The sequence below is a fragment of the Hylobates moloch genome, unplaced genomic scaffold, assembly GCF_009828535.3.
Source record: "Hylobates moloch isolate HMO894 unplaced genomic scaffold, HMol_V3 SCAFFOLD_4, whole genome shotgun sequence".
Lineage (NCBI taxonomy): Eukaryota > Metazoa > Chordata > Mammalia > Primates > Hylobatidae > Hylobates > Hylobates moloch.
The window spans coordinates 96,918,726-97,059,097 of NW_026652279.1; the positions used below are offsets into that span (position 1 = coordinate 96,918,726).

General features: G+C 41.7%; 1 protein-coding gene and 1 long non-coding RNA gene across 2 annotated transcripts in view; both read right to left on the reverse strand.

The window, feature by feature from the left end:
* The window catches only part of LOC131383388 (uncharacterized), a 3,658-nt gene extending 1,353 nt beyond the window's left edge, over positions 1-2,305 (reverse strand). The window contains exons 1-2 of the long non-coding RNA XR_009213378.1: positions 1,488-2,305; positions 98-228 (exon numbers count right to left, since the gene is read on the reverse strand). This is a non-coding gene — a long non-coding RNA (uncharacterized LOC131383388). The remainder of the gene's footprint in view (positions 1-97; positions 229-1,487) is intronic.
* A 25,302-nt stretch (positions 2,306-27,607) lies between these two features.
* Positions 27,608-120,676, reverse strand: TNFRSF19 (TNF receptor superfamily member 19). Its single transcript, XM_032150657.2, has 10 exons — positions 120,559-120,676; positions 109,876-109,978; positions 106,550-106,660; positions 85,599-85,777; positions 74,989-75,074; positions 44,551-44,715; positions 43,249-43,374; positions 35,385-35,487; positions 34,375-34,780; positions 27,608-30,109 (listed from the first exon to the last, which is right to left on the reverse strand). Exons 2-10 carry the CDS (start codon positions 109,942-109,944, stop codon positions 30,101-30,103), a joined length of 1,254 nt encoding a protein of 417 aa, XP_032006548.1. The 5' UTR covers positions 109,945-109,978; positions 120,559-120,676; the 3' UTR covers positions 27,608-30,100.
* Between the last annotated feature and the right edge of the window lie 19,696 nt (positions 120,677-140,372).

The following is a 140,372-nucleotide window of genomic DNA, read 5'->3' on the forward strand; positions in this document are numbered from 1 at the left end:
CCCTTCTGCAAGAACTTTCACATCGCTTGCTCTATTCGAGTCTCCCCTGTAGGCTTGGGCCGGCGGCTTCCCTGTACCTCCAAGTTCTCGCACTCACCTCTTGGCGCTGGAACCTCGACGTTCACCTCCATCCCCGTTCCTGTGGACCTGCTGAGGCTCCTGCTTTCCACTGTTTGCATTCTAAGCATCTAGCACAGGCTAGGCATGCAGGAGCTCAAGAAGTATTTGCTGAAAGCATGAAAGAGTGGCTTGCGTAGTACAAGCCCTGGCAGCAGGTGTGGGGCAGGGAGGGGGACCTGTTTTTCATGGGTGCTCAGGGCAGTGGCTCTTGTGCCTGAGCTGCCTGGGCCCCCATAAGCCGGGCCTCCCTGAGCTCCCCACCCTCTGTGCTGTCTGTGGTCCCTCCTGCCCACCACTGCTTTAGGCACTTCTCTTGGCTATTTCGAAAACATGGGCAGAAAGCGGATCACAGGAAATTATAGAAGACCAGCCCCGAGCAGGGTGCGGGGCTGAGGGTGGACTCCAAGTGAGGAACAGTCTTTATCATGAAGCCCTCACAAAAGTCAGGGTCTGGGTGTGCAAGTGGGCACAGGCTGTGCAGTCCTTGAGCGGCTCAGCCTCTCCTCTCAGAGGTGGTATCCTGACGTGACAGTCTGGAAAGCCCTGCACAGAACCCCAGTCCCTCTCTCACTGAACACAGCTGGAGCTCTTAGGGGCTCATGAGCGCCCTGCCGTGCAGACCCTGTTCCAGATCGCAGTGCTGCATGCCTGCCAGGGCACCTGCTGTGCTGTGAGGGCCATCCTGATGGCCCTGAGGCTCCCAGGTGTCCCCACAGCCATGGCCCAGCACCCTCTGGCCACATCAGTTATGGCCTCTATGTCCAGCTGCTGGCCACTGTGTCTGGCTGCTGGCCTGGGCAGTGGCCACGGCTCTTAGTCACCGCTTGCACAAGTTCTGCTGGTTCTGCTTAGTCCAGCCCTCCTGCGCCTGGCCCTTTGCGGTTGCTTTCTTTCCAGGCCCCTCCAGTGCATCTAAACCTCTCTGCTGTCCGAAGGGCCTGGCTGTGGTCTCTGGGGGCTTGTGGGGAGATTGCTTGCTTCCTCAGTCCATGACTTGATACCTCAACTATGCAATTGAGAATTATTTGTGTTTCGTGTGGTTGTTTCGGCTGTATCACGTTGCAAGCTCACATATAATTTGTTGGCCGTTTTCATTCCCCTGAGGTCTCTTTCAGTGTTTGTATTTTCCAAATACTTTATCTCCTTGCCATTAATAACTATGTTTGGGATTCTTGTCCTCCTTGGTGTAATAGCTTGCATTTTTTCCACATTGGACCTCCCTTTATTTACTGCCATTCATTATCGCCTTTTGCTATTTACATCATCTTCTCCTCCTGAGTGGGAGTCTGATTTAGTTTCAGCTAATGGACAACCACCCACCCCAGGCTCCTCCAAGGGGAGGTAATGTCAGAGGGAATTAACCCTACCATGGGGCTGACAGCAATCAGTCTTCTCCTGGCTGAGACAGGGCTGTTCCTCCAGGTCCTGCCCACCACAACCCATCACTGAAGCTGATGGAAGGACTTGGAGATAGGATCTGTGATGAAAACGTGAAATAACTGGGGCTGCTTCACTTGGAATGCCCTGTGTTCTTCTTGTGGGTGAGAAGTTGTTACATCACAGTGGAAGACTAATTCTATTTCCCATATCTTTTACAGGATGTAAATCGGTTAATACTAGAGTAAGGGGTGGCATTTAGATTTGAGAAAAAGCTTCCCAATAATTATCTAGAGGCATGAGACAGGGACAAAGGAAGGTTTCCTGCGTTGGGAAAGGGGAGTTCTCTTCCTGCAAGATCTTCAACAATAAAACAGGGATTCTTCTATCCAGAAGGGCCTAAATCTTCACCCCTTATAAAATGGGATTCTTAATGCCTTTAGACTCTCTCAATATTTTCTGGCTTTGATTCCAGCCCTTTGGACATTGTTCTCAATATTATGCTTTCCTTCTACTCGATGCTAACCATTTATCTCAGTATCTTTAGAGTCATTTTGATATAAGAACAAACGAGTCTCAATAGGTTTACAACAGGCATTTTAAAATAAGGAACCTTCTTTGATCTTCACACATCTCATGTCAGACATCGAAGATGGTTTGCTTGTGTCTGCCATCTTGGGGTCTCATGTCCCACATGAAACTGAGAGCTTCAGTTGCTTCAGCCTGAGAGTCAGTAACTCCAGGGAAGGATCTCAGCTGTGGGACAATGGGAACTAAATCCCTACACTGCTGGTTCTTCCTAAATACTGCACCCCAATGTCCAATAACCATGACAGTTAGTGCAGAAAAAGTGGAGAACACAGATTATGTGTGCCTGAAACAGATTACGTGCTCAACACATACACTGGTGGCTTATGGTGATAACACAATGATGGAAATGATCCTAAGGCAGCTATTTTTCCTCTCTGTCTCCATATAGACATATTTATGTTTATATTCAGGACTTAATTATATATAAATGCATACCTCAGAGATATTGCAGATTCCATTCCAGACCACTGTAATAAAGTTAATATTGAAATAAAGTGATTCACACAAGTTTTTTGGTTTCCCAGTGCCAAGAAAAGTTATGTTTACAATATACTGTAGTCTAACAAGTGTGCGACGGCATTATGTCTTTAAAAAAGTACGTACCTTAATTAACAGTTTATCGCTTAAAATGCTAATAATCATCTAAGCCTTTAGAAAGTCGTAATCTTTTTGCTGTTGGAGGGTCTCACCTTGATGTTGATACGGGTGGTGGTGGTGGTTGCTGAAGCCTGGGGTGGCTGTAGCAATTTGTTAAAATATGACAACAATGGCCAGGCACAGTGGCTCACGCCTATAATCCCAGCACCTTTGGGAGGCCGAGGCAGGCAGATCACTTTGAGGTCAGGAGCTCGAGACCAGCCTGGCCAATGTGGTGAAACCCCATCTGTACTAAAAATACAAAAATTAGCCAGGCGTGGTGGCACGTACCTGTAATCCTAGCTATTCGGGAGCCTGAGGCAGGAGAATCGCTTGAACCCAGGAGGCAGAGGTTGCAGTGAGCTGAGATCGCGCCATTGTGCTCCAGCCTAGGCAACAGGGTGAGACTCCATCTCAAAAAAAAAAAACCACAACCAGAACTTCTTCCAAAATTGGAGTCAATGCTCTCAAACTCTGCTGCTGCTTCATGAACTAAGTTTATGAAGTATCCTAAATCCTTTGCTGTTCTTTCAACAATGTTCACAACATCTTCATTGGACTAGACTCCATCTTAAGAAACCACTTTCTTTGCTCATTCATAAGAAGTGACTCCTCATTCATTCAAGTTTGATCATTAGACGGCAGCAATTGCATCACATCTACAAGCTCCACTTCTCATTCTAGTTCTCTGACTATTTTCACCACATCTGCAGTTATTTCCTCCACTGAAGTCTTGAACTCCTTAAAGTCATCCGTGAGGGTTGGAACCAGCTTCTTCCAAACTCCTGTTAGTGTTGATATTTTGACCTCCTCCCATGAATCACAAATGCTCTTAAGGACATGTAGAATGGTGAATCCTTTCCAGAAGGTTTTCAATTTACTTTGCTCAGATCCATCAGAGGAATCACTGCCTATGGAAGCTATGGCCTTACAAAATGTATTTCTTAAGTAATAAGACTTGAAAGTCAAAATTATTCCTTGATTCATGAGCTGCAGAATGGATGCTGTGTTAGCAGGCAGGAAACAATATTCATCTCCTTGTACACCTCCATCAGAGCTCTTGGGTGATCAGGTGCATTGTCAGTGAGCAGTAGTAATTTGAAAGGAATCTTTCATTCTGAGCAATAGGTCTTAGCAGTGGGCTTAACATATTCAGTAAACCATGATGCAAAAATATATGCTGTCATCCAGGCTTTGTTTTTCCAGCTCTAGAACACAGGCAGAGCAGATTTGGTATAATTCCTAAGGGCCCTAGGATTTTCAGAATGGTAATTGAGTATTGGTTTCAGTTTAAGGTCACCAGCTTCATAAGCCTCTAACAAGAGAGTCAGCCTGTCCTTTGAATCTTTGAAGCCAGGCATTGACTTCTCTCTAGCTAAGAAAGTCCTAGCTGGGGCCAGGCACGGTGGCTCACGCCTGTAATCCCAGCACTTTGGGAGGCCGAGGCAGGCAGATCACGAGGTCAGGAGATCAAGACCATCCTGGCCAATATGGTGAAACCCCGTCTCTACCATAAATACAAAAAAATTAGCCAGGCATGGCAGTGCGCACCTGTAGTTCCAGCTATTTGGGAGGCTGAGGCAGGAGAATTGCTTGAACCCAGGAGGCAGAGGCTGCAGTGAGCTAAGATTGTGCCACTGCACTCCAGCCTAGTGACGGAGCGAGACTGCGTCTCAAAGAAAAAGTCCTAGCTGGCATCTTCTTCCAATAGAAGGCTGTTTTTATCTACATTGAAAATCTGTTGTTTCATGAAGCCACCTGCATCAATGCTCTTAGCTAGATCTTCTGGAAAACTTGCTGCAGCTTCGACATCAGCACTTTTTCGCTGCTTCACCTTGTACTTTTGTGTTAATAGAGCCAGGCTCTTTCCTTAAATCCCATGAACCAACATCTGTGAGCTTCACATTTTCTTCTTCAGCTTTCTCATATCTCTGAGCCTTGACAGAATTGAAAAGAATTAGAGCTTTGCTCTGGGTTAGGCTTTGGCTTAAGGGACTGCTGTGGCTGGTTTGATCTTCTCTCCAGACCACTCACACTTTCTCCATATCAGCAATCAGCTTGTTTCTCTTTCTTATCATTTGTGTGTTCACTGGAGTAGCACTTTTAATTTCCTTCAGGGTCTTTTCCTTGCATTCACAACTTGGCTAATTCTTTCTCAAGGGGTCAAGCTTTTGTTCGATTTCAGCTTTTGACAAGCCTTCCTCACTAAGTTTAATCATTTCTAGTTTTTTTATTTAAAGTGAGAGACATGTAACTCTTCCTTTCACTCAAACACTTAGAAGGACAATATAGGGTTATTAAATGGCATAATTTCAATATTGTTGTGTCTCAGGGAAAAGGGAGGCCTGAGGAGAGGGAGGGAGGCCTGAGGAGAGGGAGAGAGACAGGTAATAGCTGGTCCATGGAGCAATCAGGATACACACACCATTTGTTGCTTAAGTTCACCATCTTATATGGGGTTAGTTCATGGTGCTCCAAAATAGTTACAATAGTAACATCAAAGATTACTGATCACCTTAACAGGTGCAATATCAAGGCTAGGAGTTTGAGGCTACTGTGAGCCATGGTTACACCATTGCACTCCAGCCTGGACAAACTTGAAAGATCCCATCTCTACAAAAAGATAAGAAAATTGGCTGAGTATGGTGGCACACACCTATGGTCTCAGCTCCCTGGGACTCCAATGTAGGAAGATTGCTTGAGCCCAGGAGTTCAAGGCTGCAGTAAGCTATAATCACACCACTGGACTCCAGCCTGGGCCAGAGATTGAGACTCTGTCTCTAAAAAACAAACAAACAGAAACAGATATAATGTTAATAATGAAAAAGTTTAAAACATTGTAAAAATTGCTAAAATGTGGCACAGAGACATGAAGTGAGCCCACACTGTTGGAAAAACAGCGCTGATGGACTTGCTTGATGCAGGGTCATCACAAACCTTCAATTTATAAAACATGCAATAGCTGCAAAGCGCAATAAAAGCGAGGTGTGGCCGTCAGGTTCGTCCCAACCCAGGTTTGTTCTATGCAGCCAGAACACCTTACCCTACCCCCACCCCCACGGACGCCCATAGAGTTGGGTGGATTTTCCACCCCAGTGCTGTGAAAACAGAAAATCCACCCCATTCACTTCTGGCCTTTTTATTTTTGAGAAAGAATGCTCTGCAGCATTGTAGCTCTGAGAAAGAGGGAGGATTCCAGTGTTCCCATGACTCAACGTCGAGGGTTCCCATTTCCATGCCTTTCTCCTTCCACTGCTGCTCCCAGCTCCCACCTCCTGAGCTGGGCATCAGGAATCTTTTGTGTGTAAAGCACAAGAAGGACCCAGCCCAACCACAAGTGACCGGCTGGCTTTCCTGAGATTCCCTGGGCCTCCGGGCCAGTGCATTGCCAATGCCGTGGGGTCTTCAGTCCGGGGGGGCTCTCCAGCCTTCCCGATGCCTCTGTCGGGTGCTTCTGCTGTATTTAGAAAAGCATTTGGTTCCTCTGATTAGGTAATGTCTGGTAACGTTCCCAAGGAAGGTTTCATTCACATTTTCAAGTTAAGGTGAACTGAGATGCTTTAAACTCAGTGAAGCCAGAGGACTTGGGGCCCAATTCTGTCCTCGGGCAGGGGTGTGAGGGAGCTCCCGTGGGCAGGCTGTCCAGCATCAGTTTAGACCCCGTCCCAGTAAGCACGATGAGCGCTGTGAAATGAGAAGGGCAGACTGGGCTGAGGGAGGGAAGAGAAAGAGGTAGGAAGGAAAGAATGTCTCAGCCCGCACTGCCCCTGGGCGGAGGCGCACGGTGCACCCCAGCCACTCTGTCCGCCAGCTCCTCCTTCTCTGGCAGTCCCCTGATCTCCCACTCAAATGAAGATCTGCTCTCCCTCTGAGCAGGCAGGCCTGATGCTTCCAGCCCGCTGAGGGGAGGCCCGGCGTCTCGCGCTAGAGGGGCCCATGACGCGATGGGTGGGGCCCCATTTGAAATGAAAACATGGGGTTCCTGTTTAAAAGAGTATTAAGAGCTCCGAGGGTGACGGCAGGCCGAGCGAGAGCCTAGAGGTGCTCTGAGCACAGGCCGTATGCCACTCCCTGCCGCACAGCCTGAGCCGCCCCAACCCCCGGGAGAGGCAGGTTTGTCAGCACTCGGCCTGGACTGAATCGGGATTAAATTGCGCTCTGCAGCACAGAGGCCCGGGTCAGGCGCCCGTGGGGGCACAGGCCTGCACCTGCTGCTGATCTGCACTTCGAGAGCGGGCGGGCGCGGCCTTGCCAGAGGGCTCTGGGTTTGAATGAGGAAGCAGTGCGGCCGGGCGGCCTCTGCAGGAGAAGGTGCTGGCGGCAGGGAGGGGCGCGGAGGCGGCCCAGCAGCTGGCAGGGACCTCACGGGAATGTCGGCCGAAAGCCCTCCAAGAGGCCACAACAGGGAGGAAATTTTCCCTCTGCCCACCTCACGCCAAGATGGCTGGTGTCGGATGAATGCCCCGGGGTCACCTGCTGAAAAGAAAAAACCCAATGCCCAGTCTAATCGCGCGCGCAGGGGCTCCAGGCCCTCCCGAACCCTGGCAGCCCCGCAGCGCCCTTTGTGCCCACGGCGTGTGGAGCGCGGAGTCTCCGGGAACAGCCCCGCATTAGGCAATCCGGGCTATTTCTGAGGCGAAGGCTGTGGCCGGCGAGGTGCTGGCTGTCTCTGAGCCGGCGCTCCAAGGCCGACACCCCTACCTGGAGAGGGCCCTGGGCGCCCACCGGCTGGGGACCCGGCGGGCAAGGCTCACAGGAATTCCCGCCCAGGCCCTGCTGGAGGGGGCTCAGGAGCCAAGCCCGCGAGTGTCCCCTGCTGACTTTCCCTGGATGCCTCCCCAGGTGGTCCTGCCACCACAACAATCAAATGAAAACTCGAACAAAAACACCAAACCCCTTTTATTTCCTGCAAGCATTAGCGCAGGTCTTTCCAAAAGGCTTGGCCTGCGATCCTGTAGGCATGGAGGCCCAGGGGTGCGATCTCAGCCGGCGGGGCCCCTCCTAGGGGCCTGCCCTTTCCTTACCCTCCAGCCAGTGTCTCCTGACCCCCGCTCAACAAATTCCCAAGTCGGCCGCCAAATTGCACAATGTCATATGTCCATTCCTTCATCATCTTCCCTATTAGGCACATCCTATGTCCTCTCTTAATATACATTAAGGCCAGGCGCGGTGGCTCACGCCTGTAATCCCAGCACCTCTGGGAGGCCGAGGCGGGCGGATCACGAGGTCAGGAGACCGAGACCATCGTGGCTAACACGGTGAAACCCATCTCTACTAAAAATACAAAAAATTAGCCGGGCATGGTGGCGGGCGCCTGTAGTCCCAGCTACTCGGGAGGCTGAGGCAGGAGAATGGCGTGAATCCGAGAGGCGGAGCTTGCAGTGAGCCGAGATTGCGCCACTGCACTCCAGCCTGGATGACAGAGCGAGACTCCGTCTCAAAAAAAAAAAAAAATTATATATATATATATACACATACACACACATTAAACATATGGGAAAGAGATACCTAGAAAATCACACCTGAGATAAAATAGATAGTAACATTTTTCCATAGTTGTTTTCGAGGTGTTTTTTTAATAAAAACATTACTATTTCAGCCACTCCCCACCTCAACCCTCAACCCTTTACCCTACCTTTTTCTTGGCAACTAAATCTATCCACCATCTCAGTAGCTTCTTTTTTCTTTTTCTCATCAATAATGATACCAATCCTTTTTTGGTTATGTCCTTTGTAAATATCTTCTCCCTGTTTGTGGCTTAACTTATTAATTGATACATGGTGACTCTTTTGATAGACAAGTATTAAATTTGAATGTAGTCAAAAATGTGTTCATTTCTCATAAACCGTTCATAAGCAGTTTATGTTTTTAAAGTCACATTAAAGAAAGCTTTCTCTACCCAAGGCCAAAAAAGATATTCTCCTCTATTTTATTCTAAAAGTTTTAAGCTTTGCTTTGAACATTTAGATCTTTAATTCACAAGGAATTTATTTTTGTGCATGGTGTGAGCTAGACCTCCAATTTTATTTAAAACGTTCACATAGAAACCAACTGTCCCAAGGCCCACTGATCTGCGGTGCTGCCTGTCGCATGTCAAGCTTTCACGTATGGAAGGCTGGTGTCTGCACTCTACGTTATATTCTTTGTCTGTTGTGCAAATATCAGAGGCTTTTGAACCAGAGCAACTTTATCTTGAATAGGAGCTGGGTAAAATGAGGCTGAGATCTACCGGGCTGCATTCCCAGACAGTTAAGGCATTCTAAGTCACAGAATGACCTAGGAGGTCAGTACAAGATATAGGTCATAACGACCTTGCTGATAAAAACAGTTTGCAGTAAAGAAACCAGGTAAAATCCACCAGAACCAAGATGGCGACAAGAGTGACCTCTGGTCATCCTCACTGCTACACTCACGCCAGCGCCATGAGAGTTTACAAACGCCATTGCAACGTCAGGAAGTTACCCTATATGGCCTAAAAAGGGGAGGCATAAATAATCCACCTCTTGTTTAGCATATAATCAAGAAATAACCATAAAAATGGGCAACCAGCAGCCCTGAGGGCTGCTTTCTATGTAGTAGCCATTCTTTTATTCCTTTACTTTCCTAATAAACTTGCGTTCACTTTACGGACTCGCCCTGAATTCTTTCTTGTGCAAGACCCACTTTCTTAGGGTCTGGATCAGGACCCCTTTCTGGTAACACTAACACTGTACTGTCATAATTATTTCCTTTCTCTAGTGTCTTGATATCTAATAAGTGCTTTACCTTGTTCATCTTCAGGAATGTGTTGGCTCTTCCTGACACTTCGCACTTTCAGAAAAACTTTAGAACATCAAGTTCAGTTTTAAAATGATGAGGGTTTTTATTGAAGCTGTATTGCATTTATCGTGAGAAGTATATTAAAATCTCTCACTGTAAGGATAAATTAATAAATTTCACTGGATAATTCTGTCCATACTGTATGTTGAAATAACCAAAAGGATGAGAATCTAGTTTTAAAGAGTTTATTTAAGCAAAAAGCTTGAAATAGTCGTCCAGGAAACACAGACTCCAAACACATAGGGTCACGCTCCTAAGTTAAAAGTTAAGTTCTTGCTTATACAGGAAGAAGACAAAGAAATTTAACAGGATTACTTTTTCCATCAAGGCTGGTTTAAGAGGTACAACAAATTAATTAGTTACAGTTTGTTTTCTTTTCCGCAGGGCTTATTTTATTTTTAACAGCTAGTTTTCATTCCTTTGACAATTTAAAAGAGTATATTTTATGTCAATCTTAAAACAGCATGATGGTCATGAAATCTACATGTGAGAAAGTTAAGGGGGAGGTTAGTCTATCATGGAGATCAACAGTGGAGATGGAGGAGGTCTTCCCCAGCACTCATCGGTCATTTGCAACATTTTGCCTGCAGGTAAGGAAGAAAGCTTAATCAGAGAAACAGAGGTTACAGCTGCGTTAGTTACACCTGGCTATCATGTGATTTGGGTTCATAATTACATTCCTTTAAAGGGGCTCAAAATAATCTAGAGTTCCAAGAGTGTAGATTTTGAATTATTTATTTTCACAATATTTGGTCCATATTTCATTTGTTCACTTATGTATTTGAGCCTATACCATCAGGATCACATACTGCTATATTTTCCTGTTGTATCCTTGTCGTTATACATTGACCTTTCTTTATCAACTCTAATAAAGATGTGTTGCCTTAAGTTCATTTGGTCTGATGTTAATGTAGCTATTACAGCTTTCTGTTCTAGATCAGCATTTGCCTGGATATTTTTTCCCAACTGTTTAATCTTTCCTTTTTTTGTTCTAGGTGTAGGTATGTCTCTTATAAACCTCCAAAACCAGAGCCAGATTTTGTTTTTTATTTAATCTGTCTTTGCATTTGAATGTTGAGATTAGATAATTTACTGTAACTATGATTATTGAGATATTAATGATGTGATTTTATACTTTCTATTTACCATCTTCTTTCTTTTTCTTCTCTCCTTTCCTGCCTTCTTTTGGATTTTTACGTTTTCTTTATTCCAACTATTTCCCTCTAGTGGTTTGGAAGTTTATACAGTCTGGTTTTTTTTTTTTTTTTTTTTTTTTGAGACGGAGTCTAGCTCTATCCCCCAGGCTGGAGTGCAGTATCCTGATCTTGGCTCACTGCAAGCTCTGCCTCCTGGGTTCACACCATTCTCCTGCCTCAGCCTCCCAAGTAGCTGGGACTACAGGCACCCACCACCACGCCCGGCTAATTTTTTGTATTTTTAGTAGAGACAAGGTTTCATCGTGTTAGCCAGGATAGTCTCAATCTCCTGACCTCATGGTCCGCCCGCCTCAGCCTCCCAAAGTGCTGGGATTACAGGCTTGAGCCACCATGCCCGGCCCAGTTAATTTTTTAAAACACATACTTGACTTACCAAAGTCTAACGTTAATATCTTTAACCTTCCTCTGAATAACAGAAAGATCTTATAAACTTTAACTCTGATCTTATCCCCCCATCTTTCATGTTACTCCTGTTGAGAATTTTAGTTCTACTTTCTTTTCCTTAAAAAGCTTCGTTGACATAAAATTGACACTAATAATATTGGTCTATTTAAAGTGTAAAATTTGATGTAGTTTAGCATGTGTACACACCTCACCACAGTCAAGCTAGTAAACAGCCAACTTTTTTTTCAAACCCCCATCAGCCGGAATGATCATTGTTATTTTATATAGCAAATTCATATTGATGTGCTCAGATATTTATTTTTATTATTTATTTGCTCACCATTGCTTCTTTCACCTACTCTTTCATCCATGTTAATTTCCTTTTTCTTCAATAAAACTCTAAGTTTAATTATAAGTTTATGGTTCCTAGGTGAGGCTCTGTAAGTGGTAAATTCTCTTTACCTGCCTCAGCCTCCAAAGTGCCTCCCAAAGGTGGGATTACAAGCATGAGCCACTGCACCCAGCTGACTCTGACTCATTCTAAAGGTGGCCTAGAATGGGTTAGATTGGGTCTGCAGGACTTCTGGGGGGCCAAATGCATGTCAGGTCCAGGACAGCCTCAGTGCTCCACACAGGGCTCAGTCAGTGCCGGTTGCATGGACCTGACACTGGATGGAACAGATCTCCCTGGGGAAGGACCTGCTCATGGCTGATGGAACCCAGGTGGCCACTCTGTTCTTTTCCTGACACCCTCAGTGACTAATATAGGCCCTGCCCTGGACACCAGCTGAGCCACAGCCTCAGCCCTTCCTAGGACTGAGAGGGAGGCTGCAGCTGCAGATGCTCACCGGGACAGAGCCTGTCGGCTCCCACTGCAGCGCCTGCAGCTTTGCCAGCTTCCTGGGATAAACATAGAGCACATGCAGGAGGGTCCCAGTGCCCCCCCGACCGGGGAGTAAGGTTTAGGTTTTTTGTGGGTGCATGATGGAGTTTCCCTCTGTCACCCAGGCTGGAGTGCAGTGGCGCGATCTCAGCTTACTGCAACCTTCACCTCCTGGATTCAAGTAATTCCCCTGCCTCAACCTCCCTACTAGCTGGGACTACAGGTGTGCACCACCACGCCAAGTTAATTTTTGTATTTTTAGTAAAGACAGAGTTTCATCATGTTGGCCAGGTTGGTCTCGAACTCCTGACCTCAAGTGATCCACCTGCCTTGGCCTCCCAAAGTGCTGGGATTACAGGCATGAGCCACTGCGCCAAGCCTAAGGCTGAGTTGAAGAAAGCCTTCTCCTCAGCTCCTGCTTGCTGAGGTAAACTGAGCTAAACTGCGATTTCTGCAGCAGCCATGTGCACAAACGTCCACCACAGTGTGCTGCAGCCTGGCCTCCGTCCGCCTGGGTGCACTGCAGACACGGGTGAGTGACACTGAGAGGCAGGTGCCACTCTGTCTGGCAGGCCATCTCCAGCTTTCCTCCTGCTCTCCAGGGGAGCGTGTCCCCACAGGCATGCATCTCAGCAGAGTGTTGGGAACAGCATCCTCCTGCAGAGATCACCATGGTGAGACAGCCCAGGCCAGGAGCCGGGTGCCATTCCCTCTCCCACTTGCTATGCAAACGCAGGGAAAGATCTCAGGAGCTTTGGCCTTAGTCTTCTCATCTGTAAAATGACAAGATGGGATGAACAGTCCCCACATGTCAGTTTTATGAGAATCACCTGGGGCCCTTGTTCCATTGCCGAGGGGAGCCTCAGTCTGTTTTGGCTGGTCCTGACTTAGATAACAGACTACATTTAAAAAATACATATTGTGGTAAAATATACATAAGATAAAATTTCCCATTTTAACCATTCATAAATGTACAATTCAGTGCCATTAAATGCATTGACAATGTCATGTAACCATCACCATCTATAACCAAAGCTTTTTCATCACCCCCAACAGAAACTCAGTATCCATTGAACCCAGAGCTCCCCCTTCTTCCCTCCCTCCGTTCTCCTTTTTGTCTCTATAAATTTGCCTACTCTAGTGGCCTGGAGTAAGTGCAATCATACAATATGTACCCTTTTGTGACTGGCTTACTTTCCTTAGCATAATGTCTTCAAGGTTCATCCAGGCTGTAGCGTATGTCAGAATTTCCTTGCTTTTGAAGGCTGAGTGATATTCCATTGAATGCATAGGCCACATTTTGTCTATCCATCCATTCATCGATGGGTAGAGACCATTTCTGAGAGAGAAAAAAGACTAGCGATCCCCCGCGGTCCCTGGCAGCTCTAACAGTCTGCAATCTGCAAAGCTTTTCTAGGAGCTGGAGTGCTTGTGTTCCAACAGCGACCAGAAATGGTGGTGGCAGTGTTGGGGAATCAGCCAGGTCCTGCTGCTTTCCTGGGATGAGAATAAAACGAGGATGGAACCCTGGGACATGAACAGGAAATTTCAATGCTGTCACTCAGTCTGGAAAGTCACTTTCTAACTGCACTGCAGGGCAGGAAGATCTTGGTTTAGGGAGTCCAAAATTCAGGCTTCAAATTACAGCTCTGCCACTTACTGGATGAAAAAGTCTCAAAACATTTTCTACCATTTTCTACTATTAACTGACTGTGGGGCTGGTTAGTTCATCTCTTGGAGTCTGCATTTTCTATTTTGTAAAATAAAATTAGTAACATTACACACAGGATGGATGTGAAGATCAAACTGAAATAATGCATGTAAAAGTGTTCAATAAAAGATGAATTGTTTTCAAATATCACACATTATTTCAGCAGAGCCCCAGGTGAATACATCACATAAGGATGAGGACACCTTTCTGAGAAATGCATCGTTAGGCAACACCGTCATTCTTCAAACATCATAGAATGACTTACACAAACCTGCATGGGACAGCCTACTGCACACCCAGGCAATGAGAGCCTGTCGCTCCCAAGCCACACACGTGCACAGCATGTTACTGTGCTGAATACTGCAGCCAGTTGCAACACAATGGTATTTGTACATCCAAATGTCTGCAAACATAGAAAAGGTACAGTAAAAATGTGATATAAAAGATAAAAAATGGCACACCTATACAGGGCACTTATCATGAATGGAGCTTGCAGAACTGGAAGTTGCTCTGGGTGAGTCAGTGAGTGAGTGATGAGTGAATGTGAAGGCCTAGGACATTGCTATACACTACTGTAGACTTTAGAAATACTATACACAGACACCACACTAAATTTATAGAGATATATTTTTCTTTCTTCAATAATAAACTTAGCTTACTGCAACGTTTTTACTTTATAAACTTTTAATTTTTTTTTTTTGAGACAGAGTCTTGCTCTGTTGCCCAGGCTGGAGTGCAGTGGCGTGATCTCGGCTCACTGCAAGCTCCGCCTCTCGGGTTCACGCCATTCTCCTGCCTCAGACTCCCGAGTAGCTGGGACTACAGGCGCCCGCCACCACGCCTGGCTAATTTTTTGTATTTTTAGTAGAGACGGGGTTTCACCATGTTAGCCAGGATGGTCTCGATCTCCTGACCTCCTGATCTGCCCACCTCGGCCTCCCAAAGTGCTGGGATTACAAGCATGAACCACTGCACCTGGCCAAATTTTATTTTTTACCCTTTTGTAATATAGCTTAAAACACAAACACATTGTACAGCTGTTCAAAAATATTGTCTTTATCTCTTTATTCTATGAACTTTTTTCAAAATAGAAAAAAATTATTTGTATTTTTTTACTTTTAAACTTTTTAATTAAAAACAAAGTCACAAACACACACTTTAGCCTAGACCTGCACAGGGTCAGGACCATCAACATCACTGCCTTCCGCCTCCATGACTCGTCCCACTGGAAGGTCTGCAGAGGAAATAACAGGCATGGAGCCGCCATCTCTATGATAACGCCTTTTCCTGGAATCCCTCCTGAAGGACCTGCCTGAGGCTGTTTCACAGTACAAAGTCTAGCTTGATTATTGAGATTGTTTTCATTTATTTTAACAGCCTTTTTTTTTTTTTTTTTTTTTTTGAGACAGAGTCTCGCTCTGTCACCCAGGCTAGAGTGCAGTGGTGCGATCTTGGCTCACTGCAACATCCGCCTCCTGGGTTGGAGTGATTCTCCTGCCTTAGCCTCCCGAGTAGCTGGGATTACAAGCACGTGCCACCACTTCCAGCTAATTTTTGTATTTTTAGTAGAGACGGGGTTTCCCCATGTTGGCCAGGCTGGTCTCAAACTCCTGACCTCAGGTGATTCACCCACCTTGGCCTCCCAAAGTGCTGGGATTACAGGCGTGAGCCACTGCACCCGGCATTAACAGCTTTTTTTTTTTTTAAATAAGTAAAAGGAGTACACTCCAAAGTAATGATAAATAGTATAGGAAACACATAAACCAGTACATAGTTGTGTATCATTATCAAAGTATTACGTACTGTACAAATTGTGAGTGCTATACTTTTATATGCCTGGCTGCACAGAAGATCTGTTTACACCAGTATCACCACATACACACAAATAATGTATTATGCCACAACATTGCGACAGCTGTGACATAAGTAGGCAACAGGAATTTTTCAGCTCCATTATAAGCTATGGGACCATTGTGGCATACGCAGTCTGTCTTTGACTTAAACATCGTTATGCAGTGCATAATTGTATATTGGTCACTTCTGACAGAAATGTCCAGTGTGCAAAGTCTAGCTGTTAAGTATTGAGATTGTTTGCTTGTTTTAACAAAAAAGGCTTGAATATTCCCTTCAGAGACGTGGTGAGGGACATGAAGGAAAGGAGAAAACAATGAAAGCAGTAACTGAAGAAGAAAAGTCTTCTTTCCACAAGTATTAATTCTAATCCCCTTCCCCAAATTAACCTTATGCTTCTTGAGTCTTGAAGAAATGCCAGGATCCCACTTTTTCTCTCAGGATCTCGGGATTAATTTTAGTGACATCAGTTTAACACATTCATTTGCAGAAAGATGCAAACTGAACCAAAAAGTGATAGGCAGGTGTATCAAATTTTTCGAGGTTTATTTAGCCAAGGGTGAGGATGTGCCCAGGGAGAAATTCACACATCACAGTGTTACAGGAAAGGGGTCCCGATCCAGACCGCAGAGAGGGTTCTTGGATCTTGTGTAAGAAAGAATTCAGGGTGAGTCTGTAGAGTACAGTGAAAGCAAGTTTATTAGGAAAATACAGGAATAAAAGAATGGCTACTCCACTGACAGAGCATCCCAAGGGCTGCTAGTTGCCCATTTTTTAAATTATTTCTTGATGATATGCTAAACAAGGGGTGGATGGGGGGAGGGGGGAGGGACAGCATTAGGAGATATACCTAATGCTAAATGACGAGTTAATGGGTGCAGCAAAACAACATGGCACATGGATACATATGTAACAAACCTGCACATTGTGCACATGTACCCTAAAACCTAAAGTATAATAATAAAAAAAAGAAAAAAGAAAAAAACAAGCAGTGGATTATGTCCCCCTCTTTTAGACCATATAGGGTAACTTCCTGATGTTGCCACGGCATTTGTAAACTGTTACGGCGCTGATAGGAGTGTAGCAGTGAGAATGACCAAAGATCACTCTTGTCACCATCTTGGTTTTGGTGGGTTTTAGCAGACATCTTTACTGCAAACTGTTTTATCAACAAGGTCTTTATGACCTGTATTTTGTGCTGATCTCCTATCTTATCCTGTGACTTAGAATGTCTTAACCATCTGGGAATGCAGCCCAGTAGGTCTCAGCCTCATTTTACCCAGTTCCTATTTAAGATGGAGTTGCTCTGGTTCACAGGCCTCTGACATTTCCCCCCTCCCTTTTATAAGAGAACCCTTAATCCTAAGGGTTGCAGAGGGATAAAGATCCATCTTCTGTAACTTCTTGAGGCTGAAAAGGGGCGATGCTATTCCTGCCCAATCATTAGGTTCTCTTGTATTCAGGGTAGAGCTCAGTCAGAGAGCGTCAGTATGGTGGGGGCCATTCAACTTTCTTGAGTTCCAACAAAAAGTTATATCTGGAAGATTAACAAGTGTTCAATTTAAGACAACATTTAATAAGCTTATTCTGCATTCCTACACAAAGAGTACAACAGCAGTATATTTCACAATAATAAAGCAAAACAAGTAAAGTTATTTCAAGTAAACTAAATAAGTAGGCTTTCCATGAACTGAGTAACTGCTGGAATCAAGCTGATATGGGATTGGATTGCTAGTCAGTTCTAATACATGTACAGATTTAGAATACTGATCCAGATTTCTACATTACCCATCTCTCTTGTTTCTTCTGAGCAGCAGTCAGAGCTCACTGGTTGGTTCATAGGAATAAACAGAGTTAGCCTAAATTGCAGAAACAAACTTTAAAAACAACTGATGAGACTAGAATCTAATAACAGATGTTCCGTAGTTCTTGAAACATAATATTTCTCTCTCCAGTTTCCTATTTTTACTAAAAACAAATCATGGTAAGACTGATTTGCTTTATTATACTTCGCATGACTATTTGTATAAAGTGCAGCAAGAATAATTATTTTTCACATAAGCTCTTTTTAAATTGGCTTTGATGGAACTCTGTTCCATAGAAGGAGTTTTAGATAAGACTTTTTAGAGCTGAGCCCTGCCATCGGTTTGTACCCTCAAACACCTATGAGCTGCATAAATTCCTCTCCTCTTGAGGTTCCAAGAGAACTTGGGGCTCCTGGACCTGTTAGAAAGTGACATTCTTTACTTACCACAGGTCAGAAACCCTGCACAGGGACTGCATAGGCAAGGTGTAAGGCATTTCCCCAAGGGGCTTTTATTGGCTTTACAAGTCAAGTTTGATTCCTTAAAGCACAAAATAACCAGTTTTTCCAATTGTATCCTGTTACAAAAGAAAACAGATTCTTATTGCACTTACACAAATAACTATTTGCCATAAATTAAGAATACTCGGCCGGGCGCGGTGGCTCATGCCTGTAATCCCAGCACTTTGGGAGGCTGAGGCGGGCAGATCACGAGGTCAGGAGATCGAGACCATCCTGGCTAACACGGTGAAACCCTGTCTCTACTAAAAATACAAAAAAATTAGCCAGGCGAGGTAGCAGGCGCCTGCAGTCCCAGCTATGCAGGAGGCTGAGGTGGGAGAATGGTGTGAACCTGGGGGTCAGAGCCTACAGTGAGCCGAGATCGCGCCACTGCATTCCAGCCTGGGCGACAGCGAGACTCTGTCTCAAAGAAAAAAAAAGAATACCCACAAATAGTTTCCAAATTCTGGAGAAATCAGGTAGAGAGAAACAAATAGGCTCCAAATTTTGTTCACAGGAGTGTACTTTACTCAATTGTTAAAAACTGTAAATAGCTTCTGTTAGTTCAGTCTATGCAGTTAACTCCTGTTCTGATATTCATGAACATTCCACTTCTCCATGAGAGTTCTGAAAATTGTTTCCTCTAATGTCACAATTTTTAAAGTTATCAGAAACCTGCATTTAAGAGCACCTGTCGGCCGGGCACGGTGGCTCATGCTTGCAATCCCAGCACTTTGGAAGGCCAAGGTGGGTGGATCACAAGATCAGGAGATCGAGACCACGGTGAAACCCTGTTTCTACTAAAAATACAAAAAAATTAGCCGGGAGTGGTGGCGGGCGCCTGTAGTCCCAGCTGCTCGGAGAGGCTGAGGCAGGAGAATGGTGTGAACCGGGGAGGTGGAGCTTGCAGCGAGCCGAGATCGCGCCACTGCACTCCAGCCTGGGTGACAGAGCAAGACTCTGTCTCCAAAAAAAAAAAAAAAAAAGAACACCTGTCAAAGCCCTGTAGTTGATTATAAACCACTTTCTAAAAGGAACAAAACAAGACAACACTTGTTTGTGGATGACAAAATGTCTTAGGACAGCCACAGTAAAAAATATGATTGACAAAGAAATGCAGTTACCTCTGTGGCATACAATGATTTTATGTAATGATTATAATTATTAATAACATATGGTAAGCCATATTAGAATCATAGGAGTGTCTCATAATTTTTGGACACATACCAGTAACATATTTATACAAATACAGCCCAAAGAAAGCCAAACACCATATTATATTTGAAAATGCTGCTTGTATGATTTTTTAACCAAATAAGCCAAATGTCACTGTTGCATTGATGCATTATTGATGTCAAATCCCATTCTTAATAAAACCTTATAGACATATCTACTCAGTTTTACTGTTTGACCATAAGGTAAGATTCTCATAAATCTTTTATAACATTTTACAATTTTTGTTAAAGAGCAGCTCATAAGCAGGATTTTGCCCTAAGAAAAACCTGCTGTGCTTTCATTCGAATGTTTAATTTATGGAAAAAACTGAATAGTACCCCTTTATTTTTAGCCAATATGTTCACACACAGAATTTCTTGTACAAGATTAATTTTTCACAAACCTTCCACAACTTCCTTAAACCTTTAGCTTTATCCTAACTTAAAACAATTCTTTAACACTTTTATGTAGGCAAGAAAATCCACATTCCCATGACTTCTTATAATCTTTTGCTAAAAGTACATTCTACTTTCCTTACACAACTTACATGTAAAACTGTTTTTTCAGTAGTTTCAAATACATGTCACACTGTTAACTCTTAGCAACTTTTTTTTTTGGTGAAAACTTTGGGATTTTAATGATGTACTAGGTGTGGAGCCTAGCCCAGGACACACCAGGCAGAAGTGCAGATAAGGATTGACTCCAGCATAGCTGGGGGGCCTGGCTAACACCACATGTCCCCAGGCCTTATCTGGAATATAATGCTCCAAAGCAGGTAAATTGAACAGTTTTCAAAAGCCAAAAAAGCATTTTATGACCTTAAAGCATTTAGTAAACTTAATATCTGACCTGCATAATTTGCACCAAATGTTTACATTATTGAAGATATTTTTATTTTACCAATAATCTTTAAAACTCTTTATTTCCCAAAGATTAAGTCACATGACTAAATAAAAGGCATTGCATTTTTTACTTTTCTCACAAAATATTCTATTTAAGCTCTTATTATTACTAAACCAATTAATCAAAGCTCTTTGAGATATAAACATCACACACAGAACATATATAAATACATAGAAGATGAAGGACTTATTCCCTAAGCCAGGAATTGAACTCTGAACTTGGGCTGCCATTGGGAAAAGAGAAAGCACATTCACATGGTTACAAGGTCAAGCTCCCAAGGACATGACTGACCAGTGTGCTGGGCTGTCTTGAAAAGCAGGCTTACAGGTGTCCTAAGCCTGTGTTCTATCCTAAGGTACACCTCTCCATGACAGAACAATACAGAAAGACCCACAAAGCACGTCGATTTTGCTACAGCTTATGACTAGCCTCATGAATCCTTTTTCTCATTAATCAAAACTTTATGGGAGATAAACGGTGATTTTTACCATTCATTCAACCAGTTTGCACAGAGAGAGGAAAGGCAAGGGAGAAAAGCACCGCTTGTGACAGCGTGGGGAAGGTGAGGCACTCAGCGAGGCCAGAGAAAGACCCACCCATGAAACAACCCTGAAAAGTTCAAGTGGTCGCCTGTCAATAGCGAAGGGATCTTTTCCAGGAGTTCCATCAGCTCTCAAGTTTCCCCTTTTTGGGGAGGAAAAACCTCCCCATGTCCCGCGATACTGTACATGCCTAACCCTTTCACCCATAGCCATCAGCAAAGAGCGAAAGGTGGTGAATCCAAAGAGAACAGAGGTTAACATCCCATAGTGCCAAACCCATTCTTAGCCAACAGGGATTTTACTGAGAGGGATTTTATGGAGAGGGGCCTCTAACCCTCCTAAGTTGGTCCTCTAATCCAAGGTCGGTCAAGCATCCTTGCCTTTTATTAAGGGAGGCCTCTAACCAACTCTGTCTTAGGAGAGACTCTAACTCTCCTAAGTTGGGCCTCTAACCCAATTCCATTCTTTTCCCAAGTACCCCACCACTGACCCAAAGTTGTCTAATCAGTTCTGCAGTCTATTTCCTTTGGATGGGGGGGGTTTCCTCAGTATTGTCCCTTACATGGTTCATCAGAAAGATGTTATTGGATCCCATCACTTATGCAAAGTTAGCTGTTGGGTCGGAGCAGGGGGGTTCTGCACTATAGTTGCTTCTGTGGTAGGCAGAAAGATGTTACAAGGAAAGGGGTACCAATCCAGACCCCAGAGAGGGTTCTTGGATCTCCAGCAAGAAAGAATTCAGGGTGAGTCTGTAGAATAAAGTGAATGCAAGTGTATTAGGAAAATAAAGGAATAAAAGAATGGCTACTCCATAGACGGTACCCCTGAGGCCTGCTGGTTGCCTATGTTCACGGTTATGTCTTAATGATATGCTAAACAAGGAGTGGATTATTCATGTCCTCCCCTTTTAGACGATATAGGGTAACTTCCTGATCTTGCCATGGCATTCGTAAACTGTTATGGCACTAATAGGAGTGTAGCAGTGAGGATGACCAGAGGTCACTCTCATCACCATCTTGGTTTTGGTGGGTTTTGGCCAGCTTCTTACAGCAACCCATTTTATCATCAAGGTCTTTATGACCTGTATATCTTGTGCCAACCTCCTATCTCATCCTGTGACTTAGAATGGCTTAACCATCTGCCAATGCAGCCCAGTAGGTCTCAGCCTCATTTTACCCAGCTCCTATTTAAGATGGATTTGCTCTGTTTCACACACCTCTGACAACAGGGGCATCTGTGACCTCTGCTTTTCCTAAAGGGGGCTTTGTGAACTTCAGTATTTAAAGGGGAAAGATCAAGCAGGAGGGGGGAAAAGGGAAGAGGGGAGGCAGTGAGGCCAGTGCTTACATCTTGTGCAGCTCTGTCTAGCTTTAGTAAATCTACATTTCACATGTGAAAAGATGGAGTAGAGGAGAATGTCAACTATGCATTACCTCAAGCTCAGTAAATCTGCATTCTACCGACGATAAAGCAAGCTTGTGAAAAGAGGGAGCAGAGAGAATGAGTCTGTGAAGCCAGGTTGTGAAATTACAGCTGCTTGGGAAAACATTATCAGTGACTTAGTTCCCAAGCTTAACTTTCCCTTCAGCATAGTGAGTTTGGGTCCTGGGATTCTACTTTTCTTTCGCACAACACTACAGTCACGAGGGAGCTGTTGCCTTTTAGTTTTAGGCCTTTAGAGAGCACCAGGGGTGCATTCTTTCACATCTGATCATTGGATCTGGGGATTCTTGCATTTTCCGGGTGGCTTATCCCTCAACTTTATGCTTGGGCTTCACCTCTAGTTGGCCTATTTATTAACCTAGTTGCCTCTCAGTGCATTTATTTGTGGTTAAAATATCCAAACAGCTCTCAGATGCAGCCAGAAGCTTTCTGTCACTTCAATAATGCCAGGGTGCTGGGGAGCAGACGGAGTAGTCTGGGAGACAGGAGGGCAAGGGTAACCCCCCCTGAGCTACAGAAGGTGATGACGCAGAACCGGCTGCAGGCAGGTTGCACGAGCTTTGCTGTCCTCCCCAAGCCAGGGGCCAGCCTTCTGGCCCCCTGGATTTCCTGTGGGGAGGCTGCTCAGTCATGTGTGGGCAGGGAACAAAAGCAGCAGCATCTCCACGACAAGGGTAGGGTGCAGACAGACATGATCAGGCTAGAGTTAGCTTTCAGGTGAAGGCGACTGGCTAAGATTTAGAAACGGAGGCACAAAGCTAAGATTTACAAATGGATGTGCCAACACCCATCGCCCTGACGGCTGGCCCCGATCTGGTGGTAGGGTTGCTTGGAGCTCCAGGCTGGGCAGGACCATGAGAGTGCGTCCCGGGCCCAGGATAAAAAGGCCACGAAGGTGCTTGACGCGATCCACAGGCACAGGAAGGCCATGGCTGCTCGAGTGCAGTGCACTAGCCTTTTCAGCCTTGTATTCTCAGGACTCCAGCGGAGCGTTGGTTTGATGTCAGCAGGTGGTTCTGCTGAGTCCTAAACTTGCACCTGAGGCTCAGCACTGCCCTGCTGGAAATCAGAACCAGACCAACATGACCCAGCTGTTGCGGAACAAGCTCAGGCTCAGTTTTTCCAAACAGGAGAGAGACTGTCCACCTTCACTCCTGCAGGGGGCTGGTCCCTCCCAGTGATTGGGGATTTTCTGCTGCTGGAGAGAGGTCCACTCACCTCCCTCTGGAACTCCGAAGCTTCTGGAAGACTGTTTTGGTTTTTATGTCTGTCACCGCTTCACATAGAGGTAAGTTGGTCCCCCATGGGGGAAGCTCCAGCCCCAGGGCAGGGCCCACTGAATGCCTGTTGGGCTAGAAATCTGCCCTGAGTCACCTCACCCGTGTCCTCATGCTCCAGCCTCCCTGCACTTCTCCCACTCCCAGCACAGGCTGAGCCTTTCCACCTGCAGTTCTAGCATTTTCCACCTCTCCACTTGCCTGGTGAATGCCACATGAGTCTTCATGGCCCCATGCAGAGGACTTTCCCTCCTAGCTTCTGTGCCCCCTCCTCACTGTCACCAAAAGGATTTGCACTTGTGTTTTTACAATTAAGAGCTATTTTATTAGGGACAGGTTCTTGCTCTGCTGCCCAGGCTGGAGTACAATGGCTCTAACACAGCTCACTGCAGCCTCAAACTCCTAGGCTCAAGGATCCTCCCGCCTGGTCCTCCTGAGTAGCTAGGACATGCACCACCACACTGGCTAATTTTTTCTTTTCTTTTTTTATAGAGATGGAGTCCCGGATTGTTGTCCAGGCTGATCTCAAACTCTTGGCCTCACATAATCCTCTTGCATTAGCCTTGCGAAGTGCTGGAATTACAGGCGTGAGCCACCACGCTGGCCCAGGTCTACTTTATAAACACTTAAAAGGCTTGCTTTCCTTGTATTTCTTCATATCTTCTCTGGCCCTGGCCCTGCAGTTAGAACCAAGCACATGCTCTATGCTATATAAATGTATGTTGAGTGCATACATTAAGGACTGCCACAGGAAATGTGTCTTACTAGAGTGAGTCTTCTGAGAGGAACTGGACCTGTGTTTAGAACTTCAAGGGAAACGATTCATCTCTGATCTGTGGAGGGGTGGCATGCCTCGCAGTGGCGCAGCCTGCCTCCCTAACCTGCTATTAAAAGATTGCTGGCAGAATGGTCTGCAGATCTTCTATTTACTGTAAATAATCAACCCAGGTAAGGAAAATCCCTCTACATAGTTCTGCTAGTTAAATTCCACCCCAAACAAAGCTACCAGAACACAGCTATTTATTTCAGTCTTAAGTAGGAATAGCTACTGCCATTAGAAATTATGGAAAAAAGAATCCTCTCTCTTTATAGAACAAAAAATGAAACCTGCGTCAGAAGACCACCCATGGTTCTAGAGAAAGTGGTTTTGCTGATAACTTTTAAAAATTCAAGTCTTCTGGAGAGGTGAATTTCAAGCAGCCATAAATCACACTAATTCAAAAGCCACTGGCCATTCATGAGATGACCTAACCTTGGCCAGCTGACTCTCTGAGCAGAAACCTTTCAACCCTCTGTTGGCTGAAGTGTGACATAACCAATGCTAGTGTGAACTGCTGCCTTGACTCAGCATAATTATATCCCTATAATTGCATACCAGGATTTATTGAAACTTGTTTGATATTATAGATGATTTTGAAACCTCTCAGACCACTGTTCACTTTCAAGACTGAATGATAAACTTAAGCTCTATTTACAGACCTTAGCTGGTGCCAAATTTGTTTTTAAAAAATGAGAGTAGGCCAGGTGCGGTGGCTCACGCCTGTAATTCCGGCAATTTGGGATTCCAGCAATCCGAAGTGGGTGGATCATTTGAAGTCAGGAGTTTGAGACTAGCCTGGCCAACATGGTGAAACCCCGTTTATACAAAAAAAAGAAAACAAAAACTCCACAAAAATTAGCCGGGTGTGGTGGCATGTGCCTGTAATCCCAGCTACACAGGAAGCTGAGGCAGGAGAATTGCGTGAACCTGGGAGGTGCACTCCAGCCTGGGTGACAGAGCAAGACTGTCTCAATAAATAAATAAAATTAAATTAAAAAAAATCAGACAATACCTTCTTAGTTTAAAATGGGACACATTCAGAATAAGTACCCAGTTGCAGAGACCTTAATAATAGTGGTAATAATGAAAATATGTCATTGTTATTACTGAGAGGTGACAGTGTGCTGGCAGCCCTCGCTCGCTCTTGGCACTGACTCTGGCCACGCTTGAGGAGCCCTTCAGCCTGCCACTCTCTGGGCTGGCAGAGGTCAGAGCTGGTTCCCTCCGCTTGCAGGGAGGTGTGGAGGGAGAGGGGCAGGTGGGAACTGGGGCTGTGGGCAGCACTTGCGTGCCAGCGTGAGTTCCAGTTCTGGGTGGGAGTGGGCTCTGCGGGTGCGCACTGGGAGCGGCCGGCCTGCGCCGCCGGCCCGGGCAGTGAGGGGCTTAGCACCCAGGCCAGCAGCTGCGGAGGGTGTGCCGAGTCCCCCAGCCGGCACTGCGCTCGAATTCTCGCCGGGCCTCAGCTGCCTCCCCACAGGGCAGGGCTCCCGACCTGCAGCCCGCCGTGCCTGAGCCTCCCCCGGCACACGGACTCCTGTGCTGGCAGGAGCCTCCCAGACGAGCACTGCCCGTGGAGCACTGCCCTCTGCTCCACGGCGCCCGGTCCCATCCACCGCCCAAGGGCTGAGGAGTGCAGGCACACGACTGGCACCTGTGGCTGGTGTGGGATCCACTAGGTGAAGCCAGCTAGGCTCCTGAGTCTAGTGGGGACTTGGAGAATCTTTATGTCTATCTAAGGGATTGTAAATACACCAATCAGCACTCTGTGTCTAGCTCAAGGTTAGTAAACACACCAATCAGCACCCTGTGGCTAGCTAATCTGGTGGGGACTTGGAGAATCTTCATGTCTAGCTAGGGGACTGTAAATACATCAATCAGCACCCTGTCAAAACGGACCAATCAGCTCTCTGTAAAATGGACCAATCAGCAGGATGTGGGTGGGGCCAGATAAGGGAATAAAAGCAGGCCCCACCCCGCAGTGGCAACCCCTGGTGTCCCCTTCTGGGCTGTGGAAGCTTTGTTCTTCAGCTTTTTGCAATAAATCTTGCTACCGCTCTCTCTTTGGGTCTGCACAGCCTTTATGAGCTGTAACACTCACCGTGAAGGTCTGCAGCTTCACTCCTGAGGCCAGCGAGACCACGAACCCACCGGGAGGAATGAACAACTCTGGGTGGGAGGAACGAACAACTCCAGACTCACCGCCTTAAGAGTTGTAACACTCACCGCGAAGGTCAGCAGCTTCACTCCTGAATCCAGCGAGACCACGAGCCCACCAGAAGGAAGAAAATCCAAACACGTCCGAACATCAGAAGGAACAAACTCCGGACACACCATCCTTAAGAACTGTAACACTCACCGCGAGGGTCCGTGGCTTCATTCTTTAAGTCAGTGAGACCAAGAATCCACCAATTCTGGACACATTACTATAAAATAGTCCAGACCTCCTGGGAGAACCTTATTAGCTTTGAGTTATTTTTCTCAGAGTTGATGGATTTATGGTACCCATAAGCTAAACCAGTCTCCATGGACACCAAGAAAGTCCACATGCTCTGGGGGGTTGGGGTGTGAGTGGGGGTGTCAGAAGGGGGAGGAAGTCAACGTCCTTCCCTCAGAGAGTCCTTCCCTCAGAGAATCCAGTGTCAACAGCAGAAGCTCACCTGCTGAGAGAGCAGGATGTGACTGTAACATTTTTTAAAGTTTTTTTTCCTGGAAGTTTAAAGTCCTCTCTCAAAATCTAATAATAGCTTTAAAAGCTTTACTGAGTAGAGGGAAGAAAAGGATTCCTCATCTGTGGAAGCCTCTGCCTTCCTCTCTTTAGTCCCCCTCTGCAGGACACCTGGCTGAGCTCCATCAAGAATTATACAAAACTTTCTCTTTAGTTCCTTCCCTATTTGTGCCATAAGAGGAAGGGAAAAAATGAAGAGATCGTGATAAGACCTTGATCCCAAAGCTTCTCAGGGGCCGCAGAGCACCTTCCAGTAGCCCAATGCGCCTGGTTATGTTTCCAGGCTCTCCCTCACAGGTCACCAGTGAGGATTACAAATCGCCCTCCAAAAGCCTGAGGAACCAGAGAGGGTTCCATCCCTCTCTGGGGCATATTGTTTAGTGACACAGCCTCATTCTGTTGTCCAGGCTGGCCTCAAACTTCTAGGCTCATGATCCTTCTGCCTCAGCCTCCTAGTATCTGGGACCACAGGCAGGAGCCGCTGCCTGTGCCGAGAGAGCAGAACCCTGCAAAACCCTCACACAGACTTCTGAAAAGAAAAAAGCATGTCTGCATCCACAAAATCAATCATTCTCTCACCGAACACATAAATAAGAATACCAGGTGATAATTTTATTCACAAATAAAAAAGGTATTACAAAACTAAGAAAATGATAATTTACACATTTATAAATTCTAGTATGCAAAATAGTAATGATGAAATCTAAATTGATTTAAGCTATTTTAAAGCAATGATGGTTTTCCTTTCCTTTTTTTTTTTTTTTACTAGCACAGACAATAGTGCTTAACCTAGGTAATAGCAATATTAACACATTATCTAAAGTAGAAAAATCTCTATTTAAAAATATATTCCATATACACAAAATTAGAAAATGCATGACTTTACTTGGTTGCTCTTGAAATCCTCCTCATTCTTGTCAACGAGCTTCTGCAGCACAAGAAGCCACAGTGGTTATGCCCATTCAGCCACAAGCATTACCCGACGCAGCCTTCCTGACATCGGCACTCCAGCAGCTGAGTTTATTGAGTGCTATGGGATATTCCAACAAAGTGAAGTGCAAATTGGATTTTTTTCCTCAAATGTTTACAAGGAGTGTAAAATATAACATTGTTGTATATTTCTAGAGTAGGTAGGGTAAAATGTCTTCATCTTGATAAAAGTTACCAGGATTTACCAAATTCAGTAGCAAATGAAATCAATTTTCAACCCTAAGCATTTCTCTACTGATTGAAAATGATGTTTTGGGATTTTTGGCCAAAGTCTCATTCCCATCAGTCTGGCTTTCTCCAGCCAGTGTTTGTCCTTGAAGTTAATCAGGGCTCTACATATGGAAAATATATACAGGCTACACAAAAGAACACAGCCCTGCCTACTTTCATCATCTCTCTGTCATAACAGAAAGGACCAGATTGCAAACAGTGGCACGTATGTGAATCATGGTGAGGTCACGCGAGGAAACTCTACTTGCATTTTCATAGCCATTGTGTGGTCAAATCCTAAATATTTTACATGTCCAAGAGGCAATTTTCCTAAGAGTTCTTGACTACCAAAGGATCATTGGTTTATACTTAAAAAAAAAGTAATACAGGAAAAGTCAATTAATTATGACTAGGCACTAGGTTGACATGACAGCTTGGGGTCTACAATGAAACATTCTCATTTCCTATTTCAGGTGAGGGAATTGAGGTCATGAGATGTACCAGACACAGGCAAGCTAGTAAACACATATCGAAACCTAAAACTATGGAGAAACGGCCACAAGAAAGAGGGCTCATTAAATTTTACTAATCTCTCACAAACAGAGAAAACCATGGGTAATACATGAGAAGGTAAAAACGTACTAGGAAAGACAGATACATTTTAATATTCAGTTTAAATGTTAAAAGACAGTGACTTGGGCAGGGCAATTCCAAACCAAAATATCATAGTGCCCTCGAACATACTGATGTTCAGAAGTCTAAAAAATATGCCCTGTTCAAGTAGGTCCTCTCCAGGGCATAAAGATTAAGAGTAAATGAACCATTCCCTGCTTTGTGACTGAATGGGGTTAATTTCTGTCTTAGCTCTAGAGACAATGCTAATGTGTAGATGGTAGGGGATGGAGCACTTTAATAGAAAGAAGCACCGTCCTCTTAAATCCAACACCGGATGGCTAAAGTAGGAGATGACGTGCTAACCAATCTTACACAATTGGAAGGAGCACGACAATGTCCTGGTCAAACTACACTAGGGCAGTTACAGCTGCTTCATCTAAACCCCTACAAATTGTGCATTTTCTTCTAGTCCTAACAAGTGGTGTGTTCTCATGGAAGACTACTTCAGTAGTAGGGGAACCTGATATGTTGCAATTTCTAAAGCCTTTAGTATAAGATACAATGCAAGTAAAAGGTCATTTATGTTTATAAATACCCTTTTTCTATAATGTTCTAAGCTCAGGCAGAGGGACAGATGCAACAAATGTTTCTATATCAACTAATTTTCATATAAATATGCCAACCTTTCATACAAGTCTCTACAATATACGTTAATTCCGGGCAATGGGCTGCCCTTTCTCGACCACATTCCCTAGCCCAGGTGTTCTCCTGAGATCAGCCACCAGCAGGTGTTCATGAGACCGAGGTTGAGGTCAGAAGTGTGGATTCTGGAAAGAGCTCTCCTCCTCTGTCTGATTCCTCTGATTCAGTTAACTTCATCTAATAAACCCAAGATTTAGGCAGGCAATATGAGGGCCATTCTAACCACCTATGCGAATCAGTTTAGATGATGAAAAAGTGTCCTTCTCAAATAGAAGCACTCACTTTTGAACCCATTCTACATAAAAGCTAAGGTAATTCATCTGACATCTCATAGGCAGTATGAAATTATTTCTGGAAAGAAAAAGTATATTCTGGGTCTTCAGTCTTGTAAAACCACAATCACCATGAAAATAAGCATGAAGGCATTTCTGTTTCTTGTTATATGTCCACAATCTCATAGGCTGCCAACTCAACCCATCCGTCTTTGAAGTCACTTTTGTGGCAGAGAAGCTTCTCATGTAGGAAAGATGCAGAGTATCATGAGTCGGCCTGGAGTCTTTTCTTGTTATTCATTGAGGTTTCAGCTTACAGCTGGTCTGGCTCAGAAGCAACTGGCTGAAAGGCTTCAAATGCCGTCAGTTTGGTTCAGATTTATTTTTGCCCCAGAAGCCATGCAAGGTCCAGACTGCTCAGTCCATAAGCCTAACAAAGGAGTACTCTTTGGGTTCCAGCACACACTTCTACTGCAGAAAGAAGCAAGTTCTTTAAGCCTCCTAAAACAGCAACAGAAAGGAAGCTTTAGAAATAATGTCTTACAAATTAAATCTGCTACATTTCAATGGTAAAGAATTATTATGCATAACTTTTACTAGTAGTATACGTGGATTTAATAGCATATGGACAAGAGACTCATTCAATAGTATCCAAATATCCAGCTACCCATGTAATCTCAGGATAAAATAAAGATTTTCATAACAGTCACCCAATAACTGCAGAGTACTTAAAAGATGATACTGTAACCCATAGCAATCATAATGTATTAACAAACAATTCTTTTGTGGGCTTTCAACCTTATTCAAACATTTAAAGCTTCTTTCTTCTATATTGTGTTCCTTTAAAGCACTTGTAGGTAAATATTTTAGGATTCTGTATTTCCTTTCTTTCAAAGAACAAAGATGATGAATGAATAGTGCCATTCTTTATCTGCCAACTTAGTCCTTGAATGTACTTCCATTAAACTATTAGAGAATGTTCAGAAACAGTTGGGAATAAGATTTCTCTTATAACAATCTCCCTAGCATACTCACAGTCCTTGTCCAGAGAATATCCTCAGCAAAGTGTAGCCATTAGACGTGTTCTCATCACAAAGGGCACTGACATCAATGCCGGGAAGGGGACAAGTGAAACCACTGAACATTGATTTCATGTATTAACCCTTCACTAACTTACCACTGATTTGGCATTGGTGACATACCAGGTAAGTGCATGCAAAAAAATTATTCCTAGGTCTAAGGAGATTATTTAGAAGTAAAATCTTATGAAACACTTCCAATAACAGGAGATAGTTTTATCAAATATGTTGATTAATTGACATGATTATAATAACTACATGAACCCTTCTGTGGGAGGCAGATTATCCTCATTTTGCCAATAAGGAGAAAGTAGACATTTCAATAGATTGAAACACTAGAACCCAGGGTCCTCTCATATGTTTTCTAACCTTTCTGTCTGTTCCTGTTGACATTTTAAATGTTGCATTAAAAACAACTTCAAGATATGCTTTTCCTGTAAGTAAACAGGCTGGCTTTGTTCTCTCAAATATCTCAGCAAAAAATGTTCCAAATATCTCAGTTTTGTTCCCTTCTGGAGAGATGTGTATAGGAAAAACTTGATTAAAATTGAGTCATACAAACTAAAGAAGGCTCTCACACCTATTTGCTTTATCTGGAACCATAACTATCATCAGATTATGGGTCATCTTAAATCACCCACAAGAAAACTAGTGTGTGGAAATGCAGGTTTTGTAAACAAATGCATCATGCGCTGAAATCATGGCCTCACACCACGTAAAGACAGAAGTGCTGTTTGGCCACAGCTGCTCCTTATCCACCTCCCAGATGGACACGTCGTTTTCCTGAGCTATGAACGAGCCCACATCATGGAGCCAAGCTAATTGAACACGAACCTGTGGAATGGATAAAATTAACGAGAAGCCCTGTGCTTTGGTTCATAATAGTGAGCTGCTGAAATCAAATTATTTTATTTTATTTTTTAAGAGACAGGGTCTTGCTTTGTTGCCCAGGCTGGAGTGCAGTGGCGTGATCCTAGCTCACTGCAGCCTCAAACTCCTGGGCTCAAGTCATCTTGATGCCTCAGCCTAAAATCAAATTCTTTATGAGATGTGAGTGTGTCCTCTAGTTGGAAAATTAGCCTGTTGGGGGAAATGTGGGTTGGTTTTTAGAATTTAGATTGGGAAAAAAAAAACAAAAGCAAAACTACTTGAGTTAAACACTTGGTTGGACCTTGAAATAAAGAGGAGGACCATGCCCCCAAAGGCCTGAAGTAGCTTAAGGTTCATTTACTACATTCACAGATTAGTGAGTGCAACTAAAGTTTTTTTTTTTTTTTTTCCAGCATCTGGAAATGATTATCTCTTAAAATGGGCTCAAAATATTATTCACTATTATAGGGGAAAAATCAAAATGGTTTACATTTTAACAATTCCTTTTTTAAATTCAATGTCATACTTAGATTTACCTAAATTAATCTAACAATTATAGGACTACACATCTTGAAAAGTTAGTAAAAACCTTTCATTAATAAATTATTATGCTGTGCAACTTGAATGTAATATTTTCTCATCAGGTTCAGTTTAGATGTAATTGTAACTTTCTTTTCATAATGATTTGAGTTGAAAGGATATACAAATCATGAGAACTACCTTGCATGTCTTTGAAAAAGAGTTAATAAGTCATGATATGCCAATCTCATCAACTAGAACATGTTTCTAAAATATCATGTTCATACAGCTGTGATGACAGTGCTTATCAATCCTGTCCCCACCGCACCACCAACATACACAGAAAAAAGCAGGCAACGAGTTGGCTCCGGGATGACCTCGTATGAAGATGTTTCATTCCTTGGTCTCGGCAACTGACATCACAAACTTGGGTACAAGCTACAAAATTAAGGTGAGTGGTAATTCTGTTTCCTGACAAAACTCTGAAAAACAGTCATTAGTCAGCTGGCAGCACCGTAACCCTAGTTCCTCAGATGGTCTCCTAACAAGAGAGGCGCGGACGATGCACTAGACATGGCGAGGGCCCCTCATTTAGTGCTGCTGGGAGGCAGCTGAGCCCTCTGTTGCTGAGCAGGGGGGTTCCCCCTGTTTCTAGCATCCTCTGATCCGTCAGTGGGCGCTCTCTGCTGTGAAGGACTTGTTACCTGCCCTTGGCTGCTGGGCCCTCTCAGTTCCTACGTTGTGTGGGGCACAGTCCATTCTTGAGACTTACACTCAACTAGGTTAATTCTTAAGTCTTTTCTTATTTATTATCGTAACAATTTTACAAATTATGGATGGCTCAAAAGAACAAGATCAGTGAACATCCTTTCCTAACTCCAGGCGAAGCTCAGAGGTAGATACTTTGCATGTGTTAACTGCCTAATTTGTTTTTCCTTTGTTCACTCATCTCCCTTCTCTTACTTCTCCATTCCCCCATTTTGAGAACGAAACCAATTTTTTCCCTCCAAAGCTAAAAAAATGTTTTCTCTATAGAATCCCCTATAAATTCTCCAGAGAATTTTTTTTTTGGTACTTAAAAAAAGCAAACAAGGTGGGAAAATGGCTTGAGCCCAGGAGGACGAGGCTGCAGTGAGCTGTGATCGCTCCATTTGAGCTCCAGCCTGTGCGACAGAGAACCTGTTTCAAAACCCAAAAACCAAAAACGAAAAACAAGTACTGCAGACTTAGATCAGTACGTAACTTATGAACTGATCTTAAAAGGAACACATCAGCATTCACACTTTGACTGCACTAAGCCTCTGATATCAGGCCAGGATACAGAATCACATGGCAGTGAGGCCCCTCGGGTGCAGGCTAAGCTGCCTCCTCAGCACCCACAACCCTGATCTGGGGCAGGGAAGGACAGGGAGGGAAAGCAGCGACCTCTTTGTGGGGCAGGGTCTTGTGGGCCTGGGAGCCGGACTGTTGCTGTGACTCTGCCCTTTTACACTCAAGGTTTGAGACTTTTCTTCTAGAACTTACACTAACAATACATGCGCTCCCATTTAAGGAAATGTTTACAAACATTAGGTCAAATTCAGCAAAGGCCACATCCTCACCTGAAGAAAGCAGAGACGTGCCCAGTTATCCCTGAATCCTTTGCTGCCTCCAGCTTTGCGGCATGCAGAAAGCCCCCATCTCTCTGCAGGTGCCACCCTTGCTCCACCCAAACCTGATTTTAAACCATTTCACCTGAGAGGGTCTTATGACCTGGTCTCAGGTCACAACCAACAATCAATTTCCAGCCAAATCAATCAATCCGGTGAAGCAGAGTGATCCAGAAAACAATAGCCAAGGAGAGAGGAGGGAAAAGAGCGGCTTTAGGAGACCGAAAGTCACATAAACTTGGCAGTGAATGAAGTACATTTAAGTACTGGGCATAAGTAGTATATATATAATAATAATAATTATATATAACAGGAAGAAATGAAAGTCACGAATTGTCTGCAAGATGCTCCCATACCCGACTCATCTCTCTCAACCAGGGAAGGAGGCAGCAGGTGCTGTGCTAAGTGGTTGTACTTACAAAGAGGAATAAAAGAATGCAGCTGTCCACTTTGCTCTTATATATTAGCTGTGTTAGTTTTTTAAAAAAAGACTTGAAATTTTTAAAAAACATATTCTACAACATACAAGAAATTATGAAAGATGCAAAAAAAAATCTCATCAGGTTCCCCCAAATCTTATGCTGGGAACACAGTTCTGGTCTACCGAAAGTCAATGCTATGTTCACAGGGAACCCAGTCACTGCCTTACCTGGAGGGACGTCTGAGTGGCAGGGTGGATGACAGCGCCACTCTCCTGATCTAGCTGGCTTCTCGTAGTTAGTGCATCCTGAGTTGATGCTGGTTCTGCCAGTGTGTTGTTATATCTAGATAAATCAGCAGCTGCTGTAAAGTTTTCAGAATGAGCTTGGATTGGAACAGCCCCACCAACCAAATCTTGACTGCTATTTGAAGCCAAAGACGTTGAGCTTTCATGTTCTGGACTGAGAGAATGAATGTCTTCTCCAGTGAGTTCAGGATAAGAGTCACAAAAAGAGATGCTGTCGCCACCCATGGGATTCTGCATCAGAGGCCAGGCGTCTGAAAACTCGCCACAGATGGACTGCGTGAGGGATCCAAAGAAAGTCGGCACCATCTCCCCGGCTGGGCCTGCATTTCTGCACACACGTTCAAAAGAGCTTAAAGTCTTCGATGGGGAGAAGAACACTACTACAAAGAAGCATGTCAGCCATAATTTTAGGTCTTCTAGATGAAATAGCAATTTACTGCGTCAGAATTCTAGTGTTTCCTATTGTTATAAACTCGTCTGAATACAGTAAGTCAAATTACTCCATTTACTTGAAAACTGAGTTTTGACACCTCCTTCTAATTAATATAGTTATACTTAATCCAATGTCTAAAACATGCAGTTTTCTGGGTCTCATCTGAGTTTCCTTGAGTGCTGTTCTAAAATTCTAAAATAATATTCCATGGGTAAAAATTACTTACAGGTTAATTACAGATGACAGAGGTGTCAAAAATCACAGACATAAGACAAAAATAAAATTAATGAAGAGTAAAGTATAAAGAATGTTACACTGGATATGAGTGACCTTGAGAGACCTACCTAATTCTTGCCTGAGAATTGCACCCCACCAATATCCAGAATGTCATTAATATTTAAGAGGTGATGTTTCCATCATTTCAGATGAAAATCGGTAAATTAGTAATGCATATGTGCACAGGAGATTATGAAATGATTGACTGAAAGCACCCAGTTACCTTGCCTGGAGACTGGCTGCAGAATGCACCCCACAAGCAAGAGTCGCCCGGTCGGGGCTGCAGGCCTCGTCACAGCACATGGATGGGAGCAAGTGCACCGGCCCTAGGGAAGACAGCACAGGTGTGAAGCACAGTGCCTCCCTGCGGCAGCTTTCACTATAATAACACTTCAACACTGCTCTTGGAAATTTAGATGTTCCCCTTTGGGTGACTTTTGGGGGAAAAGGAATACAAGGTTCTCTTTTTTTTCTTATCTTAAACAAATGATGAGCCACTTATATAAGGTACCGAGAGTAGACAGACTCATACAGAGAGATGAAGGGGGGATGCTAGCGGGCTGGAGCAATGGGGAGACCAGGAGCTGTTGTTTAACGGAGACAGAGTTTCAGTTTGGGAGAATGAAAAATGTTCTGGAAGGTGAATGGTTGTGATGGTTGCACCGCAGTGAGAATGTACTTCACGCCACTGAACTGCACACTTGAAAATGGTTAAGATGATGAATTTTATGTTATGTGTATTTCACTACAATAGTAAGTGGGGAAAAGGAATAAAGCAGTCTGTAGGACAGCACGAAATGAGACTCTTGGCCCCACTGAGGACAGGAAGAGCAGGATAACTTTCCTGCTGAGTAGCCTCCTAACACAGATGAGAGCGTGAACGTTCAAACCCTCTAACTCCATACACACAGACACACCATTTCTTTTTATTGCTAGGAATGTCACTTAAGGAATAAGTAGATATGTGCAGCCAGCTTTACAAACTGCATATATCACTGAAGCTGGATATATTTTGTGCTACAAAGATAATATAAGCTTAAAAATCTAAAATATAAAGAGATTAGATAAGAAATTTAAAAATAAATCTTCTCAATCCTATAAGCTGAAAATAAACACTCAGCTTTTTGAACAGCCTTCTTGATTTCTCACTCTGTCTATACATATATATGTCATTCTGATTTATAGAACCACAAACACACTAAAGCACACAAACACACACACACAAGGACTCACACACATACACAGAGGAAGACTTGGAGAAATTATACATTTACATATATAGCTATGTGTTTGTGTGTACCCAAATTTTCCATGAGGAGTATCTTTTTACTTTTGTAAACAGGAAAAAAATTAGGAAACTACAGTCTCCCTTTACAAAAATGAATGACAAATATTGAGATGCAATTGCAAGCCCGTGTGAAACAGGATGACTGGCCTGCCCGCATCTAAGTCTCCCTCAAAGCAAGGCCTCCGTCTGGACCATCTAAACATACAGTGCTCTGACCCCGCTGAACTCGCCAGGGTTTACTGCCACTTAACAAACATGTGTCATGCTCACCATGGGACATTTCAAAATTGTTTTAAAGCAAAAGGCACTGCCATTCCTTGTAGAAAGGCTGATTCTAGGGAAAGTACACGATAAACCTGGGACTTCTTTTGGTGGCAGAAGGTAAGAAAGTGCTAAAAGAACAATGCGGACATGTCAAAATGGCACATGGGCCAGCCTGAAGGGAGTTCCAAACGCAGCACAACATGAGCATCAGAATAAACAGTGACACCAAAGGGCTCCAACCTACTGAATACAGTCCATGAGTCTAAACTAACTAAGGTATATAAATACATAAATGGAGAAGGAAAGTTCCTTCTTACCATAGGAAGCCAACTAATAAATGTGGAAAGAATAACGGAATCAGAAAGCCGGCATTTGTTAACCATCATAGTAATGACTGACTCCAGTACGAATCATCAGAGCACGCTAAGCTACAAGGTGAAAGTTTGGGGTGTGACAGGATATTTACACAGTCTCAAAGTATCCCCTACAGGGTATTTATTCATTACAAAGAGAACAGCAGACATTTTATATTGGAGAAGCCTGGCAGACACCCCCTTAACGAAGTGACCAAGGTTAGCCTGACCAGGCACAGGCCAGATAGTCAACTCTGCCTCCTGATACAGTGCGCTGAGGACCCAGCATCCCCTCGGCAGTATTTCTGAATCTAATCTTGAGGAAGTATCAGACAAACCCAAACTGAGTGTCATTCTACAAAACTGTAGAATTTTGAAAAGTGCTGGCCTGTACTTTTCCAAAAAAATCAGTATCATGAAACACAAACATTAGGAGACAATTCCAGATTTAAAAAGACCAAACAGATTTGACAACTCAATGCAACAGAAGTTTTCAGAATATTTTTTGCTATGAAAGACAATACTGGGACAATTAAGAAAATATGAATATGCTCTGTAGATTACGTAATGGCACTGAATTAACACAAATTTCCTGTTTTAATAATCGTGCTGTTGTTACGTGAGAGAAAATGTTCTTGCTCTTAGGAAGCAAACATTGATGTACTAAGGGGGAGAGGGACATCATATTTGCAAGTGAATTTAAAACAGAAAATGAAAAACAAGTATACACACACGAGAGAGAGAGGGGATAAAGCAAATGTGAACATGGGTAACGTTAATATTTGGGGAATCTCGGTAAAGGACATATGGGAATTCTTTGTTCTACGCTTTCGATATTTCTGTAATTATGTCACATTTCTGAAATTATGTCAAAATAAAAAGTTAAAGGGAAAAAAGTATCTGCCATTAAGGAGGAAGCATTTGAAATAAGCTGCACTGAACCAGCGCGTTGGCATGGGGATCATTTCTGGCCCCAGTGTTCTGTTACGAGGTCACGCAACAAGGCCATCTGTATATTTAATCTTTCTTTTCAGACTGAAGTAAGGTGAGGCAGAGTTTATACAAACTGCCTTTTATTGCATTTAAAATTTAAAATTAGAATTCATCTCTCCAGAAAGTATTCCTACTTACTCTGACTCCGGTAACAGTGTCCTCAGTATCGTATCTAGGAAAATGTAATGCTTGGGGGCGTTTAAGGATCACACAGTTACCATTAATAGTGTCTAAGGGTCTTGTCCATGTAGGCAAAGGCAAAACTAGATCCATACACTACAGAAAGTGTTGTATTTTATTCTTCACCCATTCCTAAAACAGTAGATAGTAATAACTAGCAGAAAAAGAATTAAAATGAAAGCTTCTTATTCCATATAGCCATATGCTGCCTAGCAATGTTTTGTTCAATGATGGCCCAACTATACCATAGTGGTCCTGGAAGTTTATAATACCGTATTTTTACTGTACCTTTTCTATGTTTAGATCCACAAGTACTTATTGTGTTGCAACTGTCTACAGTATTCAGTGCAGTCACATGCTGTACAGGTTTGTAGCCTAGGGCAATGGGCTACACCACATAGCCTAGCTCTGTAGTAGGCTATCCCATCTAGGTTTTGTGCACTCTACAAGGTTCGCATAGAAGCAATGCATGGCTGTATATACAACATGAGACTGGAACACTTAACTCACAATTTCTTGAGAAGATTGATTAGACAGTTCCAAGAGGACAAGTCAATCTAATGGAATATGGTTAAAACAAATACAGATGGGTTATTAGACAAAATGGTGCTATTAGTATTGCTTCCATGGGTGCTAATATAACTGTGAAGTAATAAGAGGACAGGGTAACTGGGGTAGACTTGTAGAGAGGGTGGTTGGCCATAGAGGGTTTTAACTTGCAGAGGAAGTGAGGTGGTAGGGTGGCGGGGGGGAGTGGGTTGTGTAAGTGTAAAAACACGTGCTGAGGAATATAAATACATAGCAAAGAAAGTTGGTACTAAACACACTCTCAGACCACAGTGCAATAAAGATAGAAGTCAAGACTAAGAAAACCACTCAAAACCATGCAATTACATGGAAATTAAACAACATACTCCTGAATGACTTTTGGGTAAATACTAAAATTAAGGTAGAAATCAAGTTCTTTGAAACTAATGAGAACAAAGATACAACATTCCAGAATCTCTGGGACACAACTAAGGGAATGTTAAGAGGGAATTCATAGCACTAAACACCCAAATAAAAAAGTTAGAAAGATCTCAAACTAACAACCTAACATTACAACAGAAAGAATTCGAGAAGCAAGAACAAATCACCTCACCCCTAAAGCCAGCAGAAGACAAGAAATAACCAAAATCAGAGCTGAAATGAAGGAATTGAGACCTGAAAAACCACCCAAAATATTAAAAAATCCAGGAGTTGTTTTTTTTGAGAAATAAATAATATAGGCCGCTAACTAGACTAATAAGAAAAGAGAGACTATCCAAATAAACACATTAAAAATTACAAAAGGGATGTTACCACTGACCCCACAGAAATAAAAATAACCATCAGAAACTACTATGAACATCTCTATACACATAAACTAGAAAACCTAGAAGAGACAGATAAATTCCTGGGCACATACACCCTCCCAAGACTGAACCAGAAAGAAATCGATTCCCTGAACAGAACAAAAACAAGCTCCAAAATTGAATCAGTAGTAAATAGCCTACAAACCAAAAAAAGCCAAGGACCAGATGGATTCACAGCCAAATTCTACCACATGACAAAGAAGAGCTGGTACCATTCCCACCGAAACTATTCCAAAAAAATGAGGGACTCCTTCCTAACTCATTCTATGAGGCCAGCATCATCCTGATACCCAAATCTGGCAGAGATACAACAAAAAAACAAAACTTCAGGCCAATATCCCTGATGAACACCAATGTAAAAATCCTCAACAAACTACTTGCAAACTGAATCCAGCAGCACATCAAAAAAACTAATCCACCGTGATCAAGTAGGCTTCATTCCTGGGATGCAAGGTTGGTTCAACATACACACATCAATAAATGTGATTCATCACATAAACAGAACCAAAGACAAAACCACATGATTATCTCAATAGAGGCAGAAAAGGCTTTCAATAAAATTCAACATCCCTTCATGTTAAAAACTCTCAATAAACTAGGTATTGAAGGAACATACCTCAGAATAATGAGAGCAATCTATGACAAACCCACAGCCAACATCATACTGACTGGGGAAAAGCTGGAAGCATTCCCCTTGAAAACTGGCACAAGGCAAGGATGCTCTCTCTCACCACTCCTATTCAACATAGTATGGGAAATCCTAGCCAGGGCAGTCAGGCAAGAGAAAGAAACAAAGGGCATCTAAGTAGGAAGACAGTGAGTCAAACTATCCCTGTTTGCAGATGACATGATTCTTTATCTAGAAAACCCCAAAGTCTCTGCCCAAAAGCTTCTTCAGCTGATAAACAACCTCAGCAAAGTTCCAGGATACAAAATCAATGTACAAAAATCATTAGTATTCCTCTACAACAATAACAGCCAAGCCAAGAACCAAATCAGCAAGACAATCCCATTCACAATTGTCACAAAAATAATAAAATACTTAAGAATACAGCTAACCAGGGAGGTAAAAGAGAATTACAAAACACTGCTCAAACACATCAGAGAAGACACAAACAAATGAAAAAACATCACATGCTCATGGATAGGAATAATCAGTTTCATTAAAGTGGCCATACTGCCCAAACCAATGCACAGATTCAGAGCTATTACTATCAAACTGCCAAAGACATTCTTCACAGAACCAGGAAAAACCTATTTTAAAATTCATATGGAACCAAAATAGAGCCTGAATTAGCCAAGGCAATCCTAGTCAAAAAGAACAAAGCTGGAGGCATCATGTTAGCTGATTTCAAACTACACTACAAGGCCACAGTAACCAAAACAGCATGGTACTAGTACAAAAACAGGTGCATAGACCAATGGAATAGAATGGAGAGCCTAGAAATAAGACCACACACGTACAACTATCTGATCTTCAACAAAACTGACAAAAGCAATGGGGAAAGACTCCCTGTTCAATAAATCCTGGGATAACTGTCTAGCCATATGCCAAAGATTAAAACTGGACCCCTTCTTTTTTTTTTTTTCTTTTCTTTTTTTTGAGACGGAGTCTTGCTCTGTCGCCCAGGCTGGAGTGCAGTGGCGCACTCTCGGCTCACTGCAAGCTCCGCCTCCCGGGTTCACGCCATTCTCCTGCCTCAGCCTCTGAGTAGCTGGGACTACAGGCGCCCGCCACCACGCCCGGCTAATTTTTTGTATTTTTAGTAGAGACGGGGTTTCACTGTGGTCTTGATCTCCTGACCTCGTGATCCGCCCGCCTCGGCCTCCCAAAGTGCTGGGATTACAAGCGTGAGCCACAGCGCCCGGCCCCCTTCTTTACACCATATACAAAAATCAACTCAAGATGGATTAAAGACTTACATGTAAAAACCAAAACTATAAAACCCTGGAAGAAAACCTAGGCAATACCATCCTGGACATAGGAATGGGCAAAGATTTCATGACAAAGACATCAAAAGCAATCACAACAAAAGCAAAAATTGACAAATGAGATCTAATTAAACTTAACACCTTCTGCACAGCAAAAGAAACTATCATCAGAGTAAACAGACAACCTACAGAATGGGAGAAAATGTTTGCAAATTATGCATCCGATAAAGGTCTAATATACAGCATCTATAAGGAACTTAAATTTACAAGAGAAAAATAACCCCATCAAAAACTGGGCAAAGGACATGAACAGACACTTCTCAAAAGAAGACATACATGTGGCCAACAAGCATATGAAAAAAAGCTCAACAGCACTGATCATTAGAGAAATGCAAATGAAAACCACAATGAGATACCATCTCACGCCAGTCAGAATGACTATTATTAAAAAGTCAAAAAATAACGTATGCTGGCAAGGTTGCAGAGTAAAGGGAATGCTTACACACTGTTGGTGGAAGTCTAACTTAGTTTAACCATTGTGGAAAGCAGTGTGGCAATTCCTCAAAGAGCTAAAAGCAGAACTACCACCTGACCCAGCAATCCCATTACTGGGTATATACCCAGAGGAATATAAATCACTCCACCATAAAGACACATGCACATGAATGTTCACTGCCGCACTATTCACAATAGCAAAGACATGGAATCAACCTAAATGCCTATCAGTTACAGACTGGATAAAGAAAATGTGGTATATATACGCCATGGAATACTATGCAGCCATAAAAAGGGATGAGATCGTGTCTTTTGTGGGAACATGGATGGAGCTGGAGGCCATTACCTCAGTAAACTAAGGCAGGAACAGAAAACCAAATACCACATGTTCTCACTTATAAGCGGGAGCTAAATGATGAGAGCACATGAACACAAAGAAGGGAACAACACACAATGGGGTCTACTTGAGGGTGGAGTGTGGGAGGAGGGAGAGGAGCAGAAAAAGTAACTATTGGGTACTAGGCTTAATACCTGAGTAATTAAATAATCTGTAAAATAAACGTGTAACATGAGTTTTCCTATATAACAAACCTGCACATGTACCCCCAAACCTAAAATAAAAGTTTGAAAAAGTTGGTATTGCCTTTGCCCCTATTTGCCCCAGTTAGAGACCAGTTTCCCTTTGAATTACTTTCCTAAACTTTCAATGTGTCAATAGTCCAAGGGGCAATTATGGTTTGTGTAAAACCTTGAAATGGACTTCTCAACTCTCTCTTCTTTAAGAAATTCTAAAAATAGATATATATTTAAAATAGACATATTTTTAAAATAGGCATATTAGTGTTTGGTTTGAATCAACCAGACAGCAAAGGATATAAAATCCTACTCTACCAAAGGTTACTGTGATTTTAAATAAACTGACTCAAAACAAGAAAGACAAACATGACCCAAAAGTTGCTGAAAAATTCTAGAATTTTAACGAGATGCTTATTTCCTTTTTAATACTTAAGACACTCGAAACACCCAAACCAACAGGAGATGGTGGAGAACAATTTAACAAGATTAGTTTTAACCAGAAGACTCAACACAGCCACCTCGCTGTGAGATGAATAAACCAGGACCAATTCTTGCTGCTTCAGCTTCTGTGCACCTCCAGTCCTCCTAAGGGCACTTCCCTGCTGAACTTACCGCAGGTCTGCACTGAGTCCCGGCGGCACTGGCAGCAGGCTCTGTGGGCGTATTCGTGGAGCTGAGGTCTGTCAAAACACGACAGCTCAGAGCCGTTGTACTGAATGTCCTGCGAGCGCAGAGACCCTAAATGAGGGGTGAGAACTCTGTCAGGGAACACAGTCTCCTCTCTAGCGGAGTCCTGTAAACATCCAATGCAGACCTCTGCCATTCTAGCTTTTGTATTTTTAAAGAACAAGTCAGCTATCCTTCCAATGTTCGATGACTTCTTCTTACATGGAAGCGCAAACATGAAATAATTTGTTAAGAAAGTTCAAACTGTAGGGTACTAATGTTGCCATTACTGAGAATGATTTTTATTTTTGCCTAGTGGCGCAGGGACATCACAGCCTTGTGAGTCTCCTTGCAAAGCTGTGCAACCTCAGTGAGTTCTACAGACGACCCTTGAGCAATGCGGGTTTGAACTGCGCAGGTCACTTATACACAGATTTTCTTCAGCCTCTGCCACGCTGAGACACCAAGGCCAGCCCCCCTCCTCCTCCTCCTCAGCCCACTCAGCATGAAGATGATGAGGATGAAGGCCTCTACAGTGATCCACTTTCACTTAATGAAGAGTAAATCTATTTTGTCTCCCTTACGATTCTCTTAGTAACATTTTCTTTTCTCTAGCTTACTTTAATGTAAGAATACAGGGCATAATACATATAATAGGCCGGTGCAGTGGCTCACACCTGTAATCCTAGCACTTTGGGAGGCTGAGGCAGGCGGATCACGAGGTCAGGAGTTCGAGACCAGCCTGGCCAACACGGTGAAACCCCGTTTCTACTAAAAATACAAAAATTATCCAGGCGTGGTGGCGGGCGCCTGTAGTCCCAGCTACTCCGGAGGCTGAGGCAGGAGAATCACTTGAATTCGGGAGGCAGAGGTTGCCATGAGCTGAGGTCACACCACTGCCCTACAGCCTGGGTGACAGAGCCAGACTCTGTCTCCAAAAAAACAAAAAAAACCCCAAAGAAACATATAATAAACAAGATGTATTAACCGACTGTTTATCAGTAAGGCTTCCCGTCAACAATAGGCTATTAGTAGTTAAGTTTTTGGGGAGTCAACACTGACGTGTGGATTCTTAACTGTTCTCTTAGCCATCTGCTGTTCAGGGATCACCTGTGTTTCTTGTGCCCTGTGTTCTTTCACAGCTCACTGGTGCTGTCTCGGCCAAGTCTCTTGTGGAACACTTGTACGACAATAGTAATAAATGCCCTTCCCCTAAATGCTAAGAAATGTGATGAGCTCAAAACTTACAGCTGGGTTTCTTCTCCATAAACTGTCTCTTACAATAGATGACGCAGAGGATGAGCAGGGCCAGCAGGACAGTGGCCAGAGCGCTGCAGATGACGGCAGCTAGCGCTGTGTCCCGAGGGCTGGAGGCCGTGGACGCGATCTTCACGAGGTTGACCTTGCTGGCACCTGAAACCACAGGAATGGGGTCAGCACGCTCTGAACAACCGCAGATGCAGTGTTTATGGTGAAGCTGGCAGGCACCCTTACCAGTGGCCTTCCCATGCTGTGAGAAAACCAGCATGAGATATTTAAAGATGGCTCAAGCACCCCCTCCACCCAGAAGATGTCTTTAGTGGGACACCTTTACCCGGCACCCCACAATGTGCTGGGTGTCCCTCTCCTCTGTTCCCACAGCACTATGGACACAAAATCCTCAACACATTGTGTTACTAGAATCTGCCTTCAGCTCCACCAGAGCAGAATTCTTTGTGAGCTGGGGGTCTGTCATCTTTATCTCTGGTTGCCCAGTACCTGGCATGTGGCAGGGAACTAATTTTTTTTATTTAATTGGAATTACACCACATTTTTAAGCAGACTGAATGCATGTATGCTTTTTGGGGCAACTTTAGGGGGAAAACAAGGAGTTGGATCATCCAGAACCTTACAGTAGACCCCAATTTTTGAGACAGTAAACATCTCTGAATGCCTTAGCTGTTACTACTGGAAAACACCTAAGTTTTGGAGAAAAGACTAATACTGTTATTATACTATGGAAAGGCCGGCATAGTCATGTGCTAAGAAAGTCAAGAAATAGATGTTATTTTAGAGGGCAGTACTGCTTTGTGGTTCAGGGCAGATTCTGAACCCCATGGCCTACCTAGGTCAACCTCTACCTGTGTGACCTTGAGACACTGACTTGAGTCTCAAGTTGCCATCTGTTCAAATGGAGGTAATAATAGTGACTGGCTCATGCGTTATGTAAAGTGTGTGGGACTGGCTGTGCTGTAGAATCATTAGCCACTGTAATGATGATGATAGTAATTAACATTTTAAAACTATCCTGAGGGTACCAGGATAAACAAACTCATTTAAATCAGAGATCTATATCCAGTGCAGTTAAACAGCATATCCTACTTAACTAACCCCAAAATAATCTGAGAGAAATGGATTTAAAAGGGGCATGAATCTACATAGAGGGGCAGTTACATTTTCTCTTTCCCAAGCAGATGCCCTGAGTGAGCTGAGGGGCCCTCACTCTGCTTCCCCGGCAGGTGCCGCTCACTACAGGAGCCTCCCCTCGACTGAAGATTACCCCAGGTAGAGGTATAATGTGTGCTTCACATGTCATTTCAGGTTGTCTAGAAACCAAATTTAAAATGTAAAAGAGAGGCAAGGTGCGGTGGCTCATGCCTGTAATCCCAGCACTTTGGGAGGCTGAGTTGAGAGGATCCCTTGAGCCTACGAAGCTGCAGTGAGCTGTGATTGCACCACTGCGCTCCAGCCTGGACGACAGAGCGAGACTCTGTCTCAAGAAAAAAAAATAAAAAAAGAAGAAGAAACAGGTAAAATTAACTTTAGTCTATTTTACTTAGCCAATATAGCTTAAATATTGCATTTCAATATGTATTCAATATAAAAATTGTTAATGACATATTTTGCATTCTCTATTTTGTATTAAAATTTCAAAATCCGGTGTGGTTTTAAAGACACAGCTCATCTCAATTCAGACTAGCCACACTTCAAATGCTCAGTAGCCACATGTGGCCAATGGCTATCATAATGGACACTGCAACTCTAGAGATTGAAGGTCTGTGTCTATATTTGTACAAGATGGCACCTAAACACAAGCCAGTTTGTCATCTGGTGCCTTTCTCCTTCTCCCTGGCTACACACCCCTCACTCCCAATAAGATTGTATGATACTTGAGGCTACAGCTAGAGAGAAACACTTGGGTTAATATTACTGAATCATAAAAACAGGAGAGCAGGAACTATCATCTTGGAGCACGAGTCTTGGTATTTCCAGTCTCAGTGATTCTAGGCCACACATATAAAAGTCTCTTATTGCCACCTGGGAAGGCACACACACCATATGTTTTGGGCTTAGATGAATAAGGCTCATAATCCAATCATACATTTTAAAGGACATTTATTTGTAAACATGTTTAATATTCACAAAATATATTTCATCACTTCTAACTCTATAGAACACTATAATAAGCAAACAGCACACACTAAATGTTCATTATACAGCAAGCTAAAAAAAAGTTACACCCCTGACCTGATAGAGATTAAATCTAATCTGAAACAGCCTCTATCAGTGGACAGAGTCACAAAAGGACACATGAGCACAAGCACAGCTGTGCAAACACTGAAAATGCATAACTGGAGAGGAACTTGCATCCCACGCAAGTTGAAATAGCAGCCACAGAGAAGGGGAAGTGACTTGGAAATGAAAGCATTATCCATCTGGACCAAATGGCGAAGCTGTGGGAAGCTGTCATTTACATTGGTGAGGAAGGCATTCACTTCAGACGGAGAATAGTCTCCTTAGCTTAAATTTTTGGTCAAATAACCCAGCCCTACACAATATGGGGTTTTAGCAATAGCTGTTGTAAAAATGAAGCTTAATGCATGATTTGAGTGGAGGACTTCAAAGTTCCCAACTGTTGTAACCATTAAGCTCATCAGTTGACACAAAACTGGATATTCAGAAAAATCCTGGTAAGAATAGGGATTCTGGGTTAAAGTTGTATCATAATTGGAATCCTTTAAGTTCTTATTGTTTAAAATCCTTCTAAAATACATTCATTAACTTATTTTCCTTAATATAAAAGGAACTGTCTCTAACTTACAGATAGGTTAAAATGTCCCCAAAGTGGAGATTTTCTTCTTAATGTGGTAGTTTGTAACTCAGAATTTATGTTCTCTAAACATGTCTTGTTAACACATATCTAATACTATAGGACACAATACTGTAATGTCAATGATATCCAGTTGCCACAGTAATATCAATTTTAAAGGAAAAGTACATCCGATATGCCCCTTCTGCATACATTTCCAGGCAGTGACATCTAAAGATGAACAAGAAAAATATACAAGTTTTACTTCTTGATTTTTGACACCTAAATAACAACAGGCATCTTATTGATTCAAACACCCTCAGAGAGTCCTCATGGGAAGTAGGGCTCTGGAAACTGCCTTCTTCATTCTTGTTTATATGTACGAGTTTACGGTAACACTTAGAGCAAACGTTCTTTTTTTCTAGGAAATGGGTTCATCATTTTTAGCTTTGTCACATACAGCAATGCAGGCATAAATAGGAGATTGGACTGAATATCAGTTGATTTTAGAACAGCTCTAGAAACTAATTCTTTTTAGTTTCTAGTAAAAAAACTATTTTGTTATAATTCTTTGTGACTTGAGCAGCAAAAAAACAAAAACAAAAACAAAACAAAACCAAAAATAAGAAGCTCGGGGGGCAGATTTATACTAGCTATATAAAGTGGCTTCCACTCTATAAAGTTTTTGTTAATTGAGATATTGCTGATAATTTCTAAGAAAAGAACTTATCTACACTAAAGGAAAAGGTATTGTTTTGCTAACCTGTGGCAATGATACTGAGATGAAAGATTCTTTCCACTCACATGCCTTGACTAAATGCCACGTTCTAGTTCACTAAGCAGACTGAATGCCAGCCAGGAATTCTGCCCGTATCTTATTAGGATTCCAAAAGCACTTCTGAAGAAGTGGAAATAGGAATGTCCATATGCCTTGGAAAATTTTTAACTTTTCTGGAATACAAAATATTTCTTATACTAACCAATTAAGTTATTAAATTCCACCATAATCTTAGCACTACCCTTTAGCAATTTACTTCAGAGCAAGGACTGTTTTCCTTCAGGCTTATATTTTACCTACATTACACGGGTTCAATTTTATATTATGCATCTCCTTAGGAGTTCAACTCAACTGAACAATTATGTCCTGAGTGTCTATTATGAGTACGACATCCTACAAGGCATTACAACAGTTGGAGGAAAATCTGAATAGAAGAAAAGGAAATGGAGGTCTCCAGCAAATCTGGCAAGTGTTTTTATAAAGTCCCATCTGAACTTCTTTGGAGTAGACCAAGGTGCAGAAATCCACATCCTCTCCCCACATTCCATCCCCTAAGCATAGCTGGAAAGCCTTGAAACACATATATTGGAGAGACTTGTCACACTGGACAAAGGCAAGAGCAACTTCTCAGATGCTGCAAATGAGGAACCTATTTGCAAGCCACAGAGGTGGCTAAAACGTGCACACTAGCTTCTGTAGACACAGCTTCTAACACACCTTCAGTGCCTCACCCTCCTCACTAAGTGGTGAGCGTTCATTGATGAGCTTCATTTGATACCCAAGAAAATCAACACCTTGAGTCACATGCTCAAGGTTACATAGAAAAGCAGAGGCAGCTTGAAAACCAGATTCAGGCCTTCTGAGCCCCTCTAGTAGACTGCACTGCTCCACAGATGCAGGTAGCTTCTGAGATCAAAACACTCTGTCGGGTAATGATAACCAAAGTACAGCTCAGGTTTGTTTATGTAAAGGCCCTGCTCATTTCTGTGGGGAGAACTCAGCCAGGCCACAGAGCAGTCACAGGGCTTTCCAGACAGCAGAGCTGCCCCAGTGTGCATGGCAGCTGGTTCCACAGGAGTTCACCTGTCCACAGAGATGTTCGGGGTCCTCCGCCTCACCGTGGGTCTTGGTGTCTGCATGACGGGCCACCGTGATCAGACGTGGGGGCAGTGAGCATGCTGAACAATGACTGGGTGTCCTGGGGCAGGGGCGGGGGGCATTCTGTGGAGGTGACTGCATCTGGAAAGGGCCCAGTAAGGAGGGAAATGGGAAGGATGCGCACAGGCAGTCACAGCTGGACTCTGCCTGGGCTTGCCAGGCTCCCTCCTCTGCCTTCTAATGCTACTCCCTACTTGCTTAACCTCTCCAACTTCCTACTATGCAATGTTTAAAAACCTGCTCAACAAAACATCCTTCTTCCTGGAGAATTTTCCTAACAAAGGGCCCCATTCAGGCGGGGCTGCTTGGGAGGAAGGGAACTGTTGTCCAAAACCTGGCTCTTGCCACTTTCCACCCTGGCCACAAACAAGACTTTTTTTCCACAGCTCATGCAGACACCAAGACCCACCGAGGCAGAAGGGCCTGAACATTCTACTGGGGCAGGTGAGCTCCTGCAGAACCAGCTGCCAGGCATACTCCAACAGTTCTGCTGCCCAGAAAGTCCCGTGGCCACTGTGGCCTGGCTGTGCTCTCCCTGCAGAAATGAGCATGGCATTTACATGAAAGATGAAGTAGGATACTGGATTTCACTACTCTGAAATTTTCTTTCCAGTCTGATCTGCTCTCCTGAACTCCACAGTCATACATCCCACAGCCTACTTGGCACCTCCACGTGGATAAAGATGCATCTCAACTCACCATGTCCAAAGCACGTGCCCCCCACTACAAGCAAATCCCGCAACACACTCCCTGCCCCTCCCACAGATCTTCCTCACCTGGCAGTGCCTCTGTCTGCAGTGCTCCCCTAGACTGCCGCAAGGACTGCACCTCAGCTGCCGGAGTCCTTCCGCAAATGTCACCACCTCAGTGAGGCTTCCCATCAATCTATTTAAAATTGCAGTTTCTCCCCAGCACTTCCTACCCACTGCCCTGCTTTCTCTTCCTTCACAGCACTGCCGATCATCTGACATTTTGTGTACTTTACTTGTTTGGTTCACTGTCATTCTCTCCGAACGTAGGAGCTGGAGATCCCACCCTGCTTCTCAAACACACCCACAAGGCTCATGGTTAAGCTAGGTCCAGCAAGAAGCCACACTGCAGCTGAGCCTGACCATGTCCAGGTTAGAGTCAATGGGGAGGAAAGTGGGCAGAAGGGGTGTGGGTTATGTGTGGGTCAGCTTCACTTAGGGAGCCATTGTTTGACCTAGACTTGCCCCTCACTGTGAGCTGGGAGGTGAATGCAGCAGCCAAGCCTTGATCCTCTGTGGGAAGCAGATGTCTAAGGCTGGTTTAGCACAGGGGGCAGGAAGCTGGGCTCTGAGACATCCTGACGCAGAGCTGCTTTCCGAGGCTGAACTGCTAAATACGAGAGAGAGAAACTTCTATCTTACTTAGGCCACGATATTTCTGGGTCTCTTTGTTACAGCAGGTTAGTATTTATCCTAGCCAATTACACCTCCCAGAGAAAGGACAGGGAGTTTTGCTTATATTTTTAACATCTATTTTAAGGGTTCCTGGCACATAGCTGGTGCCTGATAAATATGTGTTAAATGATGGAATGAATGAATGTCTATGAAAGAAAAGGAAAAACCCCAAGTATTCCAGAAAGGTGACTTAATGGGGACTTGTCCAATCAATAAGATGAGATTATGCCAATGATGTGTTCATTGGTTGTCTAATCACCTTCCACCTTGGGCTGTGTCGCTAATGACAATGCAGATGGGAACAGCTGGAGCAAAGAACAGTTTTGTTTGCATGCTCTTACTTTTTGCAGTTAATCAGGCCACGCATGAGAGAGCAAGGGTGGCTCAGATATATATCAATAGATAATCCATGTAGACCACTGACCACATCCTGGGAACGAATATCAAACAAAAACTTAGCCTTCTCTAGTCCATTTTAAGTAGCGCTTCATGGAGTCATCACAGAAGGATCTTATTATATGCCAAATGTAATCTTAGTTAACAATCTATATAAAATGATCACTGATTTATAATGAATGCCCAAAGAAGAAAAGGGGAAGACCTTCAGGAGGTGAACCGCTTCTTCCAACACAAGTGCTTTGGTACCAGTTTCAGAAACTATCAGGTGAGCTGGATAATGGGACAGTTAAGCATTCATATCATTTTACCAAATTAGTCATATTAATGTGACATTTTTACTTACTCCCCTCCAACAGTAGACAGAGGTATGGAGAAAACACTGAGTGCCTAGAGAGCAGTTAACCACAGGAGCCTGTATTTGTCTTTTGTAGAAAGTTAGCTGAATTATCATCAACACCATCACAGCTACCATATAACCACATGTGCAGGGGCCAGCCCCTACATACCCACTTTCTGGGCGCTGTAATAACCCTGTGCAGAAAGGATCTCATAGATGGAGAAGTTGATATGTATCTGTAAATACTTTTTCATGCCAAACCACCATTAGGTGGCTGGATCTAGATCTGAGCTCAGGTTAGTTTGACTCTTAAAACTTAGGCTTTTTTTTTTTTTTTTTTTTTTTTTTTTTATTTTTTTTTTTTTTTTTTTTTTTTTTTTTAAGCATGCTATGTTCTTTCCAACCATTAAGATTAAAAAAAAAAAAATAGACTATAGTGTGAAGGATTACTGGTTCAGATCTGTGTAGACCAGTATATTCTAGTTAATCAGCTAACACATACAACATAGCTTGATCTAATTTAAAACACAAGCATGACTTTACAAATCCAACCTGTTGTATCTAAACCTTAGATTAAGGAGGCTATTGAATTTTATTACAGTAAAAAACAACACATGGCTTATAAACTTCATTTTTAAGTGTTATTTTAAAGGTCTATATGGTATCATAAAATGAGCATTAAATAAATGTAGTAGGGAAGATCAAGTTGTAAATGAACTAATTATGCTTTCTGTCTGGGCTTGCACCTTTGAGATTTCATTAATGCCTTATGTTTTCATTAGAGAGTTTAGCACATGAAAATAACACATCTGGTTTCCTGCTGTATAACATATCACTCTGGCAACTCCAATGTAATTGGAAATGCAAGCATTTTTACTTATTGGTGACTATGTTTTGACACATGCAATTCAATTAGCAATAAGTACTGAAATATAAGCACAAAAATGAGACATTTAAAAATATTTTTCACTGAAATATTTTATCTTTGACTTTCATATTTGTCAAGTAAACTACAATTCAATCCATTGCTTTCTGTGCTCTTCTACCAGCACCAGCACCACCAAAAAGCCCAAATCAAAAGTTTAACAAAATTAAAACCTGATGATGAATCTATTTCTAGTCATGTTCTTTAAAAAATTATTAACAAAGAGCTCTCTTCAATCTTAACTGAGACAAGCATACAGTTCTGGAGTGTAAGCTTTATCTTGTTAATCTAAACTGGTTAAGCAAAAATATCTATGTAACACTCAACATATGAATTCCAGATGTACCACTATAGAGTCTGCCAATAAACAAAATAGTTGAATTTGTAAAATACACTTTATACCAAGCACTCTGACACTGGATACATGTGAAGAAGAAGCCTTCATCATTTATGTTTTTTAAATTTTAGACTTTAGTCTTACGACTATGTTTCTTTTTCAATAACCAAAAGAAATATTATTTCCAAAAAAAACTTGTTCTGTTTGGTCTTCCACTTATATCCATATCTACATTTTTTAAATTGAACTGATTTTTTAAATTATAGTAAAATAGACATAAGATTTACTATTAAGAAGCTGAATACATTCACAATGTTATGCCACCATCACCACTAATTCCAGAACATTCTTATCTCCCCAAAAGGAAACCCCATACCCATTAAGTGGTCACTCTCTTTCCCCCATCCCTCCAGCCCCTGGCAAGCCCTAATCTGTTTTCTGTCTCTATGGATTTGCCTATTCTGCATATGTCATATAAATGGATATACAGTATTATACAGCCTTTTATGTCCGGCTTCTTTCACTTAGTATAATGTTTTAAAGGTTCATCCATGGTGTAGCTTGTATCAGAGCTTCATTTTTAATGACTGAATAATATTCCATTGTATAGATACACCACATTTTGTTTAGCCGTTTCTCAGATGATGGGCATCTTGGTTTTCCCAGCTTTGGCTCTTGTGAATAGTGCTGCTCTGCATACTCATGTACAAGATTATTCCACATATTTAAAAACGTTCCACAAAGATACATTGTACTTGTTTCACCTGCTATCAAAAGATACATTATTATCATTACACTAAAGATTATGTTAATTAATAAGTCAGTCAAAAATACTAAGCAAGAGCTAGGGGAAGCATGGAGGGATTTTACGCCAGAAGCGCTGTTTGGGGTCAATTCCTGTAGGGATTTACAGCTACAGTGAGAAGTCTGGATTCTATTCTAAGAATGACAGGAGGTACTCAACTTCAGAATACACATTCTCCTCACGTGTACATGGAACCTTCTGCAGGACAGACCACCTGTTAGGTCACAAAACAAGTGTCCATAAGTTTGAAAAGACAGAAATCATACAAAGTAGCTTTTCCAATCATAAAGGAATAAAATTAGAAATCAACGAGAATGAAAACTGGAAAATTCACGAATATATAAAAATGCAACAATATACTCTTAAATAATCAACGGGTCGAAGAAGAAATCACAAAGAAAATTAGGAAACACTTTGAGGTGAATAAAAGTAAAAACACAACATACCAAAACTTATGGAATACAACAAAAGCAGGGCTCAGAGGGAAATTTGTATCAATAAATTCCTACATTAAAAAAGAAGCAAGATCTAAAGTCAGTAACTTTACCTTCCACTTTAAAACATTATGGAAAAAAAACAAACTAAGCTAAAAGGTAGCAAATGAAAGGAAGTAAGGACTAGGGCAGAGATCAATGAAATAGAGAATAGGAAAATAATGGAAAAAATAAAACCAAAAGTTGACTTTTTGAAAAGACCAATAAAATCAACAAAACTTTAGACTAAGAAAATAAGCGAGAATAGTCAAATTACTAAATTCAGAAATGAAAGAGAATATTACTAAAGTCTTTACAGAAATAAAAAGGATTATAAGAGACTACTATAAACAGTAATATCCAGAATATATAAAGAGCTCCTACAACTCAACAACAAAAAACAGACAAACAAATTCAAAAGTAGACAAAGGATTTGAACAGGCATTTACCTAAAGACATATTAATGGCCAATTAGCACATGAAAAGATGCTCACCATTAATAATTAGGGAAATATAAATCCAGACATGATGAGATACCACTTCATACCCATTAGGATGGCTACAACTTATAAAATAGAAAATAACAAGTTTTGGTTGGAGATGTGGAGAAATTGGGACCTGTGTGAATGCATGACTATTACTGGTAAGAAGGTAAAATGGTGCAGCTGCTGTAGGATACAGTTTGGTAGTCCTCTAAACATTAAACACAGAACTACCATACAGTCCAGCAATTTCACTCCTGGGTATATACCCCAAGGATTGGAAAATAAGGAATCAGATACTTGTATATCTTCATAGAAGCATTATTCACAATAGCCAAAAGGTGGAAACAACCCAGTCGTCCATCAGCAGATGACTAGATAACAAAATGTGGCATAGACATACAGTGGAATATTATTCAGCCTTTAAAAGGAAAGAAAACTTGATACATACCACAACATGAATGAATCTTGAAAACATTATGCTAAATGAAATAAGCCAGACACAAAAGGACAAATATTAATATAATTCCACTTACAAGAGATATCTAGAATTGGCAAATTCATAGAGACAGAAAGTAGATTATAAATTACCAGAGATGGGGCAAGGGAGGCACAGTGAGCTTTTGTTTAATGGGTGTGGAGCTTCTGTGTGGGGTGATGAAAGAGATATGGAAGTAGCTTAGTGCTGATGGCTGCACAATATCATGAATGTTATTAATATCACTGACTTGTCCACTTAAAAAGGCTGAAGTGGCAAATTTTATGTTATATATGTTTTCCCACAATTAAAAAGAAAGCTAATAGGAAGTGACTGGGGGGCCTTCAGGGTGGAGGGTGCCAGGTTCTGCCTTCCACTTCAGAAAGATCACTGCCTGCTGACTGGGGAAGGAAAGAGAGAAAATGCAGGCCTGGGGGTGCCACACTGGTCCAGATGTTGATGGTGATGGCTTGGGTTAAGATTACAGTCATGGAGGTTTGTCAGTTGGCTTGATTTGAGAACTGTTTGTTCTAAGAGTAATTGGATACACTGATGGATTGTGAGTCAGGTGCAAGGAAAGGCAGAATCAAGAAGACACCCAGGTTTTAGAGTAAACCAGTGGGTGAATTAGGTGCTGTCTATTAATTTATGGAGACAGTGAAGTTCTGAGGGTGACCATGGGTTTGGTGGAGGGAGGAAGGAGGTATAAAACATTTTAATTGTTAAATTTGAGATGCCTATTTATCCATGTGGATCTGTTAAGCCAGCAGCTGGACATACACAACTGAGGCAGAAAAGAGATTGTAGCTGGAGATATAAATTCAAAAAGCATCAGTGCATAGATAACGTCCAAAGCCAGGGACTGATCAGATCACCTACGTGTGTACAGTGTAAAGAAGAGGACCTAGGGCAGAATGCAGGTAGGCTTTGAAATTAGGAAGTCAGATAGAGGAGGAGTCAGCCTCTGAGATAAGGGGAAAACAAGCAGGTATAAAGAACATATTTAAAGAAAGACATAAATAAACCAAGGCTTTGCGGGATGAATTCTTCTGATTCTTAAATAAGTAGGCTACAACAGGCCAGGCACAGTGGCTCACACCGGTAATCTCAGCACTTTGGGAGGCCAAGGCGGGCAGATCACTTGATGCCGGGAGTTTGAGACCAGCCTGGTCAACATGGCGAAAACCTGTCTCTACTAAAAATACAAAAATTAGCCGGGCGTGGTGGCGCACACCTGTAATCCCAGCTACTTGGGAGCCTGAGGTGCAAGAATCCCTTAAACCCAGGAAGCAGAGGTTGTGGTGAGCTGAGATCACATGACTGCATTCCAGCCTGGGCAACAGAGTGAGACTCTGTCTCAAAAAAATAAAGGTAGGCTACATCAGGATATTTTATTTTAGAGATTAGTTACAGAAAGCAAGTTTGTACATTCTGAAGAAAAAGACCGGTGATTTTTTAAAAATTAGTGACCCCGCCCATTGTAGCTCCTTACAAATTTATTATTGAATGATTCTGAACTAAAATGAAACCTAAATGTGATTTGAAAATGTGATGTCACAAAGTAAGAGGAGCAGAGCTCAGTGGAGTTAAGAGTACTGGTGATCTATAATGAAGTGGGTTGTTCAGAGTAAGAAAGTATCATTTTTCAAACAGAGGATCACAGAAGGATTAAACTAGGATTTGCATCCTTTTCCTAAGGGATCATTCTGATGTTACTTTTGAAACTTCGCCCAAATATATATATATATATACACACACACACAGGGGCTTGATATCTCTGCTCATCAGCATCTGAGACTGGCAGAGACATACAGGCCAGCCTATTTCCTACCATCTGTGTTTAGGACAGCTCACCGCAGTTCTAATGCACAAAGTAGAAGCAAAAGTTCATCATGTCAGACCACAGTCCTCAAATATGCTCTGAGGGCTGAGTTTCCAAGCTAGTGCCTGATACCGTTTTCACTGCTTTTCTTTTTTGAACTGTGTATTAGCCTGTTCTCATGATGCTAATAAAGACAAATCTGAGACTGGGTAATTTATAAAGGAAAGAGGTTTAATTGACTCACAGTTCAGCAGGGCTGGGGCGGCCTCAGGAAACTTAGAATCGTGCTGGAAGGGGAAGCAAACACATCCTTCTTCACATGGCGGCAGCAAGGAGAGGTGCCAAGCAAAGGGGGGCAAGCCCCTTATAAAACCATCAGATCTTGTGAGAACTCACTTACTATATCACGAGGACAGGATGAAGGAAACTGCCCCCATGATTCAGTTATCTCCCACTGGGTCCCTCCCACAACATGTGGAGATTATGGGAACTACAAGATGAGATTTGGGTGAGGACATAGCCAAACCATATCAGACTGAGGGCACATCAAAACCAGTACAGTGATGCAAGCTTTTCCCTTATGGTGAGCAATGTTGTAACGTTGGTTTATAAATACAGAACTTCCGAGCTTGACTCTTCTTTTAAGTTCCCTTGGTAGGCACTGCCCTAATTATCAGCCCTTTTGTGATTTAAATGTAAGTGAATCAAGGCAGAACCCTACGGTGGCCCCAAGCTGTCTCTGTTTTAATATTAATACTGATGATTCGTAACTATGCTTTCATTGTGAGCAGAACTCACCCCAAGAGGTACACTTTTATATCTTTTTTTCCCACTTAGATTGTTGTATGAACTCCTGTGTCTAAGGGCTATGAGCCAGGGTAAGTAAAGTGAAATGTAAAAGATGAAAGACTATCCCTGGAACAAAAGAAATGCACATTGCATTGGCACTGATGGGATCTCAACTGGGGCATTGGGGGGTGGAGGTTATTTAGTTATTTAGAACCACACAGAGTAGGACTCGCCCTGGAGATATCCCACGGAGGATCTTCGCACCTTCTCGCCATCCCGCAATTCTGATTTAACTATTTCTGTTTTCCTCTGGCTGCCTGCCCATCATTGTTTTATTGCCATCCTCAGCCTGTTACTGTGTGTTGGAAGAAAACCAGAAGAAAACGTGAAATGTCCTTCGTGAAACTGGGGGAGATGTTTACATCTGTTCTGAAATTTAAAGCACTTAGTTCCTCTCACATTTAATTCTCAAGTTCTTACAAGAGTCACTTAAAAAACAATTTCCTTTAGATTATTAATAAACATTACTCTCTTTTACAAGGCATTCAAAGAGACAGAATTACAGCTAATGTTCCAAAATGGTTTCTGTTATCCCATTTTTATCTTCTGAATTATACGCAGAAAGGTCCAAATCTTGCAATTACATGAATCAAAGCTCTCTACTGCATTCACAAGAGCTTTCATCAAAACATGTTGCTGAATTTATAAAACAGAAGAGGTATGCCATTAGAAAAGTAGAAACTTCTTGAAATAACAACTTCTTACTCTATCAGTTCTTACATGCTACTTTATCTCTGCTCTTGGAAAATCTTAGGTCATACCAGTGGCTTTAAATCTCCTCTCAGAGACAAAAATAAGTTTATTGTTATTAGTGTGGTACTGACAGAACATTACTCTGGATCAAAGCGTTAAAGGTAAGAATGCAATATCAACATATTAATTACAAAGAATACTTGCTTTTAATTACACCTACTGATGAAGCAGAAAATGGCAGCACTGACTGTCTGGATAAATTAATATGTGTATGAAAAAACTGCATTTGCAGAATTGGTGTGGTAAATTTTCATGTGCCTGTGAACACACATTAAAGTTGGCTTACATGAACCTGATTTTACTCCATGAGGAGTCAACTGGAAACACATCTACTCCAAAGACCTGACCTGATTTTTTTGCTGGAGCTCTGGGGTAGGTATATACTGCTAAAACTGGAAGCACTGCTTATTGATAAATTTAAGCACTCTGCTTCTGAGGGATCATAGTTTAAATTTTTAAAAGGATTTAGATAGAGCCTCCCTCCACTGGTCCATGTGTGATAGCAAGCACATCAACAGGCCATCATCCCTCTTTCCTGGCTTTAAAACTTACTGGAAGATGCTGCATATTAATGGTTAACAGCTTTGCAACCAACAGTCTGGGTTCACCTCCTGGCTTTGCATGCATTAGCTGTGTAACCACCAGCAAATGACAGCCTCTTGCCTCAGTTTCCTTATTGGTAAAAACAAGAAATAACAATATGTATTTCACAGGATTTTTGTGAGAACTGAATGAAATACTGCACATAAAGGGGTTAGCATGGAACCTGGCACACAGTAAACTGCCATAAGTGTTAGTCATGCTTTCTCCAATTATTATTCAGAATCAAAACATTATAATGCTTATGTCAGAATCTGGAGTGTCTCTTAACTGAAACCACCTATATAGTGGACAGGCCTTTGAAAACGTGACGGAATGAGTGACTTGCAACTAATTGTTGATGCGTGTGTCCCCATAGCCCTCAAGTACTAAAGTTAAGAAGGAGAATTAATGATTAAAAACAAACCAAAATAATCTTTTCCAGAAGTTTAGACTTCTTTCTTATAAAAGACATAGACACTGTTACAGACAATCCTCAATTTATGATGGTTTAGTCTAAGATTTGCTGACTGTACAATGGCATGAAACCATTGCAATTTTGACATAGTGCATGATACAGTATTCAGTAAGTTACAGGGATAGTCAACATTCTAACAAAATAGGCTTTATATTAGATGATTTTGCCCAAGTGTAGGCTAATATAAGTGTTCTGAGCACGTTTAAAGTAGGCTAGAGTAAGCGATGCTGTTCGTTAGATTAGGCATACTAACATTTTTGACTTGTATCTTCAATCTGCAACAAATTTATCTGGATGTTGCCCTATCATAGGTCAAGCAGCATCTGTACATTTATCTAAGTATCTCAAAGGACTTCATCAAAATGATTTCTTCATTGGTAACATCAAGCAATATTATATAACAATAAGCAACAATTAGCAGAATAATTAAACTCAAGGAAGGTTGTGAATGAAATGGTAAAGCCATTACTAAGAAAATCCTGGCCAGGCGCGGTGGCTCACGCCTGTAATCCCAGAACTTTGGGAGGCTGAGGCAGGTGGATCACTTGAGGTCAGGAGTTCAAGACCAGCCTGGCCAACATGGTGAAATCCCATCTCCACTAAAAATACAAAAAATTAGCCGGATGCAGTGGCACATGCCTATAATCCCAGCTACTTGGGAGGCTGCAGGAGAAACAATTGAACTCGGGAGGCAGAGGTTGTAGTGAGCTGAGATTGTGCCACTGCAGATTAGCCTGGGTGACAGAACAAGACACCGTCCCTCACCAAAAAAGAAAATCCTTGATCCACAAATAAGAAAACATTTAATTATCTGTCAATTACATAGACAGCTCTCAGAATACATAGCTGAGGTGCCTCCTGCCAAATTTTTAAAGAAGTCATCATGGTAAATGTTCTCACTCAAGGGATATGGAAAACAAGCCCAAGATCTGTATTTAGAAGATTTTCCTTAAATAGATCATTAGAGAATTCTGCACAGGCAAGACACAGCTGATAGTACCATAATTGAGTGTAATTTTTGTACAGATTCCAAAATCTTTCATGGAGGCTTTTATTAAATGAACTAAAACAGTATGACTATTTCCTCCCTAGCTGCTTGGGTACTAAGACCTGGGTTTGGACTTATTAACTATGTAGCAACAAGAAAATAGCAGCATTAATGAACATTAAGAAACAATAACATCACATATTTAAAATACATGCAAGAAAAGCACTGAAGGAAAGGAGTTTGATAGAAATGAACCTGAAAAAAAAAGGCAGAGAAGAAACCTATATTTCCTTGGACCTATGTTTTTAGTTCTACTATCAACATTCAAATGGTTTCCCTCACTTACTGCAAAATTATGGCAGGAAAAAAAGGCTGGTGGGAGGAGCATATGAGAATTCTCTTTGTAGACAAGCCAATTTGATTTAATTCATTCAAAGAATGGATTGGTGAATATTCTCAGATGAACATCTTGGCACGAAGTTTGCCAACATGGAAAGACAAAGGCCTACTTGAGAGGAGAAGGTGTGCAGGAGAAAGGTGGTTAGGAGAAGGAAGACAGGAGGCCACCTGGCCCAGCCTAGCATTTATAACCAGAAAGATAAACTCATCTGGTGCCTCCCCTCTCTCTTTGACTGTTTGTTTTAGTTTTAACTAGAGAGAATCACACTCTCACTCAAAGCTGGGTACAGGTTAGTAGTCAAGGAAGGCTGTCATAGCACTTACTTGGCGATAAGCTGGCAGCATGAAGTTACGTAGGAATCTGGCAGTTTCTAATGATTCTCATCAACACAGCTAGCTACATTTTCTGACCTGTATTAGCATCCTGTTTGGTTACTAAAATTGATTTTTAAAAGTAAGCTAGAAGTCACCAAGTCTCTACTTGGTGTGTGTAGATATGGGACTGGTTCCCTGTCCAATCAAGACCATTATTTTCCATTGTGAACTTCCTGCAACTACACAAACGGCCTCCCACAGCATGTTTTATAACAGAGCCTCTCGGGCAGCCAAACCCCTTTCTCTTGCAGGTCAGCACCGCCCAGAACATCTCCACTGCTTGGCTTGACAGCACTACAGGTTCTTAGTCAGGTGTCAGTGCTGTCTGAAACTATAAAGTGAGTTGATGGTCCTTACTAACCTGAGTACAGAGTACTGTGCTCATGTCAACAGAGTTTTGTTTTGTTCCTAAGCCAAAACCCCACAGTATCATCATTCATTCTGACTGCAACAATAAGTCCTTTGTATTTCAATTGCTAGAAAAATAAAGAACAATTTTAGCATATCCTTTCAAATCCAGCCATGTGCAGTGCTTGGAAATGGTCTTTCCAAATCCTCTGGGCTCTCTCCTCCTCTCCCTCCCTCCCATCACCGCCTCAGTTCTCACTATCACCCACTCCCTCCAGGGCTGGGCCAGGGCATGCAGACCACTGCCCTGCTGGCCAAATCTTCCAGGGGCCTGTCTGGTTTGTGCCAGGTGGTATTGGCTGGGGAGCTACCTAGGGAAGAAGCACCAAGCGTGAACTCCAAGAGCTGTAATCTTTCGTAGTCTGCTCCTAACACTGGTGGGAGACTCCAGGGAAAGGGGAGGACAAATCCCCCTGGCATGTGGCTATAACTGTGCACAGCACGGCTCCTGATGGGAGGCAAAGGAAAGGAGCTATGTCATGAATTGGTGTCCCCAAGGACACCTGCTATAGGGACTGTATGAATTTAATTTTTTTTAAATTATTTTTTGAGATGGAGCCTTGCTCTGTTGCCTAGGCTGGAGTGCAGTGGCAAGATCTTGGCTCACTGCAACCTCTGCCTCCCGGGTTCAAGCGATTCTCCTGTCTCAACCTCCTGAGAAGCTGGGATTACAGGCCCACACCACCGCGTCCAGCTAATTTTTGTATTTTTAGTAGAGATAGGGTTTCACCGTGTTAGCAAGGCTGGTCTCGAACTCCTGACCTCAAGTGATCCACCCTCCTCAGCCTCCCGAAGTGCTGGGATTACAGATGTAAGCCACCACACCTGGCCTTAAAATTTCCTTAAATTTGACTTTGGTTTTTATTTATTAGTATAAAATGTGAATGTTTCTATCCAGAAAATAAAAATTGTTGAACTAAACAGCTCTTATTTCTTCTCAACAGGACAAAAGCAAATTACAGATGGACGAGATAAAGACATAAAGAGTTTTCCACTCTATGATGTGCATGTGTATTAATTACCCAACAGACCAGCAGAAATGTTGGCATGATGCGGCAATAGAACTCAAGGAAAACAGGACTGAAGGGCACCCGGCAGCCCAGGGACAGGAACCTGCAGCGTGATGGGAAGCCAAGGAAGCAAAGGAGTCAAGAGGATGGTTCAGAGGCTCGGGGTGAGGGAGAGAAACTAAGGCAGTAAGAGGGATCCTGAAGCAAACCGGGGACCCAGGGACATCAGCAGAAGGGAGGAAGTCAGGGAGGGAGCTGCTACACGGGCTGATGGCCACCGCAGCTGAGATCTGGTCAGTTCCTCAAACAAACTTGGTTTCTGCTCTTTCCATCTTGCTTCCAGATCACTTGGCCTCGAGACCTGCTGCCCACCAGGATGGACTAGGCCAAATATGATCACACCTGCCTTTGAGTAAAAGAAAAGAAGACCGAAAAAGCAATGACCATGGGGAGGGGCTGGCAAGGCAGGCAGGTGCACCCCAGGCCTCAGCGCCTGGCCCTAACTGCAGGGCTGACTGAAAGGCACCCCATTATGCCGGAGCAACTCACTGCTTTGGGATCCTCTCTGGCATCTGCTGGATTGTTAAGTACGGCTGTTTTGTACGTTAATTACCATAAATACCATCATTAACACTGAAAACAATTAAAAGCTGCACAATGGCAGCAGATTACCTACAGTGTTTCTCACAAACATGAGAAAGTAAAGGAACCTTCCCTACCGGCAAGGATATTTTTCTTTTTAATATTCTTTTTTGTTTTATTGTTTGTTTGTTTTTGAGACGGAGTCTCGCTGTCGCCCAGGCTGGAGTGCAGTGGCGTGATCTCGGCTCACTGCAGGCTCCGCCCCCTGGGGTTCATGCCATTCTCCTGCCTCCAGCCTCCCGAGTAGCTGGGAATACAGGTGCCCGCCACCTCGCCCGGCTAATTTTTTTGTATTTTTAGTAGAGACGGGGTTTCACTGTGTTAGCCAGGATGGTCTCGATCTCCTGATCTCGTGATCCGCCCGCCTCGGCCTCCCAAAGTGCTGGGATTACAGGCGTGAGCCACCGCACCCGGCCTCTTTTTAATATTCTACGGACCCATAAGGTCTTGCTGTGTTTATCTGACTGATGAAACAAGGAAGCTTTTAAACTTCTGCACCAAGCAACAGAAAAGACACCATAAAAGAAACACATTATTATGGCCTTGAACATCTGTGCTGAGGGAGAGCAAGCTCAAAAACAGTGTGCTTCAACTGGGACTGCCACCTGGGAATCCAACAGAGACCAGAAACTTCGCCTCGGCCCTCCCAGTTCCACCACGGACTCTCCTTAACCCTTTGAGTGCCAGGCTCCAATTTGGGCTCCGGCCTCCAGCCCCTGTGAAAGAAAGCAGGGAGTGTCCATTTTCCCTTGCATTTGGAGAAGGCCACGTGGAGACAGGCGGGTTGTTAGCCTGCGGACCCTGATCCTGTGAGGCTGCCTTCCCTGTCATCAGTGGATAACTCTTATTTACCTCACTGCACTATTTGAAGAAGTAATCTGTGAAATTATTCTCAGATGATGACACTCAAATTATTTACACCCATTAACTTCCAACTAAGAAAAAAATGTGTATCTGTGCACAGTTTGGTATGGTTGTTTGAGTCTAGACTGAAAAGAAAATCTGGATTTAGACAGTGCTTCCTGCTATCTTCTATGCCAGCAGAACTGATACGGGTATTAACTCACTTATAATTTTACATTCGACAGGACTTAGGGCAAAGCACGAAACTCCACGTTAGGTTAGAAAGAGAATGTTTTTCTTGAGACTTGGAACAGGAAGGCGATTCAGGACTCAGCCCCGGCGTTACTGCCTCTTTTACAACTACTAGCATCTTCATTTTAAGAAACAGGGATGAAGAAAAGTTAAATAGTTTGTCTGAAAATTAAGTGTTAGGACTCAAAATCAAGCCTTCTTCACAGCGAAGCCTAAATGAGCTTCCATGAAAAACATCGAGTAGATGGGTTTGCATTAGTCTCGGGATATCAACTGAGATAGTTATGAGAAAATTAGTAATCAGACAGCTTCCCCAATTTTATTTTTCAGGCCTTTATCTGTGTCCCCCGGGCCTAAAATCATAGAAAACACTCATGATAATGTAAAAGCTTACAGCAGAATATAAAAGCTTAAGTTAACCTCTTTCAAATATGTATTTCACTTGGGTTTAGAAAAAAAAAAAACAACTCTAATTTTCATTGACTATCTGAAGAGGCAAACAAAACATAGTAAATATTATAATATTATTAACACATAACTAGTAAATACATAAGATTTATTTAAATTAAATAAATTGAATTAAACTAATAACCAACTCTTGAGAAAGGGGTGAAAAGCCACACTATTTCTCAAAGCACATATGTCTACAGTGCCAGCTAAAAATGCTCTGCTGAAACTAGGAGAGTGAGTTCCTGCTTCCTCCCTTGCTCCCCTCAACTCTATTTCCAACAGGAGTCCGAGGGAAGTTAAATGTATCTTCACAACGGCCCAGGAGCCCTATCTGATGCACCCATCGACTCAGTCACCAGCTGTGGCCTCTGCTGTGGGCATCTCTGCCTCCTCCCCTCTTTCAGGGCCCTGTTCTAGGGTCACCTTAATAAACCTTCCCTCAGCACCTTATTGTAAATAACACGTCTGCCCTGCAGCATCGGAATCTTAACTCCCTGAAAACTGGGAAGTTGGCCTGTGGTTTTCACCAGGGCAGCCCCAGTGTCCTCATCAGTGCTAGGGACATCTTAGCATTCAAGATAGCTGTCCCTAAAGGAGATGACGAGCAGATCATTTACTGTTAAACAGTCCAATACCAAGAATTTTAAAAAGCAATTTTTCTCATTTTGAAGAAAACCATGCCTCCTACGACCCCTGGCAATATTTTCAGGAATTACTTTCAATAGCCTTTTAGAAAGTTGAATACTGAAGATTTTTCAGAAAATCATTTAAAGAGAAAATTTCATAACATAACCTGTTGGTCTCTTGACAGAGAATGAAGCAAGGACAGGAAACATTAACATACACATGCACACATTTTACAACAGCAACAGAGCAAAAAGATGCCTAAACCATATCCCCTAGACATCTCACTAACGTACCCCTCTGAGGCCACTCCAAGAAGACCAATGCTTAAAAATAGTCACTTTCCTTATGGGAGGGTGACAGAAATGTTCTGTATCATGATGGGGGAAATGATTACACAAGTTATACATCCATCAAAACTCACTGCATTTCACATTTAAAATGGATGCATCTTCTTGTATATACATTATATTTCAGTAAAGTTCAAAAATTATTTTGCAAGTTAAAACTTCCTTTTAAAATTATAATTATCAAGAAAAATGTTTCTTAAATATTTAATTAAGAAAACTGCTGCATGACTTACAATAGACAAAACTCTCATGAATACTTAAAATATTTTCTGAGATAATCGAAATAATAAATGAAGCAATTAAAATAATGTTTTAGACCAGGCTCTGTGGCTCACGCCTGTAATCCCAGCACTTTGGGAGGCCAAGGTGGGCAGATCACTTGAGGTCAGGATTTCAAGACCAGCCTGGCCAACATGGTGAAACCCTGTCTCTACTAAAAATACAAAAATTAGCCAGGCATGGTGGCACGCACCTGTAATCCCAGCTACCTGGGAGGCTGAGGCAGAAGAATCGCTTGAACCTGGGAGGCACAGGTTGCAGTGAGCCAAGATCATGCCACTGCACTCCAGCCTGGATGACAGAGCGAGACTCTGTCTCAAAAAATAATAATGTTTTAAAAACCCAAAGTGGGATATTATCTTCTAAACTAATTAATTGCTGTTTGAAATTTGACTTCAAGCTTCCATTTTTAACTTTCTAATGCCCTTTTCAACCTTTGAGATACTTTACCCATTTTTTCAAGTAGGATGACTCAATTACATTTTATTTATAGGTTCAGAATTTTTCTTTATTTATAAATTATTTTAAAACTCTCTTAATCCTGTCCCTCGGAGTTCACCTGGAGAGGCAGTATTGAGCTTGGCCTGTCTGTGCTGCCAGGAAGGCCTGGGGCGGGACTCGTCTCCCCTCCACGTGACCATGTCCTGTGGAATGAGGGCTTTAAGGAAACACACACCATGGACCATTATGTGAAGGGCAGGCTGAGAAATGCAGATGAAATGCCTGGTACCTTTCAGAATTCAAGAAATACTTGCTATCTCACACTATTCTGGAACTTCTTTTTTCCCTTCTCAAAAACGATGTTACTCAAGTAAACCCCCTAGGAAGTGGCTAACACCCAAGTTTAAAGACAAAACGATCCCAATCCATTGGTTAAGGTCACATCCCCTGGTCTTCCTTAGAACGTGAACCCAAGAGCTGTTTCCCCGCACGGTGCAGGCCCTCACTTGCCACCTCAAGAGGGTAAATGCTCCCTATACAAAAAAGAGTAATGGAGCCTGAACTTCGAGTATATCCACTACAGGTCTGGCATCAGATGTGAGTCTGCTTTCCTCCATAAGCTCACATTTATTTTAAGCATTTGATGGGGACACACACAAATCACTGATCCATGTGTGTGGCCACAAATGGACTGTTTCACTGAGTTGTGGACTTAAGTCCACCTTATTTCACTAAGTCCACAACTTAGTGAAACAGTCCTGCTGGATTTTATATTTTTAAAAATAAACTGTACTTAATCTGAAAAACATTTAATTTAGTGATGCCCTTTAACAAATCACAACCTGTTGGTTGTGAGTAAATATTTAAACCAGCTCAATGGTTTTAAATGTCTAACAGAGATTGAAGATAAAAGCCAGAGAAATTAGATTTATTGGTGACTGGGTAATAATCAACTGCTACTGTTCTCAGAAGGCCCCACCAAAGGCTCAGGCACATAGCGACTTTTAAGAGCAGCTCCCGATTCAAGGGGTGCTGTCAACTCATTCAGTCAAGGCATTCAACTTTTCTATTTTTACTGATAACAGACAAAGTCAATGACTTACAAATATTTAGCAACTTTATGGGAGAAAACTGCTAAATTTGAAAGATTTCAATTTGAGAAAAAGGACATTTCTTGGGAGACAAGAATGAATGTAGGGCACATGTGTTTTAAGAAACTTTTTAAAGAATTTTCTGATTTCTGTAACTTTAATGAAATTAGAGCTATGGAAACATATCTGGAGAATAAATGTTGAAATAGCTAAATAATCATATAAACCAATTACATTTATGGTGCATTTTTTCTCTAAACAGGCCAAGACATTTAAACTGCTCAGCTATTGTTTTTTGTTTTATTTTATTTTATTTTTTGAGATGGAGTTTCGTTTTTGTCACTCAGGCTGGAGTGCAATGGTATGATCTCAGCTCACTGCAAACTCCACCTCCCGGGTTCAAGTGATTCTTCTGCCTCAGCCTCCTGAGTAGCTGGGATTATGGGTACCTGCCACCACGCGCAGCTAATTTTTGTATTTTTAATAGAGACAGGGTTTCGTCATGTTGGCCAGGCTGGTCTCAAACTTCTGACCTCAGGTGATCCACCCACCTTGGCCACCCAAAGTGCTGGGATTACAGGCATGAGCCACCATGCCCAGCCCCAGCTATTGTTTTGAACATCCTTAGAAAATGAGGAGTTTGCTGTAACAAATTTTCAACATATTTTCAGAAAACAATTGTTTACCTCAATAAGCAAATAACCTTGAGAGGGTCATTTTTGATGTAAATCATTTTTAAATGAATTACAACAGTTTTCTGCTTTCTTGAAAAAGACTTCATGGTCAGGTGTGGTGGCTCATGCCTATAATCCCAGAACTTTGGGAGGCTGAGGCAGGTGGATCACTTGAGCTCGAGAATTCAATCTCAGCTCTACCGAAAACACAAAAACTAGCCAGGCATGCTGGCATGCACCTAGGAGGCTGAGGTGGGAGGATCGCTTGAGCCTGTGAAGTTGAGGCTACAGTGATCTGTGGTGATTGCACCACTGCACTCTAGCCTGGGCTAACAGAGTGAGACTGTCTCGGGAAAAAAAAAAAAAAAAAAGACAAATGTAATTTGATCATCCCTGCACCCCTTTTGGGGGTTCAGAATCATAGTAAGAACTGTAATTATCATACTAAGGGGTATTAGAGAGAAAACCTCAGGGGTGAGTCATTAGGATGAAAAGGTCTGTTTGCTCTACACTAAAAGGCATCAAATGACAATGTGTTTGGGGTTCTGCATGCTGCTTTTTGTGAGTTTCTGACTCCTCCCTGCAGGCTGCGCTTTCACTTCTGGCTGCCTCCGTCTCTGCCTTGATTAGCTTCTCCTCTCTCTTCTAATCCTCTCCACCATGGCTGGTTTGGCTTGGTACAGTAATGCTTGCAACAAAAAATAAATGAGTTCCAAGGGAGAGATTAAAAGGTGTCCTCTTGATAGAGATACAGAGCTGGGACTTTGTGGGGAGACCTGGTTTAAGTTTTCAGCTGTGTTTATTTGGTTTCCACATAAGCAACCTTTGACTACTACTATTTTAGATTATTTTCCAGTAAAATAATGAAATCACATGTTATTGACAAAAAGAAAGAGATACAGTAAAGAAAACCAAGGAACTCTAGACAATGGGAGGAAGGGGAGAAGGAGCAACAGTAACTTAAACCAACCATAAATGAGTGAACAATGGAGGGAATCCCTGCTTTGAACCTCCCAGGGAGGCCTGGCTGGGTAATCTGTCTTCCACAAACCATGGGCTTTCCTTTGATCTCATTGTCTTCCTATTCCCTGCCCTGAAAGTTCTGCTTGGCAGTAAAGAGCTAGATATTTAAGACTTGCCTATAAGAAGCGCCCCTTCTCTGCTGCCTCGGATACTCATTTAAAATGCATAGTAGCAGTTATGTGTTCCTGAAACAATACCCAAAGCAAGGCCCCTTAAGAGCAGCTGTGCCAGTGATCCCCTGGCTGGACACTTAGGAGTCTTGGTCTGAGGACCACAGCCGACTTGAAAACCCTCAGTAAATGGAGCCCTTAATTAGTCCTCTACGCACTGGCTTTGTGGGCCCGTCACGCAGAGGCCCCAGGAAGTCCTCATGGAAAAGGGGGCTGTTAAGTATTAGCAAACTCATCAGAAACAACTCCACTGCAGAAACAAAAAACCATCCACACACAGTAAAAATCACATAACGTTCCCAGCGAAAGGAAAATGCTTTTGGATTATCTGTATCTCATCTGCGTCTCATTATGCAGTCATTTACCCTGATCAGATTCAGTAAATGTTTCAGTGCCCAGGATGAAGAGGATACCAAGAGCTGGCTTCTTAACTAAATGGTTTGGCTGGCTGAAATACTCAGCAAAGAGCTGAAGTCAACTTGGAATTCAACAGGAGGAACTTGCTGTTTCTCCCCCTCCCTCCCAGATTCCCTCCTCTCCCTTCTTTAAACAAAACCTGTATTGATTTCAAAATGCTCCCAATTTATTTCCTTTTAAATTTGTTTTTGTTTGGTTTAAAAGAGGTACTCTTACCTACCAGGCACTCTTACTTTAAAATAATTTAACACTGAATGTCAAGAGACAAAGATATGAGTACCTCTGGACACAGAAATACACTCATGGACATCCATCGTTAGTGCATGAATAAGGCATGACAGCTCACACAGAAGGGGACAGCAGTGTCACGTGGAATACGAACAGCCTCAGAAGTCCAACTGTAGGCCACATACCTGTGTGACACTTTACCCAGACAAGTCATTATATGAAAAAAGTGTATCAGAAGTGGCAAAAGAATCCAAAATAGTATGTACAGTGTAATTATGCTCATCTTTTCAAAATCAGTGGCCTAGATAGAAAAAAGACTGAAAAGAAAACCTTTAGAATGCTGTCTTTGTTTTTGTAATGATCAATGCTGCAAATGCTCTGTTTAGGGGACTACTGGGGTTCCCTTCCACCACTTGCTTTTTCTACTAAATGTTAAAAATTATCTTTAATGAGCAAGTACGTCTCAAAGTTTATTTTGAAATTGCCTTTATTTGTTATTTAAAATATATTTTAAACTTCCTTTGGAAAATAATAAACTTTTAGTAATGTGATTTATTACTCATTGGTGCAAACAACTGCTTGCTGTCTTCTAAGACTATGAAACCACATACAATTCCTAAGAGTTGCAGGTCAGCCCAGCTCAGGCTTTCCTTTCTCCCACACAGTGATTTATCTGATCCCTTATCTCTCCAGAATCACGTGGCTTGTCTTACAAAGCCCCCGAGAACAAAGCAAACATCTAGGTTAAACATACTTAAATAAAGTTTTACTCTGGTGAAAACCCCTTTGAATTTTTTCAAAACCATTTGTTCCAACCACAGTATTTGTTCCAAATTAAGTAAACAGTGCTAAAAGAAATCATACTAAATCTGCATTTCTTATCAGACTGAAGGCAGGATACGGTTCTAAACTTTCTTGTGTATTTTTCTCTATTTCTCCTTGAAGCTCTAAGTGGGCACAGGTGATTAGGAACTGAAGTTACTTGGGGGAACAACGCCTGCAGCAGGCATTTCTATGTAATGGGCGTCTTTTATTTATCTGCAGTTTACAGGAGTGTCACTCATCAACCCTGAGCTCCATGCCCAGCCAGTCAGTATCACACATTAATATAAGCTATTAGTGCCCAGACAGAGGGGCTATGGGAAGATTATCATCACAAATCCATTGTTATTGGGGAGGCGGGGCGTAGAGCTCCGGTCTCTTCAGCCTTCAGCCTCCCAGTCTAGCCATCTGAGCTTCTTCTTTTTCACCTTTTTTTTTTGTTTGCTTGTTTTTGTTTTTTGAGACAGGGTCTCACTCTGTTGTTCAGGCTGGAGTGCAGTGACACAATCACAGCTCACTGCTGCCTCAACCTCCCGGGCTCAAGCAATCCTCCCACCCCAGCCTCCCAAGTAGCTAGAACCAAAGGCACACACCACCATCCCTAGCTAATTTTTTATTTTTTGTGGATATGGTGTCTCACTATGTTGCCCAGGCTGGTCTTGAACTCCTGGGCTCAAGTGATCCTCCCACCTTAGCCTCCCAAAGTACTAAGATTACAGGCGTGAGCCACAGCACCTGGCCCCCATCTGAGCTGCTCAGGCACAAAACTCCATGGCATCCACTTTCTGGTACCCTTCAGTGCTCACCCACCAGGGGAGGTGAAGCCCTAGAAGACAAACATCAGAGCCAGATGCACCATGAGATCCTCCCCATCCGGGACAACCCCAAAGCAGCAGACCCTCTGAAGAACACATCTGGGTAAGGGCATGGCCAAGGACAGGCGGGGTCATGGTTTGAAAGAAGGCAGGCCAGCAAGTAGACAGTCATTACCGAGCTTGCCCCAGGGCAGGTATCATGTTGCTGGACTACTAGTTCATTTAGTTCTATCCAAAATCTGCAGACTTGGGCATTTTCCAGAGTAAACAGAGGTTCAAAGAGGGGAGACTATTTGCCCAAGGTTACACCATCAGTACAAAGTGCAGCCAAGATGTGAATCCAACACTTCTGGCAACACAACCACAGCAGGCAGGTGGGTCTGTTCCTTACCAGGTAGTACCACTCCATTTCACAAGGGAAGACCTAGCCCTCAGGGAGGTGAGTGCTGGCTCAGGTCACCAGCCACAGACAGGCATGGTACTGGGGTGGTCCCTGGGGCAGCTGACAGAAATGGGAAATCCAGAGTGAAGAGACCCAGTAGGTTAGGACAGACAGCCCTGCAGACCCAGAGAGCTGCTGTAGTGCATGCAGCATACAGGGTCTCCTTCTGCAGAGGCGTGGTGCGCCACCAAACTCTGAGCCACCTGGGACCCCAGGGAGGGCTACTCCTGGTTCCAGAGAGTTCTTGCCTCTCCCACTACCAGGCATGTCCTTAAAACAAACCCCATTCCTTAAGTTAGCTTGAGAGGTGTCACTTTCTTCTAGCTGAGAATCTAAGTAGCACAGGAACTCCTCAGGGGGGAGAAAAAAATCACTGATGCAGTAGCTCTTTGTGGATGAGCTAAAAAAAAAAAAAAAAAAAGCCAAAGTGGAAGAAATGAAAACATAAGGCGCCTTACAAAATTTTCCCAAAAGACTCCAAAATCTCTTTTGAGGAGATTAGTTGTGTTCTGGAATTATTGCCAAGAACTGTGCCAAAGGCAGCAAACTTTCTTTTGCAGAGATAAGGACTCATGCTCACTGAAGACTACCAGCCTGTCTTGCTTTGTGATTTGAAAGGCTATCAGCTGTGCACACTGCAAGTTTTACTTTGACAAATAGCTTATTTTTCCTTGCTTTCCTAAAAAGTTTCATATATGAAGAAACATACACACATATATATGTGTATATATATATATATTTGCAATGAATTATTTGGTGAATGTTTACCTATTATAAAAATGAGGATTGGTATATATTTTCTATAACATATATATATATATATGGTTAATTTTCTTTTTAAAATACTAAGGACTTCACACAACACTAAATTACTAAGGACTTCACAAGACACTAAAAGTTACATGTGAGATCTACCTTCAAAGGCAAATTTGTGATATCTGAGCTTAGCCAGAACCCGGAAGGCAAAAATCCCAAAGCCTCAGAGTTTTGACTTGATTGTATTAAATATAAATCCAATAAATTAACGGGAAAAAAACCCTAAGACTTTCTGGCTCTAAAGTGGCAATACTGACTTCACGGAATCTCTGTGCAGCAGTCTGGGCTGCAGTGCATGATTTTAACTCACTTCCTGACAGAAGGATGACTGGGCTGACCCACATGCAGGCCCAGGCCACTGCACGTTAAACTGGCAAGAGGGCTTGTCCTTTGATGGGTTGTGTCGTGGCATAAAGACACTCCTCCAGTGTCTCTGACATGTTAGATTTTTAGCGTTTTCTTTAAGTGATTAATATTAAAGCAAACAACATAAGAAAGAGTCAATGTGTAGGAAAGACGAGATAGCTTAGTTTTCCTTAGGGAGCTTAGGGAGACAGTAGATTGTGGTAGAAAGAATTGGACTGGAATTTGAATATTGTTTCTGGCACTTAGCAGCCAACAACGGAACAGGATTCACCTCTCTGGACTAGTGTTCTCATTGACAAATTTGGACTGATGATAGGATTATTGAGAAAAGTAAGTAAAACAAAATAAGTAAAGCGTATGCATTGTGACTGATAACAGGCATTCAATATTGCATTTGTTATCTGCAATGAATTATTTGGTGAATGTTTACCTATTATAAAAATGAGGATTGGTATATATTTTCTATAAAAGAAAATCTTCTAACTTCTTTTGCTTTTCTATCACTTCAAATGAATAATAGAACATAATGCATTTGGTAAAGGACACACTAATATGAACTGCAAAATTCCATGACACTCTTGGAAAGAGAAGTACTATGTGACCTTATCAAATGATGCACTAACTTTCAATTAGTTCAGAGGGGACTTTTACCATAGCAAAAAGCAAGAGGACAGAGCCCAAGCATTGAAAATGATATCAAAACAATGCTCCCCAGAAAGGCAGGAGCGACCTGTGTGTGGGATAAAGCAGCCTCCTCCGTCCTCCCTCCTGCCCTTCGCTCTCCCCTGAGTCGTGAAGTGCGGCTCTCCCGAGCCCCGCTGTGGCACAGACAAGCGTGCTCTGCCACATAGGGGCCACTCACCGGTTCCCTTCCTGCGGGTTTTTATTGACCAGGTTTGTATTTAGGATTAAAAAGAGTGAGAGGCCACTCTTCTTCCTATTCAAAATTGATGCTGGTTCATAACTTGAAACAAATACCTTTTATATCTACACAAAATACATAGTCAGAAGGAGTAACTAATGTTAACATAAAGAGGAAAAGGCACAATTTTCTTATGTACAGTTGTATCCCCAGCATGCAATGGAGTTCTCTTTTCTCATTTATTTGTTAAATGAGAGAAAAGAAGGACTGGATGAAGTGAACTAAGTTCCATTTAGTGACACACAGTGAGGGCAGGTGACTCACAGAGAGGAACTTTTCTGGGAAGGCAGAGATGCCACCATATGATCCTGTGTGGGGACTAGGAAAGGAAAATCCAGGAATTCATGGGGCCAGGGCATGAAGACCTAAGAGTGAGGATGTGAGCCGCCTGGTTATTCAGAGTTGCCTGAATTACAGACCCAGGGTGCCAGGGAAGGCTTCAGATGGAGCTGAGCAGTGGCAAAATGTCTGCACTCCACTCTGAGATTCAAATCCCTGGGCCCAGTTTGCTGACTGAGGCACACAACAAAGGGGCTTTCTGTCCTGCTAGAAGCCTGATAAAAGAGGACACACTGTACACCCCACAGGAGAGACAGATTTGGCTCCATTTGCCAGAGAAGAAACGTTTACAAATTTAAACTTTTTCAAAAGGCCAGGTGTCCCCTTGGCTCTGCCTGTGTTGTGTTCACTCACAGTGCGGTTCGTAAGGAGGAGGAGGGTCTCCACAAGGCACACACTCCATGTCTTGAAAGCCGACAAGTTTCGTCTTCCTATAAAATCTAGAAGAGAAAGGAAAATACTCCTTGTTAGCTCTTTCATCTAAGCTTACAGTTGTGGTCATAAATTACCAGCAGTCTCCATTACCAGTTCTACAGTTAAAAGTACACAGAGGCTTAAATAATAGTATCTTAGGTAGACACATTTTTGAAGAGGAAGCAGTGGACACTTAAGAAATATCAATTCCCCTAAACGTAACTTTGCAGATGCTTCTCAGTGCACTTCTTCTATATTGGGGTGGGGGTGCAGGTGGGGGAATATAAAGTCAGTGGTCTTCGACATTTCTATTGAAACTTAAACTACAAAACACCTTATAAATGAATAAAGAACTAGGTTTTAGCATTTGGAATTCAGACACCAAAAAACCAAGCAACCATAAAAGCAATGGAAAAACATAGGGAAATACTCATACAATCCTGATACAGGAACATCTTTCTAGGCATAACAAGAAACCAGGAGTCAGAGTGGAAGAGATGAACAGCACACACACACACACACACACACACACACACACACACACACACACACAGATTTTAAAGACATCTGAAGGGCAAAAATAAATAAATATAGCATCATCAATAATAGGTAATGGGCAAACAAAGATTGAAAAATTGTCCTAATTATAGTACTGTCTATACCTTCAGTCTATAAGGTAAAACTTAAAAATCATGATGGTGGAAATGAACATTATAATGAAAAATAAGCAAAGAACTTTCATTCCCAAAAGAAGAATGTTTCATAATTTAAAAATTTCATAATTAAACTGAAAAGCATGATGCAATTAAATTTTTTTTAAAAAATTAAGATGAAAATGTTTAACTTCATTATTAATCAAGTACATTCAAATTAAAATGAAAATATATCATTTTTACTTAGAAAATTAGTAAAGTGCTGGTGTGAGTGTAGGCCAACAGGTATATGTATATATTGCCTGTGGGAACATAAATTGCCACTTTTAGGAAGGCAATTTAGCAATCTGTCACTAGAACTCAATAAAATAGTTTATACTTCTTATCTAGTAATTTCATATTTAGAAACTCATCCTAAAGAAACAATCAACTGGGTAAAGATGTATCTGTAAGAATACAGGCCGGGCGCAGTGGTTCACTCCCAGCACTTTGGGAGGCCGAGGCGGGCGGATCACGAGGTCAGGAGATCGAGACCATCCTGGCTGACATGGTGAAACCCCATCTCTACTAAAAATACAAAAAATTAGCCGGGCGTGGTGGCGGGCGCCTGTAGTTCCAGCTACTTGGGAGGCTGAGGCAGGAGAATGGCTTGAACCCGGGAGGTATAGCTTATAGTGAGCTGAGATAGCACCACTGCACTCCAGCCTGGGCAAAAGAGTAAGACTCTGTCTCAAAAAAAAAAAAAAAAAAAAAAAGAATACAATCACAGCATTGTTTATAAAAGGAAAAAAGCTAATTAGGCACAATCCCAATGTCCACCAATAACCAATCAGGGTAGACCCAAGGCAATGGAATGCTAGGTGTCCTTTAAAAATGATGATGAAGACCTACCATACACATTTTTAAAAAGTCATGAAATATCATTAAGTGAAAACAAAGGAATGTATATGATATAATTCCATTTTGTGCAGGCACACACTTTTGTTATCAATTTTCTCAGATTGTTTACCAATACATATAAAAATAGTTGTGTGTGGCCAGGCGCAGTGACTCACACCTGTAATCCCAGCACTTTGGGAGGCTGAGGCAGGTGGATCACCTGAGGTCAGGAGTTCAAGACCAGCCTGGCCAACATGGTGAAACCCTATCTCTACTAAAAATACAAAAAATTAGCTGGGCGTGGTGGTGGGCGCCTATAATCCCAGCTATTCAGGAGGCTGAGGCAGGAGAATCACAAGAACCTGGGAGACAGAGGTTGCAGTGAGCCAAGATCGCGCCATTGCACTACAGCCTGGGCAACAAGAGTGAAACTCCATCTCAAAAAAAAAAAAAAAGAAAAGAAAAAAAAGTTATGTGTATATATTTGCAATGAAAAAAGTTTGGGAGTATATTATATACTGAATATGAACAGTGACTATTTCTAGATTGTGGGAATTCAAGTGATTTTCTTTTTTTCATATATATGACATAAATTTTCTATGACAAAAATAGTAATATAGAGAACAAGTCTACAGAGGACAGGTAGATGCAATTATTTTGTGAAACTGCATAATGTAGTAGCAAATCTGTATAATTCATGGTAGAAGCAAAATTTGCATTTGAAACTAGGTAAGTTATCTCAAATGCCCAGATACATTCAGAAATTGCTCAGCATTCTATTTTCACTTGATGATGACAATCTTTCTAAAGGATATATAATACAGTGACTTCCCACTAGATATTAATAAAATTACTCATTTTGGAATTTATGAAGTAAAAATTAAAAAAAACAAAGTTCGAGGACTCACACTTCCTGATTTCAAAACTTAATACAATACAACAATAATCAAAATAATGTGGTATTGGCATAAAGACAGACAACTAGACCAGTGGAATAGACAAGAGAGCCCAGAAGTAACCCCTTGTGTATATGGTCAGTGACTTTCAACAAGGTGCCAAGACCACTCAGTGAGGAAAGAACAGTCTGTTTAAGGAATGTTGGAGAAACTGGACATCCACCTGCAACAGATTAAAGACCTAAAAGTAAGACCTAGAACTGTAAAACTCCTAGAAGAAAACATAGAGGAAAAGCTTCATGACATTAGATATGGCAATGATTTCTTAGATAAGACACCAAAACCATAGGAAACAAGAGAAAAAAATTGACAAATGGGACTATATTAAACTTAAAATCAGAGGACATACACATTCCTATGGAATGGAAGAAAATATCTGCAAATCATAGGTCTGATAAAGGGTTAATATTTATAATATATAAAGAATTCCTATAAACTCATCAGTTAAAAAATCAACCTAATTTAAAAATGGGCAAGGGACTTGAATAGACATTTCTCCAGAGAAATGTCTTTGGAAAAATATCTTACATGGCTGACAGGTATATAAAAACATGTTCAAACATCACTAATCATCCCTGAACTGAAAAGTCAAAACCACATGAGATATCACCTCACACCCGTAAGGATGGCTACTATCAAAACAATAACAACAAACAAACAGATAATAACAAGTGTTGGCAAGGATGTGAAGAAACTGGAACCCTTGTATGCTGCTGACGGGACTATAAAATGGTGCAGCCGCTATGTAAAACAGCACGTAAGTTCCTCAAAATATTAAAAACAGAACTACCATATAATCCAGCAGTCCCACTACTGTGTCTATATCTAAAAGAACTCAAATCAGTGTCTTGAAGAGATACTTGCATGCCCGTATTCATTGCAGCATTATTCACAGTAGCCAAAAGGCAGAAGAAACCCAAATGTCCACTGATGAATATGGATAAACAAAGTATTTCACAGAATGAAATATTATTAGTCTTAACAAGTAGGAGGGGTTCCTGTCACATGCTACAACATGGATAAACCTTGAGGACATGATGCTAAGTGACACAAGCCTGTCACAAAAAGACAGATACTGAATGACTCCAATTATACAAGGTACTTAAGAGTAGTCAAACTCACGGAAACAGAAAGAAAGGTGGTTTCCAGGGGCTGGGGCGAAGAAGCAAAGGGGAGTTGTTTAATGGGTATACAGTTTCAGCCTGAGAAGATGAAAAAGTTCTGGAGATCTGTTTCACAACAATGTGAATATACTTAACTCTACTGAACTGCATACCTAAAAATGGTTAAGATGGTAAATTTTATGTTATGTGTTTTTTACCACAATAAAAAATGCATATACAATTTTTTAAAAAATCACAAGACAATATAAAAGAGCTTTCTTCTTTAAGAAGTCTTGCTAAACATTGTAACACATCCAAACTAATACTTTTTATCGTTTCAGCCAGAAAACTTGCCCAATAGAAGTTCATTGAATTAAATATCAAGAAAGCACAAAATAGTGTTTTATACATAAAAACTCATTTCATGTAAAAAGCAAAAAAAGTTAAAAAATGTAATAACCAACATTCTCAAGAACAAATATTGGGGATACAGAAATCCATCTTTTAACACTTAAAAAGTTAGGAAAATGGGAGGTATTGAGGATCAAGCACAGACACTACTTAACATTTTAAAAATAGAGAATTCTAATTGTGACAAAACAGTTTAGAGGTCTGAGCTTTCCCTGACAATCGAAGAAAATATATTTGCCAAAAATTTTTTTAAAAGTTTGAGGACCATGAGACAAATGAGGCTAGAAGGCTGTCATGTTTTGAATGACCATTTTTATTTTTTAATTAATTAATTAATGTTTGTTTATTTCTTGAGAGGGAGTCTCACTCTGTCACCCAGGCCGGAGTGCAGTGGCATGATCTCAGCTCACTGCAACCTCTGCCTCCCAGGTTCAAGCGATTCTCCTCCCTCAGCCTCCCAAGTAGCTGGGATTACAAGCACCCGCCACCATGCCCGGCTAATTTTTGTATTTTTTTTTAGAGATGGGGTTTTGCCATGTTGCCCAGGCTGATGTCACACTCTTGAGCTCAAGTGATCCACCTGCCTCAGCCTCCCAGTGAAGAGGAATTTTTAACTGAACTGAATCCAAATAGCACTGGTTAGCCTAATGAACACAGTGTTTGAAAACTGCTATTTTAAGAAAATCTGGCTGTAGACCGTTTATTCTTCACTCAATGAGTGCATTTCTGCAAGGAGATGACATGCCATAGAACAGCTCTGGTTTTACAATGACCTCACTTAACACAAGGTTGAAGGCAGTTACTATGCCCTGTGAATCACAGTCAAGTCAGGGCGGGATTTTCTGAAGTGTCTGTGAGACACTGGATGACAGCGTTGCTCTACCCGGGGCTCTTGCTAGCACCTTGGTGCTTAGTCAGCCTGCTGTTTGTGTTCCTCAGCAATCCACAGCAATGGCCCCTTATTTGAAGGTAAACAAATGCTAATGACAAGATTAATCATTAGAGTAAGAGTCTAGGTCTCCTAAACAGTGTCATGGTTACCAGGGAACACCCTGAGCACAGACCAGAGAGCTGAGGCAAGGGGATGCGAAAACCCAGGCAGCTCAGGCAGCTTCCAGGAGCAAGGGGTCTGCTGAGGGTAGGGTGAGGGTGAAGTGGGCACACAGCACAGACGGGCGGGCGGAGGCAGTCCCTGTGATTCCCATCAATCAATCACGGAAGCCCCAGCGGTGACCTCCCAGTGATATCAGACACGCACCTAAGCATGGGGCAGAGGAGCTGCGAGGTGAATTCCAGTCCTTTCATTTGCAAGCTGGGTGATTCTGGGAAGTCATTTACCCACTCCGAGAACCAGTTTCCCTCTTTGTTAAGAGGAGGTGGTAGGAATCCCTACTTTACAGAGTGGTTTGGATGATAGTAAGTGCTCAGTGTTAGTTGTCATTGTCACCAGAAGCAGGAAAAGGCTGGCGGGGGCCAGCCTACTCTTCAGGGCGGGTTCCAGTTCCCCTGAGCCAGGAAGGAATCAGGAACCGGGTGCTGGCAGAGGAGCTTGGAGGTCTGTTGGCCACACTCTGAAAAAGTCATGCCAAGTTTTCCCTGGCCCCCAAAATCATCAATTGGCAATAATGTACAATATTCCATTAGGGCTTCCTATGGCTTAGGCACTCTGCTAGGCACTTTACGTGCCTTCTATTTCTAATCCTTCTAACAATTCTGCAGGGTGGATTCTTACAGCATGGTCATTTTACAGGTGAGAAGAGTGCATGTCAGAGAAGTTAAATGACTGGTCTAAAGTCACAGAGCAGATGTGGGAATAAGGACTGGCTCTCTCAAATGACTCAAATTGTGGGCACAGAGGACAGATGATTTCCACACCCTACCTGCTACTGAGAGGGAAGCAGCTGGTGTCCTGGGGGGCCTGGGCCTATGGGCAGCAGCAGGTTCCTGCTAGAGAATGAGGCCGCAGGAGGCAGAGTGGCACCAAAAAGAGCAATGCCTGCCTTCTGCCTGACTTCTGCATCACTTTTTGGGGAGCAATATGCATTTTGCTCATGTCTTTCTGCCTCAGTTTTTCTGTTTATAAAATGGGTTTCAACTATTTGGTTTCTTCACAGAAGTACAGTTAAACTGGAAGAGTACTTTGAAAACACTTTGAAAAGACCTGGATAAAAGTCACTATGTAATTACGCCTGCCTCATATACTAATGCTGACTTAGAAAAAAATGGGATTTTAAAGTAATCATATAAATAAATTGTGAAACATCACTCAACTGTCTATTCACTTATAACTTTCCTATAGCTAAGTATTTACTTAAAGAATAAACAAACACTGTAGAAACTAGAGCAGCGGGCTCAAATGACAACGACCACGGGGAAGCAGGAGGAACCAGGCACGGTGGAGTCCCAGGCAGACCTGCTCTCCTCCTCCAGCAGCACAGCCCTGCGTGGACTCTATAAAATCCCAGTCCTAGGTCAGGCCTTTCCCCACCCTCCCTGGGCACTGCCTATCTCAGCCTGTACATCCCCTGAAGACCTCCTCATTTTCCTACCCCCAGATGTAGAGAGTAGACACGCACAGACAGGCTTTTATCAGAGAACTGGAGAACACGAACAACAGAGGTGTGTGTGTTCAGTTCATGTCCTCAATTAGATTTGCACAAGATCAAAACTCTGGGTAATGCTATCCATAGATACCGTCACAGGTTTGAGATTATAGACCATTCCTTTTTAAGGCACAGATTTATTGACTTATACTTTCTATACCACACAATTCACCCATTTAAAGTGTACAATTGGATGGTTTTCCATATAGTCACAGAGTTGTACAACCATCACCACAATCAATTTTAGGACATTTTCATCATCCCCCAAAGAAGCCTCATAACCTTATCAGTCACCTCCCATTCCCAACTCTCCCTAACCCCAGCCCTTAGGCAACACTGATTTCCTTTCCATCCCTATAGATTTGCCCATTCTGGACATTTCAATAGAATCATGTAATATGCCATCATTGGTGACTAGCTTATTTCACTTAGCATAATGTTTTCTAGGTTCATCCATCTCATAGCATATGTCAGCATTTCTTTCCCTTTTACTGGTGAATAATATTTCATTGTTTGAATATATCCCATTTGGTTTTTCCATTTATCAGTTGACAGACACTTGAGTTTGTCTTAGTCAGTTTTGTGCTGCTGTAATAGAATATCACAGACTGGGTAATTTATAAATAACAGAAATTTATTTCTCATAGTTCTGAAGGCTGGGAAGTCCAAGATCAAGAGGCCAGTATCTGGTGTCTGGTGAGGGCCTTTCTGCTGCACCCTTTAGAGGGAAGAAATGCTGTGTCCTTACGTGGCAGAAGGTGGAAGGGAAATAAAAGGAATAAATTCCCTCTGTCAAGCCCCTTTATCAGGGCATCTTTTTGAGGGGAGGGCCCATCCTGACCTAATTACCCCGTAAAGGCCCCACCTCTTAATACAATCTCACTGGCAACACCTGAATTTTGGAGGGGACACATTCAAACCAGAGCTTGGTTGTTTCAGTTTTTTGGCTATTATGTAAACTGCTGCTACGAACACTAGTGTACAAGTTTTTGTGTGGACGTGTTTTCAGTTCTCTTGGTTATATACCTAAGAGTCAAACTGTCAGGTCACATGGTAACTCTGTGTCTAACTTTCTGAAGGAACTCTAGACTGTTTTCCAACCTGGCTGTACCCTTTGCCATTCCCACCAACAGTGTATGACAGTTTCAATCTCTCCACGTCATCACCAACATTCCAATCTCTCCATGTCATCACCAGTTACCGTCTGGTTTTTGTTGGCTATAGCTATCTTAGTGGGGTTGAAGAATGTGGGTTTGATTTGCATTTCCCTGATTGTTAATGATGTTGGGCAACTTTTCATGTGCTTATTGGCCATTTGTGTATTTCTTTGGAGAAATGTCTATTCAAATCCTTGTTATTTTAAATGAATTATTTGTCTTTTTATTATTGAGTTGTAAGAATATGTGAGGACATATTCTACTTAAGATAGTTCCTTACCAGACATATGATTTGCCAGTATTTTCTCCTATTTTGTGAGTTGTGTGGTTGTGTTTCGTACTTCAAAGGGTTTCCTTTGAAGTACAAAGTTTAAAATTTTGATAAAGTCCAACAGAGCTATTTTTTCTTTTGCTGCTTGTACTTTTGGTGTTAGCCCACTACATCTTACAGCTCCCTAGGTGCTGTGTCTCTGTATATGACCACGCGGCACCCACTAGCCTATTTTCTACTCTGTTTCCACCCTTCAGGCCCAGAGCTTTATCTCCCCTCTGGCCTCAACAAGACCCCACCCCGGGACATCTGGTCAAAACCACTCTGATCTTGTGGTCGATCCAGTTAGTCTTTTGTTTGTAGTGCCTTGGAGCATGAATTCTGACGTTTGACTCCCATGATGTGTTTCCCAGACTCACCACACACAGGTTAGGTGATCTTGCCTGAATAATCTTAATCCTTAATAAGTCTCAGTTTCTTCCTTCTTAAAACATTGTGAAAAGTATAGAAAATAATTCGGCCGGGCGCGTTGGCTCACGCTTGTAATCCCAGCACTTTGGGAGGCCGAGGTGGGCAGATCACGAGGTCAGGAGATCGAGACCATCCTGGCTAACACGGTGAAATCCCGTCTCTACTAAAAATACAAAAAAAATTAGCCGGGCGTGGTGGCGGGCGCCTGTAGTCCCAGCTACTCAGGAGGCTGAGGCAGGAGAATGGCGTGAACCCGGGAGGCGGAGCTTGCAGTGAGCCGAGATCGCGCCACTGCACTCCAGTCTGGGTGAGAGCACGCGAGACTCCATCTCAAAAAAAAAAAAAAAGAAGAAAATAATTCATGAAAAGTACTTGGCCGGGTGCCTGGTACATTGCAAGTAATAAATGCTTGCTGTTCCTGCAATGCAGTTTCTGGTTGTTTCTTCCTTTGCAATACAGACTGGTTTCTGATGCTCCAGGGTTTCTGGTTCCTCTCTCTTCTGTCTTTGGTCAGTAACTCTGGCTCCACTCTTATCTCCATTAAGCTCTACGGATATTCTGCTTCATCCCGTTCTCTGCATACTTGGTGTAGCAATGGCTTCTCCCTGCCTTACAGATCACCCCCCTTGTCACCCTGAGTCCGGCTCTTCATCCAGACTCTCTCCTCCAGCTGTCCGTATTAATCCATCCCACAGTTACTTAGAAGCAGTCAGGAATTTAACTTCCTCCTCCCTGGTGCCCCCCTGGCCCAGGTGTGGTCCCTCTCCTTTCCCTGGACCTGGCTGCCTTATTGACAAGTCTATTTAAGGCTTCTGCGTTCGCACCTGCCCACTGCTTCCCCTGCTCTCTGTAACTCGGTGTACTGCACGCCTCCCCCTCCCTGCCACTCCCTTGGCCTCCTGGCAGTTTTTTACCCACACCAGGTGGATGCCCACCTGAGAACCTCTTGCTGGAGGTTCCTTCTGTCTGCGGTGCTCTTCCCCACCTCTCTGCTTGGCTCAGTGCCTCGTCTCCTTCAATCCTTTGCTCAGATCTCACCTTTGCAGTAAAGCCTATCCTGACGACCCAATTTACACTGTCACTGTCCTGCCCCTCACTGTGGCCATGCCCAATCGCCCTTGTCTGCCTTAGGGTTTCTTCCATAGCAGTTATCATCTTCTATCTTTCTGCACAATTTGCTTCTTTATTATTTACTATTTAAATATTTTTTAAAACCCTATAAGAAGCCGGGCATGGTGGCTCACGCCTGTAATCCCAGCACTTTGGGAGGCTGAGGCAGGCAGATCACCTGAGGTCAGGAGTTTTGAGACCAACCAACATGGAGAAACCCCGTCTCTACTAAAAATACAAAAAACTAGCCGGGCATGGTGGCGCATGCCTGTAATCCCAGTTAGTCGGGAGCTGAGGCAGAAGAATCACTTGAACCTGGGAGGCACAGGTTGCAGTGAGCTGAGATCGCGCCATTGCACTCCAGCCTTGGTGACAAGAGCGAAACTCAGTCTCAAAACAAAACAAAACAAACAAACAAAAAACCTATAAGAAATAAGCTCCCCATGGGCAGGGATCTTTGCCACTTTATTTTCTAACATAGTCCAAGTATGTAAAGCAATGCCTAAGGTGGTTGGGCATATCTCTGCTGAATGGCTGAATGGTGTAAACTGCCCTCCTCTGATGCTAATGAGGGTGAACATTGTCAGAGGATTGCCGGTCGCATGGGTCGCCTCTTTTGTGGGTTGCTTGTTCATTTTTGTGTCCATTTGTCCAAGTTTTCTTTTTTATTGATTTGTAGGAACTCCTTGGATTTTCATAACAGAAATCCTTTGTTAGCATGCCTATTCGTTTTCTTTATAACCAGTGTCTGCTGAATGCATGGCACACGGTACCACAGATAATCCACTGTTTAACATTGAAAGAAGTCACAAATACTCCACCAGCATCTTCAGGTTAATATCAGCATGCATTCCAGTTTAGAATGGAACAAGGGAATTGCCTTTTTAAAAGTTACTTAATTAAATAATTACAAGGGGAAAAAACTGGCCAACTCACCCTGGCAAGCAGTCCCCGCAGATGGCATCACTGGTGGCTGAACAATTTGCCTTCTGAAAGCGGTTCACCACTGTGCAGTCCAGACAGGGCTTGCATTTCTGGAAGCCCCAGTCCTCCTTGAACCTGTGCAGCCGGCACGTCACACACTGTGCATCCTCCCCATAGCCGAAGCCACATTCCTGTGGGGATTAATGGGCAATAGAAAGCTATTCAGACTTCGCAAGCGTGAAAAGGAAAGACCGCTAGGATGAAACGAAGACCTGGTCTAATAATTACCAAGTGTCGGCCTTCCTAGACACAAAGGCAGCTCTTTCAGCAAGTTCAAATGTGTCTTCCACTGCTAATGATCTCTCTTACCACGGTAAGTCCACTTAGTCATCCACTTTCTTCAAGAAGCCGTGAGCATGAGAATAATCAAGGGTCTCTCAGGCTTCCACCGCTGCGTTACTACCAGTGGATGGCAGAATTATGGCACTTCTTCTCCTCTAATTAAGCCAGTCATGTGCATGCTCAGCAGCTAAAGCCAGGGAAACATTCACACACTCACTTCTAAGGCAGAAATCAATACTTTGGTATCAGGGGTGTTATTTTCAAAAATGAGGGTAAGTGCATAAGAAATTTCATGAGCGGACAAGCCCAGAAATCAATTCAAACGGAGAGCTCCTTGAAATAATTAGCAATTTAGTATTTCCTGAGAGTAGAAAGAGTCTTACATATTTGTTAAAAGGATGTTAACTTCCTGTTGAGACAAACTCTGTGGTACTAAAGTTCTCAAGCTTCTCTAGATTTGAACATCAGAACACACTGTTTTCCAAGAGTGGGCAAAACAAATGGCTCTTTGACCCACATACAATCATTTCCACAAGTTCAAGAACTCAGTAAACTATAGCATATCACATAACATAGTTATAATGCAACTATAAAAAGAAGAATGTAGATGTGATCTGTGTTCATGACAATTTTAAAAATAAGTTTTAATACAGAATTAGAAGTATGATTCCATTGTTTACAAAAACATTCATGTAAGTACCAACATTTATGGGTGCTTATTCTAGGCCAAGAACTTTACACCATTATCTCAATAATCCATACTTCTTCCCAATCAGGGCAGCACTGCCATTTTTCCCATTTCATAGATTGGGGGATAGAGCATCAGAGAAGTTATGTACCTTGGTCTAGGTGACAGAAGTAGTGTTAGAACCAGGATTTCAACCTACGTCGTCTAATTCCAGAGTCAGGCTTCATAACCACTACACTATAGGGCCTGCCAGGTACTCTCTCTCTATATATATATATATACACATATATATGTATGTATGTATTACTTATCCACAGGAAGCGGCTGAAGGACTACGCACTGTTGGTAACACCTGTTGTTGGTCTTTGTGATGGTTTCTATAGAACACTCATCATTAACAAAAAACAGACAGTGGCTTAAGAGGAGCAAGAAGGGCACCCATCCAGGCAGCAGGCTGGGCAAGCCCACAAATGCAGACTGGATGCTGCAGAGGAAGAAGGGTTTGCAAGAAATCTCAGTTTCCTCATTTGTAAACCCTGGATGCTAAAATGCAAGTCCCACTTAGTTCAACATTCCCATTTTTTCTGTATAATTTATATATTTTAATTTCTTCATCCATATTTATATACGAAATCAACTAAGCAGTACTTATTGGCCAAAAATTAAATGAAAACCAACTTGAAGGATAGTGCTGCCTGTACTTAATAAACTACTCAACAAAGGATTCGGAGGAATCACTTCCATCTAGATTTTTACTAATTAACTCATTCACATTTTGGGTGAGTGATACTTTCTTTCCTCCTTTCAATTACTCTGCCTGTCTTTCAAACGTACGTCGGGAGTGCGCACAACAAAGAACTGAGGAGAAAAAGGTGGAAGGTCAGCCGCCTCCTCACTCCTGAGAGCTCCAGCCACACGATGTTCTACATCAGAGGCACAGAGAGGAGAGGGGGAGAAAAACAACACTTGATTTAAAGAACTGATTAACAAGTTAGAATTTCTTTAAAATTGTTAACAGGGATTATCTCTTTCAGGGGAGGGGAAGATTAGAATTACAGGGTGCTCTCAAGTTTTATAATTCTGCAAAATGTAATTTTTGCAAAAAGCATCCATTACTCTTCTAATGGGAAAACAATAAAGATGCATATTCAAGAAGAATTTCTTTGGACATGTGCTGGGTCTTTGTGGGGTGATCGTTGTGACTCTGGCTCTGTGCTGGGACAGCTGTGTTTTTGCTGAGCACTTTGGTTGCTGGGAGAGCTGTGTGCAGGCACAGGCTTTCTGAAGTACAGGAGAGAGCCTCCCACTCCCAAAGTCCCTTGGGATCAAAGCACAGGTGCATGTGACCTTCTGGGGATGGTCTCTACCTTGTTCCCAAGCTAGGGTTCTCCACAGCAAAGGTTCAGGAAAGAGCAGAGTGCTTCAAAATCACACTTTGATCCAGGCAGCTTGAGGTTGTAAGAGTCTCATGTAAGAGTTAAAACACAACAAAGGAAAGGAAGAAGGAGGAGAAGTACAAGGGAAAACAAAGGGAAAGAGAAAGGAGAATGCAGAGAAAGAGGTGCATTAACTGGAAATAAATGTCCTTGGAAATTCTGTTTCAAGCCAGGTCTACAAAGGAGAAAAGTATGTATTTTCCTACATTGGATCTAAAGAGACATGAGTTTGAATGCCAGCTTTGCCACTTGTTGGACAAGTTATTTTGGGAATTCTCCGATCCTCAGTCTCTTCGTCTGTGAGATGGGGATAAGAACACCTGCCCTAAAGGTTGTGTGAGGAATAAATGGGAATACATATAAAGTGCTGAACTGTAAATCAAGCACAGAGTGCACATTTCCTAAACAAATTATACCTATAAGTGTTAGGATTTTGGATTTTCTACAATCCAATAAATAAACCAACTTTGCTGATTCAAGAATCATAAAGCTTCACTGGAAATAAGTGGATCATCAGACCCCAATTTCCATCTAAGACATTTTTATTGACTAAGAATCTTTCAAAAAGAAATCATAATTTTCTTAATTAAAACAAGTTTAATGGAACACAAACTCTAATTCAACCCTATCTGAGTCAACTGCTGCACCATGCTGTAAGAGCCCTTCGTTCCTGCCAGTCAGTCATTCAACTGTGGCTCCCTGTCCTGCTGACTGTCTCCAAGTCACCTCCTCCCTCCATTGAGAAACTGTACAAGTAATCCAATGGACTAAAACAGTTTTGAGTGTCACAACTGTTTTGAAAACGAACATACAGCTTAATGTGGCAGAGGTCTTTGTGGTTATTTTTTGACAAAATAATAAAATTCATTGATTATATCCCAAATACTCATGGGAACTTTTATAAAGACTGTTTATTTAGGAAATTTTACTTAAAATAGATTTTCTATAAAGTATTTACTATTTTCAAAAATATAATATTTTTAAAGCCTAATATTAATTTGAAACTGTTAAAAAATAGCCTGCAGTTCATAAAAGTCTAAGAAATTGATGAAGTGACCATTCTACATATTGAATTAACGAGAAACCATGAAATAACTAGAAACTCGAAGAAGGTGATTCCAAGGAATTAAATTACAGTATGGTGTCTGTGACAGCAACCGCTTTTTGAGTTGACTGTCATATTTCTAATACACCTTAAACACAGACTCTGCAATTACTCATAATCCAGGCTATAAAGTAAACTACATATAAATACTAAATTACCCCCAATATAAATGTCTGCTTTGATGTTTTCATTTCATTCAGTAAAGCTGGGTGGTTAAAATGCCTTGAAATCTTCCCCATTAAGTTCAATAAATAACTACTGAGAACAAAAGAAAGAGGGAAAACAGCTGAAAGGGAAGCTCAACAGCCTCCAAACCATGGTGACATTGGTTAGCACAGATTGACACTGCCTTCACAAACTTGTGTCACCACCCTGGCCGAGATCATTTCTTTTTGTCATTCATATACTGAAAAACTATTACACACATGAGATTTTAAAAAAATAATCAAACAGTACACCTTTCTTCCCATCCCTGCTCCTTAACTTCCCACTCCCCCAACACAGGTATTGGGGTGACCTGTCAAAAAATATCCTCCTGGCGTGAGTGCATGTATTTAACACTGTTCTGCAACTAGATTTGTTTTCCCATGCCATACATCTTGGACAGTGCTCCATATCAGCAAATAGAGAGTATTCCCTTGCAGGGATAGAGCTGGAGCTGTTCTTACTCACCACTGCACCCCAAGTCCTGGCACAGAAAGGGTATCCATTTAGGTTGGGCCCACTGCATTTGTATTGATCAGATGACCTAACCATGCAGCAAATGAAAACAGTACCAAATCTTTTTTGTTTTTTCCCCCATGGGGATAGAAAGAAGTAATTTCCCTAGGTATATTATTTTCTGCTGCAGGCAGACAAGTAAGCAAATAAATAATGAAACAAGCTATGTTTGAGTTTAGCCTTTTGACAAGGACTCTCTCCTTGACCAAACTCTAGATAGGTTCTTATGAGCCACTTTCTGTTGGGCCCTGTCCTCAAGAGCCCAGTTTCCCAAAAACCTGGCTAAGTCTGGCCATGCTCAATATCTTCTCAGGTTCCTCAACCCTCACCATCCCCCAGGTGATGCCTGGTCACCCTGGCCTGTCTTCAGCAAGAATCCTGTGAGGTCATTTTAGCCAGAATCTCCCTCACCCCTGATGGTTCCTCTTCATGATTTTCCATCCACCAAACCCAGCCTGCTCCTTGGCTATATATCCCCCCTTGCCTGTGCTGTATTTGGAGTGGAGCCCAGTTCTACACTGAGCTTTCATTTCCTCAACTGCAACAGTCCTGAGTAAAATCTGCTGTTCTACTGTCCAGTTCTGGGTTTTCTTTGACACTTTCCAAGCTGCACTAGAGTTGTCCCTCCCATCATGGCAAGAGAAGGAGTGTGTGTGTGTGTGTGTGCGCGCGCGCGTGTGCATGTGTGTGTGTGTGTGCGCCTGTGTGCATGTGTGTGTGTGCGTGTGTGCCTGTGTGTGTCTGTGTGTGTGTGCCTGTGTGTGTGTGTGTGTCTGTGTGTGTGCATGTGTGTGTGTGTCTGTGTGTGTGCCTGTGTGCCTGTGTGTGTGTGTCTGTGTGTGTGTGTGCCTGTGTGCATGTGTGTGTGTGTCTGGTGAGGGGAGGGCAAGGAGGGTATAGGCAGAGTATGTCCATCTTTAGCCTGGGCTTCAGGATAAGGGCTATGTGATTATGTTTATGGAGCATGGTCCACCATTAATATCAATGGTAGAAATGCATTTCTGTTTTAAAATACCCCATAGTCTGTATTCTTGAAATTATGACCTGGTACCTTAAAAGCTTGAAGGAAGTACCTAGTACTTCCCCGAATCCCTGAGAAGAGATTTTTTATCAATAAACTTTAAGATGGGAAAGTATATGCATAGATAAAATAATAATGCAATAAAAAGGCATTATTATAGAGCCCCTACTTACTTCCTAAAATCATATGGGAAGTGAACAACCCATGGTATCCAACGCCTCCCTCCACCTCTCCTTCCCAAAAGCCTGGTATCTAACAGGCCGGTGAATAAGAAATAAATGCCTGCTGATAAACAAATGGATGAACAAATATTGTTTAAGGCAGTATTTCCTAAATACTTAAAAAAAAATCCTAGGGAGCAATAGCTTGTAAGGGCCCCAGCAATGGCTCCCATGTGGTGAGGCCATATAGTCCTCCTGGGCTGCAGGGTGGCAGGCAGGGTAGGCTGGGCTGGGGATGTCTGGGTGGAGTGGGGTCAGCAGCTTTCCTTATCTTGGTCCCAAGGGAGCAGAGGGCTGGATTCAGCTGGGCTACTTCCACCCAAGCTGTAGCTCTGTCACTCTGCCCAATATTTTTAAGCCACATTTGGTGGTTTTCCAGTAGCAAAATGACTTAAAGTAAACAGTCCCCAAATCCCCTTCCTTCTTTTCTCCTTCTGCAAATCCAGCCTTTAACAAAAACATAAGCACGTCCTACCTACAGGTTGGAGGAGCAGCTCTTCAAACCACAGGGGAAGACTCACAGACTCTCGTCGTCCAGGAAACGCATTCTGGGCCTTGGGTTGAAAGCACTATTTATTTGTACAGCCAGTGCGTTATTAACTGCGGTCCTTTGAACTTTAAAAGTTAAATGTTAAATTTTAAATGTGGATGGAGAAGTTATTAGAAGGGAAAATCTAGGGCATGTAAATGGAAATGACAAATTAGATTTATGTTGCTGGTGCTTAGAAATCAACTTTTAATTTCCTTTAATAAAACAACATTGAAAAGATATTTCCCCTCAACTTTCAGTTTCTAAAAATCCGTGCTTGAGTTTTTTAGAGAAAACTGACAAGCAAGGGCTTGTTAATGTCTTACAACCATCCCAAGGCTAGATCAGCTATAATTAAACATAAATAAAGTGAGCAACACTATAATTAAATGGCAGAAATGAATCTCATTTTTTATGCTTGCAAATTAATTTTTTTAAAAACTTTCCTCGTAGAGACAAAAACAGTTTTCAAAAATGTAAACATCTTCAGAAATATGAAGCTGGGTACGCCCCATGTGGAGGAAAGTGTGTTGTTGTTTACAAGAGTTAATTTTTTCACATTAACTAAAGTCCTCCCAATAATTGGTTAGAAAAGTTTACTTTGAAAACTGTGCCAGAGACTTGAAGCCTGTTTCAAGTGGTTCATGCAAAAACTAGTTTCCTGATTTACTGCTGCGAGGCGATCATGTTAAAAGCACATTGTTGGCATTAACGCCGGTGAGGAGGATTGGCTGGGGCTGGGCGAATTCTAGGCAGTAAGAATTAAAAGTCTAATGTGGTTACTTCAGGAAAACAAAAATCATCCTCTCCCACATATCCCAAAGTTAGGTTTATTTTTGGGAGCTGAAACGATGCCTGATGGCCGAGTAACCCTCCCCATATTTATGGTTCAGAATGCCCAGAAGGTACTACTTATGGGGCGCCCAGAACAAGCTTTGGTATTTTTTGACTCTGAAATAGGAAAAATATTCTGAATTATCTTTCTCATACACTTTCAAAATCGAAATCCTGTAGTGGAGGAGAGATAGGGTAAATATGGCTCAATGGGATAAAACCCTCAGATTCCACATGGCTGAGCGACCTGTCATATATTTTCCTAAAAATGCAGGAAAGATAACTATGTATTAAGCAAAATTTCTAAAAAAGAACTGAATGGGAAGAGATGCTGCTTGGGGCTTACAGGGAAGGAAGCAAAGGAGCTAGTGAGAGGCGCCTGCTCAGAACGCCCAGGGCAACAGCATCTGGCATGAGGAGCGTGGAGGACCAGAAACAGATGGGTCGGGAACCGGTGGCAAGGTCCAGGGTAGCTCAGAGGAAGAAGGACAGGAAGAAGGCTGACCAGCAAGGCAGCTCCCACGGTGCATGTGCGTTAGGTCAATATGATTCTGGTATCTCCTCATTTTATAGGCTGGTCCTATGCCAGAATTGCTGGAAGAAAGTTAATCATTCTAGAGCTGTACTGTCCAATACAATTGTCACACCCCATGTGGCCTCATTTAATTTTCATCAGTTAAAATGAAATAAAATTCTGTAAGTGTTCAGTAACCTCAGTGGCTAGTTGCTCGTATACTGGATAGAGCAGATAGAGACCACTTCCACCATCACAGACAGTTCTATCAGAGAGAATTGCACTAGGCTATTTACAAAATGAGCAAGAGATTGCTACTCCCACGTGGCTCCACCACTCCTTCCTCCCGCACTGTTACTTACTAGCAGTGACAATGGACAAATCAGTGAACCACCGTGTCCCAGTTTCCCTGTCCATAAGATGCGGATGATTATATTCCCTATTTAAAACATACGTTGTAAGGATTCCATTATTTAATATACAAAGATCACATAGTACCTGGCTCACTGTATGAAAAATTAGCCAATATTATCTTAGTTGCATAATATGTATTACAAGAGATAGTTCATATTTATGTTAAGAGATGTCGTTTATGTGAACATAGCCCAAGATATCCAAGGTAAACGGTTAAAATAAGAATCCTTTAAAAGTGGCCAAAGAAGAGAAGGGTATCATCAATCTAAGTCAGCAACAGTATCGGTGGACCTGCAGCTGCTGTGCAGACTTCTTAATACCTAATAATTGAAAGGAAGTGAAAAGAGGCTGGGACCTACTGACCACACACCACTGGTGAGTCAAGGCGTAGACTGTATCCAGGAATACGATTCCAGCAGCCCCAGCCAGCCCTGACTACACATTTTTACGGTGGAAACCTAACTAACAATAGGAAGGGACGCTCAGACACCTTGGGAAAAAATAGAATTGAATGCCTTCCAAAGAAAATAATAATTAGGAGAAATAAAACCGCAGATGGAAAGTTTAACTATACCTGCTTAACCAAAGCACTTCCAAGCTTTAGTTTTAAGGCACAGGTACATGTTTGTAATTGAAAGAACCTCATGACCCAGAGTGCGCTATTTTAGACAGATGGACTGGAGAACAGAAAATGTCAGAAGTTTTAAGATACCTTTAATACAGAGAAGCAAATAACACAACAATGTTACAATAAAGGTTATTTGAAAATGCTAATGGCCTACTAAAAAATGTACTTTTTACCCACAATATAAAAAAATCTTTTGTTGTACATATCAATAGTTTGGTCTAGCTTTTCTTCTTTTTCATAATTAACTTTAAAAAGTTTTATGTTTACTCTACTTTCAAAATTTCAAATACCATAGATAACCAAAATTCTAAGCCTCAGTCAAAAAGGTAAGGGCCCTCAGACTTGTTTAATTACAAATTAAAAGGTATCCCTCCAAACTATCTATCTATTTATCTATTTATTTATTTGAGACAGGGTCTCACTTTGTCACCCAGACTTGAGGGCAGTGGTGCAATCTCAGCTCACCACAACTCTGCCTCACAGACTCAAGCGATTCTCCTGCCTCAGCCTCCTGAGTAGCTGGGATTACAGGCGCCCACCACCACACCTGGCTAATTTTTGTATTTTTAGTAGAGATGGGGTTTCACCATGTTGGCCAGGCTAGTCTTGAACTCCTGACCTCAGGCAATCCACCCGCCTCAGCCTCCCAAAGTGCTGGGATTACAGGTGTGAGCCACTGTGCCTGGCCCAAACTATATATTTAATATCTCGTTTTAAAAAAGAGTATAAACGTAGTTGTCTGAAAAAATTTTTAAAGCTTAGTCTTAGTAAAAAGACTAAATTTTCCCTTGATTTGTAAAGCTTGGAAGTGAAAATTAGCCAGTTAAATGTAATTTTAATTTCAGTGATTTATCTGACTTTAATATACTCACAACTTATTTTTCTTTCCTCTAAAAGACATATGTTGTTGCAAAAGGAACAATAAAAAGAAGAAATCACAAATTCATGAATGGACAATTTAAAAATATCTAACCTTGAAGTAACTGCTTATGAAAAGCTCAAGCTCTCTGAGTTAAGTGGGGTGGAAAATAAAAATATATTTATGTTTTCATTTGTGTATCTGAATCCTTTGCCTCGCTGTTGTATGTTAGAGCATGAGCAAAGTTAAGTTGCTGATTTTATTTATTATGAGCTAAAACTAAGATAAAAGACTTGGCAAAATATATGATTTATAACATATACACAAATTCATTCATTTTTATATTACTAGATTTAAGTGTCACTTTTTTTTCCAAGTAATATTTGAGATTAACTGATTTGTTCACTCATGTACTGTGTCAGGAGCTGGGTGCTCTGTAGATACAGAGTAGAAAAGCTGAACAACATGGGCTTCCAGGTGGACAGCTCAGGGCAGGCATGTGGTAACATGGTATACAATTGTGCACCTGAGTGGGTCCTAAGAATCTCATTTTTCACTCACATTATTACCTTTACTTTTATTGCTCCTCATTCAATTTGTCCTAGTCTTTTTTAAAAAAAAAATTATAAATATGGAAACAGAAGATGAACAAATGAAATAAGTACATAAAGGCAGAATTGTTCTGGTTGCTTCCCTTTGGCTCTTCCTTCACAGGGGGACGGCTGTTTCAATCCTTATGGAAAACTGCTATCTAGAGAAAGACATTTCTTCTGGATAGCCATGGGAATATGAAATACAGCACCTGTTATCAGATGGTGTTCTCAGAAGATGGATTATTTCTGTTTATAAACACAATTTTTTAGAGCAGTTTTTAGGTTCATAACGAAATTGAGAGGAAGGTAGAGAGATAGTCATACGCACTGCCCTCCCCCGCCGCCACACATGAAGCCTCATTCTTATAAGCACCCTGCACCAGAATGATACATTTTTTACAAACTGTGAACACATCACGGTCACCTAAGTTCTATACTTTACATTAGGGTTTATTCTTGGCATTATATTCTGTGAGTTTGAACAACACAGAATGATACCCATCCACCATTACAGTATCATACAGAGTAGATTCCCTGCCCTAAAAATCTTCCATGCCCACATATTCATCCCTCCCTCACCCTTACCCCTGGCAACCAGTGATCTTTTTACTGTTTCCATAGTTTTGCCTTTTCTAGAATGTCGTATAGTTGGAATCATACAGTAAGCAGACTTTTCCAATTGGCTTCTTTCACTCGGTAATGTGCATTTAAGGTCCTCTGTGTCTTTTCATGGCTTGATAGCTCATTTCCTTTTAGTGCAGAGTAATATTCCATTGTGGGGATCACAGCTTATTTACCCACCCCTTACTAAAGTACCGCTGGGTTGCTTTCAAGTCTTCATAATTATGAACAAACCTGCTGTAAGCATCTGTGTGCAGGTATCTGTATAAGTGTTAAGTGTCCATTCCTTTGATAAAATACTAAGGAGCACAATTGCTGGATCAAATAATAAGAGTATGCTTAGTTTTGTAAGACACTGCCAAGTTGTCTTCCAAATGGCTGTACCATTTTGCATTCCCACTAGCAAGGAATGAGAACTCCTGTTACTCCACATCCTTAACAGCCTTCGGTGTTGTCTGTGTTCCGGATTCTGGATTCTGGATTTCTAATAGGTCTACGGTGGTATTGCGTTGCTTAAATTTGCATTTCCCTGATGACATACTACATGGAGGATCTTTTCATATGCTTATTTGCCATCTGTATATCTTCTCTGGTGAGGTGTTTAAGGTCTTTTACCCATTTTTAAACTGGATTTGTTTTCTCAGTGTTGAGTTTAAAGAATTTTTTGTATGTTTTGAATAACAGTCCTTTTTCAGATACCTTTTGCAAATGTTTTCCACCGGTTTCTGGCCTGTGTTTTCATTCTCTCAACAGTGTCTTAAGCAGAGTGGGAATTTTTAATTTTAATTAAGTCTAGCTTATTAATTCTTTCTTTCACAGGTTGTGCCTTTGGTGTCATATAAAACAGTCATTACCAAACCCAAGGTCTTCTAGACAAAATCTTCTAAGAGTTTTATAGCTTTGCATTTTACAGTTAGGTCTGTGACCTGTTTTGAGTTAGGTCTGTGTCTAGATTCATTTTTTGCATGTGGATGTCGAGTTATTTTAGATCCATTTGTTGAAGAGTCTATCTTTTCTCCATCATGTTGTTTGCTACTTTGTCAAAGACCAGATGACTACACTTACCTGGGTCTATTCCTGGGCTCTCTATTCTGTTCCATTGATTGATCTGTCTATTCTTTTGTCAATACCACACTGTCTTGATTACTGTATCTTTACAGTTAAGTCTTGATGTGGGTAGTGTCAATCCTCCAACTTTTTCTTCTAAAAAACTGTGTTGACTATTCTGAGTCTTTTGCCTCTACATATAAACTTTAGAATCAGTTTATCAATATCTACAAAATAACTTGCTGGGACTTTGATTGGGATTCCATTGAATCTATAAATCAAGTTGAAAAACACTGACATCTTGACAATATTGAATCTTCCTATCCATAAACATGGAATATCTCTCCAGTTATTTAGTTCTTCTTTTATTTCTTTCATCAGAGTCTTGTAATTTTCCTCATAAAAATCTTGTACATATATTGTTAGATTTATACCTAAGTACTTTGTTTTTGGGGGGGTGCTAATATAAATTATATTATTTTAAATTTATAATCCCACTTGTTCATTGCCAGTATATATGAAAGTTACTGACTTTTGTACATTAACCAGGTATCTTGAAATATTACTATAATTGCTTATTCATTCCAGGAGTTTTTCTGTTAATTCTCTTGCATTTTCTACATAGATGATTATGCCGTATGTGAACAAGGAAAACTTTATTTCTTCCTTCCAAATCAGTTTACCTTTTATTTCTTTTTTTTTTTTTGTCTTAGTGCATGAGTTAGGATTTCTTGTATGATGTTGAAAATGAGTGGTGAAAGAGAACATCCTTGCCTTGTTCCTGATCTTAGTGGAAAGCTTCTAGTTTCCATCATTAAGTATGATGTCAACTCTAGAGTTTTGCTTTTGTTGTGGTTGTTGTAGAAATTCTTTACCAAGTAGAGGAAATTCCTTTCCATTCCAGTTTACTGAGAGGTTTTGTTGTTGTTGTTGTTGTTTAATCATGAATGGGTGTTAGATTTTTCAAATACTTTTTGTGCACTTATTGCTATATGTGATTTTTTTCCTCGTTAGCCCACTGATGTGACAGATTACATTAACTGAATTTCAAAGGTTGAACCAGCCTTGTGTATGTGGGATAAATCCCATTTTGTCACAGTGGGTGATTTTTTTTTATATACATTGTTGGATTCAATTTGCTAATATTTTGTTGAGAATTTTTGAAGGAAAATTTCTCAGGGTACAGAATTTTAGGTGCTATTTTCTCAATACTTTAAATGTTTCACTGCACTCTCTTCTGCCTTGCATGATTTCTGAGTAAAAGTCAGATGTCGTTCTTATCTCTGCCCCTCTGTACATATGGCGTTTTTTCCCTCTAGCTTCTTCCAGGGCTTTTTCTTTGTTTTTCTGCAGTTTGCAAATGATATACTTGGTGTCGTTTTTGGGCATTTATCTTGCTTGGTGTTCTCTGAGTTTCCTGGATCTGCAGTTTGGTGTCTGGCATTAACTTGGGAAAATTCTAAGTCATTATTGTTTCAAATATTTCTTCTGTTCCTTTCTCTGATTAGCATATTAATATTAGAATATTCATGATTAATGCTATTAGCATATTAATCATAGTTGTTCTTGATTCTCTCTGATAACTCCAAGATCCCTGCCAAGTCTGGTTCTGAGGCTTGCTTTGTCTCTTCAAATTGTATTTTTTGCCTTTTAGTATGCTTTGTACATTTTTGTTAAATGTCATACATGATACACTGGGTAGAAGGAGCTACTATAAACAGGACTTTAGTAATGCGGAGATGAGAAGTGAAGGAAAGGGCAGCTTTCCATAGTCCTGTGCAGGCCTGTGCCTCTGTACTGTAAGCTTCCCCAGTGCCTCTCCCTTAAATGGGAGAGAACGGCTGGAGCAGAGTCGGTATTTCCCTTCCCCAGGTCAGTTAGGCTCTGATAAAACCCCAGCAGGTGAGCCTTTGGTGTATGCGTTTCTCTTGAGGGCAGTCCTTGTTAAGAAAAAGAGCGCTCTAGCATATTTCAAAATGTTCCTTTTCTGCCTCCCCTGTCAGAAAAACAAGGGATTTTTTTGTTTGGTTTTGTTTTAGTTTTGACATTTACTATGAAAATCGGTTTGAGTTCCTGGAGGTAAAACTCACAAAAGCATGGGAGGGTGCTCTGTGAGTGGGTCCTCCTGGAGTTTTAACTCTCAGACTTTTCCAAACCTAGGCTACAGCAGGCTGTCAATAACAGTGCAGGTTTCCCAGCCTGGTGCTGGCTCCTGGGGAGGCTTCTGCAGCAATGTATTGTGATTCTCTGTAGCTGCCTGTGACCTCACTTCTCTTGCAAATCTAAGAGCTGTGGACTTTTCAGTTTGTTCAGCTTTTTACTTCCTGTTGGGATAGAGTGACAACCTCTAAATTCCTCATATATATGAAATCAGAAATGGGAAAATGATTTCTTAATCAACAAAAATATTAAGGCTAATAGGACTTTCATCTTCTGGCCTGATTCTCCAAAAATTACCTTAAGGTTATATTCTGCAGATTCAAAGGATGAAGATTAGACAGTTATTTCTTAGAAATTATTCACTCATGTCTCAGAATCTGTGAAGTTTCATTCAGATTTTCACTGAGATTTGAGAAAAGAAGAATGTTTGAGGAAAGAAATGTCACCATCTTTAAACCAAAATTAAAACTCTAAGCCCCCACCATCTGAATGGACCCCTCCTCTTGGCCAAGGACATTCCAAAGTTAACCTGAAAAACTAGTTCAGGTCAGGATGGAAAGGGGGAGCCAGACATGCCTCATGGTATCCTTCTCCCTTCTGGAATTACTGATGGAACAGACTCTTTAAGTCTGACAAGAAAACACAATCTATTCTCTCTGAAGTCTGCTACCTGGAGGATTCATCTGCATGATAAAACCTTGGTCTCTAAAACCCCTTATCTTAACCCTTTCTATTGACATTCCTTTCTATTGACTCTAGGCATTCCTTTCTATTGACTCCAGGTCTTTAGATAATAACCAAATCCTGCAATCCACCTATGACCTGGAATCCCCCTTCCCCTACCTGCTCCCCACTCCCAGTTGTCCTGCCTTTCCAGACTGAACCAATGTTGAGTGATGTCTTATGTCTCCCTAAATTGTATAAAACCAACTTGTAGCCTTACCACCTTGGACACATGTTGTCAGGATCTCTCGAGGGCTGTGTCATGGGCCACTGGTCACACATTTTTTGGCTCAGAATAAATCTCTTCAAATATTTTACAGAGTTTGACTCTTTTCATCAGCAGTCTATTTTCCTCTTGGGCATGATGGCATTTTTAAATACTTTGTTCACTGATCTTAGATATGTCAATCTGTTAAAAATTAATCTTTTTACACCCAACACAGAAAAATCTATGTCTGAAAGTGCATGTTATTGTAATCAACAGGGGTTGAAAAATACCTGTTGAGATGCTACTGTTAATGAGATATCACACAGACTTTGAAGGTCAGTCAGTTTCAATCCAAATGTAAAGCCCAGGATAATAAAAGCCACCACTCATTTAACACAAAAGCCAGAGAGAAAAGCTACCTTCCAGAAGCCACTTGTGGAATGCATAATTCTTTCTTTCCTGCTGTTTATAGATCATTGATCAAAAATCTATGAATGACAAGACTCAACTGTAAATAATGGCAGTCTGTAGGGGAAAAGGACTTCTCTTTTAAAAGTCCCTTTAAATAAAAAGAAAAATCTATTGTTCCTTTTCTAACAGAAAGGCTTTGATGTTTTATTTAAAACAAAACAATACATCACTTCTCCACAACTAGTAACATCCTCAAAAGATCAGCAAATAAAGCAAATGGATGTATAGCTCTGAACGTGCTCACAAGAAAAGGCAGGCCTCAGAACATCCAAGACTGTGAAATATGTCCTGATATAACACACACTAACACATAGTTTCTTAGCATATAGTGGTTGAAATGAATATATTTAAAGTGCTCCTGGGAGTAACATACACTCACTGTGGTGAGATCAATAATAAGACACATACTGTCAAAGGAATGTTCAAAACCATGGTTTGGAAAATGCCTGCTATCTCGGAGCATCTTTATTTAAGACACTGGCAGGCTCTACTTCTTGACTAGTAATGCTAACAGTCATTTTAAGAAAAAGAAGTCCCAGTAAGTAGTAGCATTCATGATTTCTGTTATCAATGATTTAGGGTATAATATAAACTGTAAGTTCTGGGATACATGTGCAGAACGTGCAGGTTTGTTACATAGGTATAAATGTGTCATGGTGGTTTGCTGCACCCATCAATCCATCATCCACATTAGGTATTTCTCCTAATGCTATCCCTCCCCTTGTCACCCACCCCACGACAGGGCCTGGTGTGTAATGTTCCCCTCCCTGTGTCCATGTGTTCTCATTGTTCAATGAGAATGGGAATGCTTCCAGCTTTTGCCCATTCACTATGATATTGGCTGTGGGTTTGTCATAAATAGCTCTTATTATTTCCAGATACATTCAATCAATACCTCGTTTATTGAGAGTTTTCAGCATGATGGGGTGAATTTTATCAAAGGTCTTTTCTGCATCTACTGAGATAATCATGTGGTTTTTGTCATTGGCTCTGTTTATGTGATGGATTACATTTATTGTTTTGAGTATATTGAACCAGCCTTGCATCCTAGGGATGAAGCTGACTTGATTGTGGTGGATAAGCTTTTTGATGTGCTGCTGGATTCGGTTTGCCAGTATTTTATCAAGGATTTTTGCAGTGATGTTCATCAGGGATATTGGCCTGAAATTTTCTTTTTTTGTCGTGTCTCTGCCAGGTTTTGATATCAGGATGATGCTGACCTCATAAAATAAGTTAGAGAGGAGTCCCTCTTTTTCTATTGTTTGGAATCGTTTCAGAAGGAATGGTACCAGCTCCTCTTTGTACCTCCGGTAGAATTCGGCTGTGAATCCGTCTGGTCCTGGGCTTTTTTTGGTTGGTGGGCTATTAATTATTGCCTCAACTTCAGAACTTGTTATTGGTCTATTCAGGGATTTAAATTCTTCCTGGTTTAGTCTAGGGAGGGTGCATGTGTCCAGTAATTTATCAATTTCTTCTAGATTTTCTAATTTATTTGCATAGAGGTGTTTATAGTATTCTCTGAGGGTAGTTTGTATTTCTGTGGGATCAGTGGTGATATCTCCTTTATATTTTTTTTATTGTTTCCACTTGATTCTTTTCTCTTTTCTTCTTTATTAGTCTAGCTAGTGATCTATCTATTTTGTTAATCTTTTCAAAAAACCAGCTCCTGGATTCATTGATTTTTTAAACGGTTTTTTTGTGTCTCTATCTCCTTCAGTTCTGTTCTGATCTTAGTTATTTCCTGTCTTCTGCTAGCTTTTGAATTTGTTTGCTCTTGCTTCTCTAGTTCTTTTAATTGTGATGTTAGGGTGTCAATTTTAGATCTTTTCCACTTTCTCCTGTGGGCATTTAGTGCTATAAATTTCCCTCTACACACTGCTTTGAATGTGTCCCAGAGATTCTGGTACATTGTGTCTTTGTTCTCATTGGTTTCAAATAACTTATTTATTTCTGCCTTAATTGTGTTATTTACCCAGTAGTCATTCAGGAGCAGGTTGTTCAGTTTCCACGTAGTTGTGTGGCTTTGAGTGAATTTCTTAATCCTGAGTTCTAATTTGATTGCACTGTGGTCTGAGAGACTGTTACGATTTCCATTCTTTTGCATTTGCTGAGGAGCGCTTTACTTCCAATTATGTGGTCAATTTTAGAGTAAGTGCGATGTGGTGCTGAGAAGAATGTATATTCTGTTGATTTGGGGTGGAGAGTTCTGTAGATGTCTATTAGGTCCAATTGGTCCAGAGCTGAGTTCAAGTCCTGAATATCCTTGTTAATTTTCTGTCTCGTTGATCTGTCTAATATTGACAGTGGGGTGTTAAAGTTCCCACTATTATTGTGTGGGAGTCCAAGTCTCTTTGTGTAGGTCTCTAAGAACTTGCTTTGTAAATCTGGGTGCTCCTGTATTGGGTGCATATATATTTAGGATAGTTAGCCCTTCCCTTCTTCTTGTTGCATTGATCCCTTATACCATTATGTAATGCCCTTGTCTTTTGCGATCTTTGTTGGTTTAAAGTTTTTTATCAGAGACTAGGATTGCAACCCCTGCTTTTTTTTGCTTTCCATTTGCTTAGTAAATATTCCTCCATCCCTTTATTTTGAGCCTATGTGTGTCTTTGCATGTGAGATGGATCTCCTGAATACCCGCACACTGATAGGTCTTGACTCTTTATCCAATTTGCCAGTCTAATTGGTGTATTTAGCCCATTTACATTTAAGGTTAATATTGTTATATGTGAATTTGATCCTGTCATTATGATGCTAGCTGGTTATTTTGCCTGTTAGTTGATGCAGTTTCTTCACAGTGTCGATGGTCTTTACAATTTGGTATGTTTTTGTAGTGCCTGGTACCGGTTGCTCCTTTCCATACTCAGTGCTTCCTTCAGGAGCTCTTGTAAGGCAGGCCTCGTGGTGACAAAATGTCTCAGCATTTGCTTGTCTGTAAAGGATTTTATTTCTCCTTCACTTATGAAGCTTAGTTTGGCTGGATATGAAATTCTGGGTTGAAAATTCTTTTCTTTAAGAATGTTGAGGCCGGGTGCGGTGGCTCACGCCTGTAATCCCAGCACTTTGGGAGGCCAAGACGGGTGGATCACGAGGTCAGGAGATCGAGACCATACTGGCTAACATGGTGAAACCCCGTCTCTACTAAAAATACAAAAAATTAGCTGGGCGCGGTGGCAGGCGCCTGTAGTCCCAGCTACTCGGGAGGCTGAGGCAGGAGAATGGCGTGAACCCAGCAGGCGGAGCTTGCAGTGAGCTGAGGTCGTGCCACTGCACTCCAGCCTGGGTGACAGAGTGAGACTCCAACTCAAAAAAAAAAAAAAAAGAATGTTGAATACTGGCCCCCACCCTCTTCTGGCTTGTAGGGTTTCTGCAGAGATATCCACTGTTAGTCCGATGGGCTTCCCTTTGTGGGTAACCTGACCTTTCTCTCTGGCTGCCCTTAACATTTTTTCCTTTATTTCAACTTTTGTGAATCTGAAGATTACGTGTCTTGGAGTTGCTCTTCTCGAGGAGTATCTTTGTGATGTTCTCTGTATTTGTTGAATTTGAATGTCATCCTGTCTTGCTAGGTTGGGGAAGTTCTCCTGGATAATATCCTGAAGAGTGTTTTCCAACTTGGTTCCATTCTCCCCGTCACTTTCAGGGACACCAATAAAATGTAGGTTTGGTCTTTTCACATAGTCTCATATTTCTTGCAGGCTTTGTTTGTTCCTTTTCATTCTTTTTTCTCTAATCTTGTCTTCACGCTTTATTTCATTAAGTTGATCTTCAATCTCTGATATCCTTTCTTCTGCCTGATCAATTCAGCTGTTGATACTTGTGTGTGCTTCACAAAGTTCTTGTGCTGTGTTTTTCAGCTCCATCAGGTCATTTATGTTCTTCTCTAAACTGGTTATTCTAGTTAGCAATTCCTCTAACCTTTTTTCAAGGTTCTTAGCTTCCTTGCATTGGGTTAGAACAGGCTCCTTTAGCTTGGTGAAGTTTGTTATTACCCACTTTCTGAAGCCTACTTCTGTCAATTTGTCAAACTCATTCTCTGCCAGTTTTGTTCTCTTGCTGGCAAGGAGTTGTGATCCTTTGGAGGAGAAGAGGCGTTCTGGTTTTTGGAATTTTCAGCCTTTTTGCACTGGTTTTTCCTCATCTTTGTGGATTTATCTACCTTTGGTCTTTGATGTTGGTGACCTTCGGATGGGGTTTTCATGTAGAAGTCCTTTTTGTTGATGTTGATGCTATTCCTTTCTGTTTGTTAGTTTTCCTTCTAACAGTCAGGCCCTTTGCTTCAGGTCTGCTGGAGTTGGTTGGAGGTCCACTCCAGCCCCCGTTTGCCTGGATATCACCAGCGGAGGCTGCAGAACAGCAAAGATTGCTGCCTGTTTCTTCCTCTGGAAGTTTCATCCCAGAGGGGCACCTGCCCGATGCCAAGCGGAGATCTCCTGTATGAGGTGTCTGTCGACCCCTGCTGGGAGGTGTCTCCCAGTCAGGAGGCTTGGGGGTCAGCGACCCACTTGAGGAGGCAGTCTGTCCCTTAGCAGAGCTCAAGTGCTTTGCTGGGAGATCTGCTGCTGTCTTCAGAGCTGGCAGGCAGGAACATTTAAGTCTGCTGAAGCTGCACCCACAGCCACCCCTTCCCTGAGGTGCTCTGTTCCAGGGAGATGAGAGTTTTATCTATAAAGCCCCTCACTGGGGCTGCTGCCTTTCTTTCAGAGATGCCCTCCCCAGAGAGGAGGAATCTAGAAAGGCAGTCTGGCTACAGTGGCTTTACCGAGCTGTGGTGGGCTCCACCCAGTTTGAACTTCCAGGTGGCTTTGTTTACACTGTGAGGGGAAAACCACCTACTCAGTCCTCAGTAATGGCAGATGCCCCTCCCCTCACCAAGCTTGAGTGTCCCAGGTGGACTTCAGACTGCTGTGCTGGCAGTGAGAATTTCAAGCCAGTAGATCTTAGCTTGCTGGGCTCCGTGGGGGTGGGATCTGCTGAGCTACACAATTTGTCTCCCTGGCTTCATCCCCTTTTCCAGGGGAGTGAATGGTTCTGTCTTGCTGGCATTCCAGACGCCACTAGGATATGAAAAAAAAAACTCCTGCAGCTAGCTCAGTGTCTGCCCAAATGGCCGCCCAGTTTTGTGCTTAAAACCCAGGGCCCCAGTGGTGTAGGCACCTAAGGGAATCTCCTGGTCTGTGGGTTGCACAGACGATGGGAAAAGTGTAGTATCCGGGTTGGAGTGCACCATTACTCATGGCACAGTCCCTCAAGGCTTCCCTTGGCAAGGGGAAGGAGTACCTGGACCCCTTGCACTTCCCAGGTGAAGTGACATCCCATCCTGTTTTGGCTCACCCTCCATGGGCTGCACCCACTGTCTAACCAGTCCCAATGAGATGAGCTGGGTACCTCAGTTGGAAATGCAGAAAACACTTGCCTTCTGCATTGATCTCGCTGGGAACTGCAGATCAGAGTTGTTCCTATTTGGCCATCTTGCTAGGCACCCCACAATGCTTTAGTTTTAAATCTTCAATGGAATTTCGGTTGTTATTGATTAATGCAAATTCACCTTAAAATTTTTATTGTTTTAGTGAAACACTACAAATCTTAAATTATATAAAACAATGACGTCTGTTGAATTCTGGGTTTGAGAACCTATTTATCTCAGTAAGACACATGAATCAAAAGTATTAAAAAGGGAATTGTATGATATTTGGCTAAAGTGACATAATGATCCAATAATTCCGTCATGGTATCCACAGCTTCATTAATAATTAACTCAAAGAATTTAGTTAAGAAGGATGCATTTTACAAACACAGATATACAACTTTGCCATGTATCCAATATACCTTAGACAACTCCATCCCTGGCCCACACTGGTTGCACGGAACACAATTTCCAGACCAATCCCTGAATTCTTGTTGTCTACAGTCTCCAGTTTCACAAGTCACTTTACATGACTGAAAAAAAAAATTTAACAAAATGTTATCTTAAAGTATGTTAAACATATTTTTTTGCAAGAAAGGAACAATATTTTCAATATTAGTCACATAATCACTGAATGTAAATATCAGTTCAAGTCAATTCAATGTTCACATTAGGAAGAAAACACACTTTCTGAATAAGTCAGTGGAACAACTACATCAATAAGCCAAATTCTTCTCTGTATTCCAGAGACTACTCATTGATTCTCTAAACAGGGTATCCCATTTTCTTGGAATTAACTGCTATCCTCCTCAGATACCCTTCTGGGACTCAAGATACGATATGACTTAGGAGCTGTTCTCTTCTCTAAGTAAGAAGAGACTTAAAAAAAAACAGGTATGACTTTGTTTGATGTCTTTGACTTTCTTTGATATGACCCAAGGTCCTTTTGCTACCAGAAAAAAATCTGAATTAAAAAAATTTTTAATCCAAGAAATATACACATATTCAAGTATATATATACTTATATTCAAGTATATATAAACATATTCAAGTATAATGAATTAAATAAATTGAATAATTAGTGTAGCCACAAGAGTATAGCCACAAGAACTTTGCAATTATCGTTTAGACTTATCTGCCTTGTGGTTTTGATGGGGAAGTTTCAACCCTTTTCAACTGAACTACATTTCCTTAGAGGCTGTCTTTCAAATAATAATTTCTAAGAATCAGGACACCAGTAAAATTCTTGGTGATGATGATAAAAATGGCAGTAGTGGCCCAACTCTCGGGACTCTTCGAAGTAGAAGTGCCATCAAAATCTGAGCTTATGCCTTTACTGATTAACACTGAGCCACTGCCTGGGACCTAACAGTATGCTTTGGTTCACAGAATAGGACTTAAATGGAAAATTTATACTTAGGCAAAAACAAAGGTTATTTGCCATTTTCCAAAATATAGCTTTTCTCTCTTATTTTTTCTGAAAACAACAAGTTCTTCTTGTATGATATCATCCTAGAAAAATATGTTTATCTGCTTAACGGACAGTATTTCATGAGTAATGTTGGTATTAGCAGCATCACAGAACTGGTGAAGACGTTTGGTCCAACCTCTTATCCTAAGCAAGAATGCCCTGAATAGTGCTACTGATGCAGTTCTGTTTTCCTTAATAATAAAATTAAAATAATAATAATAATAATAATAAATAATAATAATAAATAAAATAATAAAAAATAATAAAAAAGCTGAAAATCTTAGGAGGAACTGGGGCAACAGACCCTGCTGTTCTGTCTAATGCTTACCACACAGTTGAGCACAGGATATTGTTTTTGATGCATATAATTCTGTACAAACCTCCTCCACCTTGAAGCAGGAATATCTGTGAAGATATCTAACAACCTCTTTAAGGTCAAAGGTTTAACACCTAGGGCAAGCAGGAGGAAGAATTCAAGGTGAGGTTTGAGACTAGAAAATTCTTTGAGGCAGACAGGCACAGTGGCTGAGGCCTGTAATCCTAGCACCTTGGGAGGCCAAGGTGGGCAGATCATGAGGTCAAGAGATTGAGACCATCTTGGCCAACATGGTGAAACCTTGTCTCTATTAAAAATACAAAAATTAGCTAGGTGTGGTGGTGTGCACCTGTAGTCCCAGCTACTTGCAAGGGCTGAGGCAGGAGAATCACTTGAACCCAGGAAGCGGAGGTTGCAGTGAGCCAAGATTGCACCACTGCACTCCAGCCTGGTGACAAAGCAAGACTTTGTCTCAAAAAAAAAAAAAAAAAAGAAAGAAAATTTTTTAAGGCTATAAAGATTCTTGCCTCAAGTCCTCCTCAACTCCCAATCTTGGAGGAGTTTACTTATTTATAAGGGGTAGGAGCTTCCCTTCCACCAGAGAGAGACTGTAAAGAGAAAGAAATTACACAATCTTCCTCTTAGACCATTATTCAATGTTTAACAGCCTCCAATTACAGCAGGGAAGCTCTCCTACATTCACCTGAATCCCATTTTGTCTTTATTTTTTTATTTTTATTTATCTATTTATTTATTTCTGAGACAAAGTCTCGCTCTGTTGCCCAGGCTAGCGTGCAGTGGCATGATCTCAGCTCACTGCAACCTCCGCCTCCCATGTTCAAGCGATTCTCCTACCTCAGCCTCCCAAGTAGCTAGGATTACAGGTGCGCACCACCACGCCCAGGTAATTTTTGTATTTTTAGTAACGATGAGGTCTCACCATGTTGGCCAAGCTGGTATTGAACTCCTCACCTCAAATGATCCACCTGCCTCGGCCTCCCAAAGTGCTGGGATTACAAGCATGAGCCACAGCATCCAGCCTAACTTTGTCTTTCAAGAAAACTTTGCATACTGTCTTCAGTGTAAATCTTTCTTTATATATCTGTTGATCATTATTTTATCTCTAGATTAAATAAATTTTGTTCTTTTGAACACGTTCATAAATCTCTTGTCAAACTTTCAAATATTAAAATTTTCCGTCTGTGTTTCATGCTTTTTGGAACCAAGAAGAATATAAACAACTATATACAATAATAACTTTTAAAAATCTATTCTAAATTATTCATAAACTGTGTAGGTCATGGGCTCCAAATTAGAATGTATGGTCTTTTAGCTTCTAGAATATGTTACAAGAGATACATGCCTATAAAGGCAAAATAGTGTCATCCTCATAATGCCACAAGTAACACTGCAATTTTATGACTTCACCTACATTTAAATAAGATAATTTCAACAATTGTTACAAATATCATGAATGAGCAGCAATCTTTCACTTATTAATTACATGCGAAAATAATAAAATGCCATTTGAAAGAGATAAAAACATAATATTGGATCAGAAATAGAAAATAATTTTGGGCCGGGCATGGTGGTTCACGCCTGTTAATCCCAGCACTTTGGGAGGCCGAAGCAGGAGGATCACCTGAGGTCAGGAATTCGAGACCAGCCTGGACAACATGGTGAAACCCCATCTCTACTAAAAATACAAAAATTAGCTGGGAGTGGTGGTGGGTGCCTGTAATCCCAGTGACTCGGGAGGCTGAGGCAGGAGAATCGTTTGAACCTGGGAGGCAGAGGTTACAGTGAGCCAAGACTGCACCACTGCACTCCAGCCTGGACAAAAGAGCAAGACTCTGTCTCAAAAAAAAATAAAAAATAAAATGATTTTGGTACTCCTACTACTTATTAGTACATGAATTCTTTCACCACATTCTTATGAAAGAAAAAAGGAGTTTACTTACCAAATAGCCTAGTAATACTAAAAGAGTGAAAAACGTTTTCTCTTGTTCTAGTAGCACTTTTAAAGCCATCTTTCTTATCAAATGTATTTATTGTTGGAGAGTTCTAAATAAAAGATAGAAAGGAAGATGCAGTTAATATTAAAAACATCAGTGACTGTGCTTTGTTTACTATATAATATTTACCACTTACTATATAGACTAGGTAATAAATATTATTTGTGTTTTAAAAGCAACCACCTTTAAAAAAGAAAAAAGACAAATATGTAATTCTTTTATAACTCATATTATGAGAATTGAAGCTCTGTTTACCTATACATTATATGCAAAACTCTTACAGGCTCTGAGTTCCCAGGCTATACCTGCCTTTATTGATATTTTCTACCCGTGTCTCTACAGCAGCCAATCTACTTCACTCAGCATGAAATTCTATGCAAACAGTGACTATATAAACCTCCCATTTATATGGGTTTAGACAATGCCAACAGGGTAATGATAGTGATAAAATAACAAGTATGTGCCAGGTACTATTTTCAGCATGCTAACTCACTTAATCCTCACAACTACTCTAGAAGGTAGATTCTATCATTATTCCCATTTTAGTGATGGGGAAACAGACTCGGAGAGGGCTAAGTGACCTGCCCAAGGTCACATTGCTAGTAAGAGGCACAGCTGGATGCAAACCCAGGTGGAGCATCTTTTTCTACAGCTACTGTGTCACATACGCCCTGACAGACAATGTGCTATTAAATGAAGACGCTAGGCTTGTATCTTGACAACTTCGTTTTCGCTAAGAAGCAGACAGATAACATTTCGCATTTATGAATTCTTTCCCAAACCAGAATAGTGCAAAGTATGTATGGCAGAAAAATAAGCATTCATCTTAAAACATCTAAAAGTCATTGATGAGTGATGAAATCACAGGCACTAACCTAACATTTCAATAAAAGATAAACCAAGCCTCTTTATCTTAACCAGGAATGATCTAAAATGTAGAACCAAATCTGGCTGTTTTTTACAGATCCACACATGTCCAGAGAAGAGATCAAAAAGAAAAAGCGAAGCCTCATCTGGCTGCTCCATGAGGTAGAGAAACAGCAGTTCGGTTTCCTTTAAAGTTGAAGTTTCCAAACCTAACAGATCCCAAGTGGATCATCTGACTTAGAAAGAAACCAGAGCACAGAACCAGAACCATGGGCAAAGAGCTCAAGAAAAACAACAACAACAACAAAGGAGGCAGAGGGGGCAGAGCTGCCTCCGCTGCAGGCTGAGCAGCTATCAAGGGTGAGCGACGGTTACCCCGGAAGTGGCTGAACCCAGACGAACCACGTCCACTGCCTGGGCAGGTCACATTGCCAGGGCAATGAAAAATCATTTAGCTTTGTTGAGTGAATGACCCATGTGAAGTGAATTCAAACAGCTTTTTTCACTTTTCCAGCTACTTGGTCATAACTTTTTTTCCTGCTGGCATATCTCAAAATCATCCAGCAATTACCCAACCATGCAACTTACTGCTTGTGTAGACACAGGGTTAGGGTGAGAAGATAAAAATCACATTCTTTGAAGCACATGCTTCAGGTTATTTCTTTCACGATACGATCTTAAATTTTTAAAAATGTATTAAGTTCTAAAAGTAAAAAGTGTGCAATTTAGGTGGAATTAAAACTAATAAGAAAAAACAGGTATAATGCCAAAGCATTTACACAAAATATGAGACAAAGAAATTGACAAGTCAATCAGCACATACTATATTCGAGCAATTAGTTTGGATAGAATCGTCTAGTGGGATGCTACACTAACTACTGAAAAAGGCAGACAAATTGTGAAGCATTTCTTAACATTGTCACTTTGATGCTACACATCCATAAGGAGACAAAAATAGAACCCATCTCACAGGGGCATTGTGACGACTAACTGGGCTAACACAAAGTGCTGAGCCCAGCGCCCAGAGCAGTTGCTGATGCTGTTACTGCTGCTGTTGTTATTGAGACCACCACTTATGAGCTGTGCAACCTGGGATAAGTTACTTAACCCTGAGTCTCAGTTTCCTCATCTCTAAATGGGGCAGAATGATAGTACCTACCTCCTGAAATTGCTGTGAGGAATGAGTTTCACAGCTGTAAAGCACTTTCAGGAGAATTAGCTGATGTAAACCGTTTCTGGCACATGATAAGTGCTATAGAAGTGTTAGCAACTACTATTGTCCTTCATGTTAATGACATTATTACTGAGAATCAAGTGATCCCTTAGGATGTGACAGTCCTTGAAGACTGTAATCCATCGGACAAATAGGAGGCATCTAGGCGGCCGCAGTCAAGTGGCAGCAGCTTTCTAGCCATCGGGACCCAGGAGCCTGCAGAAGGCATCTGAAGACTAAGAATCCACTAAGAGTTTGAACCAAGCATTTATAATGTTGAGTATTTTGCTAATGCTTTAAAAAAGGATAGCTTTTTTTCCTTTCTACCACACTTTAAAGGAGACATTTATTCCCATATGATGGAAGAGAAAACTGAAGGTCAAAGGAAACAAATACTAGAACCAGTGGAAATCAAATCCAGTTCATGCCTGGTAACTCCACAACAGGGCTCCTCAGCATCCCGCCATGCTGACCTAGGGTTGTGTCCTAACCCATCACCAGCATCCAATGACTCCTGCCATTCGGGACAGCAGGGCTACCTCAACAAAACTGATGAGAGACACATAATGCAGTAATACATTTAATCATGTATTTATTTATTCAACAAACATTAGTTAAACGGTCATTAGGTGCCTGAAAGGAGGCAGGACTAGGCTAGAAGACACAACTTGTTCCTTCAAGGGAGCTCACAGCTTGGCCAAGGTAGTGATCTCCAAAACACCTTTTGACATAGCCTGGCCTAGGAGTATTTTAGAAATAAACAATTTAGCTGGTGGAGGGTTATAAGTGTGACCTTGAATTTCCTGGAGTGGAATGAAATTCCTTATGAAATTCTTTGGCATTCATAAAAAGAAGGAAAATTTAATGAAATAGCTTAAGCGTTTAAGTAATAATATTTAAAATAAAAATAAGGCAATCAAAAGGTTATTTATTAAAATTATTTTTAAATTCTGGACATTCAAGTTCTGGCCCAAAGATAGAAAAATGCTTTTATATGCCTCAGTGTTCTATTTATTTGGGGATGATTTAGCAAGCACAAGCCATACAAATAACTGAGATTATGTACCATGGGTCTGGCTGCTGGGGTTTTTATAGTTTGCCAAAACCTCCAGTCTCCACAGCATCTGTAACAGTCTAGCATGCATTTCTTGGAGGACATGTACAGAGAAACTGGCCCCACATAAGCACTAGGGAGAAGGCTAATGATGCCTGGTTTACTGTATTCCACAAGCATGAAATGTTGGCCTCACTATCTGCTATTCAACAACGATACGCAGCTTGGCAGTATCAGGAGCATGCAAAGAAGAAGGGACACAAACCCCAAGTGCAGAGTGGGGAAACATGCTGTTCAGCTGCACACAGAGTGGCTGCTTCTCAAAGCTGCTCAGCCTGCTCATTTGAGTGAATGGTAACTAACACGGATGTGTCCTAATTGGCCTCCCTCTAAGATAAATCCAATAGGTGTTATAATGCACACCCCTTGTGCCTTCTTGCCCAAAATCATGAACACCTGTGCTAGCGTGTCACCACGCAGAGACAGAGGAGCACTGCCGGGGAAGAGCAGCTCCAGGCTTCATCTCTGATTGGCTGGGCGGACCCCTGGATCTCAAACCACAGTGACTGCTTCCACCAGCAGGTCCCTCAACTGTCCTTTCCTCTACAATGCCTGCCCCCAGCCTGTCACAGATCTTCTGGAATCCCCTTAAATCTGCAACAGTTTCTCTTCTTTCTGCTTCCACAGCACCCTGGACTTCCACTCACTGCATAATTACCTGGTTACTTTTCTCTCTTTCTAGCCTTTTTGTTGCATCTGGTCAACATTTCTTTTCTTTTTTTTTTTTTTTTGAGACGGAGTCTTGCTCTGTCGCCCAGGCTGGAGTGCAATGGCGTGATCTTAGCTCACTGCAAGCTCCGCCTCCCGGGTTCACGCCATTCTCCTACCTCAGCCTCCCGAGTAGCTGGGACTACAGGTGCCTGCCACCGTGCCTGGCTAATTTTTTTGTATTTTTAGTAGAGATGGGGTTTCGCCATGGTCTTGATCTCCTGACCTCGTGATCCGCCCGCCTTGGCCTCCCAAAGTGCTGGGATTACAGGCATGAGCCACCACGCCCGGCTACATTTATTTTCTTTAGTCATTGCAGCACTTAATCTTTAAAATTTGCTTTCAATATTAAAAATGAAAAATGTTCTTAAAAGATTAGACGGTCTGACAGCCCTGAGTCCCGCATCAAGGCAATATGAGCTAGAGCTAATGATCAGTTGTCCCTTACATGGGAAGACATATCCTTTAATGCACTAGTCTCCACCACTCCCCACTGTCACATTGGGCTCCCTTCCCTCATTTTATCACCAACCCAGCCACTGGAGTTGACCACCAATCAAATAAGGTTTGAGGGCTTAATGACAAGAGTTGTGATTTCACTATAGAACTGTAACTCACAATATGTGCCCAATGCATGCTAAATCGAGAGAGAAATTCATTAACTAGGGATAACAGTTTACTTCTCAGAGTTCTAAGGGAGAAAATAGTATATGTGGAAAAATATGAGCAAATATAACCTGAGGTTGAAATGCAAGTCACTGTAGTAGAACAAATCCAGGTCAGAACCCCATTTCTTGAAGGTAGTGCTCTAATATAGACAAGAATCACTAAAGAGGAAGAATGGTGATAATTAGAAAGAAAATTACACTATAATCAGTAGCCTGTCTGAGAATCATCTATATTTTTGATGGTGTAAATGACCAAAACATATGTGCTTTGTAATAATTCTAATAATCTGGATACTCTTTTTTTCAGAATAAATTATTTAATTTTCTTTTTTTCCTATCTCTTGAAAGCTATTTATTATCAAACAGATGCAGTGCATGCAATTAGTAACAGTTTTCATCTAAAAAACTGTATTCACACTATGTAATGAAGCTATATTCAACCCATACATTTTTCTAATATGTAATAAGATGAAACATTTTTAAAAGTTGATATTAAACTGGCAGTTTTACAATTTATAAATCAGCATTGAAATAAAGCCAATGCTATAAATACAGCCTTTGACATTTTAATGGCACAACATAATCACAAATGACTTAGAAATACTACCAGTCCCACATGCAAAGAGAATAAAACATTAATTAGAAATTTAGAGTAATGCTATTTCCAAACAAAACAATAACCCCCGGCTTCTAGCTATTCTGTATCTTAGCCTTCAATCTCACTATATTCTGAAAATCATTCTTCTTACATAGTAGAGTTGGCAGACCTCTTTGTAGCCTAGGAACTCACAAAGGTGTGCTGTGATTAGAATATACATATTGTTATTGGCTGGGAAATCAGAATGGTTTCTCTTTTTCAAATTATAAGGTATTTTCTACTAAAAACCCTAAAAGCTTAAAAATTTTCTGCTGCCAAATACAGTATCTCCAATTCTCCCAAAGTTCAAAACAGTAAGGCCTCTATTAGGCTAATTTTTTTTTTTTTTTTAATAAAACTTAACCTAGATCCAGCAATCTCATTACTGGGTATCTACCCAGGAGAAAAGAAGTCATTATGCAAAAGAGATACTTGCACACGCATGTTTATAGCAGCACAATTCGTAGTTTCAAAAATATGTAACCAGCCCAAATGCCCATAAATCAACGAGTGGCTAAAAAAACTGTGGTATATATAGATGATGGAATACTATTCATCCATAAAAAGGAATGAATTAATGGCATTCACAGCAACCTGGATGGGATTGGAGACTATTATTCAAAGTGAAGTAACTCAGGAATGGAAAACCAAATATCGTATGTTCTTACTCATAAGTGGGAGCTAAGCTATGAGGATGCAAAGGCATAAAAATGATACAATGGACTTTGGGGACTTGTGGGGAAAGGGTGGAGGGGGGTGAGGGATAAAAGGCTACAAATCGGGTTCAGCATATACTGTTCAGGTGATGGGTGCACCAAAATCTCACACATCACCGCTAAGAAATTTACTCATGCAACCAAATACCACCTGTTCCCCAAAACCCTATGGATATAAAGAAAAAATACATAAAAATAAAAACAACAACAACAAAAATAACCTAGTGCGGGGTTTTCTGACACTAATTCTTTTTATTTCTCTAAGTTGTACATTTTATCATCTTTGTGTTAGGAAAATCACTGTCAGAATTCTCAAAATGTTCAGTCAACAAGCATATTGTAACTAATGTGCTTTTCCCAAAATTTATGAATGTTTCTCTACCCTGAAATGCAAATGGCACAACGGTAGCATCAGGGACTAAGGGGACCTCAAACATCTACACATTCTTTCTTACAAGAAGTGTGCATACCCATCTCTCAAACACAGCTGTTTAAATTTTTATTTTAGAAGGAAGTCTGGATAGATTCCAAAACTACTCTTTACACCATTTGTAGTGTTCTTCTCCAGTGTAAGTAGCCCCTATTATGTCCCAGTTTCCACATATGTGACCAATCCAAGCTGACCAAAGAGCTGTTAAATAACATTCAGTCTTCAGATACACAAGTTCCTTTGTCTTCTGTAATTGCTGACGGGTAGTTGTTCCCTTTTTAAAACCCAGGTTTTAAAACTTCAGTTTAAAAGGTAAATAAAGGTACATATTATGTGACATGTGGACCAGAAGATAACCCATAACTGTTTAAACATCTTACTTTTAAATGTAAACATTTTAGACACATAAAATACCAAAAACTCACTACTCAATCACTAAATCATGAAAAAAAAATTATGTTCATACCCACTTTAATTTTCTTTTTCTTCACCTAGAGGGTTACTTTATCATTTTTTTTTTTTGGTCCAACATTTTTAGCCACTGGAGTGATGAAAATTAAATCCACAATGAACTATTACGGCCTACTTATTTGAATGTCTAAAATACAACATCTGGTCACACCATTGTTGGTGAAGATTTGGAGCATTCGAACTCTCATACACTGTTACTAGAAATGAAAGTGTAAAAACCACTTTGGAAAACAATTTGGACATTTCTTAAAATGTTAAGCATACACCTTTAATATCACCTAGACATTCTTCTCCCAGTATTTTGGAAAGTAAACTTTCGTACAAAAAGTTGCACATGAATGTTCACAGCAGTTTTATATATAATAGCTAAAAACTGAAAACAACCATGTGTCCATAAACTAGTCAAGAAATAAACAAGTTATGGTGCATGCAATGGAATACTAGTCAGCAATAAAAATGATTTAACTTTTGATACCTGTAATAATGTGGATGAATCTCAAAATAATTATTGTGAGTGAAAGAAGCCAGACCCCTCCTCCCAGAATGACATACTGTACGATTACATTTATATGAAATTCTAGAAAATGCAAACTAATACATAATGACAAAGCAGATCAGAGGTTGTCAGGGGCTTGAAGAAGGCAAGGAAATATGGAAGAAAGGGATTACAACGAGTTGTAAGGAAACTTTAGGGTGTGTTTTATGTGTTCACCATCAGGATTGTGTTGGCAGTTTCACAGTATGTCAAAACTTACCTAATTATAAATTTAAATATATGCCACTTACTATATGCCAATCAATCTCACTAAGGGTGTTAGTTTTGTTGAATTTCAGTTGACATGTAATAATTGTAATATTTATCGGAGACAGTGATATTTTAATATATGTATACAATGTGTAATGATCAAATCAGGGTAATTCACATATGCATCATCCCAAATCTTTATTACTTATTTATTTATTTATTTATTTATTTTTTGAGACGGAGCCTCGCACTGTCGCCCAGGCTGGAGTGCAGTGGCGCAATCTTGGCTCACTGCAAGCCCCGCCTCCTGGGTTCACCCATTCTCTTGCCTCAGCCTCCCGAGCAGCTGGGACTACAGGTGCCCGCCACCACACCTGGCTAATTTTTTTGTATTTGTAGTAGGGACGCGGTTTCACCATGTTAGCCAGGATGGTCTTGATCTCCTGACCTCCTGATCCGCCCGCCTCGGCCTCCCAAAGTGCTGGGATTACAGGCATGAGCCACCACGCCCGGCCAACCCTGTGAATATTTAATAATCAGCTGCCACAAGACAAATATATTTAACTGTTTAACTGTTCCCTGGCTCTTTTATCACATAGGCAGCTGTCAATGTATTTACTGGGGGTGTGTTTTATTCAAGTGGGCATTCATATTCAATCTGTAGTCAACACAAATAGAACATGTTGGCCTTTTCCAGACTTTTTAATGCTTGACTTTAAATGTTGATTCATCAGTTTTAAAAGGGCTTTGGCTTTTTTCACGTACTAAAGATGCCTGGAGTTTTTGTTTGAATCGTGTTAATTTTTGAGGGGTAGAATTGGCCACAGGGGATTGAGTTAAGCATAGGTTCAGAGATTGCAATAGGTGAAAAAAAAGACTCAAATTCTTTTTATGAATGTTAGCAGAATTCCTTACTTATGTTTAAAAAGTCCCCAACATGCCCTAAATTCATGTAACAGAGCTATGACTAGGAAATTAATACATTAAAGACAGCATGTGACATTACATGTCGCAATCCATTTTCCACTATAAAATATATGTAAAAAGCCTATTATCATCTGAAGTTAAAAAAAATGTTCTGTGCTTTTAAAAAATCTCTTTTACAGTGAGCAATGTTCCTTATTCAGCCTTCTGGATAGAAAAGGCACATCGACAGCCAGGAGTGCTGGCTCACGCCTGTATTTTGGGAGCCACTTTGGGAGGCCGAGGCACGCGGATCATGCGGTCAGGAGATCGAGACCATCCTGGCTAACACGGTGAAATCCCGTCTCTACTAAAAATACAAAAAATTAGCCGGGTGTGGTAGCGGACGCCTGTAGTCCCAGCTACTCAGGAGGCTGAGGCGGGAAAATGGTGTGAACCCGGGAAGTGGAGCTTGCAGTGAGCAGAGCGCCACTGCACTCCAGCCTGGGTGACAGAGCGAGACTCCGTGTCAAAAAAAAAAAAAAAAAAAAAGAAGAAAAAAAAGAAAAGGCACATCAACATTGCAATTTCCAGTGCATAATGCTCTTCATGTGTCCATAACTGCATATTCAAGATCCAGCCTGGACTCAGAGTTGTAAGACACACTCGGCCAAAGAAACAAATAACTTTCATGATTGTTCTGAAAATACTAACACCATCTCTCAGAGTTAGCACTTACTATGGAAAAAAGTTTCCTAAAGTCAATAAAGCCATGTGGCTTTGGTAATAAAGTAGGTGTGGTAAGACATTTTCATAGATTAAAAAGTAAAGAACAGAGTTCATGATAATGCTTCATGCATTGATGCCAAGGCTATATTTTCCAAATGAAAATGCATTTCTATGTTTTGTTTTACTTTCAGAACAATTTGATAAATGTTATGCAAAGAAGCTTTCTTTTTAAGTACTCACATCTCTGTGAATGTCAAAAATTGTCTTCCACACTAGGACTCAATTCTCACCCCTCCAGTTCTATACCTTTCAATTAGATAATAAGCACTGCCTGGAATTTTTAAGACTACCTGAAAGCAGTGTTGGCAAAAACGCCTAAGGTGAAACTGCACCACAGAAAACGTACTGAGTAAATCCTTAAGTAACGCAATGTAATCCTCCCTTTTGCATCTAATATCTGATCATGAAATGACAACACTAAGAAATATCGTTTGCGTGAGGTATGTTTAACAATAACCGTTTCCTGTTTACATAAAGAAATTGTTTTCTTTTGTAGTCAAAGAAACTGTCATCGGAGTAAAAACTACGTCTTCATACATATCTTGGGTTAAACTGTTTCAGTTAAAAGAAACACTGAACAAAGGTGATGATTTTGTATGCAAATTGAGTCCTTTATTAAAATGCAAAAAAATGACATGGATTTCTTACAATAGTGAACGGAGACTGGATGACTGGTGCACTACCGTCAAAACAGGTCACAGAATTTTGATCCGCCAAACTTGATCTCCAGGAGTGTATCAGCCAAATTTCTGTTCCATGAGATGGCATTACACGCATTATTGTAAGAGCTGGCTTTCTCACTCTCTAAATCTATCACAGGCTCTACTCATCAATACACTAATAATTCCTGCTGAACTCTAAGGAACTCTTTCCCACAGAAGGAATATACCCTGGGCCGCTCACAGACAACGCTCTCCCGCCGCCGGCGCTGGCCCGGGATGCGGCCCCGAGACGCCTGCAGCCGCGCTCTGGCTCAGGGGACCTCCGCAGGACGCGGGCGGGCGCCGGGGCCGGGTCGGGCTTGGGCAGAGTGACAGGCTCCCAGTCGTGAGCTTCACAAGCAAATCTATTTACAATATCCCGGATAGGAGTCCAGGTCGCGTCGCTCGCACCGCCCGCGGGGACCCGGCGTGAATTCACACGCTCCCCTCCCACCGCCTTGCCGCCTGTCACGGTCCCGGGACCCGGTCAGCCCCTCCGGGGGTTCCTTTCGCCGCGCAGTACTCCGCCCGTGAGCAGCCCCCGCCTGCGCTCCTCCCTCCCTCGGGCGGCCGCCTCCTCTCCCGGATCCCACCCAGCGGGGATCCACCAGAGCGAGGGCTGAAGACCTCGCGGGACGCCGCGCGCCCGGGACAGCGACGCACCTACCTTCCCAGCCACCTGGGAGGCTGCAGGTCCGGGCCGGAGCCCGCGGCTCAGGGGCGCGCGGAGTCGTCCTGGTTAAGGCGCAGGGCGCGGGGTTGCATGGGGGTCCAGTCCAGCGTGCACGCCCTGCACCTCCCCGCGCAGGGCTCCGCGCTCTCCCGTAGCCCGGCAACGGCCGCCACCCCGGAGCCCCGCCCACTAGCAGCCCCGCCCAAGGCACCGCCCACCCGGGCCCCGCCCTCACCGCAGACCTCGCCGTGGCTCCGCCCCCATCCAGAGCCCCGCCCCCATCCCCCACTGCGTCGCGGCTACTGAAGCGGATGAGTGTGAGGCTGATTGGGGGCTTGGGGATGGGGGACCGGAGACCACCAAGAACATGGCTGTGTTGGGTGACTTTCCTTCAGAGCAGAGAGGGAGGCTTCCTTTCCGCCCGGGTGTTCCCCACCTTTCAGCCTTTCCCGCGTGGGTCCGCATCCCACCCGGAGGGGATACGGCGGCCAGGTCTGCGCTGCTGCGCCTGAGCTCAGATCGGCGGAGGTAGCAGACCTCGGCTCCCCAGCCGGCAGGGACTCGCCGGTGAGCGTTCCCACGGACGCCTCCCGGGGAAGCCCGAGTTCGCCTCCTACAGGCCGGGAAGCACTCGCCCCGAGACCACCGCACCCTCTCATTGGAAGGGCGTCTGCACCACAGCTGTAGCTCCAGCGCATGCGAGGCGGGGCCGGGGCCAGGGCCTCACTGGGCAGTTTTGCTGAAAGGGTTAAGAGAATCGCGTCTGTAACAAAATACTTTTCCAGCAGTAGAATGCTGTAAAAGTGCAAGCAGTATTGTTCTATTCGTTCACCCAAGATACTGTGCATGACTTTGGTACCAAGGCATCCACCGTTTCTCACGTGTTGGTTTTGACTTCCCGACTCAACTGCACTGTTTGGATGGACCCAAGTCCCTGTTTCTTTTCTATACCCCAAGGACCACTGGAGCCCCTCCATCAATATTTGTTGAATGAATGAGTGAATAGGTTGTTGTATTTAATTGCCCAAAAGCACAGCTTGTGATCCCAAGCTTCCAACAGCGTAGCACTATACTAGGTACTTGTGAACAATGTTAAAAATACTATCATTCCCGATGTCACATCTTGATAGAGGTTGTATATTTCAAATCTAACACATCCAGAATATAGATCACAATAACGACTTATTGGTAAACGATTTCCAAACGATGTATATTATCTCATTTGAACCTCAAGGCAAGTGTGTGCTTCCCTGTCCCATCTCCCAGCGGCTACCTGATCAGACTCCACCCCTCAGTGCACATCACTACCATATTCATTCCCACATCCTGCTGAACCTGAAAAGTCACTTCTTTATCTGTGTTTTCTTCCCCAACTACACCTGGATCTCCCGAGGACATATCCTAATTCCTTGATATCCCAGGGCCTAGCACACGATGGATACTCAGCACCTCTAAGCTGAGTTACCGCATCTTCCTTTGCAAGGTCTCACGTAGTCCCCCATCGTCCTCTCTTTGTCTTGGTGCCCACCACCTCCACCACCATGCAAGCCCTCCCCACCCCTCACCACAGCACTGCCTCGGCCATCAACCCTGCTTCCCGCCTTTCATCACTGCTACTGCCAGGCTGAAGAGTCACAGGAGGTTCCTCATTGTAAAGAATGGATTCTGCGCTCCTTAGATTAGTATTGCGAGATGTCCAGGTGCGGCCGTACACCTATTTCCAGCCTTGCCTCGCCTCCGGAGCAGGCTTTATAAACTGCGCCGCGTGGCCCTTCCTTTGCTCTCTACTTCCTCTTGGTGCTCTCCCATCTTACCTCTGAGCTTTACCTACTTGCCTTACTCCAGTTTCAGCACCTCGCTCAAAAGCCACTGCTCTCGCGAGTTTTCCCTCAATTCTGAGCCCATGTATTTCCTTGCTCCAAGGCTTGTGGCAATTCAGCACTTGCCCATTGTGTCCAGTACACAAGATTCTGTGTACTAACTTTCGTCTTCAAGGAGTTAAAAACACTTTCAGAGAAGGGGCATATTTTGTTCCAATTTCTATCTCTGACAGTATCAGTCATTCAAATAAATGTTCAGCCAATGCTTTCTGAGCGGAATTGCATCTGCCAGCTCAGGAACTACCTTCTCTCGACTTCAACCAAATGTTCTTCTTCTCTCTGACCTCCTTTTGTCCTTAGAGACAGTAACACATTACTGAGTTCATTAGTTCTTGAATCATTTCATGTGTTTCGACTGATCTTCCCAGTTAGCCTGTTAGCTTACAATAGAGACAGAACCTATTGTTAGCCTGCATGGGCTTGGGCATCTGACAATCTGGTCCCAATGCCAACCTGTCATTCAGTAGTTACATGACTTTGGAAAAGTTACTTAACCTCTCTAAGTTTCTGGTTCTCCATATGTAAAATGAGTTGCTTCATTGATGGTTGTTAAGTATTAATAGATAAGGTATTCAAAGTGCTTAGGCCGATGCCTGACATTCACTAAATAGCCATTCTTAGTAGCAATATATCCTCTTACAATGCCTAGCATCAATCAATAAATGATCATTGATGGTGAGAAAAAGGACATTGAACCTCTGCACTCCAGCTGTTAGATTCATCTAATTCTTTAAAGAGATTCATTAAGTTAAACACAGTTGGCCCTCCACATCCATGGATTTCACATCATGGATTCAACCAACTGCAGACTGAAAATATTTGAAAAAAAATGAATGGTTGTGTCTGTACTGAACATGTACACTTTATTTTGTCATTATTCCCTAAACAATATGGTATAACAACTACGTACACAGCATTGACATTGTATTAGATATTATAAATAATACAGAGATGATTCAAAGCATATGCAAATTTATACCATTTTTTGTAAGGGACTTGAGCATTTGCAGATTTTGGTATCCAAGAGGGTGTCCTGAAAGCAGTCCCCCTCAGATGCTGAGGGAACAAACACTAGAGTTCCCACTTTCCCTCATTTGAGTGTTATATGATTTGCAGACAGTGTCTGAACAAAAACTCAGGCACGCAATTGAGCACCATGGTAGTATAAAAAGAATTATGTGGGCCGGGTGCAAGTGGCTCACGCTTGTAATCCCGGCACTTTGGGAGGCCGAGGCAGGTGGATCACCTGAGGTCAGGAGTTTGAGACCAGCCTGGCCAACATGGCGAAACCCCGTCTCTGTAAAAATACAAAAATTAGCCGGGCTTGGTGGCAGGTGCCTGTAATCCCAGCTACTAGAGAGGCTGAGGCAGGAGAATCACTTGAACCCGGGAAGCAGAGGTTGCAGTGAGCCAAAATCACACCACTGCACTCCAGCCTGGGGGACAGAGCAAGACTCCGTCTCAAAAAAAAAATAAAAGAATTCTGTGATCCTTAGGCTCATGCAAAATGAAACTGGATGCTTGTAGTTAGGACTGAGAGCATTTTACTTCCTTTAAAACACTGCATATCATTAATGGGTTAAAATTTTTACTGGAAAAGCAAAATTGCTATGACAATCTTGATAGAGGTGTTTGTTTTTAAGATTTATGTTAAAAGTTAGTTTTCTGAAGATAGTTTTAGCAATATCTGAGCTGATACAAAGTGAATTTGTTTAAAATATTTTTCCCCAAAAGTTGAACTAAGGAAAACTTGAAAAACCCCTGAAAAAATAGTTTCAGCGATAAACTAGCTCACTGGTAGCAAAGCTAAGGAAAAATTGCCTGACTTCTAGTCATTTCTAGTGTAAATCACTATTCCTTGGGAAAAAAATGGAATAGAATGCAAGCTACAGGAGAATATGAAATTTTGTCTCTTTGGTTTACAGTTTTTGGCACATAGTAAGTTCTCATTAAAATTTTGTTGGATAAATTAGTAGTTGAGAGTGAGAATCTCAAAGGGTAATAAAGTTTTCCAAATACAGTTAAGAAAATACGTGGAGGAGGGACCCCCAAGACCTAGCTATTTAAGTAATTCCCAATACCCACTACTGCCGATTATAGACTATCAGCATGGGGCTGAGGGAGCACTGTGAGGCCAATGCCCAGTGACTTCCTGAATGTCACACACCAAGTTAATTAACAAAGCTGGAATCAGAATCTGGGCTTTCTGTATCTTAACATAATCTTCACCATACCATAGGTGCGTAAACCAATATACGTAAAGACCCAAGGAGGCTGTTTTTATATAATTTATATAATGTGGAGCTTGAGACACTTACAGAGCAAAGTTGTTACAAGTTGCAGCACTTGCACTGATCTTTGTGAGTCTGGCCCTGAGTACCTCATTGGCTAGACCCTTTTCATGAGTTTGATGAGGGAAGAGACAGTCCATTGACTCTCCTTCTCTCCTTCCTGATGAACATGGTGGACTCCCCGACCTAGGGCTGGCTTGAGGCCAGGCTGGCTGAGCAGCAGCCCATGGTGCTAAGCTATAGAGCCACCAAAGAATGGGGGGCATTTAACAGGATGGGGAAAACTATCCTTATCAGAACTCCTCTCAAAGACAGTGGGTTATGTTGGAAGGAATGGTTTTATGAAGTCAATTGAAACCCCCACATGACTTCTCCTTCCCCTTCTCATCAAAGAGAAAATTTAAGTCACAAAGGAGGGTGTTAAACTACCTACTTAATCTAAAGAAGTGAGTATTGATTTTGGCAAGTGGGTGGGTTTGAGGTAACAGCTTTGGAACCAAAGCTGAATGACTAGTGACAGTAGAGGAGAAATCAAAGCACAGCCAACACAGCCACCAGGGAGCCTCCCTCTGCCCTCCCATCATAGAGCTCACGCAGGCGGACAACGTTTTAAAGAACCACCCTTTAAAGGGGACCAAATCACTAATTCTTCCAGGGTGGCTTGGACTGGCCTTGCCATCACAGAAAGAGAATCTGACTAAACCAGTGCCAGATGGTTGGGTTCAGTTCACTCCTGAAGCAGAGGGAGAACAGATTATGCCTTCATGGCTTAGGGAGGTCCTTTATGGCCATCCTGACAGAAAATGCTATTAAAAATGTCTAATAGTTCTTACAAAATATATAAAAGAAAAAAAAAAAACTGGAGCCCACATTTTTGGCCAAAATTTTGGCTATAATGTTTGCTGACAGTCAAGTTCAGCTTTGTGTAATTCTTATAAGAGAAAGAATGAACCACCTTGCCCCAGAATGAAAAAAATGTAGATCGCAATGCTGCCACTGAATTATTCCTATAATCTTGCACGTTATTTATCCTTGCACAAGTACTTAATAGATATTGAATTAATTGATCATGAGTGAATTAATAAATATTAGGTCATGTTAGTAATAATCTTGTATATATAGGAATCCTAAGGAGGGTGATAAGCCCTATTATGAGGGCAGCTGTTTGGCCATGAGAGTCCTGTATTTGTATAAAATTTTATCAATAACTAAATGAAAAATTTTAACACAAGATATGTATATATATACATATATGTGTATGTATATACATACACATATATGTATGTATATGTGTATATATATATGTATTTTTTGTTTTTTTTGAGAAGGAGTCTCACTCTGTCACCCAGGCTGGAGTGCAGTGGCGCGATCTCGGCTCACTGAAAGCTCTGCCTCCCGGGTTCACACCATTCTTCTAACTCGGCCTCCCGAGTAGCTGGGACTACAGGCGCCTGCCACCTCGCCCGGCTAATTTTTTGTATTTTTAGTAGAGACGGGGTTTCACCACGTTAGCCAGGATGGTCTCGATCTCCTGACCTCGTGATCTGCCCGCCTCGGCCTCCCAAAGTGCTGGGATTACAGGCGTGAGCCACCGCGCCCGGCCCCAAGATATGTTTTTTCAAGGAAGAAAAACAAAGAGCTAATGAAAACATGCTCAAGATTCTTAACATAATCAAACACGATATGAAACACATATCATATCATGTTTGAAATGCACATTGAGTTTGTCAACTGAAGTTTCACAAAATCCCACTGGGAATCTCCCTGGAGGAAAATTAACCTTTAATTATTAAACTTTTTGTGGATGCCACTGGCATCTTCTAAGAAAATATCAATTCCTTCAAAACACACAAATATGTGTTGATATAATGCCAAACTCCTATATACACATACACACAAGAGACAAACACACAAATAGATATATAATTCCACATCACACTGATGCATTAAACTTTTTGTGAAAATTATTTTACATGTTAAGTTATGTTAAATTATGGGTAGCAGTTACTGTGTTTAGACAGCTTAGAAGTCCAGAAGTAGAAGGAAGAGTTGGGAAACAATCAGATGAATCCAGCTGACTGACATATCTATCATGGAAACAAAAAAAAAATGCACTACAATAGGAAGTGGCTCTCTTTATTTTTCAAACTAATATTGTTCTTTGATGAGCTACAGGGTGCATTTGTTTAAGCAGTTGTGGGAAAGCAGACCCCGCATGGTAGACTGGAAAGAACACTGGACTAGAACTGGGAAAATCAGCCGTGTGATGTGACCTTGTTAAGATGGGGACATTCGTTTTCTATAGCCTCAGTTTCTTCATCTGTAAAATGGCCATAAAAATTCCAATCCTGCTTATTTCATAAAGATGATGTGATCAACTCCCTCACTTCACACATGAGAAAACTCTCTTGAGGTCATATAGCTAATTGGTAACAGTATCAGGACTCAACATAAAAGTCTTTTGAAGACTTGGACTTTCTGTAGTAACAAAGCTGCCATTGAAGCAACAGGTAGGAAAGTGCTTTGAAAAATGTCACATAAGGGTTTCGTTCAGTAGAAGTAATAGGACTATATCTGCCGAAGTCATTTTGTGGCAATTAATTAGGAAATGCCTTCTGAGACTGTACCTGTACCTTCAGATATAACCATCTTTCTTTTAAAATCAAATACACTCTCAACAATGACACAAGAAGTGAACAATTAACTGAATTAATTCAAACACTGAAGTGGATTTTCAAGGACTTGACTTGCCCAAGCTAGTTTTCTACAAAGCCTAAATTAATCAGATAATTGCTAATTCTCCCCTTTGTTTTGTGCTGAGGAGAGCCTGTATTTGTTAAAATGATCCTAGTAGCAGAATAAACAGTCATTTTAAAAATTTTAAAATCCCAAATCTGAACTAAATGAGCAAGTTTCAAACGCACTATTTCTTTAGGCACCGTCTCCAGTCATTGTTTTAAAAGGTTAATTTTCTTTATCTGAGTGTGAACATTAATACCACTTTTGTGATTAAAAGGAAGATTTTAAGCAAACAAATTTTTAAAAAATGAAACTAAACCGATATTGCAGGATATTGTGAACACGATTTGTTGTACTCTTAGAAAAAAAAAAAGGGCAAATGCCTCTCCTGGCATGACTAAAAACAGCAGTTAAATCTTTAGGATTAAATTATTACTGACACACTTTAAAATTATAATCAGTTTAGCATGGTTTTAAATAACCTCCACTTAACAACTAACAAAGTTTTAAAATTAAATAAACAATGCTAATTACCCTCCTAGTATTAAGAGGAAAGTGTAGAAAGTAATTTAATTAATTGGCTCTGAAAAATTAATTACTTATGAAATGAGACTCATTAGACCTTTCCTGTTTCATCAGAATTTCAGACTAAAGGATAACTGGTCTTATCACTTATGGTTTCTTTGTGGTTCAGCTAGCATCTAATAGACTTGTGATAATAATTAAATATTTTGCCCAGATAAATTTAGGACTAGACCATTAAAAAAAAAAAATCGCAAACAAAGTAACAGTGTTACTTTTCCATTGTATTTAGTTCTTATATTTCACTGTAAAGATTTTACTGTGTGTGTGTGAGCGTGAGTGTGTGTGTATCATGAACTGACAAAGAAATAACAGTTAACTTTCAAATTCAGTACAGCAATATAATTTGGTTTTGTCATGTTGGGCATTAGCTAAAGTGAAAATGTGACTAAGATACTTTATGTAACATAATAACTGTTGATTACTCAGATAGTTTTCGTAAACAGTTGGCAAATTTTGACTTACAACAGCTGTCACTATAAATGTAAAGTAAATGTTAATTTAGGAATATTAACCTTGTGAATGTTTCTGTAAATAAGGCTTATGCTATTTCCAAAGGTTATAGAAAATCACGAGAGTATTTTTAGCCAAACTTAGTGCAACTTTATCCTCACTGTTTTTAAATTCTCCAGTTTTACACATAAAAGTCTTTAATCATACTTGAATGGTTTTTCAGTGATTCCCTTGAGTGTACAAACTGCATAAGGAAATGTATTTGATAGATTTACATCTTGGAAGTGAGAGAATAAATAAACTAAAGAAACAGTATTGCCAGAGATACATTTTACTCTTTTATATAAGAAAACAAAGAAAGCATTTTCAACAAGCAAAGTTGCACTGACTGTTTACTAAATAAGGTAACCTGTAAATACTTAGAGCAATTATAGCTCACAGATCTCAGGGGCTGAAGTACCGGTTGCATGCTAAAGTTAGCACTGTTCTGTTTTGTCCTGTTTGTACAACTCATTTCCAAGTAAAATTTGCATGACAGACTGCAAACCCTCTTGTACAAACTACTAAAAATTGCATCAAGTTCCATAGTTACTCTGATACACACATTCAGCATCATGTAGTATTCAGCTATATAAATGCTTTCTAAAAAGTTAATTAATCCATTCTTTTCTCAGAACACATGCGAAAAATGCAGTGAAAGCTATAACAAAACTTAAAACAGAGTACCTGCAACATGCTGAGCTCTTTGCAGTACTTACCCGTTCGGCAACTTAGTTTCTCCTGGCAGCACTTCTGTGCCAAATGCTTCTACCTTCCCAAAAATGTATGTCAGCACAAGCCCAGACGAAACTTCAAATCCAGGAAAATAAAATTAACCATGCAGATCAAAGGCAGACGAGCAGGGAGATGAAATGCCTGTAATCTGATCAGTGATCAGTTGCTGAACATCAAAGGCAGGGCTGAGTTTATATATATGCATGGATATCAAGAAAGTTCACTTTCAGCAGGTAGTTACCCTCCCGCCTCCTAGTCCACAGATTCTTTTGTTAAACATGGATCACGTTGTTTTCCTCCTCTTTTTTGCAATGAGGCAATGCTGGTAGTTCTCCCATGCTTGGGCTGAGTGGCTGGATCTGTAGCTTTTTTGGTTCCCAAGCTGTGTTGTGGACTGTGTGTTGGAAGCTTTTCCTAGTGCCAGCGGGTTCTGCTTTATCCCTTTCATCTCTCTGAACTGCAGATCCCATGACATCATTCAGTGCCGTGGGACTGGTAGGAGAGCTATAATTCAGCCTGTGGGGGAGTATAGCTCAAGAGAAGCCAGAGTTTGGCTGATTTCTAATCACGTTAGACTATTGTGCCTCACACAGGACAGTTTCTGTTATCTGTCTCCCAGCTGGAAAGGACAGCAACTGCTGCTGGATGCTTCTTTGGGTGATAAGATCCCTGATGGATGGACATGCCAAATGACAGCGTTTAATTGCCTCTTCGCTGATAAAAATCACAATTTCCTACAGAGACTGGGTGTCAAATATTCAGCATAGTTAAATAGCACTGTGAGACCACTCTGAACAACACCCAAGGACACTGCCAGATGGACCGATAACATTTTCACATTTTGTTTCCCTTTTCAAAGTGGCAAGTCTTTAAGGATTTTAAGGAAATTGCCCTTTCTTTGAAACATACATTATTAGGATCTGATTGGCAATCAAACCAGGGTGTGTTAAGTAGTTAAGCAGCAGATAACCAACAATTCATGAATAAACTGCTATCTTCCACTGGCTCACTGAAGACTTTGGGCAGAGACTTAATCTCAATCTTTGCCTTATTTTGGGACTCTGGAAATTAGATTTTAAAGCAATATCTACTTCTTAGACATAATTCATTAATACTTGTTGAGCATTTAAAAATTCACAAAAGAAGAATTATGTAGAACAAAGCATTTGCCCTGTGATTATTCCAAAGCCATGTTATTTGCCTTTTAGGGCTGTTTCTTCCAAACTCATAGTTTGGACTTTCAACTCACTAAAAAATTACCACCTTAGCCTAATTCTTCATATTTTAAAATTGAATATATTGCTCATTATTTAAAATTTTTAAGCTATTTTCCTTAATGTCAGATTCAATACAATATGATTATTTTATTTTTAGTATTTAGTAAAATAGAAGATAAGAAGAAATTTCATCTTCCTTGAAATCCAGGATATGGTGCTTTTCTAATTTTCAGACAGTTCTTTCATGGAATGAAGACAATTTTTCTATTTTATAATGGAAACTCACCAACTTTTAGAAGGTAAGTTAAAAATATTTTTGCAAAACCTAGGGGATAGTAGAACTCAGTCTTTTTAAATGTAACTTCCCTCCTTAACTGGTTTTGTCTAATTTTTCCTGATGTGATATTGGAAAATGTTGTTTATGAAGTGCTTATTTCCAGACTTCTATGATTCTTGAATAATTTTTAATAGCAAAATATTTTGTTTGAATAGTTCATAAGTTCTGTATAACATTTAAATAGTCCTGTTGATTTTTCAATGTTTCTTGTATAATTTTTCTACTTAAACATCATTTCTCAAAAATGCACAGAGCTCAAATAGTATTTGAACTGGCAGGTGTGATGCTTAAGGACTTCTTTAAAGCAGACCAGGAAAATTCCTGTGACATCTGGGCTTCACATACGTTTCCTGGGGGCCTTGAACCCATGAATACAAAGAAAATATTTACAAAGGCAAAATATTTACAAGAAGGCATGTGCCCATTTCTTTTCTGAGGTAGTCCAAACCTACCACCAGCATGGTATCCATATGCCAACAGCCTGCACTCAGGATTAAAGTTTCCCAATACGCTGATATATTAAATCACAGCAACTAGACACTCTGTAAGGCTCATTGGCTAAGCAAGTAGATTCTATGTCTTTATAGAGTTCAACACCAGTAGAAATAGTTGAAGGACTGAATTCGGATTCTTGTGTTCCACTGGAAACATACAGGAGGCACTTGAAAGCAGGGACTTGAATGAAAACCAAGCAAATGATCTTCAATTTATACAAATCTCCCCAAGCAAGATTTGTAGTTCAAGATACATCTAGCAATGCAATACCACCTCCAGTGGAAGAGTTTATTCACCAAGTTACTGGACATTATTTTGAATTGGTCCTCTTGTGGCCAAGAACTCCCCACGTGTGAGATGAAAGGGGGCTGAGGCTAGGGCCCCATCTGTCGCCTGGACCAGAGTGTGGCTAAAGGTCGGCCTGGCTGCAGGAGTGACCTCTTGACCTGCGGCTCATTTAGCACTGTGCCCAGCCAGCCGAGCCCCCTTCGTTGTGAGGTGTGGCCTGGACCATTGTTGTTTCTGAACAGCACCAGGAAGGGGAGCTACTGCAAAGCTTTTCTCTTTCCCCTCCAAGAAGCTTGGATTAGTGTGATTAAATCAGTGTGATACTGTGGTGATAAGAGATCCAGCACTCCACTCAACATCACTGTCCGTTGTAATGACACCACGTTACAGCATTTGATCAATGATTCCTGTGCCATGTTGCAGTACACTTGGGTCATCTTAGTCTTTTTGCCAAGCTGCCTTTCAGCGACCTGGCTCTGCAGCGTGGTTGTGGCAGCCATTGGATCCACAGTGGGGAGCTCCAGGCTGCACTTCAAAATAAGTGGTCAGTGTTTGAGATGACGGGCATGCCAGTTACCCTGATCTGATCACTACACCTTATAGGTATAGAAATGTCACTAGGCGCCCAGGAATATGTATAATTATTATTAATCAGTTAAAAAATAAAATAAATGATTGAGAACACTTCAATTGTTCATATCCAAGAATGGAGGGGCTGCCTGAGATTCTTGATGGGGGGTGGGGTCTCATGTCACCCCCAGTTGCCACCATGTGCTATTTTCTTCCCAACACTTGGAGCGTGGTTCCTTTGCTCCTTTATCTTGACAGGTGGATGCCATAAATTCTCACCACTTTAAGATATAGGTCAGGTGATAACACATTTTCCCCATCAAGTTTCATAGTTTTTAGAGTTGTCTGCGTGTCTTTTCTAATGCCATCTTTTCTAACTTTTCTGTTCAGAGGATACATCCTGAATTATATCAGATAAGCACAGCTCTATTACATACATTGAGAGGAATAATTTCTGCATTTGTTTCAACTGAACACTTTTTAGAAGATGAAATAGCTCATGGTTATGAAAAGAACACAGATGCTGGAGTCAGAAAGGCCTCTGTTCAAATCCCTCTTACTACCTGTACTTGAATAACAGCTTAGGCAGTGTGGACGAAGTCTACCTAGTCCCACTGAGCTTTTTTTTCCTAAGCTGCAGGAAGGGGATAACACCTACCTCATTAGTGTTGCCAAAATAACAAACTTATTTCGAAAGCATCAGGTAGAATAAACCCTCAACAGAAGAGCTAAGGTTCCTTTCTTTTCTCTGTAACTATTAAAATGCCAACATTTTAGCTAGGGGATCCAACTCAAATTTCAGTATTCTAAAGGGGCAGGACAGGCTCTCACACAGCTCCTGGGCTGGTTATTCAAAGCCAAGGTAGCCCAGACATCCTCAGGTCCTTCACGATGCTGGGACCACTTGTACATGATCTGGGGCCAGTAGCTGCTATCTGGGACTGTGGTCCCCATAATCATAGAAAGAAAATGGCTGAAGCCTGTTATGGGTAGGATTGCATCCCCCTAAATTCCCATGTTGATGTCCTGACTCCCAGCACCTAAAAACGTGAGCTTATCTGGAGATAGGGTCTTTACAGGGGGAATCAAATTCAAATGTGGTCATTAGGGTGGGCCCCAACCCAAAATGACTGATGTCCCTATAAAAAGGGAGATTTAGATAAAGAGGCAGACACTCATATAGGTAGAACGCTGTGTGGACATGAGGGTGACCATCTACAAGCCAGGGTGAGAGGCCGGGAACAGACCTGTCCCTCACAGCCTCAGAAGGAACCAACCCTGCTGATACCTTGATCTCTGACTTCCAGCCCCCAGAACTGTGAGAGGACACACTGCTGCTGTTGAAGTCTGGGGTACTTTGTTATCACAGCCTCAAGAAACTAATACAAAGCCACTATCCAACAAACTACAAAGAGGTACAACTCCCATTTTCCTACATGTTCTGAAGCCTTACATTCTCCTCATCAGCATCTGCCTCCTACAAAGCACCCCCAGCTCCAGTGGACACACCCTGCTCTGCTGGACTCCATCCTACCTCGTGGGCAGAAGGCTCCTTCCTTTTCTTAAAGGGCCAGTTCAGGGGTACTGTTCAGTGAAGCTGAGTATGACTGAAAGTCACTAAAGGTAACTGGGATAGAACCCAGTTTCTGGCTACTGTAAATAAAGCTGCCATGAACACTTCATGAACCTGAAAGAGCCAGTCCTTCCAAATGGATCCTGAGTGGCTAACTGGGTCTAAATTCAGAATGGAGCCAGGTCACAAACGTCTTCTGCATTCTCTGAGAAACCACAGGCTCGCATGATTTGGGGACTTTCGTGGCTGTCTGCTGCTGTTTATGCCCCCTGATTTGATGGGTGCCGGGAAGTCTCATCTTGACTCCTGGATCTAACAAATAGACTTGTGACCTGCATTGACCAATCAAAACCAAACACACTTGCATCCCTCACTCGCAGAGCAGACCAGAGTGGGAATCTGGGTGGGAGCTTTTTCTATAAAGGATAACCTGTCTCTGTTCTCAGGGAGAGCATCTTTGTTTTGTATTGAAGGCTGGGTCTCCCTGGTTTGCAAACTGCTTGCAGGAATAAAATCGTTCTTTTTTTAAAGGAATATCCTTTTCAGTAGATTTGTTGATAATACTTGTGTACAAGTCTTAGTGTGGATATACATTTTCAGTTTTGTTAAGTAAATACGTAGAAGTAGAATTTCTGGATTATATGGTGTATGTATATTTTACTTCAAAAGAAACTGCCAGCTGGGAGTGGTGGCTCACGCCTGTAATCCCAGCACCTTGGGAGGACGAGGCAGGTGGATCATGAGGTCAGGAGATCGAGACCATCCTGGCTGGCACGGTGAAACCCCGTCTCTACTAAAAATACAAAAAATTAGCCAGAGGTGGTGGCGGGCGCCTGTAGTCCCAGTTGTCAATTTTTCTCATTTCAGCTATTTAAATGCAGCCTAGTAGTAGCTTATGATAGTTTAAATTTGCATTTTGTTGATGCTAGCACTCAATTTATATATAGAGAGAGACTTTACTTTTTAGAACAGTTTTAGATTGACAGAAAGATTGAGCAGCTACTACAGAGATTTCCCATATATTCCCTGTGCCCCACTCAGCTTCATCTATTATTTGCATCTTGCATCACTGTGATATATTTGTAATAATTAGTGAATCAATATAGGTGCATTATTAACTAAAGTTCATAGTTTACACTTAAATTCATTATTTGTGGATAGACTTCTATGGAATTTTTTTTTTTTTTTTTTTTTTTGAGCTAGAGTCTTGCTCTGTCACCCAGGCTGGAGTGCAGTGGCATGATCTCGGCTCACTGCAACCTCTGCCTCCCAGGTTCAAGTGATTCTCCTGCCTCAGCTTCCTGAGTAGCTGGGATTACAGGTGTGAGCCACCACTCTCAGCTAATTTTTGTATTTTTAATAGAGATGGGATTTTGCCATGTTGGCCAGGATGGTCTTGAACTCCTGACCTCAAGTGATCTGCCTGCCTTGGGCTCCCAAAGTGCTGATGTGAGCCACCACACCTAGCCAGACTTCTATGGATTTTGCCTAATATATAATAACGTGCTCACCATTACAGTTTTGTACAGAGTAGTTTTGCTGCTCTAAAAATCCCCTGTGCTCCACCTATTCATCCCTCCTTCCCCTAAAGGCCCTGGCAACCACCAATGTTTCTAAAGTCTCTATAGATTTGCCTTTTCCCTAATGTTATATAGGTAGAATTATATGGTATATAGTCTTTTCTGATTGGCTTCTTTCTTAGCAATATGCTTTTAACTTTCTCCAATGACTTGCTGTGACTTGATAGCTCATTTCTTTTTATTGTTAAATATTCCATTGTCTGGATATAGTTTATCATTCACCTATTGAAGGACATCTTGATTGCTTCCATTTTTGTGATTATGAATAAAGCGTCTATAAACATTCATGTGTAGGTTTTTGTGAGACTGTAAGTTTTCCCTAGGAGCATGATTGCTGGATCATGTGGTAAGGCTGCAGTTAACTTTTAAAGAAACTGCCAAACTGTCTTCCAGAGTGACAACAACATTTTGTATTTCCACCAGCAATGAATGGCAGTTCCTATTGCCCTGCAGCCTTGTCAGCATTTTGGGTTATCAGTTGTTGTTGATGTTGTTTTTAATTTTAGCCACACTAATAGGTGTGTAGTGGTATCTTTTAATTTGTAATTCCCTAATGATGTATGGTGTTGGGCATGTTTTCGTATGCTTATTTATCATCGTACATCTTCTTTGGTGAGGTGCCTGTTCAGATCTTTTGCACATTTTAAAACTGGGTAGTATGTTTTCTTATTATTGAGTTTTAAGAGTTCTTTGTACATTTTGGATACAAGTTCCATATCAGATATGTGTTCTATAATACTTTCTCCCAGCCTGTGGCTTGTCTTTCTAGTCCCTCAGCACTGTTAGCTTCAATTCTTAAAGGTCCCTCAGGCAAAATTGGAAATTAGAAATACTTATCCAAATTACCAGCCAATAGAATAGCTAGTGATTTAAATGATCTGTCAAATCCAGAAGGTGCCAAAGAAGCAAACTGTCTGTGAATCGGGCAAAACTATCTGTTACGTGGTAGTTCTGATACTGACAACAACAGCAACTACCACAACAAGGACAAGTTAATTCAGCAGATACACACATGCACACCCTGCATCAGTGATGGAAAGGGTGCTTTATGCTGGAAACTGCCACAGACCATCCAACTGCACCCAGCTGCCTACTGCTCTCCAACTTTTCATAAGTGACTCCAAGTCACTCTTACCTGCCATATTGCCCTCTAAATACTTTGCTGAGCCCAGGCTAGTTTTCAGAGAAGCTATCCAACTCATGTCTTATAATTAATCAAATGTTTTCCATTTCCTTTTCTGCCTCCTCAGCATTTATCCTGATTAATATACGAATATTAATATACAGGCTAATTACGAATCTTTGTTCTCAGTAAAGTTTGACAATGCTAACAAAAACTGTTGGTGAAACAGCAGGAAAATGCAAAAGGAGGCACTAAGAAACATCTTCAGAATAATACTACCACTACCAAAAAAAAGATCTGCGCTTCATCAGGAAGTATGTTAGATAAAGACAGGCATGCCCTTAAAAATTGATTCAAGAAATGCCAACCTAAATAAAGTCAAAACATTTAATAATGCAACCACCCATCCAATGGAAGGAGCATCCAGCACACAGTTGGGGCATCAAATACACAGAATAGTTAGAATAACTGATGAAAATCAGGAACATACAAAATCTATTTTGGGGGAAAAAGGGAAAATAAAGTGGTATCGGCCAAGCTGGTCTTGAGCTCCTGACCTCAGGTGATCCACCCACCTCGGCCTCCCAAAGTGCTGGAATTATAAGCGTGAGCCACCGCGCCTGGCCTCCTCCCCGCCTTTCTAACCTCTAGCAACTACCGTTCTGTTTTCTCTCCCTGTTGTTTTGGTCTCCCTGTGTCAGATTGCTAAGTCGTATATGTGAAAGATATAGGTTTTTTTATGAGAATCTTCTGAGCTGTTTTCCAAAGTGGCTGCATCATTTTGCATTCCTTCCAGTTATATATGGTATTCTTTCTTCCTCAGGTATCAAATTGTTATAAAGCATATACTATGGCACAGTTGCTATTTCTCATCAGCAGAAATTGACTACTTATGGAACATTCTTAAGTTTATCAAAGTTACTTCCTATCTGCTATATGAGTCTCAGAGTTTAGTTTATATTTATTTTCCAGCTTTATAGATAATTGAAAAGCAAGTGAGAGATACATATATTATTGGATGTAAATATAAGAAATTTTATGAGGGGAGACTGTTTTAGTCAACTTTTTACCTTCCAGTGTCCTAGTTAGATAGGCAGATGGCCTCTCACATGGGGTGGCCTTGGCTTGAATTCCAGTACTTATGCGTGAACTTCTGAGTATGAGTAAGTTACTTGAAATTTCAGCTTTCTTGTTTCTAAAATGGGGATGATAAGAGTACCTACACCGAGGGTTCTTGTGAACATCAGAATAGTACTGACATGCAGTAAGCATGGAACATACTTTAACTCTCAGCTATTTCAAGTGTTGCTAAAAAAATAGCCTTGTCATCTTTGATTGTAGCAGGTGAGAAAAAATTGTTTCCCATTAGAAGAGAAAGTCTCTGTAATTCTGTTTTTTCTAAGCATTTCTCATGTTGAAACAAAAAAGACATTTTGCATTTTGGCAAACAACATGTTTCATAGCATTTGAAAGTGGAATTTCACTTTCAAATCAAAAGTTTGACTTTTAAAAACATTATGTAAGATTAAATAGTTAAAGCAAGAAGCAAAAGCCTTATTGTCTACACATATGAGAAATCCAAAGTGTGTTAGGGCGTTTTTCAGAGGGAATATTTTGTTCTTGTTAAAATTCATTGTTACAGGGCTGGGCGCGGTGGCTCACGCCTGTAATCCCAGCACTTTGGGAGGCCGAGGCGGGCGGATCACGAGGTCAGGACATCGAGACCATCCTGGCTAATACGGTGAAACCCCGTCTCCAATAAAAAATACAAAAAAAAATTAGCCGGGCGTGGTGGCGGGCGCCTGTAGTCCCAGCTACTCCGAGAGGCTGAGGCAGGAGAATGGCGTGAACCCGGGAGGCGGAGCTTGCAGTGAGCCGAGATTGCGCCACTGCACTCCAGCCTGGGCGACAGAGCGAGACTCCGTCTCAAAAAAAAACAAAAAACAAAAAAATTCATTGTTACATATACACCATTCTTTAGATGAAGATATGAAATTACCAATGAGATTCTCTCAAAATAGAGAGTACAAAGTTCAGTGGTTGACAGGGACCTTCTTACACAGGTACAGCTAGACAGTAAGCGAGTCTTCCACTATCGGAGGGGCAGGGAGCCCCAAAAGACAGGAGGATGTTTGGTGCTTGGTCCTTCAAGAGTACATGAGCCAGGAGTGTAACAGAGGCGGGCATCTTCATGGAGACAGGAGGAGCACCTGGGAACACAGGAGAGGTGGTCTGTGTGTGGTGGGGCGGGGACAGTGTTGGGCAGGGCAACATTTTGTGATTCTGCTCTCCTGGAGTGGTGCGGCCTTCCTAAAGACAGAACAGAGACCTGAGGAACTGGGGAGACACAGGACTTCTTGCGCTATGTCTGAGGGGGGTCATCTTGAAGGGCCAGATGTGAAACAGGTGAATGGTAAGTATCAACCAGCAAAAGATGGCGGAAGTCTAGTCGGTGAAGTCAGAAGAGTGATTAAAGGGGAAGAGCACCAAGGCCGCCTATACACGGGACTCCGGCAGGAGACGCTGTGTGGACAGAAGCAGGAAGGTGTCCAGCCCTCCCTTGAATGTCTTGATGATATGACAGCTCATTTGGGGTCTCTAAAGGCTGAGGATACTGGGGAACTCTCAGTTTCCACATGGTATTCTGCTTGACAGGCTGCCCTTCGCCGGGTGCTCCGCAGGCTCTTAATCAACTCCCCGAGTTCACAGGCCGGGAAACCAGGGGTCAGAAAGGCTATTGTCACTTTCCAAGGTCATGTGGCTGAAATTGACCTCAGGTCTTTATGACTGTAGATCATACTATTTCACTATTATCTTCTGTTAATTAAATCAAATATATTTCTAAAAGGGTGTTTTAGTTTTCACAAGCACAGAGCTCTGCCACTGAAGTGTTAAATGGCCTCTGTAAATTGCCCTGCGCTTCTTGGGCCACAGAAATCTGCTACAGGAGGCTTATGGACTCCCCCTTTTAAAAATATTTAATTTCGAAGGCTGAGGCAGGAAGATTGCTTGAGGCCAGGAGTTTGAGACCCCGAACTCTACCCAAAAAAAGTGGTGAGTGTCTGTAGTGCCAGCTGTTTGGGAGGTTGAGGCAGGAGGATCTCTTGAGCCCAAGAGGTTGAGGCTGTAGTGAGCTGAGGTTGTGCCATTGCACTCCAGCCCAGGCAACAAAGCAAGACACATACACACACCTCACACACATACATACAAACAAAAAAAACACGGTTTAAGGTTTAATTTCAAGCATTTTTTTCTTTTTCGTGGTTACAAAACAGTATATTTTATTATAGAAAATTGAACGATTACAGAAAAACAAAGTGAAAAAATTACCAATCTCACCCAGAATTCTAATTTTCTTCTTTAAAAAAAATTATGTAAATTTAAATAGTTAAAGCAAGAAGCAAAAGCCTTATTTTGCCCCCAGAGGCAAACCCTGTCAACAGCTGTTGAACACACTTCCAGACAGATATTCTTTGGATTTGAGAACACGAGCATAGCTCAGCAACTCCTGCCGCAGCAGTTCTTCCTTACTGGCAAATACTGGAGAGAGGGAGGTAGCTGACGTGCTGTGCTTTCTGCCAAGGGTGTTCTTCCTCTCTTATTTATTTAACCTTCTCGTTGGTATCTTAAGTGCTACTTCAGTGTGATATTTAATACACGAAATGCGTTTCTGCTGCTTTATCTCACAATTGTATCTATGTGCAAAGCTTTATGAAACAAATACCTCTGACAATCACCCCCTTTGTTGGGAATGTCTCTGACACTGGGGGAGAAATTGCAAAATAAGACGCTGTCCTCAAATGAGGTTCCTAAGAAAAAAGGTCTCTTGTGTTGGAACTAGAATAGAAATTGCACCATTTCCTCTCTAAAGGTCTAGCATGAAAAGAGAAACATGACTCAGAGATC

Bases quoted from the DNA above. Each gene is read 5' to 3' on its own strand.
- TNFRSF19 (XM_032150657.2), bottom strand. From the start codon at position 109,944: ATGGCTTTAAAAGTGCTACTAGAACAAGAGAAAACGTTTTTCACTCTT. The intron at 106,661-109,875 runs GTAAGTAAACTC...TTTTTTTTTCAG, and splicing joins TAGTATTACTAGGCTATTTG to TCATGTAAAGTGACTTGTGA. The intron at 35,488-43,248 runs GTAAGTTCAGCA...TGTCTTCCCTAG, and splicing joins GGACTCAGTGCAGACCTGCG to GGCCGGTGCACTTGCTCCCA.